General features: G+C 38.0%; 3 protein-coding genes and 3 pseudogenes across 6 annotated transcripts; 2 read left to right on the top strand and 4 right to left on the bottom strand.

Moving 5' to 3' along the window:
- Positions 1-8,444: 8,444 nt before the first annotated feature.
- On the bottom strand, positions 8,445-35,115 carry CTSS (cathepsin S). Its single transcript, XM_061120893.1, has 8 exons — positions 34,962-35,115; positions 33,884-34,010; positions 30,604-30,726; positions 29,566-29,715; positions 24,138-24,365; positions 22,752-22,917; positions 21,401-21,503; positions 8,445-9,184 (listed from the first exon to the last, which is right to left on the bottom strand). The coding sequence occupies exons 2-8, from the start codon at positions 34,007-34,009 to the stop codon at positions 9,085-9,087; spliced, it is 996 nt and encodes a 331-aa protein (XP_060976876.1). The 5' UTR covers position 34,010; positions 34,962-35,115; the 3' UTR covers positions 8,445-9,084.
- A 6,149-nt stretch (positions 35,116-41,264) lies between these two features.
- Positions 41,265-44,437, top strand: LOC133040755 (cAMP-regulated phosphoprotein 19-like; annotated as a pseudogene).
- Positions 44,438-47,796: 3,359 nt separating this feature from the next.
- CTSK (cathepsin K) lies at positions 47,797-60,392 on the bottom strand. 2 transcript variants are annotated; one of them, XM_061120892.1, is made up of 8 exons: positions 60,210-60,364; positions 58,329-58,452; positions 57,736-57,858; positions 57,498-57,653; positions 55,535-55,753; positions 50,971-51,136; positions 50,593-50,698; positions 47,797-48,448 (listed from the first exon to the last, which is right to left on the bottom strand). In XM_061120892.1, the coding sequence occupies exons 2-8, from the start codon at positions 58,449-58,451 to the stop codon at positions 48,349-48,351; spliced, it is 993 nt and encodes a 330-aa protein (XP_060976875.1). In that variant the 5' UTR covers position 58,452; positions 60,210-60,364; the 3' UTR covers positions 47,797-48,348. The 2 variants fall into 2 exon arrangements, with proteins under 2 accessions (XP_060976875.1, XP_060976874.1); XM_061120891.1 differs by lacking the exon at positions 47,797-48,448 and adding an exon at positions 48,996-49,256 and having other exon boundaries at positions 60,210-60,392.
- Positions 60,393-61,671: 1,279 nt separating this feature from the next.
- ARNT (aryl hydrocarbon receptor nuclear translocator) lies at positions 61,672-129,055 on the bottom strand. 3 transcript variants are annotated; one of them, XM_061120890.1, is made up of 23 exons: positions 128,892-128,954; positions 100,382-100,457; positions 99,628-99,739; positions 96,036-96,080; positions 91,532-91,576; positions 88,820-88,864; positions 86,729-86,942; positions 83,704-83,917; positions 82,429-82,531; positions 77,894-77,959; positions 77,382-77,467; positions 75,865-75,941; positions 75,110-75,244; positions 72,750-72,824; positions 70,166-70,317; positions 67,480-67,590; positions 67,241-67,313; positions 66,941-67,064; positions 66,660-66,762; positions 66,130-66,277; positions 65,059-65,221; positions 64,470-64,636; positions 61,672-63,720 (listed from the first exon to the last, which is right to left on the bottom strand). In XM_061120890.1, the coding sequence occupies exons 3-23, from the start codon at positions 99,735-99,737 to the stop codon at positions 63,631-63,633; spliced, it is 2,346 nt and encodes a 781-aa protein (XP_060976873.1). In that variant the 5' UTR covers positions 99,738-99,739; positions 100,382-100,457; positions 128,892-128,954; the 3' UTR covers positions 61,672-63,630. The 3 variants fall into 3 exon arrangements, 2 of the variants coding, with proteins under 2 accessions (XP_060976873.1, XP_060976872.1); XM_061120889.1 differs by lacking the exon at positions 100,382-100,457 and having other exon boundaries at positions 128,892-129,055; XR_009689032.1 differs by lacking the exons at positions 61,672-63,720; positions 64,470-64,636; positions 66,660-66,762; positions 100,382-100,457 and having other exon boundaries at positions 65,083-65,221; positions 128,892-129,055.
- On the bottom strand, positions 77,974-81,278 carry LOC133040756 (tumor suppressor candidate 2-like; annotated as a pseudogene).
- Positions 99,759-100,851, top strand: LOC133041109 (NADH dehydrogenase [ubiquinone] 1 alpha subcomplex subunit 5-like; annotated as a pseudogene).
- Positions 129,056-136,076: the final 7,021 nt, after the last annotated feature.

The raw sequence follows: 136,076 nt of genomic DNA, 5'->3' as shown, positions 1-136,076 counted from the left end.
ATGTATTACGTATCGTCCGAGAGTGGGGCCGACAGCAACCAGTAGACCGGAAATAAACGGCACGCGCTCCGTCGGTCGCGCATGCGCCTTCCTTCAACGGTTGCCTGCGCAGGCGAGACAGTCGATTTTGACCCCAGATACAGGTCACCTTTCCCGCCAAGAGCAGCGCAAGGCGCGCTGGGAAACCCGAGAGTATGAAGGTTTCCTTCTCAGTTGCAAAAGCCACATGCCCGCGGGGAAGGTCCATTGTGTGTGCCAAGCCCTCCCAATGTACATAATCGTCTTACAGTGAACAAAGTGTTCTCAACAGCCATTTAACTAATCGTATTAATTTCTGATTGTTTTCACACTTTTGATTTTGTTACGGCATCTACCACATATTGCGTGCCTTCCCATCTTACAGGCTCCTGTGTCTTCAGGAAACAGTCGCTCTAGCAGTCTCCTACCTAGATATTTCTACTTTGCTGTGTCTGTGGGGACAGTGATAGCTTGAGTGTAATTAATGTCTCATTTAGAAGCAAAATAATACTCAGAGCTGGTAGGTAGTTAAAGATTGTCTAGTAATACAAACTTAGTTTGCAGATTGTTATATATCCAAGTATAGTGTCAGTAGTGTAGACATATATTAGTAATTCATAGTCTTTGGTAGATCTACCTGCCTTACCAGTTAGAAAACAGCCACCCTAGATATGAAAAGATTTTCTCACAGTAAATTCAGAGAAGATTGAAGACTAGAACTCTGTTTTCACTGTCAGAAATAGTGAGAATCCCCTGGTCTAATTATTTTGCTTTTTGTTTCCCTTACACTTAATGTTTTGTAAAAAATGAAACAGAAGCCCCACTTAAATGAAGTTGGGAGATCAGAATGGAAAGTTCTCATGCCCTAAGAGACAGGAAGAAGGACTTCATTTCTTTCCTTAATTCAGCCAATGAAAAGTCATAGACTCTTTGTTTACTGTGGCCTTCCCAACTTCCTTTTTCTCTCTGTAAAAGCACTCTCCTCCCTATGCTACGTAAGGACTTGCACATGGCTGGCCCTGGTTGCAAACCATTGGAATTGCAATTTTCTGCTGATCCCAAATAAACCCATCTTTGCTGGAAAAGTATCTGGCAGTCTGTTTCAGGTCAACAGCTTATAAAGAACTTTCACATTCATTACCTCATCCTTCTGTTACTTTACGTTGCTTCTTCCAAGAATTTTGTGAAGATAACACAAGTATTACTCTATTTTAGGGTAAAATTGGTTTCCTGAGATGAGCTCACAAGTAATTTCAGTGCTGGCAGATGGGCAGTCACTAGACCATCTAATGATGACATATTAACTTTATGACACAGTGCATGCGTGCTAAGTTGCTTCAGTTGTGTCTGACTTTGTGCAACCCTATGGACTGTAGCCTGACAGGCTCCTCTGTCCATGGGATTCTCCAGGCAAGAATACTGGAGTGGGTTGCTGTGCCTTCCTCCAGGAGATCTCCACCCAGGGACTGAACCTGAGTCTCACATCTCCTGCATTGACAGCCAGGTTCTTTACCACTAGCACCATGTGGAAAGCCCTACGATACAGTGCTTCATATTAAATCTATTTTTGAGTCATTAACAACTATACAAAAAGCAAAAAACATGTGAAAAAGTAAATAGCTCATCTGTGAATGATAGAATCATAATAAGGTTGTATGGGAGGAATAATTTCCCTTCTACCTTGTTAGAGTCTCTGGCTGGGCCTATGAATTAAATTGACAGAAGGCAGATTAACAGCAGAAAACATACAAGTTTTAATTATATCTTTTTTACAGGTACATGGGGTCTTCATAAGAAAAGTGAGGACCCAAAGAAGCAGAGTTGAATGCTTATATATTGAATTGGCAAGTAGTAAAATTGTGAAAATGTGACTAGGCAAAGGGGGGGTGGTGCATTGGGATAGTTAAATGAGTGGAGAAGTGACTAGGAAGGTGAGGGTTAGTTAAACAAAGTTTGTACAGATTTATTTCAGCATGTCCTTGATAAAAAATGTTTCTTTCCTTCTGGTAGAGAAAGGACATCTTTCACATGGGAATTTGATCTCCTGCTTTTAAGAAAAAGAAGGAAGATCAGAATGTCCTTTGTGCAGCTACTGTTTTTCAAGTGCCTTTAACTCAAAATAGTCAATACACCAGAGTGGCACATTTAGGGTTGGCACATTGAACTCCTTCAATGCAATATCTAGCTACTGGTTAAACCAACTGTATCACTGACTCTATTTTGAGGATGAGAGTGGAGAAATGGGTGGTGTTGGTACAAGAGATCTAAAATATCAGCTACCATAATAATAAGCATATAGATACCATTTAAAATTGATAAGTAAAAAATAGCAATACAAACCTATCAGAAGGTAAATACTAGAAGAAACAACTAAAATAATTATCATTGATGTAAAACTATTCAGTCAGTTCAGTTCAGTCACTCAGTTGTGTCTGACTCTTTGTGACCCCAAGGACTGCACCACCCCAGGCTTCCCTGTCCATCACCAACTCCTGGAGTGTACTCAAACTAATGTCAATTGAGTTGGTGATGCCATCCAACCATCTCTACCTCTGTTGTCCCCTTCTCCTCCTGCCTTCAATCTTTCCCAGCATCAGGGTCTTTTCCAATGAGTCAGTTCTTCACATTAGGTGGCCAAAGTATTGGAGTTTCAGCTTCAGCGTCAGCCCTTCCAATGAATATTCAGGACTGATTTCCTTTAGGATTGACTGGTTTGATCTTACAGTCCAAGGGACTCTCAAGAGTCTTCTCCAACACCACAGTTCAAAAGCATCAATTCTTCAGCACTCAGCTTTCTTTATGGTCCGACTCTCACATCTATACATGACTACTGGAAGAACCATAGCTTTGACTAGACGGACCTTTGTTGGCAAAGTAATGTCTCTGCTTTTTAATATACTGTCTAGGTTGGTCATAGCTTTTCTTCCAAGGAGTAAGTGTCTTTTAATTTCATGACTGCAGTCACCATCTGCACTGATTTTGAAGCCCAAGAAAATAAAGTCTGTCACTGTTTCCCCATCTATTTGCCATGAAGTGATGGGACCAGATGCCATGATCTTAGCTTTTTGAATACTGAGTGCTAAGCCAGTTTTTTCACTCTCCTCTTTCACTTTGATCAAAAGGCTCTTGATGAAACTATTGATAAAACTGAGCCTAAAATGAGGCTCTTGATAAATCTGTTACTGCTTTTTAAAATGTTGATTGAGACTAAGAAGTTCAGCTTTTACAGATACACACCATAAAACAAACAATCTTCAACTATGCATAGTGTAAATCATAGTACCATTTTGCATATGCCTCTGAATTGTTTAATAAAAGCTGCTAGGTACTCCAGGGAACATAATATTTTTGCTGTCTAGAAATTGATAAATTCTTAGTTATATTACACAAGCACTGCCAACATACACATATCTATATTCTACTGATCAATTTTTATACAATTTATTTGCTATTCGAAATTGTTAGGGAAGGAAAACCTTTCCTCTACCCTCTTAGTCTAATACTTGGGACCTGAAAATTAAACTGACAACAATCTGATTGGCAATAGAAAAAAAAAACCCCACAGATTTAATTATATATATTTTTATGGGAATTCATAAAGAAATGTGACTCAAGGATGTGGTTAGAATGTGAAGTTCATATGCTATCTTAATAAGGGATAGAGAGGGACACAGGGGAACTTATGGGAGAACAAATGACTTACAGGAAAATATAAACGAACCCTTAGGAGAATGGATGTGATATATATTAGTTTTATGAAATTTCTGCTTAGGTGGTTTCTTATCCAGGTGTTGACTTATATTGACTTTTTCTCTTTGGACAAGTTTGTGTTCTGTCTTCTTGTTTAAGCTCTCCTATTGTACATAAGTATTTTTTTCGAAGTCTTTTTAGTACCTTTTACTCTTTTTTTTTTTTTTTTTTTTTGCATTTTTGTGTCTTTTCTAGAAGGGAGGTGATTTTGCTGTTTAAAATAGATAGCGCTAGTTGTGTTCAATGTTCCTAAACATGAGGAAGTTGTTATATGCCTTAAAGAGGAAATACAAGTGTTAGATAAGATTTGTCTAGGCATGAGTTATATAGCGCTGCTGGCTGTAAATTCAACATTAATGAATCAACAAAGTATATTAAATAAGGTGTCTTTAAGCAGAATCATACACAGAAGAAGGTCATGTATCAATCAGTTGATTAAAATGATGTGACCAGGGTCTTATAGGAAACTAACCTTGCATTTCCCTTAAAAACAATAGTTCAGTATTTGATCATTCATTGTTCATGATATTATTTGCTGGTCACTACTAAAAAATAATGAGAATTGACTGTTTTACACTTATAGGGTTCAGAACACACTACCCAAAATATGGCATTTTGATATATTGAGTATTTTAAGCTGAAGGAATTCAAAGAATGGCAAGTGCAGAATTCCTGTCCCTTTCCCCCTGAAGCAGTTCATAGAAACAGCAGGTGCTGGAAGGATTCTCTGTCACCCCCCCCACTTTCTGAAGCAGGCCATAAGACCCTCATGTGAGTGGTGCCCTCCCTATACCTGGAAGAAAGGAGCATCCTTATGTTCTAGACAAGGGATGCTCCTGAATGTTTCTGAACTTAGCAGAACTTGCTGAGTTTCTCCCAGTTTACCACCCCTTAGCTCATACTTTTTTGTCTTACCACATTTTTCCAGGACTTCCCACTCTTCATCAAACCTAGTATAAAACACCCAAGTTTAACTGTTTCTTCCAATCTTTAAATACTTTTGACGGCTCCCATGTCAAGTAAACTTAAATTTGTATGCTTTTTATTGTTTATCTGCTTTTTGTCAATCCAATTTACAGGACTCTGGCTGGAGAAACTAGGAAGATAGTAGGGAAAATATCCCCCCATCCCACAATACTTGCTGATTTTTGAGCCATGTGAATATATAGTATGTGTTAGTCACTCAGTCATGTCCGACTCTTTGTGACCCTGTGGATTATAACCAACCAGGCTACACCCTCTGTCCATGGGATTCTCCAGGCAAGAATACTAGAGTGAGTAGCTATGCCTTCTTCAAGGAATCTTCCCGACCCAGGGATAGAACCTGGGTCTCCTGCATTACTGGCAGATTCTTTACCATCTGAGCCACCAGGGAAGCCCCATGTGAATGTATTAGCTCTACTAAACATTAAATTAAGTTTTGAATAATGGAGTCTTTAAATTTTTAACAGGAGTTCTAAAATAGTTTCTCAAAGTGTTGGAGTTCATTATTGTGAAGAAACTAGGGCATATTTTTACTTCTAACACTTACAATGTGCCAGTCATTCTTTTTTTTTTCATTCATCACTCATTCATTCTTTCAACAGTGACTGACTACTTTGGCCACCTGATGCGAAGAGCTGACTTGTTTGAAAAGACCCTGATGCTGGGAAAGATTGAGGGGAGGAGGAGAAGGGGACGACAGAGGATGAGATGGTTGGATGGCATCACCAACTCAATGGACATGGGTTTGGGTGGACTCCGGGAGTTGGTGAAGGACAGGGAGGCCTGGCGTGCTGCAGTTCATGGGGTGGCAAAGAGTTGGACATGACTGAGCGACTGAACTGAACTGAACTGACTTTAAGGCAGGTAGTATGCTAGGGTCTGGGTACAAAGTGTCATGATTTCAGCCCTCCGTGACCATACAATCTAATGAAGGAGACAGATGTTATATGAATAAACATACATCAGTATATACATAATTACAATTTGATGTAAGTGTTACGGCAGAAAAACACTGAATTCAATGAGAAAGTCAAGAGCAGAGAAGTTTAATTTAGATAGGAAGGAGGGTCATGGAAGATCTCTCTGAGGAAATGTCTTTTGAGTTACAACCAGAAAAGGGGCATGGAGAAGTATTTTGGGCAGAGAAAATACTACTTGCAAAGGCCCTAAAGTAGAAAGTGCTTCAGAAACTGAAGGGAGGCCACTATGATAAAATCATAGCAAATACATAAAACTGTCTCCAGATGAGAAAAGAAAGCCAGGATATGCAGAACTGAATAGTCCACATTAAGAAATTTGTGCCTCTCACGTGTAATGGGAGATATTGAATGATTACAATTGGAAATGATATTATCTAATTTGTATGTTCACAGGCTCCCTCTGGCTGGTAGAAGGATGAATTGAAGATTGGTAGTGGGGTGGGAGGCATCAGCAAAGATACATTGATTCATCTTGAATAGTTGTATCGCTTAAGGGCTGCTTTTATTTTTGGTTTTAAAGACAGACATGTAAGTTAGAGTATAAACGTGTATATGAAGCATCAACAAGATTCTCATCTAGAGAAGTGTAAGAAAAGGATAATTCTTTTCAAAGAAATAATGTCTGTCTTCATATTTTTCTTATATTTTTAAAAATAATTTTTATTTATTTTTGGCTGTGCTGAATCTTCATTGCCATATGGGCTTTTCTCTAGTTGCCTGAGTGGGGGCTACTCTTCCTTGTGGTGTGCCAGCTTTTTATTGCGGTGGCTTCTCTTGCTGCAAAGTGTGGCTCTCTGCAGGGGATTCAGTGGTTGCAGCACATGGGCTCAGTAGTTCTGATTTCCAGGCTCTATAGCACAGCTCAGTAGTTGTGGCACACGGGGTTTCTTGCTCTGTGGCATGTGGGATCATCCTGGACCAGGGATCAAACCCATGTCTCCTGCATTGCCAGGTGGATTCTTTACCACTCAGCCACTGGGGAGCCCCTTTCTTAACAGCATTTAACAGCATGCTGATTTTAACAGCATTGTTCAGTGGATTCCTAGTTCTGGAATGTTTAAATCCTCTTGTTTATTTACCTTTATTATCCATTTAAATCCTAGATGTGCTCGTTGTTCTCGATTTGTTTCTAGTTTTTTCCTTTTTTCAGTTACTAAATTTGTCCAGGGTTTTATCACCACAGGCTTCTTTCATAGCTCAGTTGGTAAAGAATCCACCTGCAATGCGGGAGACCCCAGTTTGATGCCTGGGTTGGGAAGATCCCCTGGAGAAGGGAGAGGCTACCCAAAAGGCTGCAGTATTTTGGCCTGGAGAATTCCAAGAACAGTCCATGGAGTCACAGAGAGTCGGACACGATTGAGCGACTTTCACTTTCACTTTTATCACCACACATGTATACTTACTATAGTATTTTCTAGCTACTATCCTTTTTATTTTCTTCAAATCACCCTATATACAGCTCCCAGAATATTTTTCTTTATTTTTTGATTTAAACTTTCTTTTGTGTAAACTTTTTATTTCTTAAAAAAGACTATTTCTGTAGTTTAAAATTACTTATGGCTGAAAATTCCCCTTTGTGTTAGACATACAATGAAGATTTTTGTTATATATTTCATTATTCTGCTTACTAGTTCAGAGGTTCTTCACCTGGGATCCACAGATTCCTAAAGGATCTATGGATAGAATTTAGAAAATTTGTGGATTTTTATGGGGGAAAAAAATGATACCTTTATTTTCAGTAATCTCTAACTGAAAGCATTTCCTTCAATTCTGAACATAGTCCATAAACCACAGTAATAATAATACTTGTAATTCTGTCACCAAAAGAAAACTCAGGTATTTCTATACCACATCACAGTTTTTTTCAGATACCTTCAAATATCATTTATATTTGTCACTATTTCAAAATTAAGATAGTCATGGGCTTTTGTTATTTAATGCATTTTAAAAGAAGCATGTTTATTTCTATTGCAAAAATTTATATTCAAAAATTTTAATATTTTAATATAATCAGTATCCTTTGTAATTCTATGAATTTTATTTTAAGGAGTTAAAAACATTTTTCTGAGAAGGTACCCATTCGTTTAATCAACTGACAAAGATTAAGAACCTATGTTTTTGTTCCATTTACAGTGTTTGAAAAATTGTGGGCAAAATAAAAATTTAAAAATACTTACAGAAAATGTTTATTTATTTATTTGTCTGGGTAGGGTCTTACTTGTGGCATGTGGTACCTAGTTTCCTGACCAGAGATCGAACCCAGGCCCCCTACATTGGGAGCTCAGAGTCTTAGCCACTGGATCACCAGGGAAGTGCTGTCAACTAAATACTTTTTAACTACAATGTTTTTCTACAGTTTTGATGATAGTCATATGTTACGACCATGTTATTATAGTGAGCAATTCTTGTTCTTTAAAGTGTACTTTGTGACAAGGGAACCAAAGATAGTGAAATTAGTTTAAGTTCAGTTTAAGATATACTGATGACATCATCCCATCCATTTTTCATGCCATAGACATGAACTTAGACAATTTAAAGTTCCTGCTACCTCTTCAGGAACTGTCTCTTAATCTAGAGCAGGTGTGAGGAATATCAATCTGAATTAGATAAAATATGAGCAATGCATTATTTTAAAGAAATGCAGTTTATTTATTCAGGTTGACTTTTTGCCCCCAAAAGATACTAGCCAAATTGCTAATGACTCGGTAAAAATAATTTGAATTAGTATATTTATTGTTGATCAATAAAATAATTCTTACAAAGTGCTTGAAAATAGATTGTCTCCTTAGCATTTGTCTTCTTTGACATGACTGATATTAAAATATTTACTGATCCTTTTATGTGTAAAGATACAATCTCAGGACATTAATAATCAAATATTTTCTTCCATAAAGTTGCCATAGCACATCACCAGCATATTACAATTTATATTCTCATAACAGATTATAATAGTTACTTAAGAATAAAAGAGAGAAAAAAAAAAAGAATAAAAGAGAATGGTATGTGGTAATGATACAGAGTTGAAAAGATATATATTTATTAAGCATCTATATGCCATCAAGTTTCAACAGCATATTAGGGAACTTAAAAGGACAAATAAGAGTGATAAACATGACAGATTGTCTTAGTTGACTAACTTTCATACAATTATATCTATTGTACATTATTAATTTACTTAGCAAACTTTTCCCCAAGATCTGCAAAGCTAAAAAAAGTAGATGAATCAAACTATACTTTCTGTTAGTAAATATATGTTGATCTTATCATACTTATTTCTACTATTACAGCAGGTAAAATTAAATTATGAGAAAGTGTTTCTTTTTTCTTGAATTGTTATAAAACAAAGAGATTTCTAGATTTCTGGATAAGAAGCATAATTAGCAATCCCACAGTGATTTCCACTATTTCTTGCCATCCGTATATATCCTCGGTCACCAAAGTTGAGGCCCCAGCTTTAGAAAAAAAAGTAACACAAAATTACAAATGAATATAATCAAATCACATTATCAATTTTCAGTCTTAGAGTGCTTTTCTCCTAAAGTGATTATATAAGAGAACCTATAAAGCAAAATTAGAACAACACAACATATAATAATTTCCCCAGTGCTTTCAGGCAATTTTCACAGGATGGTTTGATAGGTTTTAATGCTATATTGATGAATAGATTAATACCTAATTTAATACCTAGGAAAATAATATGTTTCATCACAAACCTATAAATCCTCCTGCTTCTGCAGAGAATGAGTTTTATTATATTTTCCAAGGCTCCATCTTGAAGTATTTTTGTATAATAGGATCACAGGCGATGATTTCCTATCAAACTTCAATTTCTTCAGAGTGTCATGTAGAAATATTTTGAGAGACCACTAGGGAAAAGGCATAGGACAGGGGTTCTCTAAAAGAGTAGCTCTCAAACACCTTTTTGAAGTGGAGCTAAGACTTGTTCATAGTTAAAGCTATCAAAAAAAAAATGGAATATGCTACCTTGGGAGGAGATGAGCTCCCTGGCACTGTCAGTGTTCAATCAGAGGTTTACATAACTTGTTAGAGATGTTGCTAGAGGGGAATTTCTGGGTCAGATAAGGGTTAGAGGAGATCAATGGTTCATGACTTTAACATTTCATGGACTTTAAGAATTTCAAAAACTTTTGCAGATTGACATAAAGTTACCAGTTTTTAAATTAGCAAGTACTAAACATTAAAAAGAAAAACTCTTTATTATCACCATCATATTGTAAAAGAAAGGAAATTTTAACACCAAAAACAAAACTTAAGGGGACATAATCTCCAATCTAAGGATAGTCCTTTGAATCAAATAAATTTAGATTTATGAAAGATTCACCAAAATATTTTTTCTCCCTTTTTCACATACTAGTGAAAAAACTGACAAAATCCTTGCAAGAGAAATGACTTGTGAGGTTCTTTATTATTCTGAGATTTTATAATTATATAATTATACAGATAATTATAATATGCAGCAGTATTCATACTCTGTATGAATTGTGCTATAACTAGCATACAAATAAGAGCATAAAATACTGTGATTTTATTTGAAGAGCAGCAAGAAATTCAGTTGGAAGGAAAATTAAACGTCCTTAGGAAACCAGTGGGAAAAGAAGATAGAAGGTTGGTTTGGGGCCATGTTGTACAGAGCATAGAACTGCAGACTGAGGAACTTGTTTAACTCCCTAGGTAAAGGGAAGTTGTTGCAAATTTTTGCTCAGGACTCAAAGGAAGGTTGTGTTTTTGCCTGCAGTGGAGGGACTAAGACATGCTGGCTTATTGGAAAAAGAAAAGTGGCATAAAAAGTATGCCACTTTAAAATGGCTGTTCTTCAATAGGCCTTAAATGTTCTATGTATCAGCCATTCACTGGACAATCTTCAGGCATTATTTCTTCCTCTCTCTTACCATTTAACACAGTTGTCTACTCTCACCTCAGAGTTCCCTGTGGCTTAGCTGGTAAAGAATCCGCCTGCAATGCGGGAGACCTGGGTTCAATTCCTGGGTTGGGAAGAACCCCTGGAGAAAGGAAAGGCTACCCACTCCAGTATTCTGGCCTAGAGAATTCCATGGACTGTATAGTCCATGGGGTCACAAAGAGTAGGACACAACTGTGATTTTCACTTTCACTACTCTCACCTCACTTCCCTCTTGGCTTTAAAATACTACTGTATCCTGATTTTCTCTTCTCTCTCTGATCACTCTTTCTTAAACTCTCTTATGGGCTTTTTTTTTTTTTTTGCCTTACCACAGGCTTCTCTGGTGGCTCAGTGGTAAAGAGTCTGCCTGCCAAAGCAGGAGATGCAGGAGACACAGGTTTGATCCCTGGGTCAGGAAGATCCTCTGGAGTAGGAAATGGAAACCCACTCCAGTATTCTTGCCTGTGAAATCCCATGGACACAGGAGCCTGGAGGGCTACAGTCTAAAGGGTCCCAAAGAGTCGGACACGTCTAAGCGACTGAGCACCCACGTCATACACATGGCTTGGAGGATCTTAGTTCTCTGATCAAGGATTCAACCAGGGCCCTGCAGTGAAAACACCAAGTCCTAACCACTGGACTTGCAGAGAACTCACTGGGCTCCTTTTTTGATTCCTTTCATTTATTGCCATTCCCGTTTACAATTCTTGAATGCTTCCCTAACACATTGAGAATAAAATCCAAACTCCACCGTCACTTCTCATCAATGGAGGCAGGTTTTTCAGTATCCAGTTTGATAAGCAAAAGCAATAATAAACTCTGGCTAAGCTATTATTAGTATCAATAGCCACCACTTATTGAGCACTTACTCTGTGCTAAGTAGCTTAACATATATTATCTCATTTAATCATCATCCTATGAGGTAGGTATTATCTTCTTTTTACTAAAGAAAAAACAGGCAGAGGTAAAGTGGCTTGCCCAAAGTCATGCAGGTGGTTAATTGCAAAGCAAGGGTTCAAATCTAGGCTTTTATGTCAAAGAATACACTAACTTTTAAACTATCCTTTTTTCTACATTCTTTCTGTTAGTGAGGTAGTATAGGGAATGAAATTCAAACCAGAACATCCAGGATCTTTTTACTGCAAAAAATAGGTAAAAATTTTAGAAAAACTGAGTTTAGACCTAAGTTCTGGTAATGAAAATTGAGTGGAGGTTCTTATGACTAGTAATATGAACTTAGTCAGTGAGATCGAGCTGTCCCTGATCCCATTCAATATCCCAGACCCCATTCAATATTCAATTCAATTCAGTCCCAGTCCCAGAGAAGGTCAACTGGCCCAACTTTGTAGAACATCCCAGACCTCTTTTTGGCTGAGTACTGCTAAATCTGCTTTTAAAAATACAACTGATTAAAAACCTCAAGCTAGATAAATATTTGAGGACAAATTCTTGTCTTCAGAACTGTGCAAGATCAGTTCCAAATGTTCATTCCAGTCCTTACCAAGTTGTTTACTTTTATTAACTCTATAGACCTTTCACTCAAACTGTTCAACTTTGGGCAAGTTTCTTAATTCTCTCAGAATCAGGAGCTTCCTATTCTGTGTTATAGGGATAAAATGCCTATCTCATAGATTACCTTAAAAATTAAATGAGAAAATGTATTTAAAGTGCTTGCACAGTGTCTGTAGTAAATGCTCAACAAGTAGAGATGGCTATTTTTGTTTTTATCCAAGTATAAGCCCATCTGATTGGACTCAAAGGGGAGTCCATCCCCTTTAAAAATATGTAGTGCTTTTCCTAGGGTGACTAACAGTTCCATTTTGCCTAGGATTGTCCTGGTTTTAAAAATAAAGTCCTATGGACTTCCCTGGTGGTGCAGTGGATAAGAATCCACTGACCAATGCAGGGGACATGGGTTTGATCCCTGGTCTTGGAATATTCCACATGCTGCAGAGCAACTAAGCCTGTGTGCTGCAACTACTGAAGCTCAGGTGCCCTAGAGCCTGTGCTCCACAAGAGAAGGCACTGCAGCGAGAACCCTGCACACCGCAAGGAAGAGCAGCCCCAGCTCACTGCAAGCAGAGAGAGCCCATGTAAAGCAACGAAGACCCAGCACAGCCAAACATGAAATAAAGAAGTAATAATAAAGAAACAGCATTTAAAAAATAATAAAGTCTTGTGGCCTGGGAAACGTCTTAGTTGGTAACAAAACAGGGTGTTTGGTTCCTCTACTTTCTCCCTGCATATTACAGACACTAACTTATCAGAAATTCCTTCTAAAATATATGCCGATTTCCTTTCTAACAAATTACAGCCTTGAACTTTCTAGGCTGTGCCAGACACTACTCTAGGCATTAGGATTATGGAGGTAAACAAGGCAGACAGTCTTTTTAAAGCCTATATACATTCTACAGGGGAAACATACAATAACCAAAGAAATATGTAATATGGTATAAGTACTATAAAGAACCTGGAGAAGGGAATGGCTACCTACTCCAGTATTCTTGCCTAGAGAATTCCATCGACAGACCAGCCTGGTGGGCTATAGTCCACAGGGTTCCAAAGAGTTGGACATGACTGAGTGACTAAAACTGTCACCTTCTTTCAGTATAAAGAAAAATAAATGATAAGGGGATGCAGAGTGTTGGGAGTCAGGGCTATATTTTATTTTATTCTTTGGCTGTGCCACATAGCTTGCAGGACCTTAGTTCCCTGGCCAGGTATCAAACGTGGGCCAGAAGTGAAAGCAACGAGTCCCAACCCCTGGGCTGCCGTGGAATTCCCCAGGGTTACATTTTAGATAGTATAGCCAGAGAATGCTTATCTGAGGAAATATGTGAGCAAAGACCTAAGTAAAGTGAAGGTACAAGTGATGCAAAGACCTGGGAAAAGAGCTGGGAATACTCTTGGTATGTCTGAGAAACAGCAACAAGCCTAATGTACCCAAAGCTGAGTGAGAGAGGAGAAAGGAGTTGGAGAGGTGGTTGGAGAGGCAGGTTGAGACCAGATAATGCCATGCTTTACTTACCATGGGTTTTATTCCAAGCGTGAAGGAAGCCATGAGAGGGGTTAGAGTAGAAGAGTAATAAAATCTGTTTTTTTTAATTTAAAAAAGATCATTCGGGCTATTATGTAGAGGACTGACTATAGGCAAAAGAGAGGGAAAGTGACCATCAGTTGGGAGATTACTGCAGTAGACCAAGAGAGATGTGCAGTGGCTTGAACTAGAGTGGTAACAGTAGCGCTATTGAGAAGTAATAAGATTTGGGGTAATTTAGTGATGGTAGAAAGGACGGATTTGCTGATAGATTAGATGTAGGATATCATATGAAGAAAGAAAAGAGGGCTCTAATGTTTTGGCCTGGAGTAAATGCTGTTGCATTTACCAAGATGGAGGAAATTGGGGCAGTAGCAGGGGGCCAAGGGTTCTATTTTGAACATGTTAAACTAAAGAGGTCTAGAGACACACAGGTGGAGAGGTCAAATGGTAGACAGTTGGACATGGAGTCTAACACTCAAGTTATAAAGGTAAGAGTCCCCCAGCACATACATGATGTTTAAAACCATGAGACTAAATGAGATCACCTAAGGAGTGAGCTGAGAGAGATGGGGAACTGAGGTCTAATGTTTAGAAGTAAGAAGTGAAAAAAGGAACTAAGGAACTCAAGAGACTGTGAAGTAGAGTAGAAGGAAAGCCAGAAGAATGCAGTCCTCTGGAAGTTAAATAAAGTGTTTCAAAATGGAGAGAGAAATTATACATCAAATGTTAAGAGAGCAGGTAAGATGAGACTTGAAAACTGTTTAATGAGGCAAGATGGAGGTAAGTGGCAATCTGGGCAAGAGTGATTTCAGTGAAGTGGTGTAATAAATATCTGTCTTGAGTTATAAATCAATAAGCACATTCTTAATCTCTTTATATAGAAATTTCTAAGAAAAATCACTAGGTTAAAACTTTTTTCTTTTTAAATCTTATTTCAGCCTTTGATTCCATTGAGAAGAGGCAGTATGTATGAATTTAATATAGATTCTTATAGTGTTTCATGTAAAACATGTACCCTAACTCTACATTAAAAGTCAGGATCTCTTGAAAGATCAGATAAGTTTTCAGTGAGGGAAAATGGAGTATTCTTTTTTTTCTAGCTTATATTTTAATAACTTAAGGATAAAGAGGAGGTACAGAAATGTCTGTACCCACTCTCAACCCACTCCATCAACTTACTGTATTACCTAGAGGCCCATCTATTTCACAACTGTTTATCTTAGAGAGGCCACCAGGTATCCTGGGTACTTAGTTTTTGGTGTGTATGTTTACATGAGTGTGTGTATGTGAATACGTGTGTGTTTCACACATGTATGTGTGTGTGAATAAAGATCTATTGGGCACATAGTTAATACCTTTAATTTTTTCCTCAGGTCAAAGTTGTCTTATGCCCAATAACTGTGGAGCCTTCATTTCTCATTGATCTGCATATTAAATAAAACTCCTCCCTTTTTTTGCAAAGACAATCTTGGTCCATCTTGAGGGCAGTCTGACCAAATATGTCCTTGTCAGGCTCCTAAATTTTTCTAAGTCTTTGGCAGTTGTATCTCTAGTTCAGCTAGCTTTCTAAGTTTATAGATCTGCCCATCATTGGCAACGTAGACTATCCAAATAACTAAGGATCTTCTTAGGTAGTTTAACCTCAAAAGTCTCTAGTGCCTAATATTTAGGGAGAGGTCCCTGAAGAAATATGTAGTTCATCATTCTTCACTTATATGCTCTAGTTTTATTCCTGGATTCAGTCAAACCATCAGAGGGTTTATAATCAGGTATTTTGCATTATTTTGGCTCCCATAAAATAATTTTTACTCAAGTATATTTTGGTATTAAGTCATTTACCTATATTGCTAGACATTATGAAAGCATTCTGTAAAACTTATAACTGCATTTACATTGGGATATTGCTGAGGGCATAGTTTTCTGTATCAGGTCATATTCTCTTAATAAAGATTTAAAGGAGGAATAATAAAAATAATAATAACTATGATTTATTATACATATTCTGTGTCAGATACTATGTGATAAATGTTTTACATACACTATCTTGTTTAATCCTTAGAGTAATCTTGAGACTATTATTCCCATTTTACAAATGGGAAAACCAAAATTTATTCAAGATATTAAGTAAGATGTTAAATAACCTGCCTAAGGTCACACAGACAGTAAAGGAGCTAGGATTCTAAGTAAGGTCTCCCTGACTTCAAAGTTAATGCTTTTATTTATTATGCTATACTGTATTATAAAAAGGAGCTAAATACTCATGTCCAGAAAGGGAGAAAAATTCAGGGACGTAGAACAGTGTCATATACATACCAAAAAGAGTAAGTAGAAACAAAAGGAAGATTAAAAAAAAGAAGAGGCCAATTAGAGGAAGAATCTACATTCTTTTACTGAAGGTTAACTTGGAAATTTAACATTGGAAATCACATAGAATCTAACCTTTCAGGAGAGCATTAAGAACAAGTTTGATGATATTAAGACGGCTTTGTTTGAGTCAACCTCTGTGGAGCCTGGAATTCATGATTATGTCCAATCTGTCTTTGTTGGGCCAGCAATTGCTGTGGTTGTTCATAACTTCTTCCCTTCCTATCTCACATCTCTTTCCAACAGGCTGCAGTTCTCTCAACTCATTTACTTTCTCTCAGTTCTGGACTTTGGCACATTTACCTTCCTCTGTTCTGATTACCCTTCTTCATCTGGCTATTTCTTTCTCCTCCTTCAAGATTCAGTCAAATAATCTGGCTAAAAGGCCTTCCTAGACTCCCCAGGCTAGGCCAGGTACTCTTCTGTAATTCCACTGAAATGGATGCATACCCCCATCTTAGCATTTACTACATTCTATTGGGATGGTCACCTGTATCAGCCTGTTTCCTTGACTCTACATTTTAGAGCACAAGCATCTTGAAGGATTTTGTTTTTTTAAATTTTTTAGAGTCGCTCAGTCGTGTCTGACTCTTTGCAACCTCATTGACTCTAGAGTCCATGGAATTTTCCAGGCCAGAATACTGGAGTGGGTAGACTTTCTCTTCTCCAGGGGACTCTTCCCAACCTAGGAATTGAACTGGTGTCTCCTGCATTGCAGGGGTATTCTTTACCAACTGAACTATCAGGAAAGCCTCCCCCCCCCCCCACCCCCCTCAAAAAAAACAAAACTTGAAGGATGATAAAGGCTACATTTTTCATTGTCTAACACTATACTTGGTGCATGGTCAGTGCTCAATATATGTTTGTTGAATCAATGTATGAAATGAAGATGTAAACAGGAGCAAGAGACTATTCTACCACTGAGGAGTTTATATTTTAGTGAATGGAGCATGATTTTTAGAAATAGCTATAACAGAAGCTACAATTTGCTAAATGCTATAATAGAATTCATAAAGCATTGCTAGAGCTTAGAAGTTAGAGAAACAATTCTGAGTTAATGAATGGGGTATGGAGGAGATAGCATTCAGGGTAGGTTTTGAAGAATAAATAGAATTTTAATAAGTTTTTTTTTTTTTTACATAATAAGTGGTTTGTTAAAGATGATTTCAAAAATACATAAAGGGAGACAAAGACAACCTTTTTATTTTTTGCTGTGCCACAAGGCATTTAGGATCCCAGTTTTTTTCTTGGCCGTGCGTGGCATGTGGGATCTTAGTTCCCTGACCAGGGTTGGAACCCATATCCCCTGTAGGGGAAGCATGGAATCTTAACTCACTGGACTGCCAGGGAAGTCCCCAAGACAACCATCATTAACACTTGGTATAACTCTTTCTGGTCCTTTAACATAATGTATATCAGAGAAATGAGCTACAAACTTAATACTTATACTGAATATAAATATTGTATTTATATGTATTTTTCCATTTAAATATATATTCCAAGTATTTTATTCAGTTATTGATAATGATCTCAATAAATATAATTTCTAATACATGGGCTCATTATATCATAATTTACTTAATACTACCTATTTTTAGGCATTTCTGGTTGCTTACTAGTTTTCACTATTAAAGAAAAAAAATGCTACATTTACATAAATCAGGTATGAAGTTTTCCCAAAATTCAGGATTATTTTCTTCATATACATTCCAAGAAATGGAAATAATTGGATGAAGAATATGAACAGTTAGAAAGTTCTTGATTCATATTATCAAATTGCTTTCAAGAATTTTTACAATTTTACAAAATTTTACAAAAAATTTTACAAATTTTTGCTTTCAAAAATTTTTTGTAAAAATTTTTACAATCCTTCCACCAGAATGTATGAGGGTGCCCATTTGACCACAGACAGTGGGATTTCTATAGGCAGCAATGGGATTTAAGGGCATTTCAGAAAGATGAAATGGCATAAGTAACAAATGAGAAATAGCTAAGTGTCTCTACATTTAGGGAATGATGAGAAAGTGGTTCACTGTGGCCAGAGTGTGAGTATGGGTATATGAAAATATAGTGGAAGAAATGTCTAGAAGGCTATGTTTAAAGTCACTTAGTGGAGACCCTTGAATGACTGGCCAGAAGTTTAGACTTTATTTTGATGAAAATGGTAGACTATTTAGAATTTTGACCATAGGTTTGGATGATATATATTTTAAGAAGATATTTCCACAGCTGAGTGAGAACTGAATCTGAATTAGATGTCATTAGCAAAGGAAAAGAGAAAACCCATATAAAGTATTATCAGAAGCCTGAAGGACAGGGCTGTGGGTTTAGGGAGAGAAGGAAGAGCACAAGATGACACCAAGGCTTTGATAATCTGAAGATGGTAATGTATTACTAAAAATAGAGAATAATTTTCCCTTTAGCTTATTCTAAAATCTAGACATATTATATCATGATGTATTGTATTTTGTTGTTCTAATTCTCGAGTGGGCTGTGAGCCCTTACAGAATAGGATAACTTCTTACTAATTTTTGTATTTCCAAGGCCTAGATACTGTCTATCTCATTGTAAGATGCCTAGGAAATGCTTATTAAATTAGCAAGTGCTGAGAAGAGGTTTTGAATTAAGACTCTAAATGATGTATGATCTTCGAGAAGAAACTTCAGTAGAGAAGAAAATTTAGCATACCTACTGTAGGGAGTAAATAAGATATATAGAAGTGAAAGTATTGCTCCATTTTAAAAAGCCATCTCTGGTTTGGACCCAAACTGATTAGTGCTGTGAATAGCTTTTAAATGAACCAAGATATTAATCACTTCAACTATTTCCTAAAGGGCCATGCAATCAAGAATATATGTATAATGGAATACTGCTGCTAAATCACTTCAGTCGTGTCCGACTCTGTGCAACCTCATAGACGGCTGCCCACTAGGCTCCTCTGTCCCTGGGATTCTCCAGGCAAGAGTACTGGAGTGGGTTGCCATTTCCTTCTCCGATGCATGAAAGTGAAAAGTGAAAGTGAAATCACTCAGATGTGCCCGACTCTTAGCGACCCCATGGACTGCAGCCTACCAGGCTCCTCCGTCTATGGGATTTTCCAGGCAAGAGTACTGGAATGGGTTGCTATTGCCTTCTCCATAATGGAATACTACTTAACCATAAAAAAGAGTGAAATTTTATCATTTGCCGCAACATGGGTAGACTTGGAGGACATTATGCTGAATGTAATAAGTTAGACAGAGAAAAATAAATACCATATGATATCACTTATATGTGTAATCTAAAAAATACAGTAAACAAATGAGTATAACATAAAAGAAGCAGACTCACAGATATTGAGAACAAAGCAGTGGTTCCCAGTGGGTGTGTGGGGGAGTGGGTGGTACTAACTATTAGGTGTAAGATAGACTCAAGGATGTATTACCCAAACTGGGGAATATAGCTGATAGTTTGTAAAAACTATAAATGGAAAGTAACTTCTAAATATTGCACAAAATAATTTTTAATTAAAAAAATTTTTTTCCTTTGTTGTGCAAAAGCTTTTAAGTTTCATTAGGTCCCATTTGTTTATTTGTGCTTTTATTTCCAATATTCTGGGAGGTGGGTCATAGAGGATCCTGCTGTGATTTATGTCGGAGAGTGTTTTACCTATGTTCTCGTCTAGGAGTTTTATAGTTTCTGGTCTTACATTTAGATTTTTAATCCATTTTGAGTTTATTTTTGTGCATGGTGTTAGAAAGTGTTCTAGTTTCATTCTTTTACAAGTGGTTGACCAGTTTTCCCAGCACCACTTGTTAAAGAGGTTGTCTTTTTTCCCTTGTATATCCTTGCCTCCTTTGTTGAAGAAAAGGTGTCCATAGGTATATATAAGCAAGGTGAAAAGACAGCCTTCAGAATGGGAGAAAATAATAGCAAACAAAGCAACAGACAAAGGATTAATCTCAAAAATATACAAGCAACTCCTGTAGCTCAATTCCAGAAAAATAAATGACCCAATCAAAAAATGGGCCAAAGAACTAAACAGACATTTCTCCAAAGAAGACTTACAGATGGCTAACAAACACATGAAAAGATGCTCAACATCACTCATTATTAGAGAAATGCAAATCAAAACCACAATGAGGTACCATTATACGTCAGTCAGGATGGCTGCTATCCAAAAGTCTACAAGCAGTAAATGCTGGAGAGGGTGTGGAGAAAAGGGAACCCTCTTACACTGTTGGTGGGAATGCAAACTAGTATAGCTGCTATGGAGAACAGTGTGGAGATTTCTTAAAAAACTGGACATAGAATTGTCATATGACCCAGCAATCCCACTTCTGGGCATACACACCGAGGAAACCAGATCTGAAAGAGACACGTGCACCCCAATGTTCATCGCAGCACTGTTTATAATAGCCAGGACATGGAAGCAACCTAGATGCCCATCAGCAGACGAATGGATAAGGAAGCTGTGGTACATATACACCATGGAATATTACTCAGCCGTTAAAAAGAATTCATTTGAATCAGTTCTAATGAGATGGATGAAACTGGAGCCCATTATACAGAGTGAAGTAAGCCAGAAAGATAAAGACCAATACAGTATACTAACGCATATATATGGAATTTAGAAAGATGGTAATGATAACCCTATATGCAAAACAGAAAAAGAGACACAGATGTACAGAACAGACTTTTGGACTCTGTGGGAGAAGGTGAGGGTGGGATGTTTTGAGAGAACAGCATCGAAACATGTATATTATCAAGGGTGAAACAGATCACCAGCCTAGGTTGGATGCATTAGACAAGTGCTCAGGACTGGTGCACTGGGAAGACCCAGAGGGATGGGGTAAAGGGGGAACTGGGAGGGGGGATTGGGATGGGGAATACATGTAAATCCATGGCTGATTCATATCAATATATGGCAAAAACCACTACAATATTGTAAAGTAATTAGCCTCCAACTAATAAAAATAAATGGAAAAAAATTTTTTTTTTTTAATAAAGGGGACCAGCTAGAAAGCTACAGGGTTAGACCAGGCAAGAGATGTCTGAACTAGAGTAATAAATAGAAGAAGTGGAGAGGGAGCAGGATCAAGAACAGACATGACATAAAATTAATTTGACTTATTGCTTGATTAGACCTGGAGGATCTAAGACAAATTCGTGGTATCTAATGGGGTAACCATGTTGTGTTGTGTTGCCTTTGAGTGAGATGGGAAGTTCTGAGAAGAAACAAAATGGTGGGGAGGGTATTGGGTTCCCTGGACATATTAGGTTTGGAGAAATTAAGATACAGAGAAGTGTATGTGTCCAGATACCAATTTTAATTAAATATACATCAAAGTATGAGGACATTACCTGTTTTTCACAAGCCAGTAGTCTCTCCCATCAAGGTTACCATAGCCAACCACTAGTACACCATGATTCACAGTCTGAGTACAGGACGGGTCATAGTAGACACCTGAGAATAACATATGGGTAAAGAAAAAGAGTAAGTGGTGTGTGACACTATCTTATTAGCCTGTTTTGGATATATGTGAGGAACATACACTCTTATGTTTAAACTATTTAAAGTTCATGATTCTTTGCCATCAATGCTATAGTTGTCACAACTGGGTTTTTCTATTGTTTGCTTTTTGGTTTCACAAAGTTTGGCATCAAGTTAATCACAGTTCCCTCAGAAAGCTCCTTTGATGAACTGCCACCTTTTTCCAATTAAGAAAAAATGATTTATTTGGCTGTGTTGTGTCCCAGTTGTAGCCCATGGGATCTTTTGTTGGGTCACAGACCCTCTAGTTGTGGTTCAAGGGCTTAGTTGCTCCACGGCATGTGTGATCTTAATTCCGCCACCAGGGATCAAACCCATGTCTTCTGCATGGCAAAGAAGATTCTTCCCACTGGACCACCGGGGAAGATCCCTAACGTTTTTTAAACTTATATTGTTGTATTTCTTTGTATATATTCCTAAATTGTTATGCATTTTCATCCTTTACTGAATTAAATGATCATTAAGGTGAGGCTTTAAAACAAGATGACAACCTTCTAGTTTGTTTAATATGATGTTCTGTGTTTAGTGGGCGGCCTCCTTGTACTCTGCTGTGCTGCACCTACACGCCACAGTGGACCGGGAGGCTAGGCGCTCAGGCTCTGGACTCAGGCAGCACGGTTTCTCATCCCAGCTGACCACCTGCAGACTGTATGACTTTAGGTAGGTTAACCTGTCTAAGATTTGTTTTTTTCATCTGTAAATAGGGTTATTATAAAGATTAAGGGGCTTCCCAAGTGGTACTAATGGTAAAGAATCCACCTGCCAATGCAGGACACGCAAGAGATAAAAGTTCAATCCCTGGGTCAGGAAGATCCCCGGTTGGAGGAAATGGCACCTTACTCGAGCATTCTGGCCTGGAAAATTCCACGGACAGAGGAGCCTGGAAGGCTATAGTTGATGGGATTGCAAAGAGTCGGACACGACTGAGCAACCAAGCACACATGGGGATTAAATGAGATAATGTGCAGAAAGATTTTAGCACAGGACCTGGCATGCAGTCTTAGTAAATTTTTTCCAGTCTTACTTTACTAATTAGAACCGGGTGTAAAAATATTTAACCTAATCTAGGCATTCAGAAGCAGAGAGATGGGAAAGGAGAACATTCTTTCCTCCGGTGCGAGGGCAGTATAAATCATGAGGGTAATATATCTGGGTTTTTACCAGTTTTGTAGAAGAAGAAAGAAGACTGCTTCGCGTCTATAGCAACAGACACAGGTCCTTTATTGGCCACGGCTTCTTTTAAGGCTTCTTCGCTGCCGAAGGGAAGCTCAATATACCTTGAACACGTGGCAGCTCGATTTTTTACATCATACTGGCACCTTCCATCCTGTGGGGAAAGGATAAGTCAGATAAAGAAGTGGACTTCAACTTCCTTTATAAATTGACGGTATCCTAAGTCTGCATTGCAAATAGGTTTTCTTTTCTCATTCGTCCTTTCAAGTATCTAAGACACTTTCTTATTTAAAAAAAAAGAAATATAAAATCTTCCAAATCCTAGTAGCTCTACGTTTCACCAGTAACAGAGGAAATATAGAACTACTCTATTGCTTTAAATTGTGAACATCTTCATGTGTACAAAAGTTGCCAGGGTAAAGTCTCTCAGACTCTAGGTGGATTGTTAGGGAAATACTACATTAAGACTCTAGACTAGAGCTTTAAAAACTTTTTGATGGTATAATGCCTGGAAGATCTGCAGATTAAATATTGGTTTGACTGTTTAGTTGCTAAGTCGTGGCTGACTCTTTTGTGACCCCATGGACTATAGGTGGCAGCTCCTCTGTCCACGGGGTTTTCCAGGCAAGAATACTGGAGTGGGTTGCCTTTCCCTCCTCCAGGGGATCTTCCTGAACTCACGTCTCCTGCATTGACAGGTAGATTCTTTACCACTAAGCCACCAGGGAAGCCCAAATATTGGTTTAAAAATATCTTAAGTGAGAAAGGGGAAGTTGCAAATTCATGTTTGTTGTGTATACAACTAGGTTTTAAAAATGCCTTATAGGAAAAAGAACTTGAAAGAAATAAACCAAAATAATAGTGGTTAAGGTAGGAGGGTTTGAATGATATTTTTATCTTTTCTAAATTTTCTGTCCTATCATTTAACAAAATGTGTGTGAGACTTGGAGACAGAGGAGGGCATTATTTAGCTTTTTAGTAAGGTAGAAGAACTGTGTGGTTGATGATCTGAGAATAAGGTTGAGCACAGGAATCTGCAGGACAAAAAAGTTTAAATACCAGGCAGATATACAAAGAATTTTAAGGAAGGTTTGCTGAAAATCCATTTTTAAGCATGAACTCCACCTGCTTGTTTTAAATTATTGTGCCAGTGATAAATTAAGAAGGCTGCTGCATAAGAAAGAGAACTCTTGAGAATTTAAGAATTCTTGATTGAGGTTCGTTCTACACACATACACACACACACACACACACACACACACACCACGCAGCACTGCTTCTCAAGCACTTGGCTTGGTGATAAGTTTGGTATAGTGAGTTGGAGGGATAACATAAGGTCAAGGGGCAGCACAAAAAGTTAACTTGCGGGCACACCATGGCTTTGTAGGGATAGGAAGCGTCTGAATCGATGCCATTGTTGTCAATGATATATTGGAAAGCCTCTGTCATGAAGCCGCCATTGCAGCCTTTATTCCCATATTTTACAGTTGAGCAGTCCACCAGGTTCTGTGCACTCAGAGACACCAGCTTTCCTGTTTTCAGCTTCACTTGTGCTTCCAGGGCTCCCACAGCGCTGAAAGCCCAACAAGCACCACAGGCACCCTACAACAGAGACAAAGTCACGAGGGCAATCACAGTTAGTAAGGGTGGCTTCCATAACGCAAACTGGGCAACTCCCAACGTGTCAGCACTTCCATCAGTTCAGGAAGAGCTCCCCCTCTACTGTCTCCCCTCCCCTTAGACCCTGGCAATGAAGATCGAACACTTGATCATTCTCTGGAACAAGGTCTAACTTTAGTAAATATTTATGAATGGCTGATCTCACAGCATAATTGCCAAATTCAAATATGTTAAGAAACAGTATTTACTGAACATGTACCAAATACCAGCTATTTTCACCCCATAAAAGGGGAGATAGATGCCAACAGGAAAGGGATTTTTGAGAGGAACCAGGATGATTCCCTTGACCTAAAACACCCTTCCTTCTGCCAAATGTTGCCTGAAAGATAAGACTAGCATTTTTTGGACATTTTTAGCTTTAGAATTTTTTTGATCACAAGTTATTTTACTGGGAAGCATAAATAGGAAAACAGAAAGCTGCTTTAGTTTAAAAAGGTGCAGAGGGGCCAGAGCCACATCATAACTGCGTTCCCTCTCCTCCTCTTATTCCACTTGGCTGTCTATTGGAAGGAAGCAAGTTCAGCCTGCTTTTGGTTAAAGTAAAATCACCCACTGAAATGCAAGCACTCAGAGAAAGGAGCTCTTAAAATTATTAATATTTATAGTGAACACTTAGATGGGCAGTTATTGGGTCTTCTCAAACTTTTAGAGAATTCCACTAAGAAACTCAAAACTAGTTGAAAGAAAAATATCTAGATGGAAAAGAATTATGAGATTAGCAGTATCATTCGTTTCCTAATTTTTATATTTTTCTTTGGTAACAGGCTTGGGACAGCTTCACAGGACATTGATTCTTCTCCCTTATCCTGACCTCCAAGGTGATATATATGTTTTATCCTTGCGTGCTAAGTTGCTTCAGTCGTGTCTGACTCTTTGCAACCCTCTGGACTGTAGCCTGCAAGGCTCCTCTGTCCATGGGATTCTCCAGGCAAGGATACTGAAGTGGATTGCCGTGCTCATCTCCAGGGGATCTTTCCAACCTAGGGATTGAACCCGCATCTCGTGTGTCTCCTCCAATTGCAGGCAGGTTCGTTACCACTAGCACCGCCACCTAGGAAGCCTTTTATCCTTCGGGTCAGTTCAGTTGAGTTCAGTCACTTAGTCGTGTCCGACTCTTTGTGACTCCATCAATCGCAGCACACCAGGCCTCCCTGTCCATCACCAACTCCCAGAGTTTACCCAAGCTCATGTCCATTGAGTCAGTGATGCCATCCAGCCATCTCATCCTCTGTCGTCCCCTTCTCCTCCTGCCCCCAATCCCTCCCAGCATCAGGGTCTTTTCTAATGAGTCAACTCTTTGCATGAGGTGGCCAAAATATTGGAGTTTCAGCTTCAGCATCAGTCCTTCCAATGAACATCCAAGACTGATCTCCTTTAGGATGGACTGGTTGGATCTCCTTGCAGTCCAAGGGACTCTCAAGAGTCTTCTCCAACACCACAGTTCAAAAGCATCAATTCTTTGGTGCTCAGCTTTCTTCACAGTCCAACTCTCACATCCATACATGACCACCGGAAAAACCATAGCTTTGACTAGACGGACCTTTGTTGGCAAAGTAATGTCTCTGCTTTTTAATATGCTATCTAGATTGGTCATAACTTTCCTTCTAAGGAGTAAGCGTCTTTTAATTTCATGGCTGCAATCACCATCTGCAGTGATTTTGGAGCCCAGAAAAATAAAGTCTGACACTGTTTGCACTGTTTCCCCATCTATTTCCCATGAAGTGATGGGACCAGATGTCATGATCTTAGTTTTCTAAATGTTGAGCTTTAAGCCAACTTTTTCACTCTCCTCTTTTACTTTCATCAAGAGGCTTTTTAGTTCCTCTTTACTTTCTGCCATAAGGGTGGTGTCATCTGCATATCTGAGGTTATTGATATTTCTCCCCGCAATCTTTTTATTTTTTTATGTGTGTAATAAAGTTTTATTAAAGTATAAAGGAGATAGAGAAAGCTTCTGATATAGGCATCAGAAGGGGGCAAAAGAGTACCCCCTTTGCTAGTGTTAGCAATGGAGTTATATACTCTCCAATGAATCCAAAGAATATCTGGAGGTTGTAAAGACCTCACCAGAACCACTCCCATAATTTACATTTTAAGATAACAGAGTTGGCTAGAAGGTTTAATCCAAAGATTGTCCTCAGGCAGGATACATCCTTGTAAAGACCAGACCTACTCCCATAATTTATGTTTTAAAAGATAACAGAATTAGCCAGAGGGTTTAATCCAAAGACTGTCCTCAGGCAGGATACCTTATTGTTATATAATCCTAAGGAATGTAGAGGAAAAAAAGTAAAAAAGTTTGTCCTTTCTTCCTCCTTGAATATCCCAGACCTCTCTCTCCTTGGGGACCCCTAGACTTCTTATCAACTTGCCTAGGAAATGACTCTCTCATTCCCCCCTTTTCTTTTAGGGGAATTATGTTGCCTAGGGAAAAGGGGCGTCGTTCTCATTCCATAACTGCTTCCGAGCTGACAAGGGGCGTTGTCCCTAAATTGGTGAGGCAACATATTCTCCTAATCCTCATAGTGAGGATATCTGATCCAGGGGCTCCAAGTAATAGTTGGAGGAGGCTGTGGCACTCATAGGAGCTCGGACAACTACTTGTAAATTAAAAGCTTTTAGACGGTTAGAAAACCCCATTATACAGTTACAGATGTAAGGCAAAATAGTCATTAAACCAAGTTAAAATAAAAATGAAAAGTCACATTATGTCCATAGTTACATCAGTCCATCTTAAGGTTGTTAGATGTCATCAGTTTGAGAAGAGGCATCACATGTGATTGTTGTCGAAGGTATTAGCAGACTTGGAGAAAGTCTTTTCCTTGAAGTGGAGATGTCCACCATGGGACGCCTTCCACAGATGAAGAGGGGATTGCTCCGCAGACCCAGCAGTTAGACCGATTGTGGAATGCAGCATAGGAGTGAGCCCAGGACAGGAAGGCATTGTCTTGAGGATCAAACGGCAGACTCGGGATTTCTGGAGTCAGCAGAAGTAGGCTCACATAGATTATCAGGCCCATCTTGTCCTGAAGGATCCCGGACGAGCCCCCAAATGAAAGGTTGTTGCTGAACGATAAGATAAGACGCGGGATTCTTGGCCTCCGGAGGAGACGAATTCAATCCGGGGCCAGAGACGAGGCTGGATCGCTCAGAGCTTTTGTGTAATAAAGTTTTATTAAAGTATAAAGGAGATAGAGAAAGCTTCTGACATAGGCATCAGAAGGGGGCAAAAGAGTACCCCCTCCCCGCAATCTTGATTCCAGCTTGTGCTTCTTCCAGCCCAGCGTTTCTCATGATGTACTCTGCATATAAGATAAATAAGCAGGGTGACAATATACAGCCTTGACGTACTCCTTTTCCTATTTGGAACCAGTCTGTTGTTCCATGTCCAGTTCTAAATGTTGCTTCCTGACCTGCATATAAGTTTCTCAAGAGGCAGGTCAGGTGGTCTGCTATTCCCATCTCTTTCAGAATTTCCCACAGTTTATTGTGATCCACACAGTCAAATGCTTTGGCGTAGTCAATAAAGCAGAAATAGATGTTTTTCTGAACTCTCTTGCTTTTTCGATGATCCAGCAGATGTTAGCAATTTGATCTCTGGTTCCTCTGCCTTTCCTAAAATCACCTTGAATATCTGGAAGTTCATGGTTCACATATTACTGAAGCCTGGCTTAGAGAATTTTGAGCATTACTTTACTAGTGTGTGAGATGAGTGCAATTGTGCGGTAGTTTGAGCATTCTTTGGCCTTGCCTTTCTTTGGGATTGGAATGAAAATTGACCTTCTCCAGTCCTGTGGCCACTGCTGAGTTTTCCAAATTTGCTGGCATACTGAGTGCGCACTTTCACAGCGTCCTCTTTCAGGATTTGAAATAGTTAAACTGGAATTCTATCACCTCCACTAGCTTTGTTCATAGTGATGCTTTCTAAGGTTCACTTGACTTCACATTCCAGAGTGTCTGGCTCTAGGTGAGTGATCACACCTTCGTGATTATCTGGGTCGTGAAGATCTTTTTTGTACAGTTCTTCTGTGTATTCTTGCCACCTCTTCTTAATATTTTCTGCTTCTGTTAGGTACATACCATTTCTGTCCTTTATCAAGCCCATCTTTGCATGAAATGTTCCCTTGGTACCCCTAATTTTCTTGAAGAGATCTCTAGTCTTTCCCATTCTGTTGTTTTCTTCTTATTTCTTTGCATTGATCGCTGAGGAAGGCTTTCTTATCTATCCTTGCTATTCTTTGGAACTCTGCATTCAAATGGGAATATCTTTCCTTTTTTCCTTTGCTCTTCGCTTCCCTTCTTTCACACCTATTTGTAAGGACTCCTCAGACAGCTATTTTGCTTTTTTGCATTTCTTTTCCATGGGGATGGTCCTGATTCCTGTCTCCTGTACAATGTCATGAACCTCCGTCCATAGTTCATCAGGCACTCTGTTTATCAGATCTAGTCCCTTAAATCTATTTCTCACTTCCACTGTATAATCATAAGGGATTTGATTTAGGTCATACCTGAATGGTCTAGTTATCCCTAATTAATTTAGGATTTTTATAGCTTTGTTTTTAATAAGCAAATTAAAGGAAATAAAAAAAATATAGGAACACGTTTATAAAGCCCATATTTCTTATCTTAGCAATGTAAGCCTAGTCAAAACTAACTTGACTGGTACAATACTGGTCACATTTAGCTTTAGTTATTTCCTCTCCATCAATCCTGAAATTCCTAAGTGAGATGGAGGAATAAACTTTTTGATTGAAATTTTCTCACACATATGATACTATTTCTCAAGTAACTGACTGGTGAAGGGTCCAGTGCAGTTGATGGACAGTAAGAACACTAAAAGTCTTTCTTAAAGACCCATTTGCTAAGTTCACAGTTTTTTGCTTAGTCAAATATGACTCTAACTGTTGGTATTCTCAGCACTATGGGAAATTTAAAAAGTATGATGTGTGGTCCAGGCTCTTCAGAAGGTCATAGTGTAGTTGGGAAGATAAGAATAGCAAACATATTTAGAAAATAACCTAAGGGACTATGAGATTCACTGATAAATGATATAGATAGACTAAGTATTTAAGGAAGAGAGACCTCTACCTGCAGTACAGAGACCTCTACCTGAGGTACTTACCTGGTATTTCACTTCAGTAACACACCCCTTCTCTCTCCAGTCCATAGAATCAGGCAATTTCTGATTAGGGTTTGACTTGTAAGTGACATTTCTTGGCCATTGGCTGGGAACTCTCAAGGAACTCATCAAAGATATCACTTCTTCACTGGTCTACAAAGGTATACACATATGTCCTTTCACTTATATCCATCTGGTCAATATCTTGAAAATTATAACTGTGAATATATTTAACAACTGAGAAAAAGTAGTGGTAGTTGTGATTAACATAGGTAACTATCTGGTAGGTGAATTATCCAGGTCTCTTTAGTCCTACACTTTGCCGTTAGCATCCCAGTCAGACATTGGGAAGGAGAAGAAGAAAAGATAAAAAACTAAAAGTTATAGAGAGGCATATTTTTCTTTCAAAGCAGGGCAGAATTTTATAAGAAGGGTCTCTAAAAAGTGGACTAAACTGGTTTTGCTTATGAGAAAGAACTGTAAAAGATTCCTGCATTTAATCCAGTTAGGGTGTTCCCTTCCAAGGGGTACCATGATTCTTAATTTTGGCCACAGTGAAAATTTTTTCTAATATAGAGCAGAGTCTAATAACTAATGAAAGGTTACTTTATATTAATGCCCACATTCCCCCATTGAGAAAGCAGGTGGACCATATTAAATTATCAGCTTAGATTTACATAAGTATGGTGATATATTCTAAAATGTTGTGAGTAGTCTTTAGGCAATATTTTCTAGAATTCACAAAAGTAAAATTAATGGTGGTCTGTGAGTTTAAAATATTCCCCTAAAACAACACCAAAAACAAACAAAAATAAAAATAAAATATTCCCCTAAAGAAGGGATATATTAAGGAAAGTGGTCACAGTGTAGATCAATAAGCAATCTGCAAATTCTTATGTCCCTAAATTCTATTTTCTAATTTTATGTTCATATACATATAAAACATTCCTTTGTTGTTTACCTTCAAATTGACTTTGGGGAGACAGAAATCCAAATCATCTTACCCAAAGATGAATGTAGGATTATTGATAATTTACCTACCATGTCTCCCAGGTGGTTCATGCCTAGATCATATGAATGCATTCCCATTGAATGCTCCAGATTGTGAAGCATAACAGTTTTCAGATTCTTTTCCCAGATGAGACGCCGTGCTACTTCCTCATCCTGAAATGAAAAAGAAACGTCATTATACCGAATCCTGCACAAATGTGCTCAATAATGAAAACAGACATATTATGAAGCATTCCATTAAATGTGGATCTGTCTGGGAGCATGCAAATAAGTGAATATGAATAAATAAATGTAACTGGGAAAAGCTGCACACCAGTCTTAACTCTTCCTCATAAGTGCTCTCTTGGTGATTAATATCATTTTAGATATGTACAATGAACTTCCTCAATATGCTAGAAAGTTGTTTTTGTTTTAGAAATTGCACTACAATATTGTAAAGTAATTAGCCTCCAACTAATAAAAATAAATGGGAAAAAAAAAGAAACTGCAATTTGTTGAAGTACATTCTTTGTAAGTGGTAAACTCACTTAATCATTATAAGCCTTTTAAAACATCTTAAAAAAAAAAATATATATATATATAATTGATTATTTATTTATTTAGCTGCACTCTGTCTTAGGTCTTAGAAGATCCTGCAGGGTCTTTGTTAGAGCATGTGGGATCTTTAGTTGTGGCATGTGGGATCCAGTTCTCTGACCAGGGATTGAACCGGAGCCCACTGCATTGGGAGCAGGGAGTCTTAGCCACTGGACCACCAGGGAAGTCCCTACCCTCACTCTTGAAAAATAGTTTAGTCTGATTATAAATTTATAGCTGTTTTTCTTCAGTTATTTGAAGGTATTTCTGAATTGCCTTCTGGTATCTATTATTGTAGATTAGAGGTCTATTGTCAGTCTAATTGTTGTAATGTTTCTAACTTCAGTAACTTATACGATTTTCTTTTTCTCTTTGATATTTTGCAGCTTCACTACATGTTTGTGGATATGGGTTTCTTTATATTCCTCTGTGTAGTAGTTTTTACTGAAAAGCACTTTTGACTAGAGGATTCAGGAACATTCTTTTTTCCGTATCTGGAAAATTCTCAACCGGTATCTCTTCAAATATTGCTTCTGCATCATCATTCCATCAGATGTATTTGGAGCCTCAAACTTTCTTTAATCTCTTTTACTTGCATTTTCATAGTTTTCCCATTTTATTTTTGTGTGCGGCCTTCTTGGTGGATGCCTCAGTACTATCTTCCAGATCTGATTCTATCCAGCTCTTTCCAGTTTGGAGTTTACCCCTTTTATTGAGTTCTTATTTCAATGACTCTATTTTTTCATTTCTGAGGTTTCTAATTGGATTTCTAATACATCTCACAATTTCTTTTTCATTCATGTAGATATCATTCCATTATTCATACTTTTAAAAATAAGTTTGGTCCTATTATCTTAATTTTATCCAGCATAAATTCATATTCAGGCTATTGATTTTCTTGCCCTCCAGGAGCTTAATTTACATAGAATGCAATATACATGGTGCCTCTTAGAATTGCTGACCCTCACCTCCACCCACAAGGCCATAGTTTACAACAAGCCATAGCCCAGTGAGCAGTCAGCAACAACTCTTTTCTGTCTAATTTCATTGAGTGTTAGAACCCAGGCCTAAGCACTGGTTCTAGGCAGTAAGTCTAGGTAGTAAGTCTAAGCAGTCCCTCTGCCTTCAAGCAAGATTTTACTGTTATCCTAGTAAAAGACATATACAGATATACTTCCAAACCACTAGAGTGAACAATAAAATAAAGATAAATCTAATGAAGTACAGGAAATGGAAAAAAAAGAGAACTGTGAGATAGATCTTAATAGTGGAGTACTAATCAAAAGTCACTTTCACTCCTCCTGATGGACTAGAATCATTAAAAAGTAAGATAACATTCATTTAACCAGATAGTGGTGCTAATTGTACATCTAACTGTGGTTAACATGGAAATTAGAGGCCTGAAATTCCCCCATAAAGGGGAAAGGGTGAGGGTGAAATTCATCACTACTAAGAAAACAACTCAGGGCATTTTTATACAAAAATCATATATCAAATAAATAAATTTATATATAATCTTTGCTTACAAACTCATATATTATAGTTTTAGGAGGAGAAGGAAATAGCAACCCACTCCAGTAAACTTGCCTGGAGAATCCCATGGACAAAGGAGCCTGGCAGGCTACAGTCCATCGGGTCACAAGAGTCGGATACGACTTAGCGACTAAATCATCGTAGTTTTAGGACTTAGTTATTTGAAGCACCAGGGCTAAGTATTAAACGCAATTAAGAAGTATGTTTAGAAATAAAAACAAAAGTACAAAGTGGGAAGTGAGAGTCAAGAAATAACATCTGCCACTGCTTCTCTGTGCCAGGGACTGACAACAGGTCTTTTAGTTCCTCAAACGTGCACTCTTTCCCTCTTGGCCTGGGACCTTCCTATGTGAGGTCTTCCCTGACCGTACTGTCACAGGTGTAAGACAATCACTCCCAACCCCTCACAGCCATCACTCAAGACCCTCCTCCAACCCCCTAAGTCTTGTTTTATTTTTTTCCACTGTTCGCATCATATTGTTGTTCAGTGGCTAAGTCATGTCCAGCTCTGTGCGATCCCATGTACTGCAGCACGCCAGGCTTCCCTGTCCTTCACTATCTCCCTGAGTTTGCTGAAACTCATCGCCATTATATATCTGCTTATTTATTTACTTCTTTCCTATCTCTCCTTTTAGAACATAAGTGCCCTAAAAATAGGAAATTTTTGTTTCCTGATGAAATTCTAGTGCCAAGAACAGAATCTGGCAAGAAAATGAGTGTGTAACATTTATTGAAGACACTGCTTGTCAAAATATATAGGGGAGGGACTTCCCTGGTGGTCCAGTGGTGAAGATTCCATGCTCCCAGTGCAGGGGGTGGGGGTGGGGCAGAGTTCGATCCCCAGTCAGAGCCCTAGATCACATAGGCTGCAACTGAGAGTTCACATCCTGCAAGTAAGGCCTGGTGATAGTCATTCGGTTGTGTCCGACTCTTTGTGACCCCATTAACTGTAGCCTGCCAGGCTCCTATACTATCCATGGAATTTTCCAGGCAAGAATACTGGAATGAGTTGCCATTCCCTTCTCCCAGGGATCTTCCTAACCCAGGGATTGAAGCCGGGTCTCCTGCTTTGTAGGTGCATTCTTGTGAGCCACCTGGGAAGCCCCCAAATCTGGTGCAGTCAAATAAATAAATATTTCTTTTAAGAGAACATGTAGGGTATTTGAGTAAAAGCAAACTGCTCAAGTGGCAGCCCATCTACCTTTTCTTTGTATTGTTTCCCATAGGTTTTCTTCCAGAGATCCCAGTGATGATCCAGAGTGGGGTCTCTGTGCACTTGTGCCAATGCAGAGGAGCCCAGCAGGAGTGCCCACACCAGCCATTTCATTCTGTTAAAGGAAAGATGACATAGGAAGACTCAACATTAGCTGCATCTAATGTGACCGTACTTTTTTCTCAACAAGAAGCAGCAATGCAGAGGCTGTCAAAGAGACAGAATGTTACAAATCAGAATCATGCAGGAAACTTTCTGGATTATATAGTGACAGGGAGTAACTGCAGGTTTTTGTCTGAAATGCCACTTCCAATTCTAAATAGCATTTGATTTTCAAAAAATTTCCTGATATCTGGTAAACCAAATTTACATCCAAATTTGGGAGGATGTGGAGATGAGGGAAGCAGAGACTTTACAGGATTTGACAACAAATCTAATCAAGGGAAATCCTCTTTTCTCTGTTCCAAAATATTAATAATATTTAAGAAGAAGGCAAAACTTTGAAAAAATCAGTTTATCTTGGTAATTTTTGAATACACAAGCTCTTCTTAACTGGTCTATTCAAATATCCACAACCGTCAGAGGTAGTTAAAAGACAACTCCTATGTACTACTTTCACATCCTTGGATCATTTTACCTTTTTATCCCTAAAAATCAAAATATCTGCTTTAAAAGAAGCGTTAAGTACTTTTGAAAATGTAAATTCTCTATTTAATACAAAGAGACTGTAACAGAAATTCAGTGACTAACTCCCTCAAACTGGATTCTACTTTCTTTTCCACTTCTTTTAAATTCAAAACAGCTGTATTTTTAACCATATAAATCTTCAAATTATAGTCCAAAGAAAGCTATGTGTTAGCCTCAGGATTTAGATATTCAAGCCGACACTGAACTTTTCAAAAATGGATTCTTTTTAGTCAAAAAAATAAGAGGCAAATTGAGCGACAATGATTGTTTAGTTTACTTCCTGAAAGAAACGATGTAAAACCTGGCAGGCAGAGCAAGCTAAAAACACCAATGAAAGGTTTAAGGACCAAGTAGGAGAAAAAGAACAGACAGTACATACGTGATAGACTAAGCAGGTGCTCCCAAACTAAGAATGTTGATGGTGGGCTCTCTCCAAAGTTTTCAAAGGCAGCAGTGAGACTTCAGCTAAAGTGACTTTAAAAAGAAATTGGAACTTGTCACATGAGGCATCCACAATGAGGAAGTGAACTTTCATTTCAGTTTCATTTAAAATCTAAGTAAGTGTGCCACCTCCAGCTCTCTCACTATGGTTTTGGAGACAAAGTGGGTACAGTAAACCAACAAAAAAGAGCCCCCAGTAAAAGAGATCAATAGAACAAACTCAGCAAAATAACATGAGTACAAGTTTACCCTTCAAACTCTCATCATTTTGATTATTCAATTTACCTAAAAAAAGCAACTTTCAGATGGAAAATTTTAGTTATGAAGAGATTAGGATTAAGTTCCTGAACTGGTTTCCTCCATGATTTCCTAGGAAAAACTGCTTTATTCTTTTTAATGCAACTCATCCATGATCTACTGTTGTCTAATTCTCACCCAGACAAGAATTTCCATTTATACATGGGTCAGTTTCTGAGCTCACTAATACGTTCTCTTTCCTATTGCCCCTTCAATAACACAGGGTTTTAATTCAAATAGCTTTGAATATGTTTTGATGTCTAACAGGGTAGGTCACTTTTATGTTTATTCTTCTTTATCGAAGTTGTCTTAATGTTTTGTGCCTGTTAACTTTCCCACATGAGTTTTAAAAATCAGTTTATCAAGCTTTCTGAAAATTTCTGTCAGAATGTTTATTTAAATTGATATTTATATTGAATTACTATATATATCATGAGTGAGTGAGTGTGTTAGTTGCTCAGTCTTGTCTGACTCTTTGTGACCTCAAGAATGGGGGCCCACCAGGCTCCTCTGTCCATGGGATTTCCCAGGCAAGAAAACTGGAGTGGGTTGCCATTCCCTTCTCCAGGGGATCTTCCCCACCCAAGGATCAAACCTGGGTCTCCAGCATTGCAAGTAGACTCTTGACCATCTGAGCCACTAGAGAAGACCTATGTATCATAAATATGTTCAACACACATATTATAAATTTGTGGAGACTCAAGATCATTACAATGTTGAATATTCTTATCTGTAGTAGACATTTTCATGCTTATGGTCATTTTTTATCAAAAAATTTAATTGAAAAAACAAAATTTTACTGGAGTATAATTGCTTCACGATGTTGTGTTAGCTGCTGTACAGCAAAATCAGCTATAGGCATCTAGCTTTTAAAAAAAACAACACTTTTATTGTGGACAATTAGACATAAATAAACATAGAGATATGGTAAAGTGAGCCCCATGAGACCATTACCCTGCTTTAACAATTATCAATATGTGGCCAATCTTGCTTTATTTACCTTCCCACTTACCCAGATTATTTTGAACCAAATACTAGACATCAGATTATTTCACATGTAAATATACCAGTGTGTATCTCTAAAAGATAAAGACTCTGAAATAAATAAAATTCCAATACCTTTATCACATCTAATATTCTCAAACATGTCAGTATTTATATTTCCCTATCTTTAAAAAAAAAATAGTTTGTTCTGAGTTCCAAATACAGTCTGAACATTGCAAACCTTTGAGTTATTTTTGTATCATTATGAATTCATGGGTTTAACCATATTTTATGTGCTTCAATTCAATGCAGCTTTATAGTTAATAGTTAATGTTTCTCATATTTTCCCATCTGCGGTCAGTGAAAACATTCAAAATGGCTTCTGAAAAAAAAAAAAAGGCTTCTGAGTCCTGCGTCCCTATATTTGGCATGACATTAGTGCTCTTTAATGGACTCTTTTCTAATATGACAAACTATTGTAGGTTTATGTTGAACACTCCCAGCCCAGAGAGCTTCCTTACCCCTTTCATCTTGGAGGACACAGCTCACCATGTGTTCACAGACAGCCATGTATGAACCAGGAAAGGAGCCTCACCAGACAATGAATCTGCCAGCGTCTTGATCTTGGACTTCCCAGCCTCCAGAACTGTGAGGAGATAAACTTCTGTTGTTTATAAGCTTCCCAGGCGGCTCAGCGGTAAAGAATCTGCCTGCCAATGCCGGAGATGCAGGAGACATGGGTTCATTTCCTGGGTCAGGAAGATCCCCTGGAGGAGGGCATAGCAACCCACTCCAGTATTCTTGCCTGGAAAATACCATGGACAGAGAAGCCTGGTGGGCTACAATCCCATGGGGCTGCAAAGAGTTGGACATGATGAAGCACACACACACAAACACACATTTATAAGCCACCCAGTTTATGGTATTTTATTATAGCAGTCAGACTAAGACAGCTCTTCTCATACATAAATCTTACACTCAACGCAGCTAGCTTTCTTCATGTTTCAAGGACATTTATGCTTATTATCCTCTGCACTCTTTCCATACTTCATTATTATAACAGTCCTAGCTAACATTTGTTGGATGCATCAAGTATGCCAGTGAATGTGCTATGCGCGTGCGTGCATGCTAAGTCACTTCAGTCGTGTCCGACTCTTTGCGACCCCATGGATCGCACCCATAGCCCACCAGGCTCCTCTGTCCATGGGATTCTCCAGGCAAGAATACTGGAGTGGGTTGCCACTTGCTTCTCCAATGTGCTATACTCTTTTATACTATTATTTAATCTTTTCACTGCTGTGAGGTAGGACGATTATTATCCTCATTTATAGCTCAGTTGGTAAAGAATCTGCCTGCAATGCAAGAGACCTGGTTAGATTCCTGGGTCAGGAAGGTCCCCTAGAGAAGGGATAGGCTACCCACTCCAGTATTCTTGGGCTTCTCTTGTGGCTCAGCTGGTAAAGAATCCATCTGCAATGCGGGAGACATGGGTAGGGAAGATCCCCTGGAGAAGGTAAGGGCGACCCACTCCAGTATTCTGGCCTGGAGAATTCCATAAACTGTATAGTCCATGGGGGTCGCAAAGAGTTGGACATGACTGAGCGACTTTCACTTCACTCACTTTCACTCAACAGAGGGGAAATTCAAGTTCTGAGAGGCTTGTATATTTTGCCTTTCAGAACCTGGGATTGCTGACCTGGTTGCTGACCTGGGATTGAACCCAGTTTTAAAGTAGTACTTCTCCAACGAATCATTTTGCTTCCCACTGTCTGGAATTTCCTTCCCCCATCACTGCCTCTTGAAATCCCGTTTCTCCTTCATGGCCCATCTCAAAAGATATCTCGTTCCAAAAAACCTTTATTTACCCCCAGTTTAATGTCTCTTTTTGAGCCTCTACAGTACCTGGAGGCTCTGTTGTGGCAAACTCATAGATTCTGAGACCAGAAAAATCATTCTCATAATTCTCTGTCTAATCTCATAATTATTTGTGTATTGGCCATACAAATGTACCAGTTGGTCTCTTAAGTACAGAAATTAGGTGTACCTTACTCATTTTTGTATCCTCCACAATATGAATGCAATGATACAGTAGGAACTCAATAAATATGTACTGACATGATTTAAATTATTTCAACAGCCTTCAATCCAATCTACCTTGCAGTTTCATCCTGTGTATCACTACCAAGTTGTTCTCTTAAGACACATTTTTTTAAAGTTGGTTTATTGTTAATTTTTTGGCTGTGTTGGGTCTTTGCTGCTGCATGCAGTCTTTCTCTAGTTATGACAAGAGGGGGCTATTCTCTAGATGCGACGCTTGGGCTTCTCATGGCAGTGGCTTCTCTCGTTGCAGAGCATGGGCTCTAGGGCAAGCAGTCTTCAGAAGCCGTGGCGCACAGGTTTAATTGCCCTGCAGCATGTGGGGTCTTCATGGATCAGGGACTGGAATCTGTGTCTCCTGTATTGGCAGACAGATTCTTCACCACTGGACCACCAGGGAAGCCCTAAAATGCACTTTTATCACACCACTTTTACAAATGCTTTCTGTAGCCTGCTGCATTGTCTCACAATCTGATCCATCCTTAAGCATTTTACTCTGTTAAGAGTAGATTTTTAGAAATGTTCACCCTCTGCTGTAGTCAAGCTGGTCTTGTGAGCCCCCACATTACACAGCCATTTGTGTCTTTCTGAAATGGCTCTCTCCACCCCTTGGCCTCTCTACCTTGCAAGTTCTATTTCCCAAGTATTGCCTTTCCCAGTCTTCTCTGGCTACTTCACCATCTTCCATTTCTATGTACTTTTTAAATGTAATTTTTATTGTATATTAGAGACAAGTTGATTTACAATGTTGTTTTAGTTTCAGATGCACAGCAAAATGATTCAGTTATACATATACATATATTCTATATACTTTCAAGAAACAAATCGTACCATGCAATTCTGAACTTATTCTCTATTTGCATCACATAAGATCGTTTCATATTATGCTGACTTGGGAATACAGAATCCTGTCTTACTTATCTTTGTATTGTTTTAATACGTGTTTAAGCAAAAACTAATAAATATTTATTGGATTAATTTTCTAATTATCATCTCCTACATGTTTTATCTTCACTTCTGATGTATCGCCCATTTGGCCGTGTCTTCTGAGGCTTTTTAGCTAGCCTTAGGTTTGTCTGCTTCTTTTGCTCCCCTCCTGGTATATAGAAGTCTATAAACAAACATACTATTTAAAAACACTAGGGGAATACGTTATTACATAAGTCTACCCTTGTGTACCCTTATTGCATGTTATAAAATGAAATTCATCCTGCAACCTTCTAAACCTGTAAGTTGGATTTTTGCACAGTAGTTTCCTTTGAAATGGGGCATACTTATTGTTGCACATTTAGCTAGTTTTTTTTTTTTTTTTTTTTTTTAAGAGAGGAAATCTGCAATAGTACATTACTAAATCTCTAGCCTGCTGCCTCCCTTCCATCACGGATAACGAAACATCTCCTGAATGATGTCAAAAAGGGAAATGAAAGCAGAATAAGGAAGCCTAGTGCTTTCTCCAGGTTTTAAGTAACCACCCTGTAGGCTTATGCACTCTGAAAGTCAGCTGCTTCAAGTTTCTCTGAGGAACTATCTTACGTGGTTTTACAGAAAAAGACTGATTTTTAGGATGATACCAATGCTAGTTTTACTCTCTGTTAATTTACCCAAGGGATTAATTTTGTGCTGGGAATTTAATAACAGACATTATTCCCATAGTAAAAATAGTTCAGTTGTTACTTACCCTTCTGTCCCAGAAGTACACAAAGGTAAGAAGAATACACTTAATAGGGACTTCCCTGGAGATCCAGTGGTTAAAATTCCAGGCTTTCACTGCAGGGGGAATGGGTTTGATCCTCGGTTGGGGAACTAAGATCCCACATGCCATGGGAATATGGCCCAATATACTCTCATACTTAGTACAGTATGGGAGACTAGAAAATTAATTAATTCTATGTCAAAATTATCCAGTTTACATTTTCTGAAGAAAGAAAATAGGATTCTTGAATCACTGAGAAAAATAGACATATTTAATTGAAAATCTACAGTATTTCTAATACTTCCTGTGTAATTATCTGCTTGGTGCATTATTAAGAAAATATTTGATCCAGTAGACATCCCCCATTATCTTGGGTGCCCGCCTTGGTCACTTGGCAATGTGTGCTCAAAGAAAGAAGGTTAATTTTGCCAAGATATCAAAACAAGACATTACTCAGGAGTACTGGGGTACCAAAAATGAGACCCTTCCCCCAACAAATGTATAACAATTGTGACACACTTGGGTTATAATCAATTCCAACTTAAGCCTCAGAAATTTGTCGGTAATAATAAAGTACCAAAATTTACAAGTGATACATTTAAAATTAATAAGATTCAGGTTATCTCTGTAATAGTATCACTTTGATAGAATATATGTACATTCCAGTATGCTTTCCAGGGGAGGAAAGGGAAGTTTATGGATAGCTACCAGAGATAGACATTATTTTGTGAGTGTACCCATGGAAATGTGTCACAAGCAATAGATGTGAGCAACATCTGTCTTTTCTACAGGGGTAGAGAATACTAGAGCTAAAGCATGTCTTACAGTGTACATTATTTGTCTATTTCACCTAGCCATCATTTCCCCTTCTTGTGGTAATACCATCTTTTTTTTTTTTCCATTTATTTTTATTAGTTGGAGGCTAATTACTTTACAATATTGTAGTGGTTTTTGTCATACATTGACATGAATCAGCCATGGATTTACATGTATTCCCCATCCCGATCCCCTCTCCCACCTCCCTCTCCACCCAATTCCTCTGGGTCTTCCCAGTGCACCAGGCCCAAGCACTTGTCTCATGCATCCAGCCTGGGCTGGTGATCTGTTTCACCCTAGATAATATACATGTTTCGATGCTGTTCTCTCGAAACATCCCACCCTCGCCTTCTCCCACAGAGTCCAAAATTCTGTTCTGTACATCTGTGTCTCTTTTTCTGTTTTACATATAGGGTTATCATTACCATCTTTCTAAATTCCATATATATGCGTTAGTATACTGTATTGGCCTTTATCTTTCTGGCTTACTTCACTCTGTATGATGGGCTCCAGTTTCATCCATCTCATTAGAAGTAATATCATCTTTATTTAAAATGGGACAGAGCAGGACAAGGGGGAGGGAGCAATATGTTTGAGGAAGTCTCTGAGGCAGCCTCCACAGAGGAGCAGAAGGAATTGGAAGATAAAGTGACCAGTCCAGAGAAAGCTGAAAAAGTAGAATGAATAGCAAGGGATCCTCATCTGGGACAAAAGCCTAGAGGTTCAAATTTTTTAAGCAAATGATTGCAGAAAGGGCAAAAATACTTCGATTCTGGGGATTACAACATGGCTAAAGCGAAAATGAAGAACAAGCAATTTCCTACTGCAGCCCCAGATGAGACAAGAGGTCACTGGCAACCACAAGCCTACTCCACAGGATCTTTCTCAACGGAAGCCTTGCCTTGTTCCAGCAAGCTGGCTGGCTGATTAAAAGAGCTGAACCGCGTGAATCTTCTAATTCCCTTTATTTCAGTGCTGTTCAATCTATTCAGAAACATAGGTCTCCCATTATTTCTCCTTAATATGTTACTTCTCCACTTTTAGTTTAACAATGCACTGATGAAAAGAACATGTTGTTCAGTTGCTGAAGCGTGTCCAACTCTTTGGAACCCCATGGACTGCAGCATGCCTGGCTTCCCTGTCCTTTACTATCTCCCAGAGTTTGCTCAAATTCATGTCCACTGAGTCAGTGATGACATCCAACCATCTCATCTGCTGTCGCCCTCTTCTCCTTTTGCCTGCAATCTTTCCCAGCATTAGGGTCTTTTCCAATGACTCAGCTTTTTGCATCATGTGGCCAAAGTATTGGAGCTTCAGCTTCAGCAACAGTATTCCAATGAATATTCAGGGTTGATTTCCTTTAGGATTGACTGGTTTGATCTCCATGCAGTCCAAGGGACTCTCAAGAGTCTTGCTGTTGTCTAAGTCATATCTGGCTCTCTGCAACCCCATAGACTGGAATACAGCCCCACATATCAATAGATAGGCTGCCTAGTCATACTAGCTCACATGCTGAGTCGCTCAGTCGTGTTCCCAATCCAGGAATCGAACCAGGGTCTCCTGCACTGCAGGCGGACTCTACCAACTGAGTTATGAGGGAAGCCCTCTCTAAAGTCTGGTGATGAGCATATCATCAATAAACAACAAATGGTTGTTTATTGACCATTTGTACATCTTTGGAGAAAAGCTCATTCAAATCCTTGGCCCATATTTGCACTGGGTTGTTTTCTATTGTTGAGTTGAAGCTCTTTATATATTCTGGATATTATTTTTTAGTCAGATATATGATTTGCAGACATTTTCTCCTACTTTGTGGGTTGTCTTTTGGCTCTCTTGAGTGATACCTTGATGTACAAAAGTTCTAAATTTTGATGAAGTCAAATTTATTTCATTGTTGTTGCTTATATTTGTAGTGTCATGTCTAAGACAAGGTCAGGAAGATTGATTGACTGATTTATTTTTTCCATATACAGAAAAGCACTAAAATTATTGAGATACCTGTTCTTTGTAGTTAGCAGTAATCTTCTGCCAAGATGTATGCCTATGTGTATTTCCCAGCTAAGAAAATTCATATACATATTTGCTCCTCCCCCTAACTCTTTGGAGTAGTCCCCTTAGAGCAACTGAGAGGCTGTTTCCCAAGCTATAGTACTCAGTAAGTTCCCTGAATAAAATGTAACTCACAACTTTCACCTTGTATGTTTTTCCTTAAGTTGTCACAGGAAAGCAAACTTTAGGCTCTAAATGCCCAGAAGTGAAGAATCAGATTCCTGAAGTCCATGGACAAACTAAGCTGTATTTTGAAGGTTTTTTTTTAACAGTATTAGAGCCTGAAAATTCAGCAAGAAGAATGTGTACTATAAAACAATAAAACTGCCCAGTAGTATTATAATATCTGTGCCACTAAAAGTTAATGGGCTGTCATTTGTAAATTTTCATATCCTCCTCACAACATCTATGAAAGATAATGAGAAATAGAGTATATTGTAGTAGCTAAGAGCACTAGGACCTTGGATTCCAAAAGAGCAAGCAGTCAGCCAAATGCAGAGTATGAGATATTCTACTGGACAAATGACCTGGCTTCTCCATGGAATCAATTACAAGAAAAAAAAGTAGGTGTGTGTGGGGAGAGGGCAGGGTGAGGAGGTGACTGTCAAAGAATACAGTAGACTTAGAAAATAAATGCAATGCATAAAACTGTTTGGATACTAATTTGAGAAAACTAACAGTAAAAAAACATCTTTAAGTGATTGGAGAGGTTTTTAAATGGGCCAAATACAAAATGATACTAAGAAATAACTATTACTTTTGTTGGATGTACTAATGGCATGGTGGTTATATTAAAAAATTTCTCACTCAGAGATGTATAATGAAGTATTTATGAAGTGATATCTGGGATTTGCTTTAAAACAGGGAAAAAAATGAGAAGGGATAGATGAAACAAGATTGAAAAATGTTAGTAATTGTTGACACTGGTGATGTATACAGGGATTCACTGTACCACTCTCTCTTTCTCCTTTCATATATATGTTTAAAATGTTCTATAAAAAAGTTAAAAATAAAAATAAATAATAAAATATGTAAAAAGTGAAAGAAAAACAAAACAGATGTGGTCTGCATCCTGGTTCAACCACTTACTTGCTAGGTTACCTTGCAGAAGCTATTTGATATCTGTAAAACAGCAATAATAAGGGTAGGTAAAGCATTTAACACATTATGGTCTGCATAGTAAAGCTCAATAAATGTTAGCTAATATCATTATTATGAAAGAAATAAAAAATATAATTACAGACTTGGTTTACAGTAATTTAAAAACTTCTTTGTGTCAAAGCATCAATCATTAATTACTGTATGATTTGTAATAGAACTCTGGAAACAATATGGATGTTCATTTACTGAAGTTTATTTACATGAATTATATACATTTTTATAAGGGAATTTCATGCATCTATAAAAATAACCATGTGCTAAGTTGAGACCTATCAATTCTATTGCTCAGCATCATTTTGGAGATATTATCTAATGTAAACAGAAAAGAAAGAAATTAGAGGTAAAAATCGGAAAGAAAATGGTAATAATGACTTCTGTGGATGATATGCTTACATACTCAAAAACCTCTCCCCAAAATCAAAAGAATCAACTGCAAAAAGTACAAACCAAAAGAGAATTCAAGGTAAGGTGGTGGTTGTGTTAGTCGCTCAGTCGTGTCTTACTCTTTGAAACCCCATGGGATTGTAGCCCACCAGGCTCCTCTGTTCATTGGATTCTCCAGGCAAGAATACTGGAGTAGGCTGCCATTCCCTTCTCCAAAGTATAATGTTACCTGTAAGTATTTTGTGGATGTTCTTTATCAAATTGAAGCTGTTTCTCCCTATTCCTAGTTTGCTGAAGGTTACATGACACCAAAAGCATAGTCTATACACAGGAAAACTGCTAAACTGCATTTTATCAGCAATAAAAACCTTTGCATTTCAAGACTCTCTTAAGAAATTGAAAAGAAGGGACTTCCCTGGTGGTCCAGTGGTTAAGACTCCCAATGCAGGGGGCACGGGTTTGACCCCTGGTTGGAGAACTAAGATCCCAAATCCCATATGCCACACAGCATGGCCTAAAAAATTTTAAAAATGGAAAGAAAATTTGCAGACTGGGAAAAAATATCTGAAAATCATACACCTGATAAAGGAGTTGTATCCAAAATATTTAAAGAATTCTTAGGACTAAATAAAGACAACCCAATTAAAAATGGGCAAAAGTTTGTAAGTTCACCAAGAAAGACATTTGAATGGCTCTTTAGCCCATGCAAAGATGCTCAACAGCATCAGTCACCAAGGCAACACAGACCAAACCCACACTGAGACCCACCTCACGCCCACCAGGACAGCTGGTATCAGACAATACAGAGAGGGTGAGGAAGTGAAGAAGTGAACACTCAGCACTCGGGTGGGAACATGAAACAGTGGCTCCACAAGTCTATTCAAGGTAAGGTAGCTGAGTACAAAAACTAATATAAGAGAAATCAACAGCTTTCAAATACACATCCAATCAGAAATTATACTGGAAAAGACCACATTTAAAGTGCAAAATAATAATAAAAGGTAAACTCACTAGAAAAGAGGTTAGCAAGAAATGGGTACTATCTATAAGAAGGGCACAAAAGAACATTTGACAAAATATAAAGGCACCTCTTACTCTTAGATAGGAAGATTCAATACTATAAAGAAGTCAGTTTGCCCTAATTAAAGATATAAATTTAATGTCATCCAAATAAAAATACCAGCAGAATTTTAGACAACTTGGCAAGCTAATTCTAATGAACATGGAAAAAATAGAAAACAAGACTTTTCAGGGAAAAAAATCTAGAAAAGGAGAGTAATAAGGGGAAGACTAATGTGGCTAGATACTAAAACATTATAAAATGTATGAAACCAGTTAAGTACAGATATACAGATTAATCTATCAGAATAGAAAATCTAGAAATAAACCCAAATACATACAGGAATAAAATAAATTTTTGCTCACATAGCCATACAAAAGGAAATTTTAAGGGATGTTCTTCAGGCAGAAAGAAAAAAAAAAAATCAAAACAATAGAAGTGTGTAGATTTGCCTAGTGAAGAGTCAGACCTCTCTCAAGCTTGTCTCTACAAAGCATCGCAGAAACTACCTGCAGGTTACTGAATGTGCTCACTCATGCCTACACATTTCAATATACTAGTCTTTGGGTCTGAATGTCATTTTGCATTCCCAATCTGCCAAATTAATACCTGAGCTTCAGAAAAGTTCAGGAGTTATTCTTCCATTAAATATTCTTTTCTTGAGAAGAAATAGAGTGTGTGTGTGCTCAGTCATCTCCGACTCTTTGCTACCCCCAGGACTGTAGCCACCAGGTCCCTCTGACCATGGAATTGTCCAGGCAAGAATACTGGAAAGTGAATGAAAGTGAAGTCGCTCAGTTGTGCCCGACTCTTTGCGGCCCCATGGACTGTAGCTTACCAGGCTCCTCTGTCCATGGGATTTTCCAGGCAAGAATACTGGAGTGGTTGCCATTTCCTACTCCAGGGAATCTTCCCAACCCAGGGATTAAGCCAACGTCTCTTATGTCTCCTGCATTGGCAGGTGGACTCTTTACCACTGTGCCACCTGGAAAGCCCTAGAGTATGTGCAATGTCTCCTAAATGTTGACTTTCCATTTTCTTGCATCTCCATTTTGTTCCTCATCTGTTATTTGTTCTTTACAGCACTGCCAGAGGAGCACTGCTAACATAAAAAAATTCTGATTGTGTCTTTCTCCTACTCAAAAATATTTGATGCCAATTAAATGCCTGAATGTTTCTAAAATAAAGTATGAACTTCTTGGGACACCAAATGCTTTCAAGGTCTTCTTGGACTCACCTCCAAACTACTTTCTCCTCCTCAGTTCTACATATGTGTTTGCACCCTATACTTGCAGCCACTGCAGCCCTTATCATTCACAAACGCATATCTCTCTTGGTGCTTTGTTCACCCAGAACCTTCAGCCTCACCTAATCCAGCTCTTCACATCACCCCCAATCTCTCCATTTCCTCATCCGCCTTAATCCCCAGTCTTCTCTGCACATTCAGATATTTCAAAGCTTTGTTTTCAATGAAACCGCATCTAAAATATTTTAAGAATGAATGACTCAATCCTGAGCTTCCAGAGTTCATATTTATTTAATTATGGTTGATATTATTAGTTGTTTTTGTGTCTGACACTAGTCTATAACTTTCATAGAAATCAGGGCCCCATCTTACTAATTTGTTTCATCCTGGTAGCTTTGAATACACTGCAAATGACATGGTAATAAATACTGACAAACAAAAATAGATGGTTTTTGCCCAGCATGATGTGAAGTAGAGCCTGACACACGGTCAGTGTTTAATAAATGTGAACTCTTTCTAGGAGTAATAACAGATGCTCAAAAAACATTTTGTGAAAAGTGGCAAAAGCTCGTTGTGCTGATTTACTATCAGCCAGCTACTTTCTTTTAAAATTGATACTGCTTAGGAATTATTATAAAGAGTTTCAATTTCCTCTTTTGGTGACAGCAAAAGTTTAGGTTCTCGAACCACGGAAAAGGCCTTATGATATTTTTCAAGACCTAGGTTCATGTATCACTTAATCTGGTCTCCATACAGATAGAATTAAATATTGAAATCTTTTTATATCCATTTAATCCCTGAAACTTAGTACAACTCTTAATACCAAGTAAACACTAAAAAATGTTAGTGGAAGGAATAAACAAATAAATGAATTAGGATGAATTGTTTATGCAACAGAATCTCCAAACTGTGAGCACATCATATATAAGGAATATGTTTTGTTCATTTTTTTGTCTCCGGCACCTAGCCCAGTATCTGACACAAAATGAAGGTTTACTAAACAGCTATTTATTAAATTATAGATTAGCGATAAATACAGTTTACTTTAACAATGCAAAGAAGGAAAAAGAAAACACATTTGTTGTATCATGTAAACTTGTACCAAAGATTTGTGAATAGATTTATTAATGGGGTGGAATTTCTACCTGGAAGATAGAGAAGTAAACGTGGAGACTGAGAAGTCAGGTCACCTTAGTCCTTTCAAGTGGTTAAAGCTAACTAGTCCCTGTGAATGAGAATCTAGCCTATCTGAGGGTCTCTAGCCTCCATACAGCATCAGCCTCAGAACACAGTCAGGGCAGAGTGCATGCCTACTAGGGAAATTCTACTGTGGCAACAATGAGAAAATAAAGACCTTGGGTGAAGAGAAGAAAGTAGTAGGAGTGTCACTTGAAGCACAAACAGGAAGACTGAACGGACAATCTCTGTGTCACCACATCTGTGTCAAGAAAGGCACGCCAGTTTCCTTCAAGGTACGTTAAGTATGTTGCACCACTGTGGAAGGAATGGAAGAGCAGGACGGGGTTGGCTGGTGGAAGTCACATCTTGGGGAAGCTGGCCAGGTTGGCAATGCCACAAGCGTTGTTCTTATTCCGGGCCATGAGAATATAGCCTTTGTTTCCCCAGTTTTCTCCCCAGCTGTAGGACCAAGCAAGGAAAATACTTAGTACCCTTAGTTTATTCAATAAAACGTTTACTGAGTATTGTGTTAGGTTTTGATGGTTTACCAAAATAAATAAATCAAAATAAAGAAATAAACCTTTAAAGACTTTAAAGTCAAGAAATGGAGAGAAGGCATAGAGTTACAAGAGAGATTGCTTCTGCTCAAGGGGATCAAAAAGGGCTTAACAAAAGAGGTGGCACTTGAGCTGAGCCCAGAGGCTGATAGAATTTGGACCTGTGGAAATGGGAAGCCAGCGGGTGAGAGTGAAGTGAGTAATACAGGCAGGAAAGCATGGGATACGAGTTAAGATCATGCAGCTAACTGCCATACACCCAGAGCTATCACAGAATCGTGGATCAAGTACACTTCAATTAAAAAAAAAAAATCATATAGCTGAAAAACAGGGTGCCTGATAAGGTGGGAGATTAGGTTAAGGGGATCTTTCTGGCCAGGCTAAAGATTTTGACCCTCTGGCCCATGATAGTGGAGGAGACATTGAAGTTTTCTGATTAGGACACTGAAGTCATTCAACTTGAGTTTAATGATAAATTATCTTGAAAACATGAGTCTAGAGTATAAGAAGGAGGCAAGAGAGGCTGAAGCTGGTGATCTTGGTTTGGGAATGAACCCATAGGAGAAGTGATGACAGAGGACGAGATGGTTGGATGGCATCATCGATTCAATGGAACATGAGTTTGTGCAACCTCCGGGAGATAGTGAAGGACAGGGAAGTCTGGTGTGCTGCAGTCCATGGGGTCACAAAGAGTCAGACAAATTGAGCACCTGAACAACAATCATAGGAGAGATGAATGAAGCCATAAGAATAGACGAGACTGCTAAGGAGACAAGTGAAAAGGTTGGAAGATTAGATACAGATAAAGACAGAGACAGACAGAAAAACAGGGGAATGGGGAGAGATTGGTCTATATATCTTCCTAAATTATTTTCGTTTAAGTTTACTGTCCTTTTTTCCCAACCTGAAAATTTACCAGTACCTGGTACATTTACTTAAGCAATTTACCCTACCCCTGTTCCCTTATCTAGCGGTTCCCAATGACCCTGATCCTGCCTGCACATGTCCTTTATTCTTCCCAGCTTTCTTGGATGCAGAACTTATCACTTGATCGAAAAGAAAGGACAGGGTAAGTGCCTGGGCTGAGAAAGGAGAAAGGAAGAACACAAGACAGAAGCTGTGGGAGAAGGAATACCCTCTTAGGAAGGTGCACAGGCCCACCCTTAGTTAGGACTGTGATTTAAAAAGTTATTCCCAGCCTCACATTGCATCCTGCCAGCCCTCCAGGCAGCATGCCAAACTTGGTTACACTGCTACATTGCCCCGTGAACTCCCCAGATTCTAGGGGGCCTGCTCCTTTGGAGGGCATCAAAGACAGAAAGTTTAACCAGTGCTACTGCCAGGCTGGTGTTGATCAATGAGGAAAGGAAAATAATAATTGCTATAAACCTGCACCCTATCCATAAAGTCATAAGGAGCTAAAGAGAAATAGAGAGCCAAGGGGCCCTGTAGTTTTTATTTGTTCCCAATAATAGAGAAGGAAATACTAATTTTGTTTTTGGTGCTCATATCTGCTTTCTGAAACGCATTTATCTTCACAGACTTCAAAATCTCTGGCCAATTCTGATATATGTCTATCCTAAGAGCAAAAAGCTACACAAGGGGATATTAAACTTTTACATTGTTTATATTGTTCCCTAATGCTTACCATCAGACTAATGATGGAAACCTCCCTAAAAAACCAATCACATTAGAGAAAAAAGAAAAAATACATAAAATTCCAAAGCTCCTGTTGGCTCCTGGTGCTCCTTTATATTCTCACATTAGCTAGGTCTGTCTTTTTCAGGGGCTATGAGATCACTGAAGACAGACATCTGCTCACATGTTTGTGTACGTGACTAAGCACCTTGAACATGGGTCAGCTGTCCAACACACACCTTTAGTACTCTTGTCTGGCCATTATGTTAGAATGAATAACCTCAGACTGGGAAGGTAGAATTGAAACAAGAGAAAATTTTCTTTTGAGAGAAAAAAGGGAATATTGGGGAGTTGAAGTTGAGTGTTAAGAGAGTGAGGGGGTGACAAATACGGGGTTCCCATAATTACCTGTTTTTAATTATCCAGTGCTTGTTCCCCTTCTGGATCCCATATCCCACTGCCAAAACCGCGTGGTTCAGATTATCACTATTGCAGTTTTCATCATAATACACACCTAGGAAACAAATTATCAAGGTGAAGCTTTCTGCAATCCAAGGGTTGCCCTGTGGGGTCTCCCACTCTAGGAGACCCTCTGTAGAATCCTGTCCCAGTCTTTTGTAAGAGGACTTACAAAAGAGATGGTCTGTGCTGTGGCAGCTGTTTCTCTCTGGTGGACTCAGTCTGATTATGGAAACGAGTACTGAAAATGCCTGGTACCCTTGGGGAAGCTGCCCAGTCCACATCATGAGAGAAGGCTGATTGTGCTCTATAGGAACAGCACCTTACCTTTTCTGTAAAACTGGAAGGAGGTCAGGCTTGCATCAATGGCCACAGAGATGGGTCCCACTCGGGCTACAGCCCTCTTCAGGGCTTTTTCATTTCCTTCAGGGATCTCTCTGTACCCTCTGCACTTAGCTGCCTTGCCTGTTGGATTGTACATACAATTTTCATCCTGGAAAAACAAGGTTAAAATAAGACTAGGACTAAACAAAGGCAATTAACTGGTGAGAAAGTCTGTTAAAGTTTTGGGTGACATCAGTGCCCGGAAGCAGACTTGAGTCTCCACAAAGGGTCTGTTCTCTCCTCACCATTTTAGAAACTGTAAGAAAAGAATATGGGGTGGGAGGTGGGAGGGAGGTTCAAGAGGGAGGGGACATACACATACCTGCGGCTGATTCATGCTGATATATGGCAGAAAACAACACAATATTGTAAAGCCATTATTCTCCAATTAAAATTAAATTAAAAATTCTAAAAAGAACATGAAAATTGTATACCTTGTACCATGCAGAAAAATCAGCTCCGGGTGGTTTTAAAACATAAATGTGAAAGGAAACACTATAAAACTTTAAAAAAGGAATATTTTTATTACCTCAGAGTAGATAAAGATTACTGAAATTAGATTAAAAAAAAAAAAAAACAACCCACAAATCAACTCTGGCAATGTAGTATGTGTGATTCTCAGTAGGCAAGGAGGCAGCAGCTCCTGTGTTGGGAGGAGGCCCAGCCCCAGCTAGACAGAAGACCTTGGCCCCATGCACCTGTATCAGGTCAGCGTTCTGGCTGACCTTGTGCTCTCATGAGAGAGAGAGGTAAAATCACACAATATGACACTAAAACAAATTAATAAAGAACTTAGTAATTTATCCTGTGAATTTCCAACATTATGTTTTTCAGGTCTAGTTAACACTGATGTGTTTCACTGTCAAACCAGAATCATGGAATCTAACGGCAACCCATGTCAAAGTGGTGTATTCTTTTTGGCTGTTCATTTTCCTAGAGGCTTCCCCTCAAAAACCCTAGCATTCCATCTACAAGAATACATTATCTAGGGCTTCCCTGGTGGTCCAGTGGTTAAGAATTCACCTGCCAATACAGGGGACATGGCTCGATCCCTGGTCTGGGAAGATCCCTTATGCCATGGAACAATTAAGCCTGTGTGTCAAAACTACTGAAGCCTGCATGCCTAGAGACTGTGCTCTGCAACAAGAGAAGTCACTGGAATGAGAAGCCTGCACACCGCAACAAAGATTAGCTCCTGCTTGCCACAACTAGAGAAAGCCTCTGCATAGCAACCAAGACCTGATGCAGCCAAAAATAAATAAATAAATACTTTTAAAAAATTATCTAAACACTAACAACAATGGTAGCATTTGACGTGACAGTCTAAGATTATAGTAATGTCCTGTATTAATAATTTCTCTAGATTCCTTTGCCATATAATCCAAACCCTTGGTACCTCCTAGTATCAAAAATTGCATAGATATACAAATACAATAAAATATCTAGGGATGGATTTGGAAGGATACCACGTAACAATATTTTAAAGTAAAAATAACTTGTATTGTGGCTGGAATGAACTTAAATTACTGTATTATCTGCTTGCTGCACTATCAGATCTCTTCTTTTTTAAACTTTGTTTTTTTGTGACCTTCTTCCATTCATTTACATGTTCATATAAGAAGTTTTTTTAGTTTTGAACAATAAAAATAATGAGAACAGTTGTCCAAGATTCAGAATATTAAAAATGGAACACATGTCTTATGATGGCTAACTCTTCATTTTGATTGATTATAAAACCAAAATCATTGCATATTCCTCTAAAATGCTGAAGAGATCATTTGAGGGGGTAGGGGAACAAAAATTGTAAGTCAATTGCTCCTTCTATTTCAAAACAGGGGTTCAAATGTTATATAATTTTTATTCAGAGTTTCTGAGTTATTAAACTATCCCTCAACAGACTGGTTAATATAGTACTGAATAAATGATGTAAGCTGTCAATGGATAAGTGATCAACAACTAGTTCTAATAATATTTATTTTTTTAATATAGTTAGACAAAACTTTAAATTGGCTGCCTGGATAAAGCAACATGAAAAAAAGTTATAACCAGGAATCTGGTTTTTTGTATATACTATTAGGGTTTGTTTAATTTTTTTGATATCAAGTGACAAAAAAAGTTGTCAAAAAATATTTTACAATTTAAAAAAATATTTTGTCATATTTGGGTTATGTCACTAATCACCTGATATATTCAGAATTAAAAAGTTAATCTGTTAGGGCAGCTTTAGTATGCTGCAGCTTACACTAGCAGCCCTATGAAAACTGTATACAGATTAAAGAAAAATCTTTCCACATACAACCTCCAACTTTCCTGATTTGTATACCTGACAATTAAAAAAAAAACAACATGGAATAATAATGGCATGAAACTTCATGAGGATGTGTTGAAGTGACTTTACGATGTAGCTTGGTGAGTATCCAGTGAAATGGATCTGTTCAGTCATTTACATTAATGAGCATATTATTGCATCAGATATCATTTCAGATGACTAAATATAAATAAATAAAACTCACTGTTACTGGGTTTTTAAAGGCTCAAATTGCAAAGGAAAAAAATCATTTTTCTAAAATTAAGAACTTCTCTGGATTGAAAGACATCATAAACAGAAAGAAAAGAAAACACATAGTTATAGTTGTTGTTTAGTCACACAAAGTCATGCAATCCCATAGACTATAGTCTGCCAGGTTCCTCTGTCCATGGGATTTCCCAGGCAAGAATACTGAAGTGGGCTGCCATTTTCTTCTCCAGAGGATCTTCCTGACTCAGGGATTGAACGCACATCTCCAGCACTGGCAGGCAGCTTCTTTACCACTGGGCCACCAGGGAAGCCCAATACACATAGTATTAGTATCCAAATATCTTTTTACATTTTTTAAATATTAGTAAGAAAGAGAATAAAATCTAATTAAAAAATGGGCAAACAATATAGATGCTTCCATGGTAGCGCAGTGGTAAAGAATCAGGAGACCCAAGAGACACAGGTTCCATCTCTGGGTTGGGAAGATCCCCTGGAGTAGGAAATGGCAACCTGCTCCAGTATTCTTGCCTGTAAAATTCCACGGATAGAGGAGCCTGGTGAGCTATAGTCTACAGGATGGCTAAGAGTCACACATGACTGAGCACACACACAATCACACACAAAACATATAAGCAGTCAATTTATGAAGAAATGCAGATGGCCAGATAAGCGTACTGACAAAGCTGTGAATCAACAGGATTTCTTATACTATGCAGATGGGAATATAAATTTTCCAAATACTTTGGTAAGCAATTTGACATCATCTAGTATAGTTGAAGATGCACAGACTCTAAGACTCAGACAATTCTGTTCCTAGATATTATATTCTAGTAAAGAAATTCTTGAACGTGTGAATAGACGACAAGACTGGGGATATTTGCAGCAGATAAACAGATTTGATGGGTAGATCTTGGCTCTGCTACATAACTAGAGGTGTGAATTTGAATATGCCATTTTATCTCCTTAAGTGTCTATGTCCTTCTATGTTCTCACCTATAAAGTGAGGATAAGGGTACCTTATAAAAAGGCTTTTATAAGGATTAAATGAGAACATGCACTAATTACACGGCTTAGCACACAGTAGCCATCATTTGTATTACTCAGACTTGCAATCCCTACTTTAAAGGCTCCTGCTGCAAAGGCCCCCATATTACCTATCAACTTCATGTATATAAAAATGTCCGCAGATCTTCTTCCTTTTAGATAAGAAAGATCTTCCTATTACTAAAGGACCTTATGGGAGGAAGTGAGTTCATCTCTAAAATTGCAATAAATATGAAGCAACTTGCTTTTTTCTCTCATTTTAAACATGTTAACATGTTAACTTACCTAATTTGCTTAAATGTTCCCCAAATCCACATTGAGATCATACAAAATAAAGCCACATGATTCATGAAATTAGCATGGTGGGCTTAGAGATTTCTGATGGGAGTGGAAGAGTTGAATAGAGAGTTATAGAGACCTACTCAGAGATCTATGGGATAGCCTGTCCTCTGTTATTTCTCCAGAGCAGAGAGACAGTTAGGAGCCATGGTAATTTAAGCTCCCCAAATTTTCCCAGACTGGCCTTCCCAGGTGGTCCACTGGGTAAGAATCCACTTACCAATGCAGGAGACACATGTTCAATTCCTGATTTGGGAAGATCCCACATGCTGTGGGGCAACTAAAACCTGTGCTCCACAACTACTGAGCCCACATGTCTTAGAGCCTAAGTTTTGCAATGAGAAGCCAACAACTAGAGAGTAGGCCTCGCTCACCACAACTAGAGAAAGACTGTGTCAAGCAACAAATTAATTAATTTTAAAACACACACACAAATTCTCCCAGACTATGTGAATCTTCTTGGCTTTTTTGTGGGAAATCATTCCATCAAGAAAGCTGGATAGGGTAACAGAAAACAAGATTTCTGGAACTGCTTCCAGAACAAAATGTCATGCCAGAGAAGGAGAAGCCATTACAGAACTATATGACTGTGTGGGACAGTCTCACCTGTCCAACATATGGGTAGGCATCTTCAGAGTCAATGCCCCGGTTCTTCTGCACATACTGGAAGGCATTGGTCATATAGCCCCCTCCGCAGCCATCATTCTCAGACACACAATCCACCAGGTTCTGTGGACTCAGATTTAAGAGTTTGCCGGTTTTCTTCTTGAGTTGGCCCTCCAGGGCACCCACAGAGCTAAAAGCCCAACAGGAACCACACTGACCCTGAGAGGCATAACAGAGAAGCCATCAATAATTGCTATTCACACTTTCTGTTTCTCTCTTCTAGCTGCCCGATGAAATTTCATACATTTTATAAATTCCAGCACCCATCCCCTTTTCTATGAAGTATTCCTGTTTCCCTTCACTTAATCTTTGTTGCAGTGATCTATTGCTATTGTTGCTATTAATAACTGTTGTTACTACTGTTACCATTAGCTGCAGTAAAGCAGAGTACAGCACTTCAATGAATCAATGAATCCATCATGAACTGAAAAATAGTAAGGTGAAAATGCAATACCCCAACCTACTGAACGTCACAACTTAGCCCAGCCTGACTTGCATGTACTCAGAACACTTACATTAGCCTACAGTCAGGCAAAATAATCTCACACAAAGCCTATTAGTGTTGGATATCTCCTGTAATTTACTGAATTATAATTATATTGACTATCTTATGCAATTTATTGTATTATAATTGTACTGAAAGTGAAAAACAGAATGGCTGTAGTTGTTTTTACCCTCATGACCACGTGCCTGCTGGGAGCCATGGCCTGCTACCACAACCTAACATCAAGAGAAGGTATCATACTACATATTGCTCGCCTGGGAAAAGATCAAAATTTAAAATTTGAAGTACAGTTTCTAAGGAATGCCTATCACTTTTATACCATTATGAAGTCAAAAATATTATAAGGTGAACCATTAGAAAGTCAGAGAACTACTCTAGGACAGGAAAAGTTTTCCATGTTCTTTAATACTTTTACAAATGAAGAAATACTGCAGATAAAAGAAATACTCTTTAAAGGTAGTTCTCGGGCGCATAGGGAATAGAAATGTGGAAGACTGATAAAAATATAACTATTGTGTTAGAAACAATGATACTAATTGTGTATATTTGCACAAGATATTTGCTGTAAAAACAATGTAGACAAATAATTAAGGATTTATTATCTTGCTAAAAAACAAGTCAGGGACCATCTGTACTGGCTTTGTAACACACTAGTTCAGTGACCTTGGGTAAATTACTAAACCTCTCCGTACCACACTGCTTTTATGTGTAAATTGTGAAGAATAATAATAAAATGGGATTATGAGAATTTAAAAAGTTAATTCATATAAAGGATGAATTATTATGTGCAATAATAATAATCTCCCAAAAAGTGCTAACTATTATTATCAGTGTGTGTTCAGCTAGATGATACATTTTTTTCTTTCCTGCTAGTTCTATTTTTTAAGACTGGGGATTTCTTGAGAACACAAGTTATGTCTTAGTCCTCTCTACTGTCTAGCACTATACCTGGTAGGTTCTGCAAAAACTGTGTTTGTTGAATGAATGTTAGATCAAGTGTTCATCTGGCAGATACAATCAGCATTGTTAAGGTTGTGGGAAAACTTACATTCTCAGGCTGGTAAGAATATAAGATTGTAAAAACTTTTGTGGAAAGGATTCTGTGACCTACTGATTCCAATTTTAAGATTTATTTTGCATAAATATTTGTATATATGCACACAGATGCTTATAGCAATACTATTTGTAGAAAAAGAAAAAAAGAAAAAAACAACCTAAATTCACAAAAACAGGTGATGATTTAAACAACAGAATAGGCTTTATTCTCTTGGCAGTGGGAGGTGTAACTTAATTCTTTCCCCTCTCTTTCTGGTGCCCTCATACCTTAGAAACAAACAAGCAGAAAAAGGGAGAGATCATGCTAGTTTACATACCCACACCCAACAGAAAGGAGGATACCTGGTTTTTGACAGGAGTAACGTATCCCTTCTTCCGATAATCAATAGAGTCTGGGGTTCTGCCTTCCCAGTCTGGGGTATAGAGGGTGTCATTACTGCGGGAACGAGAAGCGGGTACTTTGAGTCCAGTCATCTTCTGAACCACTTCTTCACTGGTCTGGGACAAAGAAAGAGGCCAGGCATAAGCAGGGAACCAAGACAAAACAGGCAGATAGACCAGGAACTGAGGTTCAACTCACCATGTCCCCCAAGTGATTCATGGCCAGTTCATATGTATGGACACCAAGCGAGGCCTCAAGATTATGGATGGAAATACGCTTCAGGTTTTTTTCCCAAATTAAACGCCGAGAGATTTCATCCACCTAAACAGAGCATAACTAGTATTGGCATAGACTGTGTCCTGTGTATAAAGTTACTTACATAGTACTGTGGAGGTTTTCAGAAGAGATTAAATTTATAATCATAGAGGATTTACCATCGAGTTGGGGAACTGACCATGGGATTGTTAAGAGCATGCAAAAATCAATATATAAACAACTGCAAATAATAAAACTCAAATCACTGATTTATAGAGGAAAATTGCTTATGGATTGATAGCATTATTTGAGAAGGCTTCCCAAGAGACCTATAAGACAGTTATAAAGAAAAGAATAGATAGGACTTGATTGAGGATGACTTGAGGAGTAGGAATAAAGAGTATATGTTAACATGGAACAGGGACAGGTTTGCTTGGTTGTATTATAATACTGAAATTGAAGGAGGGAGTTTGGAAGCTAGGATTGGACATCTCGGGTTCCAGCCTTCCCACGTTCTCCTCCAGGTTCCCAGGCACCTTGCTGTTATACTGCTTTCTGTATGTCTTCTTCCACAGCTCCCATTGGGTGTCCAGTATCTCCTCGGGGTATAGAGCAAAGCTCACCACAGGCAGCAGTAGAAGAACCGTGAGCCCCCACATCCTGGAGAATAGGATAATTAGGGGCGTGCGTGGTAGTTCCAGTCATGTCCAACTCTTGCCGACCGTATGGACTAGAGCCCACCAGACTCTGTTCATTGATTCTCTAGGCAAGAACACTGGAGTGGGTTGCCATTTCCTCCTCCAGGGGATCTTCCTAACTCAGGGATGGGACCCAAGTCTCTTATGCCTCTTGCATTGGCAATTGGGTTCTTTACCACTAACACCACCTGGGAAGCCATAACTGGGGGAGACTCTTCTGGCTGTCCAGAGGTTCCTAACCTGACTTGGGATGAGGAAAACAGCTGGAACCATATGCTCAGACAGGTGGTTCTTAATCTTTGGGAATCACAGACTCACATGACAAGCTAATAAAAAATTGCAACCCACTCTTAATTCCTCTTGCCAGAAAAATGAATACACATACAATAATCCTGTGGAGTTCCTAAACCCAAAGTTAGGAGCCCCTTCCTCTGGACCATGAGGCAGAGGAAAACTAGGCTTTATGAGGAAGGCAGACAAAGATTGAGAGTGATTTCCATATGATAAAACAATGATAGGTGGGGGAGGGGGGTCTGGGTTTGGTTGTGATACTGATACATCTGGTCCGAAGTATTCTGGGAGACTATACACACACACACACACACAACTTGAACAGATAACCACAAATGGGGAAGAAAATGGACAATCAGAATGGGAGCAACACCTGTCTGCTCCAGTGTCTCCAGCAGACTCGGAGGAGATGGACAGGTGTAGGGTAAGATGAATGGGATTGGAGAATACACAAAGGAGAGCTAAGTCTTTGCTTCCTGATCATTTCTTCAAGGTATTCTGTTCCTTGCCTAAATTTTGCTTCTGCTCCTAATCTTGCCAGCAGGGGACAAGCGTAAAGTTGACAGCATTGCCTATTCTCGATGAGATATCCCCTCAGCGTTCTTATGCACTTCCTCCTTTCTCTTCCTGCTCCTTCCTTAGGCAGGAAACTGTCCTAATTTCAACCAGCTGCTGTGGGAGGAAAGCTTTTTTTTTTTTTCTGACCAAAAAACCTACGTAACCTCTGGGACTGCCTCACAGGACAAAAAAGCCTCAGAAACCCGTTTGTTAGAAGAACATAAGACAGAAAAGCAATGTTGTTTGATCATTAGTCGCACAGCTTTTCATAAGTTTACTCTAGCTTCGTTCACTTCTTGGAGTGTCTTGCTAATCACGTCCTCCATTTTAAGACCAAGTTTAGCCTGCGGCAAGTCGTACAGCTTGCATGATTTTTAAACTTGTCTATTTTTTGTGTAATCTTTGCACATTGGCAAAATGTCCAGCAGGACATTTAATATGTGGAGTGTCCAGGGCTTTTGAGATTCTCAAGAATAGGAAGACCTTACTGAGCTACCACCCTTCTGCACTCTCCTCCTCCCTGCTAGTAACTTAACCCTTTTAGTACCTTTGCCTCCCTACCAACCAAAAAAAAAAAAAAAACAAACAAACCCTGAGGCCACTCTTTGAGGGATGGGTAAAGAAGGCCTTATATTTTTTGCTTTCACTAACAACCACGTATACATACATATAAACCATAAAAGGAGTCCTAAAGGTTTCCAGGCAGATTTTACTTAGCCAGGAAATAGCCAAAGGAGGACATCACTGTTTTCATCCAGACAGCCTATAAAGTTCATTTTGATCTACAAGTCACTATGTTCCTAATATTCCTAAAAATGGAGAACTGACAGGAATGAGAGGTTAAAAGATCCAGGAAGCTGAAAATGTTACCTGTTGATGGGGATCTGTTCTCTGGGCTCGTCTCAGCAGAGAAGTGTGGATAATGTGGCCGGATGACTAGGGGTGCTGGATTTATTCCACCAGGATTGCGGAAGTCAGCTCTGGCTGCTGGCTGGAAAATTTGGATGGGAGGGCAGTGGAGATAGAAATGCTGAGAGAGGGGGGTTAGGGAGGAGGGAAGGAGGCAGCAGATTTGCCTCGTTCCTCTGTGCGCATGTGGAGCATGTGTGGCAGGGCGGAGAGTTAGGTATTTAGTTTCACATGGCTGCCTGCCTTTGAGACAGACAAAAAAGACCTCAATACATTATTACCCAAGTTGGGGCTTACCTTCTCTTTGGTGGATGGACAAGCATATATTATTTGTTACACTAGGGGATTATCTCTTTTCTGGCCCCTTTCCTGTTATTATTCATTTCTCCAACTTTGAAACCTGTTTTAAAATTTGTGTCTGACCCTCACATCACAGATGAGGAAATGAAGACAAAAAGCTGGAAAAAAGTATCTTAGGGAAGTCACAGGTTCCAAAATCATTTGTATTTTGTAGACCTGTTGGCTGAAAGTTGTCATTGCTTTCAGGCAGGGTAATAGCTTTTCCAGACTAACATGATTTTGTTGAGGAAGGATATGCCCAGAAAGTCCGTATGAAACCAGTTCTAAAGCAACCAGAAACAGTACTCCTGGTTATGACAGTGCTTGAATCAATGCCAAAAGCACTGACAAATTCACTTGTGACTTCTTCACTGCCAAAGCCTGATGAACATTATCTGTCTCAATAATTAAAATCCCCAATCTAGGGCCAGTCATATGAGCTTCTCCAAATGCTTCCCTCAATATCCAGGCATGTGACAGATCATGAGAATCTAGTTCAGTCCCTAAACCACATCCCCAAACATTTTCTTCCATAAACAGATGGGGGGGGGGGGGCGGGGGGCGGAGAGGAAAAGAGGGTCTTGAAACAAAAAGAATAATACATGAGATCCGGATCCAGCTTCAGTTTCTAGCTGGGTTACATACATAGACCCTCAAGAAAATAGGTTTATGCTTATGGGTTTACTTTCTTAATGAAACACATTATCCTAGAGGGAAACGACGTCTAGACCTAAATAGTTTAAATTTCCCTATCCCTGATTCCTTTAAATCCAGAAGTGCCCTATGGGTCTCAAGTCCCAATTTATCCCCTTCTCCAAGGACTTGGGCAATCCCCTATTCCCGATCCCATGGTCAGACATCCCTTATGATTTTACTCCAAGTGAGTCAGGATCAGGAGGACAACTAAGAAATGCTGACTGATCAGAGCCCTATGATTTCTGACTCCTGAAATTATAGACACACTGTGCTTCATGTTTGTGTCTTTGAAGCACAAGTTATGGATTCAACTGGTTGTGGGTGTTTGTTGTTTTTGAGCTGGGATGGAATAATAAGGCCGCAATTAAGATCACACAACACAAGGAAGTTTACAAAAGGAAAAAATATTTTGTTTTAAAATCTTTGCTACATGTCATTATTTTTGCCACTGTAAGGCTCAGCACAGATGCCAGCAGTACAGAAATGGCCAACAAGAAAAAAAAAAAAAAATCAAAAATAAAACCCTGAAGGAAAAGCAGAAACAAAACCCCCCAGAGCATCTTCTCCACCCCTCCCCTTCTCCCAAAGCCCAATAATAACTGTACAATATTATAGTCCTGATCACATTTAAAAACAGTTGATTATTAAAAAAACAAGGATTTCATTGGAAACTCAACTTTTTGGTTTCTTAAAGTGTGCTATAAATATATATATGTATATTGCATGTGTGCACATAGAATAAAAAAATAAACTGTCTCCTTTTCCACTTCACTACCTGGCACCAGACTGGAGACAAAGGGAGGGAAATCTCACGACATTCTCTCAGCCCGCTCCAAGGCCACCCAAGCGCCTCAGTCCCCTATGGCTACAGTTAGGATGTCTTCTCCTTGTCAATTCAGTCTTGCACTTAAGATACTGGCCTGAGCCAAACAAGAGAACAACAGCAACAACAGAGGCTGATACACATGAAGGTTACCTGAGGAAGGTAAAGAGTGAGAGCACTAACCTGTATCTGCATTTGTATGGCTATAGTTAATTATTAAGTGACCCTGTCGGGATGGGAGTCCAGGTCCCATCTATCACATGGATTTATTACACTTGTACTATAAAGCAAAATCCAGTCTCAAGATTGGAGAGGGAGCAAAGAGGAAAGAACTATAGGTCCAGAAGAGACCTAAATTTTAGTTCTTGCAGACTGGATACTTTTGAGTATGGGATGAAAGAGAGGTTACTTTGCAAGAAGGCTTGATATTTGGTTTAAATTCCAGCAGTGAGGATTTTCACTGGGACTGCTAATCCAAGAAGTTGAGTTTCCATGCAGACATAACCTCTAGAGAACACACATCATATGTGATTCTGACAGAAAAATGCAGCATCATCCTTAAGGACAAGTAGGGGGTTCTGAACATGTTTACCTTGCCAGCCTACTTCTGTAATGCAGATGTTCCATTCAAGGTGAGAGCACCAAAAGCAGGAATGACCCAGCTTTATCACTATATATGTTCAATGAGAGACCAACTGTATCAATAGAAGACTTCATATACTTGCTTACAGTTGCATAGTGGCTGGGCACAGATATAATAAGCGCAGCAAAGACATTTACTTAAATACTCTTTGGCTGCAATACTAAGTGGAAACTAATTGAAAGATTCAACTCTTTAGGATTCTTTGAAAAACATAGAGAAAGACAAAGATAAAATCTGGGACAAATTTTGCATAACTCCCTAATAGGGAGAAAGAAACAAACACAGAAACAAATGTGCACACTCACATACACACACACGTGCACATGCATGTGCACGCACACACATTCTCTCTCTTTCTCATTTCCTTACTCATATTTCATTCCAGAGGAATTGCTCACAGGCAGCAGAAAGCGCCTATACTCACTTCTGAAAACCCCATGTACACCTACCATGTTTCATGGTCGTCAAACATTGAGGACGTTTCTCCTCTCTCACCTTATTCAGAATTTCTTTCCAAAAATAAGCCATAGTATCCAAAGGAAATAGTGAGTGTTTTCTAACCTGCCCCTTGACCCAGCACAAATCATTTCTGCATAAATTTCTGGTAAGGAGACATAAGGAAAGACATTCTTAACCTAACCCAGCCTCAATTTTTCAAAGGGTCCCCAAAGCGTTGAGGAGTCACTCCATTTCTTCTATAAATGTTATCTCAGAGATGCAGGAAGACAAGGGAAAGGTCAGAAGGGAAAGGGGTTATACATCAGGGGTGAGGGAAGGGAAGGGAGAGGAACTTTTATTCTGTTTACAGAAAGATTTGCTTTTTTAAAAACAAATGGTGATTTTTTTTTTCTCCCCCACCCTTTATCCTCACCCCAATAGTTCTATTCTGAAAAGGAGGGAAACATAGTTAGGTCAGGAAATTCTTCATTGTTGTAACTGTTGCTCTGGTCTCCCAGCATGGACAGCATCTCCTAATAAGAGAAAAAGAATAAGCTTGGGTCACACACCTTGATCCTTCACATTTATTGAGCTCCTTCCCAACATCCCCCTGAACTATCTTCCCTGGCCCCAGAGTTTTTGCTGGGCTGAGTTCTCTTAGCCTTCTTTACTCCCAGCAACTCTAACTTTTTTAGATGACAATCTATTTTCCTACTTCTTTCTCTGCCTTCCCCATACAGTTCCACATTCTCCCTCTTTTCTAGCCCTCAATATTCTCAATGGGAGAAAAATCTCCTTGTCATGTTTCATAAAATCCCCTCTGGATATTTCTGGAGTATCTCTTATCCTATTTGTTTTCCACCGAAACCTTGTTTTGCCTTCTTCCAATCTGTGTTTGTTTTAAACTAAGCTCCTACTTTATCCCGCCTGAGATTACTAACTACTGCAGTCCCCTCAGGATTTATGTAAATAGACCCTTATAGCTGTATTCAGTATTTTTATACCTAAACTACTATCATCAAATGGGCATATCGTTCTCTGTGAATGGATCAAAATTACTTTCTTTCATGTCTTTGCATGGTGCTTCACATCACTAATGACTGTCTGGTGCAGCACACTAAGTTCACAATCTTTTCAATTAATGACATCTATTTTTACGTGTCCCGACTCTTCTCTTCTCCCACTTACTAACCTCAATCCATGCATGCTTTCTTCTCTGTCTCTCCTCCCTGACTCTTTCTCTCCCAGTTTCTGGTTTTCTGAAGTCTTTAGACCCTCTCACCTGGAAGACCTCGGGCTGGCCAGGTTGCTGTGCTGATGGTTGCTGAACATGTTGCTCATTAGAACTTGAACGATGATGCGACTGCTGGCCCTGCCACTGTGGCCAGACACCCACACCCTCTGCTGTTCGTGTCTGGAATTGCCCTGCAGTTTGTCCAGTCTCAGGAGCTAGAAATATAGCAAGGAAAAATAAAAACTTCAATCTGCTAACTCTACTACAGAGGAAAAACTAGCACATAACCACATGCAAGACATTAATTTTACTGAGGTACCTTCTGTCCTTTCTATTTCAAACCCTAGTCCAAAATTTATTTTTCTTCTCTAGGTAGAGTCCTTTCTAAAGAATCCTTTGCTCATTCATAGTAAATGTGCATATTATTAAATTTATAATACTTTACATGCTTTTTGTTACACATGCTAATAAAGTCCTTTTCACATGGGTAGGTTTTCAGTTCCAAAAGGACTGTCACCATGCATTTCCCTATAATTCGGTCAGTACAGCCAGGACAAAAGCAAACTATTTTAACCACTAAATCCTTTCTCCTTAGTGATGTGATTTTCCTGTTACCCTGACTCTGGTGTGAACTCACCAAAGTTGGATCCACGATTGGTGAGACTAGGATAGGCAGCTGCACCAGGTGACGCAGTGGAAGCACCAGGAAGGGACATGGGGCTGAAAGAAGATGGAGTCTGAAAGCTGCCTACACCAAATTGGGAAGAACGAGTCTTAGCTGTAGCCTGGGTAGCCACTTGCTAAAAGAAAGGGGTAGAGAGCAAACAGAACATTAACATTATTGCACAGACCATTGCTATGAGAGTTAACCCTGTCAATCATCGGATTCTTCGGAGCCAACCTCATTACTTATTTCCCATTGCACATTTCTTCCAATTAACTCCCAGTTTCCTTTGACACTATTTTTAGGCACTTGTGATAAAGTTAAAAAGCAAAGAACTATGCAATTAGTAAAAGTATACACATTTAGAGTTGAGAAGTAAATGAAAATGGCATGAATGAAAGCATTTTATAAACTGTAATACTATACAAAAACTAGAGGCATTAATAATAGCATAGCACTTACATAAAAAGAAAAAACACACTTTGCATCATTTTATTATTCAATCTGTACCACATTTGTTTGTTCCTAATGATATCTTTTTTTTTGTTTTTTTTGTAACTAAACATTTTCCTTAAGAGTATGCATATGTACCATGGGATATCTTCAAAATGAAGGAAAATAAAAAGGAAATAATCATCCATAATCCTACCACCAAAGACACATGGTTAACATTTTTGGATAATTTCTTCCAGTTTTCATTTTCCTATGTATTTTTTTATACAGTAAGGTTATACCACATATAATAATTCTAGAGTTTATTTCTGATTTTGGCTTTATTTAAAATATTACTTATGCAAATATAAGTACATAGCAACATATAAAAGGATATTAGCTTTAGCCTTAATATATATATACATATATATATTATATGAGGATTTTTCAACACAATTCCTGCTCCCAATAAGATAAAAGTTGGAAGACAGAGGATGGCAGGGCAGTCAAGAGAAGAAGTTTAAGATAGACAATAATAATTTTACATATGGAAAAATCCTAACCAACCAACCAAACAACAAATATAAGGGACAGACAGATGAGAAGGTTTACCTGGGCAGAGAAGCCTGGGCGGGTGCTAGGGGTCCAAGCTGGGGCTGCTCCCTGGGTAGGATTGGAGTGGCGGGAAATCTGGGCCAACATCTGCCCTGCGGAAGTTGATGGCTGGACAATGGTTACAGGAGGGGCCAGACCACTATTTCTAGGAGTGAACAAATAGTGAGGTAAGGATGAAAAAGGTGCATTTATCACAGAATCTAGGAATCACAGGACAATCTAGTGCTATCTCTAGATTCCCTCAACTCCCTGGGGGTTAAGGAAAACCTGATAACAGAATCTGGAAAAGACAAAAAAGACTGACAGTCACACACTGATCAGGACACACAGAGATGGAACCTAGAACATGGCAGCAGGACAGGTGCAAAGAAAAAGGAGGAAGAAAAGCAAGCTTGTCTCATCTTAGGCCAACAAGTTCCACTGCTTTGTCTGAAATAACCAGAAAAAGCTAGGGAAGAATAAAACCTGGATTCAGTAACTGAATCCCTCAGTTGCCCTGTAAAGCAGCACACACATATGGGGCTCACCTGAAATTCTCTGCCGGCCGGGGGGTAGGAGGGAATGTGTTGCCCTGGGAGAATAGCTGTTGGGTGGCAGGGACAGTGCTGGAGGAGATGCCTTTACTCTGATCTGTGGACCAAAAGGAGTTGGGGGAGGGCCAGTCAAGGGGCTGTAGTATATTAGTTCAGCAAGTTCCTATTTATTCACGAGGTATTAGGGTTAAGTGGAAATATACTGGGAGACTACTGACTGGGCAGCTGCAGGCCCATCAATAAGTGATCAAAATGAGAATAAGGAAAAAACATACCCGTACTGATGTTGGAGTAGATTTCTGAAAATCTTGGATCTCTATCTTGGGCAAACAGACTCTCTGACTTCTCAAGGGGCTTGCTGTGTTCTGGCCCTGTGGTTGTCACAGGCTGAACAGAAACCTGTGGAATGTAATGATAAAAATAACCATGAAGAAAAAAAAAAAATAACCATGAAGGTTTAACGTGACAATTCAATAATCCGAAAATTCATATAAAGATACACATACACTTTAACTGGCTCTAGGGGACACTTAGTAAAGAAATGTTTCACCATCCTTTAAAGACGACATACTAACCTGGGAATGATTGTAGCTGGTTAGTCCATCTCTTCCTGGTACCACATCCAATTCTGTTCGCTGCTGCTGCTGCCTACATGTTAAAGGCAAGTAAAAAGAAAAATAGGGAAAAAAAAAAAAAAAGTTATTTTAAAAAGGATCTGGGGAAAGGGCTTAAAACAAACAAAAAAGTGTGGCTGTAGACTGCCACTCGCCAGGCTAGTCACTGCTCAATAAATAATTGTTCCACCATTTCTCACCTTGGTGCCAGCTGCCCTGAACCCATCTCCAGGGATAAATTAGCTGTGGGACCTAGCTGTGGCCTCTGGATCGTGTTGGACAGTGAAGGCCGTGGTTCCTGGCTAGAGTTCCTGGGAAAATGAAGAGTAGAGACAACAAAGACAAAAAAAGTATCTGACTCTGTTTGTACAAAAGATACTACAGATTCACCGGTACATGGGGTAATCACTGATAAATTCCACTTTAAAGCTCAATCCCTGTGATACCTGTAACCTCAGATTCAGCAAATAATTTGTACTATAAACAACATGATACAAATAGAAACTTATGTCCTACAGCCAAGAGTTCATCCTGTTTGGGCTCTAACTCCTTCCAGGTCTTCAACACACAGCAGTTGTGGATGTGTGTATGTATATGTTGCATATCCATATATTGCGTTTAAAAAAAAGCATAACTGAAAAAACTGGTGAAAGTACACACTGAAACATTAACAAAGACTATTTCTTGATGGTGAGAATTTTTTTCCTTCTCTTTACTATTTTCAATACTTTCCAAATTTTCTACAAAGAATATTAATTACAAAATAAAATATTAAGAATTAATTAAAACTAACTACAGTAGGAAAAACTGTAGTAAGCAAAAATGGGAAAAGCCATTATTTCCAGAAACAACTTCTTAAAAAGACTTAAACATTTCAAAATTTAAGCAAAAGAGAAACACAAAACAGCTCTTGTTCAGAAATATAAAGATGCAAAAAACCAAAACAACTATAAAGACTTGGGTCCTAAGTTAATAAAAATTTCAAACTGAATCCACTGTTATACTAATTAATTAACAAAAAATTAAACTTCATGAGCCCTAAAAGTTGAATTAGAGGATACAGAGACTCAATGTTGTCACCAGGTATTATTCACACTTGATAATTATTTCTAATCAGATCTTCAGAAGTGGGTTCAAGGCCAATTCTACATAGAAAGATTAAATGGAAAAGTACCACCTTGATAACTGACACCCACTAGGATAGGTACAATAAAAAAAGACAGCAAGAATGTGGGGAGGCTGAACTCCTCATACACTGCTGCTAAGAAAAGGACAGCACTGCTGCTGAGAATGCAAACTGGCACAGCAGCTTTGGAAAACGGTTTGGGAGTTTCTCAAAAGATTAAGCAAAGAGTTACCATGGGACCCAGCAATTCTGGGCTGTGTTTAGTCACTCAATCATGTTCAACTCTTTGCGATCCCGTGGGTTATAGTCCACCAGGCTCCTTTGTGCATGGGGATTCTCCAGGCAAGAATACTGGAGTGAGTTGCCATGCCCTCCCTCCAGGGGATCTTCCCAGCCCAAGGATTAAACCCAGGTCTCCCGCATTGCAGGTGGATTCTTTACCATCTGAACCACCAGGGAAGCCCAAGAATACTGGAGTGGGTAGAATATTCCTTCTCCAGAGGATCTTCTCAACCCAGGAACCAAACCAGGGTTTCCTGCATTGCAGGCAGATTCTTTACCAGCTGAGCTACCTAGGTATATACCCAAGAGAATAACATATCCATACAAAAAGTTGTACACAAATGTTAACAGCAGGATTCTTAGTATCCAAAAAAATGTAAACAACTCAATATCCAGTGAACAGATAAACAAAAATGTGTTTCCATTTAAAAGAAATGTCTAGACCAGGCAAATTTAGAGACACACAGAACAGATTAAGTTACACAGGGCTTGGGGAAGATACTGTTAAGTAGTACAGGATTTCTTTGAGGGTAATAGTTATTTTCTGTGTGGAAATACCTGCACAGCCCTGTGACATACTAAAAAAATTATACCCTTTAAATGAGTAAACTGTATGGTATATGAAATCTATTTTAATAAAACTCTTACAAAGCTGAGAAAAAGTTTAAACAGAAAACAAAGAATAGAGAAACAGAAACTAATAAATGAGTCAATATAGCTATGCTCTAAAGCAAACTATGGTCCACAGGCCAAATCCAGTCCACTGCCCGTTTCTGTAAATAACAGTTTACTGGAACACAGCCATCTTTATTCATTTCATTTGTCTAGGACTGTTTTTGTACTACAAAGGCAGAATTGAGAAGCTGCAATAGAGACTGTATGTTCCACAATGCTGAAATATTTACTATCTGGTCTCTTATCAAAGTTTGCAGACACCCATTCTAGGGAAAAAAAAAAAAAAATTCTGCCAGACTAGAGCAATAAACTGATGTATAAAACAAGATTATTTCTAGACAAGACTGAAACAAAATTGAAATACAGTTGACGTTTGAAAAATTTGGGGGTTAGGGACACTGACTCTCCAAGTAGTCAAAAATCTGAGTGCAACTTATAGTCAGCCCTCCATATGGGGTTCATGTAGTACTGTATTATTTACTATTGAAAAAATTCTGTGTATAAGTGGACCACTGCAGTTCAAACTCATGTTCAAAGGTCAACTGACCAAACTCTTCACATGTCAGAATCTAGTCTCTAAGTTATTGTTTGCTAAAATTTTACTCTACTAGTGTAAATCAACTATAGTCCAACAAAAAATTTAAAATTTTTTTATTCTATCTAGATGAACTACCCCAAATTCTAAGAAGTTGGCAGATGCAGAACTAATGATATTTACTACTAGAAAAGTAGAAGAGGTGGTAGCCAAGCAGACTTGGCCCATGAGAAATTCCAACACTGGAAAAGTTCTTTAAGATACATACTTCACATTGGTGTTGGTACAGATGATGTACTCAATTTCATCTGAGTAAGGGTTCTGGAAAGTAAAAGAGCTGGTTCTCATCCAGAGCCATTCTCGGTTCTTAGACCGAAACCGGAACATGACAGACAGCACCTGGCCTTTTAACTTCACCACCTGAAAAAGTTTTCATGCTATCAGTTCAAACTCGAAAAAAATTTTCTTTAGACATGTACAATCCTAGGATTCTTGTGTCACTGTTCTTGAAGTAACAATATCTTGCAATGTTACTAACAAAACAACATGGGGAGTGAAACATTATTAAACGACTAAATAATAAGGAGGTATATTTATCATGTTTCTTCTTAGAGTCCCAAGCTATCTGACCACTTTCACCAATGTCAAACAGGAATAACAATTATTTCCAGGAGAGAAAAGACTATGTTTCCCCACTTCCTTTGGAAAGTCCCTTAAAGACACACTGATCTAGCAAATTTACTAAAAATTTAAAAGTTTAATGACCTTGAACATAGACTACATGCTGCCCCTCAATCCTAGTTTTTACCACTATGCCTGAGAATTTCTGTTTTCACAGCACCCATGAAGGTTTCTATAAATAAAACTAAAATGGCTTTAGTTTTATTTTGCTTTTTAAAAGAAAGTAATTTTTTATTATTTTCATTTCTGATCTCATAGAATAGAAAATAATCTTTTGAATCCCCTTCCTTTATAATAAAAATATTAGAAGCTAACATTTGTTTTGTATTTACTGTATGCCAAGCACTAGGCTATGTGTTTTTTCGTTTTTTTAAGAACAAGTTTACTTAACATCTAAAAAATGTAATATGAACAATTGTTAAGTAATCTTTAACACTTACACGTGCTCACTGAATAATACATACACAATGAATACTACATTTGTATACAAACCAAGTACTGGATTTGAAACCTGATTATTGCTGTACGTATCTACACCAACAGAGTATAAGTTCAGTACTCCAAAATACCTACACTATAAATTGCTTTTTAACCAAAAGTGATAACATTTGTGTTTAAGTTGACAGAAGAGTGGCAGTAACTGCTGATATTACAGTTTGACTCAGAAATAATTATAACAGAAAATGGGATATATTTCACTTAACAATAATAAAATGGTACATTTTAAATATATAAATAAAACTTTAAAAAATCAAATGTGAAACAAAGTACAGCAAGAACCAAAATGGGAAGAAAACAAGGAAAACAAGCTTCATTAGAAACAGTAACTAAATTTATGTACTGAGAAGCAAAAAGAAATATAAATCCATCTAGACTTAAGAAACATCAAAATCTAGAAATCAGCAGCAACTAGTCTGCACAGTAAAAAGTACCTTTGCTTAGTACTCTAGTATCACAGCAGCAACTGATGTCAGAATAAAAACCTTGAGATCACAGTGTGTCTGAATCACCTAATTGCTTTGGAATAAACATTTTTGTACAAGTGATAAAATGGTAGGTACTCTGTGGCCAAAAGTGTCAGAATTATGAATTTCATGGATTTAAAATATACTGTACAATATCTTCTCACACTGCCAGAAGTCCATGTCCTTAGCTTTGAACAGTTTCAACAGAAGTCAGAATAGCTTTTCTAAGACTGAACATATAATGCAATGTGATCCTTCTGCATGGATAAAACAAGTGATGCTGAAAAATCAGGAGACAGACTTTTTACTGCCATTGTCTGATTTCCTCTAGAAGTTGGGCTATGTGTTTTAAATGCTTTATCTTATATGCCTACTGTATCAGTAAAAATACTATGCTGTGCTGTGCTTAGTCATGTTCGACTCTTTGAGACCTCATGGATTGCAGCCCGCCAGGCACCTCTATGGGAATTCTCCAGGCAAGAATACCAGAGCGGATTGCCATGCCCTCTTCCAGCGATCAAACCCAGGTCTCCCGCACTGCAGGTGCATTCTTTAATGACTGAACCACAAAGGAAGACCAAGAATACTGGAGTGGGTAGTTTATCCCTTCTCCAGGGGATCTTCCTGACCCAGGAATCAAACTGGGGTCTCCTGCACTGCAGGTGGATTCTTCACCTGCTGAGCTACCAGGGAAAACCAGTAAAAGCACTACTGAGGCTTAAAGAGGGAAATTAACCCATCTAATATAAAGGAAGAGTACCATCTAAAGCCAAGTCTGTCCTGAAATTAGAATTCACCAGATGTTTTCAGAATCTAGGGCCTAAAAAGTACAATTAAGAGTTAGCTTACAATTAAGAATTAACTCTTACTTATCTATAGAAGAACTGTGAAATGAATTTTTCAACTACTACCCACTGTTCAGTTAAGTGCAGAATACTTTAAATACTTTAAAGATGGCTGCTTTGATATAGGACACTGAGTAGCCAAAGCCAAACAAAAACACCTTGAACATTACATTATCCATAATTTCCAAGTACTGGTCCTTTCTGTTTCCTAAAAATACAAGTTAAGTAATAAAGAGTGTAAAACTGCAAGGCCTGCCATAGTGCTCAATTAATCAGTACTCAATAAGTATTTGTTGGATGAATGTAATAATAGATATTAGACAAAAATATTACTCTAATTCAAACCAGGAAAAAAAGCTACCTGTTGGAAGCTGTCTCTTAGAAGCTGCTGGTCTTCAGGATGACAGAATTCTACAATATTCTTTCCTAAGAGTTCCTAAAAGAGGAAAAGAAAAGTAAGATCAACACTTTTATGATCACCTAACTTCCCTGGCCCATTAGGAGAGGAACTGGATTTAATTTCTCTTGCTTTTATCCTAGGATTATAGATGAGAGGGGGAAAAAACACAAAAATAAATGGAATCTGCTAAATAACTGACCTCTAGAGCAATTTTCTTTTTCAGGACATTGTACATTTATTTTAACTGCATTTTTTACAGATTTGAGGTTTAATTTAGATAGGCTCACGCATTCCAAGTGAATTTTATAATTTTAATTCAATGATCTATAATAAATTTATATAGCTATGCAACCATTATCCCCAATTCAGTTTTAGAACATGTCCACTGCCCCTCAAATTTCCTTTGTGCCAGTGGGAGGTCAATCCCTGTGCCATCCACTGATCGGCTTTCTGCTTCTTTAGTTTTGCTTCTCTGCACAAATGGAATCTCAGAACAGGCAGTCTTTTGGGTCTGGCTTCTTTCATTTAACCTAATATTTTAATGAAGTTCATCTGTGTGGTTCCAAATATCAGTAGTACATCCTTTTCATTGCTTATAAATATTCTAACATGGATAAATCACAGTGTGTATCCATTCATTAGTTAAAGGACATTTAGGCTGCTTTCACTTTTTGGCTATCATGAATAATAGTCATGAACATCTGTTATAAGTCTTTCTGTGAACATATGCTTTCTTTCTCTTGGGTAAATACTTAGGAGTGGACCTGCTAATTTGGAGGGTGTGTGTTTAACTTTTTAAGAAACTGCCAAAAAGTGTTTCCAAAGTAGTTTACCATTTTACTTACCTACCAACAATGTATGAAGGTTCTGTTTCTCCATGGTCTTGCCAATATTTTTTTATTAAACCCATTCTAATGGGACACAATGGTATCTCATTGTGGTTTTAATGTGTATTTTCCTAATGACGAGCAACTTTTTATGTGCTATTCATATTTCCTCTTTGATGAAATGCCTATTCAAACCTTGTGCTCTTTTTTTTACCGGCTGGTTATCTTAATGAGTTGTAAGAGTTCTTCATATATTTTGGATACAAATCTTTTTTCAGATATATGATTTATAAATATTTTCTCCCAATTTGTGGCTAGTCTTTTCATTTTCTTAATGATGTCCTTTTAGGAGGGCAAATTTTAACTTTTATGAAACCCAACTTATCAAATTTATTTTGTGAACCACGTTTTCAGTGTCATAAAAAAAATCTTTGTCTAGGGAATTCCCTGGCAGTCTGGTGGGTAGGACTTGGTGTTTTCACTGCCATGGCCCAGGTTCAATCCTTGGTGGGGAGCACTAAGATCCAGCAGGCTGCACAGTGCAGCAAAAAAAAAAAACTTTGCCTAATCCAACATCACAAAGATTTTCTCCTATTTTCTTCCAGAAGTTTTATAACTTTGGTTCTTACACCTTTACATCTTGGAGTTGCTTTCTGTGTATGCTATTAGGTAAGAGTCTAAGTTCTTTTTGTTTCATTCTGTTTTGCACATGAATATCTAATTGTCCCATCCCCATCTATTGGAAAAGCTTATTTTCCCCTTGAATTATCTTGATATCTTTGTTGAAAATTAGCTGATCAGTTGACCATAAATGTGAGAATAGATTCCATTCTGATCTACTGATCTAATAACTATCCCTACACCAACACCACACTGTCTTGGTAACAACAGTTTTACAACAGGTGCTGCATTAGGAAGTGTAAATGACTTTGTTCTTCTTTTTCAAGATCTCTTTTTTTTTTTTCCAAGATCTCTTTTTCACCAGCTTCTTTATACAACCACAGCCAGAAGTCCCTCCTGGTGGCTAGAATTTTGAAGTTTATGTAACGACCTATTTCTCAATTCAGATATAGTTATATCTGGTCTGCAGAATGAGATATCTAAATAAATCAAAATAACTAGTGCTAAAGTTGCATATTTAATGGGTTACTATGCACTTAGATTGATTATATGAATTATCTAAAGGTGGCCATATCATTATGGCTAGTTAAAGCACATCATTATCTGTACTAATATCACCACTAACAAAGAAATACATATTCATACCTGCAGCTCCCACCTAGCTTCACAGGTCGTATTTTTCTAGCTCAGATGCTAACCTTGGTAGGAAACTGAGATTATACTTAGCCATCAAGAGAATAGGATCATCTCTTTTTCTGAGCTGGGGCTGCTACATTTTGACTACCTCTGGAATTACATGAATGAATCATCTCAGCACATCCAAGGGAAAACAGAGGCCTAAATATCAGTGGTGTAACAACTCCAGCTCCTCACCTGTGGTTGGTAGCCAACAGTAGCCACACAGCGATGATCCACAAAAGTGAAGATTCCCTCAATATTGTGTCGAGAGATGAACTCTGTTGGTTGACAAACATTACTCATGTCTGTACAATTGGGAGAACTAGTTACCTGAAAGTAAAAAGATAAAAATGAGGTAAAATGACACCATTCTTTACAGATGTACTTCCCATCAGATTCCCAATTTTAGGAATTTCATGAGGCCTAGCTCCACTCCCACACATGTACTCTTCACTAACTTTGTGAAGAAAGATAAAAATTCATTCAACCCCAAACCCACCTACTTTCATTTAGCTAAGTTGTATTCATTATTCAAACTGGAAGATTATTCTCCCAAGTAATCAAGAAACATCTGTTTTTGTACGGAGAATCAAAATAATTCCACTTTCCTACTGTCAGTTATGAAATGAAAAATGAGAAGAACTCTCTCATATTGTATAGGAGCAAAAGAAATTAGCTGGAAACAGAAAATTTAGCACTGCAAAGCTAAAAGTATGAAAGAGAAAAAGACTTCTCTCTCCAAAAGATCTTTCACTGTCTTCAGTTTCTGCTAATTCGGACAGAAGCAATGTTAAGTGTGAATGCCATATTCCTCCAAATATTTGGAGATTTTCAGAATGCTTCATTTGTATTCAAAGAGTAAAAAAAAAAAATAACATGAACACATCCTGAAGATTCTCTCCCATTGAAAGGGGGTGATATATTAACTGATGCAGAAAATTCATACTTGCCTGCAGTCTGCCAATGGCCACGAGGCAAAACTTGCTCCCCTGGCCAGCTTCTGGGTCATCATCTGGAAGTGAGACACCTTCAAGAAGGTGAAGTTAGAAGGCTTAACATGTGTCTCAAATACAACTGCCTTCAAAAATTAGATGCGTAAAAGATTTAAAACACATAGAGATATGATGAGACTAGGTATAAAACAACAAAGAGTGCTAAAAGAATAAAGGTAAATAACTGAAAGATCATTTACATGAGGTACTGTTTTAAGTATTTTTATATATGTTAATTCATATATTATACTCACATTAACTATAAAAAATTACAGAGCACAGGTCCTACACAAAGTATTCTACAAGATTAACATGGCCAAACCAAATACATATGAAGACATTTTATTTGGCACTCTGTGACCATATCATAGTTAAGAGAATAGATGTCTTGCCTAACCTGTAACTTTCAAATTAAGCAAACAATCAAAAATGAAATTAAACCAAACACCAACAGTTATCTTCTTCGGAAAAGAGAGAAGCCAGGGCTTCAGTGTTTTATGTGGAAAGGGAAGATGGGTGCATTTTCCCGCTACTCTTTGCATATTTATCTTCTTTTTACCAAGAAAAATAGTATTTCTTTGAAAGCTACAAAGACATGTAAAAGACCATATATATTGCAAATGTATCGTTTATACAGTATATAATCTAAAAAGTTCAAACATCATTACAACTTAAAATTAATTTATCTTAATTACATTTAACTACCATTTTGGGGGTGCCTACCATATGCCAGAATGGCAACCCACTCCAGTACTCTTGCCTGGAAAATCCCATGGACAGAGGAGCATGGTAGGCTACAGTCCATGGGGTTGCAAAGAGTTGGACACAACCGAGCGACTTCACTTACTTACTTACTTACCATATGCCAGGCACTAGGCTAAGTTCTTTTCTCACATTAAACCTAATCCTCATAATAACTCTCTATGGGTTATATTATCTCCAGATTATAGATGAGAAAATTGAGGGTTTTTTAAGTCAAGTAATTTACTAAGATACATCACTAGTAAATAACATCAGAAACAAACCTAGGTTTTTCCAAATTCAAAGTTTAACCTCTTACCAAAATACACTACCTTGCCTCTCTTAGGTGTTATCCCTCTAGAACCCCCAATTCCCAGTCATACCTATCCAGCAGGGAGGTAATAAAGTTGTTAAGATTTGGAAATTCTGACAAGCCAGGTTACAAAGCCAGCTGATCCTTGTACCCAAACCACTTTTCTCACATTCCCTTTTGACCTTTAGTTCCAGTAAAAGACACAGCCAATACTGAGTCATTTTCAAGTCTGAGAAATCCATCTCCCTAACTGGAATAGAAAATCCATAGTGGAAGGGAAGGAGTCCATTTTTTCTTTCCTATTTTCTTATAGTTTATACCAAAGCACATTTCATATGCAACAGGTATATGATAAATGTTAGCTAACTTTCTTGGACTCTGAGGAACTAGCTGCACCCAGAAAGAAATTCAACTTTCCTACCTGCTGGGGGCCAGGCCTTGATATAGCCTGTGCAGTGGACCACCACGAAGTGAGGTTCCCCATCCTTTGCAGAGCCAAGTCCATTCCTAGAAAAATTACAGGTGTGAGGAAAAAACTTTACTCAGTATCATTTAAAAAGCAATGCTGGCTTAGTACCTTTAATTTTAGGCTATTGGGTATTTAAATAATAGGATGACTATACTTGGACCTTTCCCACCCAAAAGTGACCACCATATTTTTTACCTTTGCCAAAGTAAAGCAACTGAAAGGTACTGCAGCAGGAAGAAAGCAGGTAAAGTGGGAGTGTAACTTCCTTAAACAGGATGAGCAAAAGATGCTTTAGAAGTTCAGGAAAAATAAAAATGTAACTGAGAAGTGAGGGATGAGGGTAAGGGCTGCTGAAGGAAGTACTATGGTAAGATAGTTGAAAATGTGATGATCTCTACAGGTACCCGACCATCCCTTTGGGTTTTTTTTTTTTTTTTTTTTTTTTTTATTGCTTAAGATCTCACCTGCATCTGTTTCTCACAAAGCTCAGCCTATTCATGGAGACTGAATCCACAGAGCTATTGCCACACCTGTTTCAATCAACAGAGAGATTAAAAGCAATTAAGATGCACTATCATTCATACAACTTGAAAAAAAAAAAAAACCAATCGAAAAACGAGCAGAAGATCTAAAGAGACATCTCTCCAAAGAAGAAATACAGATGTCCAACAGGTATGTGAGAAGTTGCTCAATACTGCTAATTAATAGAGAAATGCAAATCAAAACTATAATGAGGTACCACCTCAAACTGGTCAGAATGGCCATAATTAAAAAGTCTCCAAATAAATGCTAGAGAGAATGTGGAGAAAGGGGAACCCTCCTGCACTGATGGGAGGAATTCAAGTTGATGCAGCCACTATGGAGGTTCCTCAGAATACTAAAAACAGAATTACCATATGATCCAGCAAAACTGTAATTAAAAAAGATAAGTGTATTCCTACGTTCGTAGCAGCACTATTCACAATAGCCAAGACATGGAAGCAACCTAAATGTCCATCTACAGATGAATGGGTAAACAAGATGTGGTATATACGTAAAATGGAATACTATTCAGCCAAAAAAAAAAGAATGCCATTTGCAGCAACGTGGATGAATCTAGATATTATTATACCAAGTGAAGTAAGAAAGAGAAAGGCAAATAACATATGATATCACTTCTATGTGGAATCTAAAATAGGACACAAATGAACCTATCTATGAAACAGAATCAGGGACACAGAGAACAGACAGGGGGTTGCAAAGGGGGACAAAGGTGGAACAGGTTTGGATTGGGAGTCTGGGGTTAGCTGATGCAAACTGGAATATACAGAACGGATAAACAAAAGGTCCTACTGAATGACACAGAGAACTATATTCAATATTCTGTGAAAAACCATAATGGAAAAGAACATGAAAAAGAATGTATACATAGATATATGTATAGCTGAGTCCCTTTGCTGTTCAGCAGTAATTACTACAACACTGTAATTCAACAACATTTCAATAAAAAAATAAATTAAAGAAAAAAAGCTGCACTATCAAAGAAGTTTTCATCATTCAACAGCCAGATATCAGGCTCTGGATACAACTTGACACAGAAAATTGGCAACAATGCTCCTAACAATGAAAGATAAAGAAGTCAGGTTTGGTATTTCTAAAACTTGTTAACTGTCTCAGAGTTTTTAAGTTAAAATGTTCTGAATGCTCTACAAATGGAGATATTCTCTACATCAGGAGTTAGTACACTTTTTCTGTAAATAACCAGACAGTAACTATTTTCAGCTCTGTAGGCCAAACAATTTGTTACAACTAGTTGACTCGGCTATTAAGAGTATAAAAGCAGCCAGACAGTATGTCAATAAATGGGCATGGCCATGTTCCAATAAAGCTTTATTTACAAAGAGAGTTGCGGTTTGTAGACCCCAGCACTATGCTGCAACAAAATCTATTTGCTGTATTTTGTTATTATCTAGGACTTCCCAGGTGGCACCAGTGGTAAAGAACCTGCCTACCAAGGCAGGAGACTTAAAGAGATGCTGGTCCGATCCCTGGGTTGGGAAGACCCCTGGAGGAGAGGAGCCTGGAGGGCTACGGTCCATAGAATCGCAGAGTCAGACACGACTAAAGCAACTTAGCACACACACAATCACGTTATTATTTAGCTTGCTCCTCCGTATGCCATTGCATTAGCCATTTCCACATATTGGTACACTCTCTCCCATTCTCACTACCTTCTTTCTCTCATTTCTTTAATTATAAATAAAACATACATAGAATTTTATGTGTCATGCGCTATTCTAAGCATCTTTAAAAAATTTATTTATTTTGGTGTGCTGAGTCTTCATTGCTACACGTGGGCTTTTTCTCTAGTTGCAGCAAGTGGGCTTTTCATTACAGTGGGTTTTTTTTTTTTTTCAGGGTCTACAAATAATTTTATTGAACAAATAACACAACAGCCTTCCTAGATTGAGGACTACCCTCCCCAAGCCATTTCTCACACGCTTAAAGCAGAGAGTTTGCACAGTAAGGAATTAAAAAAAAAAAATCATTTCTCTGTAGAAATCAGACTCTGCCCCAACAACATCATGGACTACACTACTTACAAGCTTTCACATTGTAAGTATTCTTATTATGGTTGTTCTCTCCTTTCTGCCCCTATCCAGGGGCCCCAGTACTTTTCTTTTGACTGATCCTGAAGGGAGGGGTATACTGTAGGAAAAGGGGAGGTGGGCTCCTCAGAGCTACTGGCACCAGCCCGAGGGTGCTGGGCCTCACCACAGGGTGGCGGATGTGTAAGGGCAAGGCGGGTTAGATGCAGTAGGTGGGATGGGGCACAGGCACCCAGAGCCCTTCCTGATCCCCATCCTGTGCCCTCTCAACTTGGGGTGGGGGGGCAACTAGTTGCAGTGGGGAGGGATCGGGCCAGCCCTGGGTAGAGGGAGAAACCTCCCACACCAGTCCCTACTCCTATTAAAAGCCAGCAAATTGTCCATCCATCTGGGGCTGGGAACAAATGGGCAGGTGGGCAGGAAAAATCAGGCTTGTTCCGCCCCCAGCCTCTGTCCAACACAGGAGGAAACGAGGTAGCAAACGGCTGAAATGCTCCAAAGAGAGGGTAAAGGAAGTGAGGGAAAGGAAGTTCCCACTTTTGTAGAGCTCCCATTGCCCTGGGGCTGGAAAAAGGCAGACCTTGCTTGTAAAGTGCTGCAGCCTCTAGCAGGGCTGGGCCCCAGGCAAGCCTGGAAGAATGCAGGCCAGGCAGGGGCACAGGAACCAAGCATTCCTGACCAGCATGTGCCCTGCCATGCTCCTTGTAGGGATTGCTGGGAAAGGTGGACTGGTAACTCCGCCATCAGCCCTCACCAGCTTCCAGCCACCTCTGGTCCACATACAAACCAACACCCAACCAGCACTGTAGGACTGCTCTGCTCACAGCTGAAGGTTCCAGGCCAGTGGAGTTTATTCACTGTTGTGGCCCCAGCCTAGGTTCCTCAATGGAAGCCACACCTTGAGCCTAGGGGTGTCTTGCTGGGGCATGGGGTGTTTATGCCTGCCACCTCCCAGGCTCACACCTCATAGAGGATCACAGGGAAATCCACGTGGATGCAGGGGGGATCCAGCTTCACGGTACCCTGAGGAATCATGTTCTTATGCACCAGCCTCAGCTTGGCCCGCTTCTGCCCATTCTTGGTGACGACTGTCTCCTCATAGAATTCGTGAGCCAGATCCCCATCCTCGTCATAGAACATGGAGCCACAGCACGTGAATACGAAGGGGGACCCAACTCAGCCTCGCGGTCGCACCAAAGCTTGCTCAGGGACCGCCGCCTCTGGGCCACCGGCCCCGAGCTTTGGAGCCGCTGGCGCCCATGTCAGGGCCACCGGCGCATGGCGGGCTCCGCGGTAACTTCGCTCTTAGAAGGCCGTTGGCGCCACCATGCCCTGCCTGGGCCTTGGCTCGCAGATGCCGCCGCGGCCGCTGCCACCGCCTTCCACAGACCTACAGCGGCTTCTTTTGTTGAAGAGTACGGGTTCTAAGCAGTAGTTGTGGCACGACGGCTTAGTTACTCTGAGGCCGGTGGGATCTTCCCAGACCGGGGATCGAACCTGTGTCTCCTGCACTGGCAGGTGGATTCTTAACCACTGCACCACCAGAGAAGTCCTAAGCATCTTTATATATATTCATTCATCTAATCTTCATAACAAGTTTATGAGGCTGATATAACTCCCAATATTAGGTGAAGAAATAAAAACACAAAGCAGTCATTTAATCCATTCAAGGTCAGAAGATAAGTGATAAATCCAGTAGTCTGGGTCTAGAAGCTACTCCAAACCACTAAGCCACATAATATTAAATTTTGTAACACCCCCAGGAAACCTTTCTTAATATCCTATTCATCATTTCTAATAAGCATCCTCTCAACAGTCAATTTCCATTACACAATCTGAGTTTATTTTGTGACATGAAGAGATGTTCTCTCTACCTGTGATGAAAACTACCACCATCCTTTCTTCAGAATCCTAAAATGTATAGTACGTAACTTATAAATGTTAAATATTAAGTGAAAGGAATCAGAAAGTCTTAAATTTCTACTAAAGGGAAGAGAGGGGGGCAGAAGTAGCCTGAGTACATGGACGTTGTCTAGGAATACGCCAGGAGGAAAAACAGAGATACTGGCAGCCAACTAGTATGGATTAAAATAAAATCTGAATCAAATATGGGAAGCCAATTTCTTCGTGCCATTTTTTTTTTTAAATCAGCAAAATAGTAACCTTGAATTCTACTCTACGGGGCAGTTGTGGAAAATGAGATGACACATAAAGGAACTATCATAAGAAGAGTTCAGTAAATACTAGTTTGCTTATCACTTTATTTTGTGCTATGACTAAACCACGTCTTGAGAGTTGAATTTAATCTACCTGGAGCTTAGATTTAAAAGTTTAACTCCTCTGACCAGAAATCAAACCCTCAGCTCTGAATTCTTCCTGTGACAAGTCACAATCCTCATCCTGACACTCACCTCATACGGCAAATAAATGATCTCCTTGAGCCCATACACATCCTCATGGAAGACTGCTGACCTTCCTTTTTCACTGTTCCAGTCTTCAGATCCAGGATACGCCCTGAAGAAGGATGTGAAGAAGAATCTGGAGTACACTCTTGTGTGCAGGCAAGAGGGGGAGAGATACTGGAGGCAAAGCTAAGTAAACAGCCCATTTACGCTCCTCAATCTCCTTGCTTATAACAGAATAAGCCAAGTATGAGGTGGATTTTTTTCAAGTCTAAAACACCTCGATTCCCATCAATGAATCTTATGCTTCAGTTCAAAGGCAGCACTGGAAATAACTTTTTGCAAGGGAAGACAGGAGCAGAAGTAGGTAGAGCTGGCAAGCAAGAGCAAGGTTATATTCCTGGGACTGATTATTTTTATACATATGCATGCAGGTACGCACAAACACACAGAGTGAATGTCATTGGTTTAAAAACAATTTTATATGCTATAGAAAAATGCATCTGTCTCATGCTAAAATTGTCCCTCCTATAGTATATAGAAACCAAATGGGAACTTTTGAGAAAAACTAGAAAAATGAAATCCATAAAAACATAAAAGAAGGGAAAGCTAAATACCAACGTTAATATGACCATAATGGATTTGATTTCAATTACCAGCTTTAATCTGCTTCCACATTAAAATTTTTTCCAGATTGCTTAGCAGCAGATGTGACTTATTTCCTTCAGCCAAACTCTGGCAAAAGGACTGAATAACATTAAACAGAAGCAGCTGGGGGCGGGGGGGACAAAAACAAGACAGAAAAATAGTGCAGATATAAACAAACAAAAAACACCTGATATACTGAACGATAACCATTCCTCTCTAAAATAAAAATCTATCATCACAGAACCAAGTACAAAGTCAAAAAGCACAACTTGGTAGAAAAAATACCAAGTAATTACCCATACAAATGAGACATAAACATGGATAATTTAATTCTTTTAAAATGACAAGGGAGGTGGTGATATTATAGGTTTGGCCTTTATGGTGTATTTACACTAATATTAAGATTAAAGTAAACTTTTATATAAACACTGTCATTAATGAAACATTTTCTAAGGATGAGCTACAAAATATATTACTTGCATGTGGATAAAAAGAATAGATTATATTCATGAAAGAAGAAAATTCTAAAAGTTTTGCCAGATACGATAGAAAAACTTAAGCATTAAAATACCTCTTCTATCTCAGAAAAAAAGAAGAAAGGACTTGCCACTCATCTCCCACCTACGTAGCTCATACCTGTCAGCGCATTTTCCGAAGTGGAAAGCTGCTCACGGAGTTTGTCCACGTCATCTGGGTGCACCTGATCATACAGCGTGCTACCAAACCACTCAGACTGCGGCTGGTTCAAAACTGGGGTCACTGAGTCAGAGACGTATACCACCCGGCCTGTCTCACATGAGACAATGAACAGAAAGCCATCTGCTGCCTCCAAGATCAAATGTTTCAGTTCCTGCCCAAGGAAGAAAAAAACAAGTTAATACTGAACTCTTGAAAAAAACAAATGTTACTATCGAAAGAAGGAAGACCCTTCAGACCATACGTATCTTTCCATAAACAACTGTGGCCTTCTGTTCCACCCACAGGCACGGCTTTGTACCTTAAATATAATCACCTTCACTGACAAGGTAGCTTTCTCCAATAGATAGTTCATCAGTGTATCTATGTCGCTATCCACCTCCCTCCTCTTTACCTCAGAACTCAAGACAGATAATAAAAATGCTTACCATTAACAAAAATTTGAGTTCTTGATCTCACCCTCTCTGGTCTCTTAGGATGATGCTCTACAAATATTCATATTGTTCTCTTTCTCCTCAAATCTTAAACATAATCAAGTTTTCCTAATTCTATACAAAACTTCCCTCAACTCTGCCCAACTCATCTTCCAGGGCCAAGCTTAAATTAAGAGTGATGTCATACTCACTGGCTTGACTCCCTTTTCATGTATTTCTCAGTCCATCTGCAATCTCACTCTCAATCACTGCATCTTTCTTCAGCAGGTTACTACTAATGTATTCCCCACTGCCAACGCAAGTGCTCTTTCCAGAGTCTGTACACAGTGTCACTACAGATCTGACAGTGTTGTTCATTCTATCCTTTAAAATTTATTTCTGCCTAGCTTCTATGACACCATTCCCAAACTTTTACTTCCTTTCCAAATGTCTCTTCTCTGCTTCAAGCTCCTTTTCCTCTGTTCATGTTTCAAGTGCAGGCAATTCCAACATTCTATCTTAACTTCTCTCCTCTATTTATTCCATACTCTCTCTCTGAGAAATCACATCCACTTCTCCACTATGAAATGATTCCCAAGTCTACATTTCTAGACTTGCCTAAAATCTACTAAGCATCTCCAAATAGACATTCTATCAGCAATTCAATTTCAACATCTCAAAACCCAGCATTATTTCCCTCTTCAAAAACAATCCTCTGTGCTCTTCCAGCACTCTCTTTCTTGACTAACAGTATCCCCTTCCTCTCAGGGTATAGGTCTAAAAAATCTAACTTCTCACACTCCAGTGATAACTCAGCTTATCAATTCTATTTTTAAATATAATGTCATCTCATGCCAAGACTAATGGTCTCCCTGCTTTTACTCTTTCCAATCCATCCTCAAAATGCTACCACATTTTTTATAGCTACCTATTGCCTAAAAATTAAAATCTAAGTTATTTAACATAACACTTAAATATTCCTTCATCAGGTCCCAGCCTATCTTCCCATTATCATCTCCCAGGGCATGCTAAACTGATTTTCCTTGAATAACCTCATTATTCTCACAGCGCTTTTAATCAAGCTATTTCCAATATTTACAACACTACTCCCCTATTCTTCGCTTTCCATATTTACACTTCTACAGGACTTATTATTGCACCTCTGATATAGATTGGATTCTGTGTTTACATCATGATTTATTTATTTACACATTTTTAACCTGTGACTACCTCTTTACATTTCTACATTTCTTTACATTTCTAACAGCACAAAGTACTTGGTTAGCTCACAAAAAGTGCCTAACTGGAAACTGTTGAATCAATATCTATATGTGTTCTGTCAGTACAAATTGATTAGCTTTTTCAATGTACATATATATATAATCTGTGCTATATGTGCTTTCATATAGACCATCTTTTTTGGGAAAAGTTTTGGTGCTTTCCTCCAAACCACATTCCTTCCTTCCTTCTGATCCTCTGAATAAAAGGATGGCATTACAGGTCAGTTTTTTCTTCCTCATACTTCCTGTATTTTCTGAAATTTTCTGCAATAAATAAGTGATACTTCCAACAATCAAAACAGAACATGGCTACCTCATGCTCTCTGAAGTCTTTGCTGACTATTCTGACTCGGGCCTAGCTGCTCTGTTTGCTTCACCATCCCGCTAGTATATATGTATCTGTGTGTGTCTGTGTGCTCAGTCTGTCAGTTGTCAGACTCTTTGCAACCCTATGAGCTGTAACCCGCCAGCTCCTCTGTCCATGGGACTTCCCAGGCAAAAATACTAGAGTAGGTTACCATTTCTCCTCCAGGGGATGTTCCCGACCCAGGGAGGGAACCCACGTCTACTGCATTGCAGGCGGATTCTTTACCGCTAAGCCGTGGGGGAAGCCAACACATATATTTAATCCTATATAAACTGTTAATAAGTTCTTTAAAGGCATTTCTTCCCATACGCATTCTTCTCATTTTTCACTTACGTGTGTATCTTACTACTCACATATTCATATTCAAACTGAGTTTCTGAAAAGCTGGAAATGTTTTTACCTTCTATTTCTCTCATAGTGCATTGAATGTAACAGAGCATATCTCTAAGCAACAACAACTGCCTGTTAGATTCCTTTCATCACTAAAACTGGAAGCTGTTTCAAGAAAAAGAAATATATTACTTTCATCTTCTATAACCCTAAAGCCAGGGAAAAGGACTGGTTCCATGAACACAGTCATCCCTGAGATCCCACTGTTCTTCTACCCTGCAGACTGGATTCATAAGTAAAGTTCTAAAATACCTATCAGTGTGCTAAATAGTTTTCACAATTCCTCTCTACTTCTGTTTCAAGGCTAATAAATGGCATAGTCAGGGATCAAAACTGACTTTCCTATAACCTGAATATTTCCTTCAGAACTGAATTCCTGTCCTTTAAAGAATCTACAGATTCAGCTCTACTCTGATTCCCAATATAACACACACTTCAGGATTATGGGCATCCACCCCCAAAAGATCAAAACTTTCAAAGAATTCTAGACCCCCTCACGTGTGCTTCCCAGAGACCTGATCAGTGAGGAAAGACGGCTTGTAGGTGCCGTCGGTGGCTGTGTTGCCAGTTCCTCTCAAGGACTTCATGTGAGAAACGGCCATGCGTAAGATGGTGAGCTTGTCTGGTTTCCGAGCCAGGGCGCTACAGGTGGGTACCATGTCTGACAGTTCTGTGATGTAGGCTGTCATCTTGTTCCGTCGTCGCCGTTCAATCTCACTGTGGTTTTCCCTGCATGGAGAGAGAGAGAGGAGAAGCCCCATCCAGGTGGTCATATCTGGCCACTTGGAAGCAGAGAGAGTGACATGGATACCAAGTGAGCTGCTGAAGAAATGCGGTACTTAGATTTAGTGGTGCTTAAGTCTCAGATGTTAGAGTAAGGTCTGCCAAGCTTCTCATGCAGAGCAAGCATGGAATAGAAACTAACAAGGTAGACAAGAGTACAAGCGGATACCAGCAAATCTCTCTAATTCCTGGAAACTTCACTTCCTATGTAAATTACCACTCCCTCAGAACAAAAAGTGTTTTAAGAAATGACAGTCTTAAAAAACATTGATTTCACTTAAGTTCCTCAGCTTGGCTGATTTCTTATTTACCAATTCAACTTTTTAAAGGCTGAAAACATAAAATGACCAATTTTTTCCAACAGAAGTATGTTGCTCAACAGTTGATATGAGAATTGATTAGTATAGACTCCCTTGGTCTATAAAATATTGTTTCTTCTAAGTATCTCTCTTATTCTCAACACTAGAAGGCAGAATTGGACGTTCTACTTGCCCCCCTAATGCACAAGGCCCTAGCTTCTCTATCTGGGTGTGGTGCCAGTACACTGAGCTCAAGAGATTTATAAGACGCCATTTACTAGAAGTCCCTTAGGATGCCCAATTTGGGACAAAGTGAACTGGAGAATAGGAAGGAAGATGCTTAAAGGCCTGAAAACAGACAATCTGGATCTCACCACGGTAAGCAGAAAACATCTTCAATACTGATTTCCTCAAAATCAGGGTAAAATTACTGCTAAAAGTATAATTCAATATTTTTCGAATTGGATTTCTGAAAAGCCTAACAGTTCCTCAGTATCTTCCATAGGAATGCTTCAAGGAGAGACTCAAACAACATACTGCATTTCTGTTTCTGTTTTGAGCAGCTTTCTTTTCTCTTTTTTATGGACTTCTATTACCACTAAAGATTCTATCTGAACAAAAGTTCTCTGCCAAAACAAACAAAAAGAAAACAATGAATCCAACTTAAACCTCTTTTTCATGATTAGAGCAAACTAATGTCCAGCAGTTAACCGACTTTTCCAAGGGCCCCCCATTCCCAATGAATGCAATGTTCTTCCCACCATACCACACCAGTTTTCTGAAACGTGAAAGCGTTAGCAGATGTAAGTTAAAATGGCAGCAAAATGAGACTGTGACCCCGCTGAAAGAGGTAACAACAGGTCTCAGAGCGTCGGTCCATATTTAGTTACTCTGCCTGAGAAACATAAAATTCTACTCTTAAACATAAAGCACCCATTTCCTTGTATCTGATAGGTTTCTGACACTGAAATCCAGAAGACTGATCTTTTAAATAGCCACATCAAGGCTGCTAAGCTTTTCTAAGAAACCACAAGACTCGCTCACCAAAGCCACACCAGTACTGCTGTGACAAGGTAATCTGGGCTGTGAGTGCATCCAGGAAAAGGGTGAGCTCTCTAGAAGGGTGCGGAGTAAACACTGAGGTCGAAAGACTAGGAGCTAGTTGCAAACACAGATGTATTTATTGGCTTTCTGATAAAAGAGTATTTTCCTGCTAAAGTATTGACTGGCACAGCTGCACTGTTTCTAAAAGCTTTTTATTCTGCAAAACTTAGTGTGCTAAGATAAAGAGAAATCTATAAAACTAATAGCAATTTCTTAAATTGCTAAGTTCCCTCAACTCACCCACTTTCTGCTGGGGAAGCCAAAGTTCCTGTTATATACAAACTTTTAAAAATCTTGTCCTCTCTTGCCACAGACAAAGAAAAACATGAAGAGAAAGGGGAAGAAAAGAGCAGAAATAAAAAAAGGATAGAAAAAGCAGCAGCATCCACTTCATCGTGCTAAAAGACACCATTTTCCTACCTGGCAAGTCTCTCCTTATCCGCAGAGCTCTGCTCATCATCCGACCTAAAAACAGAATTAATGAACTAAGCTAAACGTAAAATAAAAAGAAAGGAAGGAAGGGAAGGGGAAGAAGGGAGGAAGGAAGAAAAGGGGGGAAGGAAAGAAGGAAGGGGAGAAAGGGAAAGAGGAAAGAGGGAGGAGAAAAGGGGGAAGGGAAGGGAAGGGAAGAAAATAACAGAAAAAAAAACAGATATAGAGAAGAGAGGGGGAAATGGAAATATAGACAAGAACCTTGCCTGTAACTCGACAAAACCATTTGTCAGAATAAAGGAAAAGTAACTTACAGGACAAAGGTCAACATAAAAGCAAGTCCAATATTCATTATAAATGAACATAATCTGAGCACAGAAACCCAATTATCTCTTTAGAAACCAAGCAGACATACTATTTGAATAAGAACTAAACAAGGGGATACCATTTTCACATACTGCTTCCAATCTGGAAAGAAACTTATATTCACATATGCTATTTCTACACTGAAAAAAAAAAATCAAGCAGTAAATCATGTTAAGAACATCAAACAAGTGATCACAAACACAATCTCTCTATAACACACATACAGCACACATGTGCTCACAGAGAAAATAACCAACCAGGTTTCCCTGGAGAATTATATAAATAAAACCAAGAGCTAGGTATCTAGTATATCCCCTATCAATGACTTGATCTTGAAGTGGTACATTTCTCTTCTGTCACTTTCCCATTTCTCTGCAATAAAGCTGTAACATTGCTGGATCCTAGATCAACTCCCTCTTCCCTGGAGGGGGCTACAAAGGTTTACCACTAAATTTCTCTGAATAACTGAAATACTGTAAGGGTTTGTGGCAAATGAAGAAAAACGTTGGTAGTTGGTGCTGGTAGTTCAGTTTATCAGTAATCAATTCCATCTTAAATATATACATAAGTACATGTATATAAAGAAATTAAGAATAGATTAAGAAAAAATATCTAAGCATGATATATTAACAGACTGAAAAAACAGCTATTAAAAAATGACAACTACAATGACTTTATCAATACATAGGGAAATTTCTAGAAAATGGTCAGCAGGGGGGAAAAAAGAGACAAAAAAAAAAAAACCACAGTAATGACAAGAACCACATGAAAACTTATGCATATTGACAAGAGAAAGAAAAAGGTGGTATTAAGTAAAGTTTCATATTCACTGGGTTATTATAATTCCTTAACAAGCTACAAATATTTTTTCAAAAAGTTGGGAAAATTCATTTCATCTTTTGAAGACCCTCTACTGAATCCCAAACAAGAATATTTGAGGTGAACTAGTTAACAAATCTTAAAGAAATGAGTTCTGGGAATTCCCTGGCAGTCCAGCGGTTAGCACTCCACACATTCACTGCTGAGGGTACCAGTTCAATCCCTGGTCATGGAACTAAGATCCCACAAAGATATGAGCTCTGTTGTTTGCAAGTTAAATATCTAAAATTATGATTACTACTCCTACCAATACAGATCCATAATCCCTTATCTACTTCAATATTTCCAAATAAAATGCAGAATGTATAAATATTCACATTAAGCAAGACAAATGAAGACTAAAACAGTTCAGGTCATGTTTTCATAGCTTTTTGGAATTTCAATCAAGAGACTGAAACCCATACCACCACTATTATTTGATGGCTTCACTTTCTAATGCAGTTTTTTAAAAACTACTGCCCAAGTATCTACTGTTAACTTCTCATTTGAGAGATGATTCACATCCTAAAGCGTTTATAAATATCTTCTTCAGGTTTATAGTAACTGCAAATTCTTCAGAAACCTTTAAATCTGCTCCTTTTCCACTGCCACTGCCACCATTCTAGCCCAGGCCCTCATAATTTTATCACTGTCTTATTATTTCAGTGGTATCCCATTTACCTTCTTGACTACAGTGCTTCTCTTTAATGAGTCCTACATAAAGCTACTAGAGAAAAATTCCATATGCATTTTATATTAATACATTATCATTTCATTCAAAGCTTATGATGGCATCTCACTGCTTCAGAGTAGTTTAAAACTACTCTGATTGATATTGCTTAGTCCTTGACATCAACAGTTCTCAACGTATGGGCTCCAGACCGGCAGCATCAGCAATGAATAAGTAGTAACTGCTTAGTTAAGCATTGGATTTTAGATTATTCTCTTTTCTGATGTGGCTGCAAATTCAATTTTTAAAAAACAAATTATTTACTGCTTAACAATATACAGAATAAACCAATATGAGTTGAGAGGATTTGTTTAATATAAACCAAAGTATTTTTCATCCTCTAGACAGGTAACTTAAACAAATGTATTTCAATAAAAACTTCACTCTTTGTATAAACTGTTTCTTTGCTGTCATCTTTAAAAGAATAAAGTCATTATCTGTACAGATTTTGTAGATCCACTTAATAATAAATGCAACTAAGAAATTCACATTGTGTTTCTGTGGACACCCAGTAAGCACAATGTATAGCTATTTATCACATACATAAAAACACTGTTTAGGTATACCCTTAGTTTGACACCATATGTCTGAAGCCGTGTTACCTGACCATAAACAACAATCATAATACTAATTTTCACCAGTTGAGACTGGGCAGAGAAATTAACTCTCATTGAGAAAAAATTAAAACTGAGAATGTTTAAATTGCCTGGTCCCACAACAAGGACCAAGATGCTCTACTACATTACCTGGCAAACCGCTCCTTATCATTAGACATCTGATCATCATCACACCTGAAGGAGAAAAAAAAGGATTAATCCAAGGCATTACACTTGTTACATCTATTTCGTTCTGAAAGGAGAACCAGAAAGGGGTAAAAATATTCAGCAAAAAAATCCAATTGAAAAGGCAGCACAAAGCAATAGAGATAATAATATCATCTCACAGAACTTAAAAATTCATGATTATTATCTGTCTGTTTTCTAATGTCTCCTTTACTCTTACTTACCAAACATTCCAAAAAAAGATGTTGAGCTCACCAGGGTACAACTGACTTCCCTGTCAATACCTAGGGATAGTTTTGTTTTTCTTTAATTACGTCAAAAACCATGTAACATCAAATTTGCCATCTTAACCATGTTTAAGTGTATATGGCTCAGTAGCACTAATTATATTCACACTGGTGTACAAAGTATCTCTAGAACTTTTTCACACTGAAAAACAAACTCTATAGCTACTGAACACCATCTTCTCATTCTCTCTGTCTCCATGCCACCCCTGGCTCTTGACAACCACCACTTCACTTTGTCTGATTTTAACTATTTTACATCCTCACATAAGTGAAATCATACAGTATTTATCTTTTTTTTGACAGGCTTATTTCATTTAGTATAATGTCCTCAAGGTTCATCCATGTGGTAGTATGTGACAGAATTTCCTTCTTTTTTAAGGCTGAGTAGTATTACATTTGTGAGTGGATATCTGGGGTGCTTCCACCTCTCAGTTACTGTGAAAAATGGAGCAGTGAACATGAGTGTACAAATTTCTCTAAGATCTTGCTTTCAATTCCTTTGGATATACAACCAGAAGTGGCACTGCTGGATCATATAATATTTGTTTTTAATGTTTCAAGGAACCTCCGTACTGTTTTCCAAAGTGGCCGTACCATTTTACATTCCTACCAATAGTACACAAGAGTTCCAATTCCTCCATATCCTTACCAGTGCTTGCTATTTTCTGGATTTTTTGATGGTAGCATTCTAATGGCCTACTCATTGTAGTTTTGATTTGCATTTCTCTAAATGATTAGTAATGTTGAGTGTCTCTCCATATGATTTTTAGCCATTTGTGTATGTTCTTTGGAGAAATGCCCATTCAAATCCTTTGCTCATTTTTTAAGCAGGTTGTTTTCTGTTACAGGAGTTCTGCAAGTATCACATCAGATATACGATTGGCAAATATTTTCTTTCATTCCATAGGTTACCTTTCCACTGTGCTTCCTTTGATGTGCAAAAGTTTCTAGAAGTCTTAAATTATGATTTAAACGATGAACAACATCTCTTTGATTAAGAAAACACAATCCACTCATCTCAACAACTTCTATTTAACAAGCTGATGAATCCTGTTTGCTACTACAGAAACCGCAAAGGAGGATGTGTTGAACGAGGTAAACCTAACTATGAAAACACCACTCTCTTCTCCAGATGATCTAAATTTTCCTCTTCTCACTGCCACAGGACATAACAAAAATCCATCCCCTTTGGGCAGAAAGAGCCTTTGTGAGACAGGTAAGACTCACAAAATTTTCAGTTAAGCCAGTTATTCCAATTACAGCCAAAATTTATACTTCAGGATAAATATAAATCCTGATTTATAAATAAATTTTATATATATATTTTATATATAAATCAGGATTTATATAAATCCTCAACTAATTTGACCCCAAAAATTTTCTTTGAAAATAACTAGAGAGCAGACATAGAGGTGTAGTGGAATTTCAGCTCAAGGACAAATTGTTTGTTTCTAAGACACAAAATATACTATAAATCACACGCTACAAACTCTTGATGAAAAAAGAGACCTATAATTTACATATTAACTTTGAATCTCAAGAATGTATCTTCCAGGTCCTTGCTACTCAAAGTGTGATCAGTGGACCAGAAACAGCAGCATCAGTTAGGAATCTGTAAGAATGCAGAATCTTGGGCACTATCCGAGACCTAACAAATTGTAATCTTCATCTTGTCAAGAACCCCCCTGGTGGATTTGTACCTGCATTTCTTTGAGCTTGAGAGCATTATTTTAGTACTAGCAACTCTGATATTGTATGTAGAATTTCAAATCCTTCATATTCTTAAAAATTATTTCATAGTGTTGCCTGGAGTAAAATGACACTTGAACAAAGTGATGAAAAGAGGTAATAAATTACAACTTGCATCACCAAGGAGACTGATTTAATCCACCAAGTATCCACCAAGTATTAAGCTGATTTACAAATTTACAGATACAATGCAAGTAAGACTTTCACTCTCAGACCAAAGCGGAAAATTCCAACTAAAAAAATGTACCAGGAATTCCTGTTTAGGACTCCATATTTCCACTGCCTGGGGCATGGGTTCAATCCCTGATTGAGGAACTAACATCCTGTAAGCCATGAAGCTGGAAAAACAAAAGTTCTAATGATCAAGTAAAAAAAATTTGGTGATGACTCTCCTGGGCATGCATAATGACCTATTTGGTAAGATCAATTATGAAAACTTCTTTTTAAGGTTGGGGAAAGGACAAATAAACGTTTTAAAATTTGTGTGTAGTTTGTGACTACCAGATTTTGTGGAATGGAAGCAATGGCTCAGGGCTAGAGCTAAATGACAGGAATAAATAAGACTAGTGATTACCTCTATCCCATTCATATGCACATCTACTACTACTATTATATTTATTATTATAATTAGGGATTCCTAATTGGAGGAATGTGCACTGGAACTGTGTGGAAAAAAGTCTATTCTTGCATAGAAAGTGAAATCTTTTCCCCTCTTTACATTTGCTGACAGTCATTAATGCTCAAGACCTCTTTTGGAAAATGGCTTTCTCCAATATTTTGCAACTATTTCTTTATGGTAGCCAAGTCACAGTTGTTGTTTTCGAGAATATCTGGCAGTGTTCCACAGCTGGGCAGAAGCTAAACACATGAGCTTTAACTTTAAATACTGCAAAAACAATAATAATAGATAGACAGATGTCACTGACTCAACTAAGCACTATAAAACTAAACAATGGCAAGCAATTTACAATATGGGCATCTTCTGTATAAAAACAAAAAATGAGGAGACAATGACTATTTATGCACACATATATGTGCATTTAAATACACTTCCATACACACTGAATATTTGTGGAAGGATACTTAATAAACTGGAAACTATAGTCTCAGGAGAAGGATTCTGAAGGTATGAAGTAAAGATGTACTTTCATTACATATAACCTTGTACTGTTTAACAATTTTGTGATAAAGTATGTTTATATTTCTTTTAAGAACTTAGTTCAAATAATAAAATCCAGAAACCCACATAGTAAAATAAATTTTTTTAAGAACAGGGCTCCTTTATTTATTTTTCAAATATGTGTTACTCTGCAATGTAGACATTACCTAGGTAGCATTTTCAACTTTGAAAAGAAAAAAAAGGCAGGGTGTAATCAAGGTTACCTTCCATTCTTTGACTCTTACTGCTTTCCTGACCTCAAAGCAAAGCAAAGTAAGGACTTCCCTGGTGGTCCAACGGGTAAGACTTCATGCGCCCAACGCAAGGGGCCTGAGTTCGATCCCTGGTTAGGCAACTAGGTCCCACATGATGAACTAAAGATCCAACATGTAGCAACAAAGATCCTGCATGCTGCAGCTAAAACCCAACATAGCACCAACCGCACCCCCCCAGAAAAAAACCCACAAAGCCAAGTAACTGGTCTTATGCAAGAATAGAAATTTCCTTTCTCTGAAAGTACTCCTTCACCAATATATTGAAAAGTTCATTTTCAGTTCTCTAGAAGGTTCAGTACTACAAGGATACAAATTCCAATTCCTGCTCTGTAGGAGAAATAAACGAGTATCACAGGGCAACTTTAGTACCTTAATGACCTCCCAACTAATTACTCCTTGCAGAATTCATTACCTGGTGCAGCCCACTCCCATATTGAGTCAGAACTTGGACTTATGACTTGTTCTGGCCAATAGGACAACAGCAAATGTCAATACAAAGCAGATGCTTGATAATAAGCACTTGGACTGAGACTTGCCCTTTGTATTACAGCCATCACCATGTAAAGAAACTCAAGTCTGCCCTCTTTAAAGATAAACGACCACAAAAAAAAAAAAAAAAGAGAGAGAGAGAGAGATACCCAGCATTATCATCTGAGTCCAGTTCCCAGATGACAAGGCAGCTGAATGCAGTCTTAAGAATCAGCAAGATCAGCAGAATAACCAATCGACAGAATTGTAAGAAATAATAAATCATTGTTATTTTTAAGCCACACAACTACAGGTAACTGATACAGAGGGTCTTGTAAATTCTATACCCTCTTCTCATTGAGCACTTTCCTCTGGAGTTATTACCAGAATGCTTGGAAACTGTATGGGGTATAACAGGAAATTTTAGTTTTAGGATGAAGGACTCTCCTCAGGTCTAAAGACAAAAATATGAGTCATAAAGATAATTAATTTTTAATATCAGAAACCTAGATAAAGTTTTACGATCTTACCTCAAAAATTTACTGTTCCCTTCTCCATCATCATCAAAATCCAATCTGAGGAAAGTCAACAAAAAATATTATAAGACTACTGATAACACAGAATATTAAAAAATTTAAAATTCTAAACCCACAATCTATCAGAACACCCACTCAAAAGGAAGAAGGAAAGGAGGAAGTGGACATAAGCAAAGATATACTTACTACCTCTTCCGTGTTGAACCAAACTGGGCAAAGAAATTGGTCAATCAAAAATGAGTACCAGACTTCCCTAGTGGTCCAGTGGTTAAGAATCTGCTGGCCAATGCAGGGGACACAGGTTCGATCCTTGGTCTGGGAAAATCCCACATGCCACAGGGCAACTAAGCTCATGTGCCACAACTACTGAGCCTGTGCACATAAAGCCCGAGCTCCGCAACAAGAGAAGCCCAGAAATCGCAACTAGAGAGTAGCCTCTGCTCTCCACAGCTAAAGAAAGCCCGTGCACAGCAACAAAAACCCAGCACAGCCAAAAATAAATGATAAATAAGTAAATAAAGAGACATGGGTTCAGTCCTCGGGTTGGGAAGATTCCCTGGAGGGCATGGCAACCTACTCCAAAACTCCTGCCTAGAGAATCCCATGGACAGAGACACCTGACGGGCTATCATTCATGGGGTCGCAAAGAGTCAGACATGACTGAAGCAGTTTAGCAAGTAAATAAATAATTTTTTTCTTTAAAAAGAGTGACTACTGCTACCTTTATTTTCCTAGGGTAGCAATCCACCTTTGCCAAAGTTTTACATCAGAGTACAACCTCACAAAAGGAGCAGGAATCTACTCAAAAAGGACAAGGAAAACATCAGTATGAGTAATTCAGGTCTTTATTTTTCATTTCTATAGTCTATTCGAGGCTATGTTACCAGCTCTCTGAAATATCTCTCAAAACAGTGATGTTCCATAAGGAAGTGATTTAAGGCCTCCGAAGGTTGGGTTTTTGTTTGGGCCACACTGCACAGCTTGTGGAATCTTAGTTCCCAGGTAGAACCAAATATGAGCCCTCAGCTGTGAAACAGAGAAGGCAATGGCAACCCACTCCAGTACTCTTGCCTGGAAAATCCCGTGGACAGAGGAGCCTAGTGGGCTGTAGTCCACGGGGTTGCTAAGAGTCGGACACGACTGAGTGACTTCACTTTCACTTTCATGCATTGGAGAAGGAAATGGCAACCCACTCCAGTGTTCTTGCCTGGAGAATCCCAGGGATGGGGGAGCCTGGTGGGCTGCCGTCTATGGGGTCGCACAGAGTCGGACAGGACTGAAGCGACTTAGCAGGAGCAGCAGCAGCAGTAGCAGCTGTGAAAGCGCAAACTTTTAACCAATGAACCACAAGAGAATTCCCCGAAGATTGTTAAATAATGTTTCTTTCCTTCATTCATCCAATGAACATGTAATACATGCTACATTCCAGATAGTGAACTAGATGAGTTGAAAACAAAAGATTTGCCCTCAAAGGCTTCTTCTCCTAGACAAATATAAATATATAAGTGAAAATGAGAAAGCATCATATGAGGAGCACAATCAATAAGCTATAGATGCTTAGTGAAAAAAGAGGCGACCTTCATTTCAAGGGATTAGGCAAGATTATAGGTAATGAGATAGGCAATCTCCTATTAATTTCTATACTAAACTAAAACGTAACTCATGTTACCATCTTAACCCAGTGATCTTGGCATCTCCATTAGAGCGATAACCTGATATTATAGGCCTCTAAATGGATTATATATGAAGTAGATAGCATTAATCCTGAAAGTGCCCATTTTTCTTCCTCCCTGTAGCCCCAGATCACATGTCAAAATCAACCTACTGACCCAATAACTTCATTTCTAAGACTCTATCCTAAAGAAACAACTCAGAAAAAATTTATGTACAAAGATACTCATTAAGCATTACAATAGTATATCTTCAAAACTGTTTAAACGTCCCAAAATAGAAATTAAGTACATCCTTCTATGTAACTATTTTAAATTATGTTTCTATATAATATGTAACAGTATGGGAAAAAGAGTTATTTTACACAATTAGATCAAAAGACTAGGCTACCAAAACAAATATATGATTATAACTACATATAGAGAATGAAGTAATTATGCAAAAAAACTGATGGGAGATGAATTTGGGTAGTAAGATGATTGCTTTACTACTAGTCTTCTAACTTTATACATTTTCTAATATTTCTTTTAAAAAATGTATTATTTCTTTTAATATATTTTCTTCCTAACCAGTAATACAAATACTTCAGAAAATGTAGAAATAATTAAAAACAAAAGAAAAAATAAATCACCCATAATCCCATCACCCAGACTAACTGATAAGTATCCTTTCAGGTTTTTGGCTATGCATATGTGTTATACACATATTTTTCTCTGATAGGAGTTGATATATTACATATACTGTAACCTCTTTTCTCAATATATTATGAACATTTTTCTGTACTAATACATATTTGCCACTTCTAATAGCTGTACACTTTCAATATAACTTTCTCAGCCAATCTCTTAATTTTGATATTAATACTGATTCTGATTCTAATTGTTAAGATTATATATAATCTTAACACTGTGTTTAAGAGAGTAGACTCTAAAGCTAATCTCTCAAGGTTTACATTATAGATCCTCCACTTACTAGCTTTAAAACCTTGGGTAAATTACTTATTCACCCTATGCCTCAGTAAACTAATTACTTCTTGGAGACACAGCAAGCCTTAATATGTTATTCTGTTACCATCTTAAGGCAAAGAACACTCCTGCATTACTATAGGTAGGAGGAAACTTAAAGACTAGGTGTATCATTAGCTACAGAATTTTTTAAAACAAAGAAAAGAAAAAAATAGAAAATTTAAAATAGGTAAAATACTACCCATTCTCCCAGGCCTTTCTAAAGCAACCTCTTTTCTGAAGCCTTTCCCAACCTCTACCAACCAATGGTAATATTTCCATACAGTGAAATACACAGCACTGTATTTGCTCCTTTCTTACCAAACCTGGCGTATTCTATCTTGAATTACATTTATGTGTGTGATGATTATCCCTTTAAAAACATAAGCAACGTAGAGACAAGGACTGTGCCTTATTTACCTTTGTATTCTAGAAGCAATCACACAATGCCTTACACTAATTAGGCATTTAATAAATAATTCTGGAACCAAATGGACTCTGGATTCCCAATGAGGCAACATATCAATAACTTAAAGGGAAAATATTCTAGATTTCAGCATTGTCTAAATTCAGGAAAGTAAAAAGCCTACCAAAAAGATTCTGAGAATGGAGATACAAAGCTTAATGAAAGCAACGAAATTTTCTCAGCAACAGTGAAATCTTTGGGCTTAGCTACAGTCCTTTACCTTGCATAGATTTTTGGTTTAAAAAAAAAATAAAACTGCCTCTAAGCAACTTAGATAAAAACATCAATTCCACACAAAGAAAAATCCAGGGACTAAATAAAGTTATCTGAAAGGAGCGTAATAAGCAGCCAAAGAAGCAAGAGGGTTAGGAAAAGGGGTTTAGTATCTAACAAAATTAGGTGGTTTAAAGGAGAAGAGTTCATGACACACTACACTCAAACTTACCCTGGTCGCCGCTTAATAGCCCTCTGGACGATGGCTCCTCCACCTTGAATCCCAGGCCCAGCGTTTCCAGAGGCAATGGCCGGACCCAGAGGTGGAACATCTGATGTCATTTCTGTCAGAGAAAAACAGAAATGCAGACTTTAGAAAGACTGTCCTTGTTTATCATCATCATCACTATCAAACTAGCTAGAAGAAAGGCTGAAGCGATGGATGATATCTCAGTAGTTTGCTAGAAAACGCAAATGCTCATTCTAGATTGCTTTTCTTGAATTCTTACTCTGGAAAAAGATTTCCCTACTTCAGTTTCCCCAACTTCATACAGTTTGGAAGAGGGGGCACTATATTCTGCAGCCTCCACTTCTAAAAGCTTGTAATAGTGACATTAATCTAAAAGATACAAATTGGTTTACATACTTCATTCATGCAACAAATATATAGAACTTAGCTCCTCTGAATTTATTTTATTTAGAAAATGCAGAACAACCTGAAAATTAAAAATCAGCTAAAGTTCAATATTCAAAAATACTTACATAGAGTAAAACTCTAAGTCCTTTGTTATGGCTCCTCTTTTTAATCCTTCCTCTCTCCTATCAATTCAATCTCATACCCCAGAAGCAACCATTTTTAACAGCTGAGCTCAGTTTATTTCTTATTTTCCCCCTCAGATTATATACATCTATCTCTCTGATCAAAAATGGGCACATTTGATTACAGAGGGTTTGCTGAAGACGACCACTAGCCTTTTGGAACTAACCTTATGTGCGAGTCCACAAGACAGGCCAAAAATACTGTATACAAAGATTCTTGATGTTTTCAGACAAATCAAATCCCTGAAAATGTAGCACACAGGAAGTATACAGAACAGATTACAAATGAGAAGCTGGGTATGGGTAGAGTGAAACCAGATATTAAAAGAAAAAAATTAAGAGCAACTTCAGGGTGGCCAAGGAGAAGAGATATTTCTCCAGGCTGAAAATGAACTAAATCTGGAGAGAAAAATGATGCAATGGAAAGGAAACATGTGAGCCTTTAGTGCAAGAGTCTCCTGCCAACCAACGGAGATGGCCATCATTAGATGACATGTGTGTTGATGGGGGAGGAGGCACTTTTCCTAATAAAAATAGAATCCTGATCTGCAAGTTGCTTTTATCATTTAAATACATATCAAAGATATCCATACACACACACACACACTCAAGACAGATGCCTCATCCCTTTTCATAACCTCACATTGTATGAATATATCATAACTTATTCAACCATTCCCCAAGCTGACTGACATTTGTGTTGTTCCTATTTACTACTACTAATTATCTACTATTACAAATAAGCAAATGAATTTATACTTACTAATATAAGCATATAAAACATTTACACATACAACTTTGAATTCTCTTCTGCTTTTTAGGACAGATTCCTACAGATGAAATCACTGTATCCAGGTATATAATAAGCACTTAAAATTAAGATGGATACTGTTAAATTACATTCCAAAAAGGCTGCTAAAATTTCTGCTCCCACTAACAGGATATGAGAGTACCTATCTCCCTCACCAGGACTTGATATTATACTTTGTAATTTCACCAAAACTGACAAGCAAAAATGGTACAGTATTTAATTCTTATTATGTGTTTTTACATTAGTCCTCTGAAATCAATGAGTTGACATATCTTTGATATTTTTATACTTAATAATATATCTTTTTCTAAAGAATTTACAGGATCTATCAGTATATAAAAGATATTACCTATTGGTATATAAAAGATATTAAAGGACATTAATTTATAGAGGTTAATGCATGTCTATTATGTATTACAAATATTTTCCATCACCTACTTCAGCCTTTAAATATATAACATTTCATAATTTTATGTTGTTAAATTTATCAATGTTTTCCTAAATAATTCCTGGATATCTGTCTTGCTTAGAAAAGCTCCCCACCTTTGAATTTACATCCTTATAATAGTTTTGTGTTTCTCATTTAGATTTTCAATCCATTTGAAATTTATTACTTTTGCCTACCTGGCATAAGGCAGGACACTGATTATCTTCTTGTATACGGTTAGCTAATTATTCTAATATCATTTGCTGGTTAATCCCTCCTTTCCTCACTTATCTGAAATGACTCACTTGACTAAATTTCTGGGTGTCTACAAGCAATTGATCTTTCTATACTTTTATTGTGTATTAATATATTTTCCAGCTCCTGTGTCAATACTGAACACTTTTGATAAAAAGTGTTTTTTATAGCACATTTTAATTATCAAATAGGAAAGTCCTCCATTCTCCATTAATTTATTTTACAAAATGTTCTTATTAAATGGCATATACTACTTCTGCTTCCAGGACAATGGAATAGATGTACTTTCCCATATTCCTCCTGCTAAGCACAACTAAAAGTTCTAGACATCATACATAAAACAAACATAAGAATACTCTGAAAGGTAGAGAGAAAAAGGCAGACCAGCTAAAGACTTCAGGATCTGAAGAGTTTATGGGGATGAGTTCTCCTGGGTTTCCTTTTCCAAAAGGCTTAGTCTCTCTAGACAAAGGACCAGGAAAGAGAACAGGTTACCAGGACAGGAGAATTCTTAAACAACTACTACTCTACCTCAGCCAAACACCAGAGGAAAACTGTGACCCAACCTTTACTCTATCAGCAAAGGCTGAATGGGGAACCTAAATATCTGGCTTTGCAAGGCTGTAACAAAGTAGCTCAAAACCCCTCCTGAGATGGTGTCAGAGAAGGCCAAGTAGGGTCTTGGAATTTTCATTTCCAGCAGTCAGAAATGCGGACCTGTCCCTCCCAAGTGTCAATGGAGACCATGTGTGGAAAAGTAATTCCCATCCAATATCCAGCGGTAAGAAGTTCTACCTCAAATGTCAAAATAGGCTTAGTGGGGAACCTGGAATTCTATCTCTACTGAGTAATAACAAGGTAGTGCCCTTATTGATACCACTCTTCTAAAGTGGTATCATGAAAGCTAAATAAAACAGGTTTAAATAAGGGCCAATATCACAGAATACAAAAATGTCCAGGCTTCAAATTTTTTAAAAAAATCACTCATCATACTAAGAATCAGGGAGATTTTAAATTCGAGAAAAATAACAATCAATAGAGGCTAACAATGAAATGACACAGATGTTAGAATTATCTGATAAAGATTTTAAAAGTGAGTATGGTAAAAATAATAATAAACAGTCATGTCTGAGTCTTTGTTACCCCAAGGACTATAGCCCACCAGGTTCCTCTGTCCACGGGATTCTCCAGGCAAGAATACTGGAGTGGATTGCCATTCCCTTCTCCAGAGGATCTTCCTGACCCAGGGATGGTAAAAATGCTTCAACAAGCAATTACTATCACAGTTGAAACAAATGAAAAAATAGCCTCAGCAAAAATAGTGTCAGCAAATATGTAGGAAATATAAAGAAGAACTGAATAGCAATCTTAGAACTGAAAATATAAATTCAAATTAAAAGTTAAGTGGATAGGCTCAACAGCAGAAAGGAGGGAACAAAGGAAAGAATCCATGAAATGAAAGAACACTACAAATTACCTAATCCTAAGAGAAAACATCTGTGATCCAGTCCCATCAGTTCATGGCAAATAGATGGGGAAACAATGGAAACAGTGACAGGCTTTATTTTCTCGGGCTCCAAAATCACTGTAGATGGTGACTGCAGCCATGAAATCAAAAGATGCTTGCTCCTTGGAAGAAAAGCTATGACAAACCTAGACAGTATATTGAAAGGCAGAGAGACACCACTTTGCTGACAAAGCTTCACCTAGTCAAAGCTATGGTTTTAACAATAGTCATGTATGGATGTGAGAGTTGGACCATAAAGAAGGCTGAGTGCCGAAGAATTGATTCTTTTGAACTGTGGTGTTGGAGAAGACTCTTGAGAGTCCCTTGGACTGCAAGATCAAACCAGTCTATCCTAAAGGAAATCAGTCCTGAATATTCATTGGAAGGACTGATGCTAAAGCTGAAGCTCCAGTACCTTGGCCACCTGATGTGAAGAACTGACTCACTGGAAAAGACCCTGGGAAAGACTGAAGGCAGGAGGAAAAGGGGACAACAGAGGATGAGATGGCTGGATGGCATTACCGACTCGATGGACATGAGTTTGAGCAAACTCCGGGAGTTGGTAATAGACAGGGAAGCCTGGAGTGCTGCAGTCCATGGGGGTCGCAAAGAGTCAGACACGACTGAGCAACTGAACTGACTGACTGAAGAGAAAACAGACAAGGGAAGAAAGTGAATAGAAAAAAAAAATCAAGAGATGCTCAGGGACTTGTGTAACTAACAAAAGAGCTAGTATTTGTGTCATTAGAGTCCTGGGGCGGGGGAGAAAGAAGGCAAAGCTGAAAAATAACACCTAACTTTCCAAATTTGGTGATAGATGTAACCTATGGATTCAAGAAGCTGAGCAACCCTTAAAGGACAAACCTAAAGAAACTCATTTCAACACACATCACAATTAAACGTAAAAAAATTAAAGGCAAAGTTTTGAAAGTAGCTGGAGAAAAATGACACTTAAGAGAGGAAAAATAATTCAGATAGCAGATTTTTCATCAGAAACCATGGAGGCCAAAAGAAAGTGGCATAATAATTTTTAAGTTCTGAAAGAAAGAAACTACCAATCCAGAATCCTTTACCCAGTGAAAACATCATTCAAAAATGAGCAGAAAATAAACATATTCTCGATGATGGAGAACTAAGGAGGATCTGTCATCAGCAGCCCTATGCTAAAGAATAGCTAAACAAAGTTATCTGAAAAGAAAGGATGTTAAAGAGAAGAAATTTTAGAACACCAGGAAAGAAGAAAAAAAACACTGTATTAATAAAAATCAATAGGCTGTCCTCCTTTTGAAGTTTCTAAATTATATATAATGATTGAAGCAAAAATGACAACACTGATGTTTCTAAATGTAAATACAGAAATTTAAGGCAAATTATAAATGGGGAGGATAAAAGAATGTAAAGGGAGGTAAGATTTCAACACTTTACTCAAACTGGTAAAATGACATCAGCAGACTGTGCTGAATTATGTATATGTATATATAACATAAGGCCCACTATAGCAATGACTAGAAAAGCTATTCAAGAAGATACACTAATAAACATTATTTGTTGTTATTGTTCAGTTGCTCAGTCATGTCCAACTCTTTAGAAGTTTTAAAAAAGTTCAAATAACCTATAGGAAGGCAGGAAAAAGAAAACAGAGAAACAAAAATCAAAACAAACAGAAAACAAAAAACAAAATGGCAGACTTAAGCACTAACATATCAATAATTTTATTAAATGCAAATGGTATAAATATACTAATTAACAGACAGAGATTGGCAGAGCAACTTTAAAAACATGACAACTATATTCTGTCTACAAGAAACTCACTTCAAATGTAACAGTGGAGGCGGGGCAAAAGTAAAATAATGGAAAAGATACATCTTATAAAATATTAATCAAAGGAAAGCAAAAGTGGCTATATTAATAATAATCAGATAACGTAAAGTCTGGAAGATGGTGAGGGACAGAGAGGCCTGGCATGCTGCAGTCCATGGGTTCGCAGAGTCAGACACAATGTGGTGACTGAACAACACAAAAAGGTAAACTCCAAAGCAAATAAAATTACCGGAGACAAAGCAGAACATTATATAATAAAGATTCAATCCAGCAAGGAAACATTTGGTGTACATGCACGACAAAGCTGCAAAATGTGTTAAACAAAAACTGACAGAACAGAAAGGAGAAAACCGTTATAGCTGAGAGACTTCAACATCCCTCTCTCAACAATGCACAGAACAATTAGAAAGAAAATCAGCAAAGGTACAGAAAACCTCAGTGACACCTCAATCAACAGGGTCTAATGAACATTTCCCCTTCATGGATCACAGCTTGTCATGGTGAAGGGGCTTGTGTATGAAGCTGCATAAGCTTCAATGAAGCCAAACAAGCCATGCCATCAGGGCCACGCAAGATGAACGGGTCACAGTGGAGAGTTCTGACAAAATGTGGTCCACGGGAGGAGGGAATGGCAAACCACTCCAGTATTATTGCCTTGAGAACCCCATGAACAGCATGAGAAGGCAAAAAGATACACCAGAAGATGAAGCCTTGAAATCCTTCAAGCTATGAAATCCTTTAGCAGTACAAAAACCAAGAATTTCCAGATGGAGAAGCTAGGTTTAGAAAAGGCAGAGGAGCCAGAGATCAAACTGCCAACATCCACCGTATCTTAGAGAAAGCAAGGGAATTACAGAGAAACATCTACTTCTGCTTCACTGACTATGTTAAAGCCTTTGACAGTGTGGATCACAACAATCTGTGGAAAATTCTTAAAGAGACGGGAATACCAGACCACCTTACCTGTCTCCTGAGAAACCCAAATGCAGGTCAAGAAGCAACAGTAAGAACAAGACATGGAACAACGAACTGGTTCAAAATTGGGACAGGAATACATCAAGGCTGTATATTGTCATCCTGTTTATTTAACTTATACGCAGAGTACATCATGCAAAACGCCAAGCTGGATTAATCAAAAGCTGGAATAAAGATAGCAGGGAGAAATATCAACAACCTCAGACATGCAGATGATATCAGTCTAACAGCAGAAAGCAAAGAGGAACTAAAGAGCCTCTTGATGAGGGTGAAAGAGGAGAGTGAAGACGCAGGTTAAAACTCAACATTCAGAAAACAAAGATCATGGCATCCGGTCCCATCGCTTCATGGCAGATAGAAGGAGAAAAAATGGAAACACTGACATAGAAGGAGAAAAAATGGAAACACTGACATTTTATTTTCTTGGGCTCCAAAACTGCTGAAGACAGTGACTCCAACCATGAAATTAAAAGATGCTTGTTCCTTGGAAGTAAAGTCATGATAAACCTACACAGCACACTAAAAAGCAGAGACAATACTTTTGCCTACAAAGGTCCAAACAGCCAAAGCTATGTTTTTTTCCAGTAGTCATATACAGATGTGAGACATGGACCATAATGAAGGCTGAGCACCAAAGAATTGATGCTTTCAAATTGCAGTATGGAGAAGATTCTTGAGGGCCCCTCGGACTGTGAGGAGATCAAACCAGTCAGTCCTCAAGTATGTCAACTCTGATATTCACTGGAGGCACTGACGCTGGAGCTGAAGCTCCAATACTTTGGCCACCTGATGTGAAAAGCCGACTCACTGGAAAAGGCCCTGATGGTGGGAAAAACTGAGGGCAGGAGGAGAAGGGGATAACAGAGGATGAGATAGTTGGATAGCATCATTGACTCAAAGGACATCAGTTTGAGCCAACTCCAGGAGATGGTGAAGGACAGGGAAGCCTGGCGTGCTGCAGTACATGGGGTCACAAAAGAATCAGACACAACTTAGCAACTGAACAACAGCAAGTTAACATTTATAAAAATACCACACCCAACAGCAGCAGATATACATTCTTTTCAAGTGTCCTCAGAACAGATACCAAGATAGACCATATGCTGTGCCATTAAGCAAACCTCAACAAATTTAAAAGAACTGAAATCATAGATTAGATTCTCCATCCACAATGGAATCAAACTAGAAATTAGTTAACAGAAAGATAATAGGAAAATCTCGATTTGCCTGGACACTAAATAACACATTTCTCAATAACTTAATAAGAGGTCTCAAAGTGGGTAAAAAATACAGCGAACTAAAAATGAAATTACAAGATGGTAAAATTTGTGGAACACAACAAAAGCTATATAGTCAGAGGAAATCTTACAGTCCTAAAATGCTATATAAGAAAAGAGGAAAAGTCAAATAAATCACCTAAACTAAAAGGGAAAAAACAGGTCACTTCCATCCAGGCCAGACCCCAAGATGGTTGAATTCTTGTTGAGACATGTTGGCCATCATTGCCTCCACGCCAACCTTAGTCCTCAGTTCAGTATCAGAAATGTTGTTCCTTTGGGAACCACAGCCAAGGAAGAGATGGAGAGGTTCCGGAAAAGAACACTGTTTCAAACTGTCCTTTGTCTCCCCATATCAGTATCTACAACTGGCCTCTTTCCATGGTGATGTCCATTTGCCACGGTGGCACTGGTGTTGCCGCGAGTACAGGGATTTTTTGGGCTGTCGGCCCTCGCGGTCCCTGTGAGGTTTGATTCTCATTTGGAACTTCTGAAGTCCCTGTGTTTGGGACCAGCACTGATCACACAGCCAAATTTGCACTCGTCTTCCCTCTCCTGTATCACACCTAGAATGGGATCCGATACTTGATGTGGGACCTAAGAAAAGGTTTGTGCTTGCAGATCCTCTTGGAGCTCAGCAGTAGCATACCTTATAGAACCACAATAATGGAAAGGGTCCAGTTTTCCCCTTATTTCTAAAGATGGAATGACTGCAAAAGTTCCCTCTTCTTGCCCCCAGTTTGCAGCCTACTCTGGACCTGGGCGCCTTCATTCTCTCTTCATGTTAGGCCTTGATTTATGCTGAGGGTCAGCTTTTGGCTTCTTCCTGAGACAGTGGCGGGCTTCCCTTGTGACTCAGTTGGTAAAGAATCCACCTGCAATGCGGAAGACCTGGGTTCAATCCCTGGGTTGGGATGATCCCCTGGAGAAGGGAAAGACTACCTACTCTAGTATTTCTGGCTTGGAGAATTCCATGGACTGTACAGTCCGTGGGGTGGCAAAGAGTCAGACACAACTGAGAGACTTTGACTGAGACAGCAGAAACAATGTCAGCTTTGAGGCCTCTGCCATGGGGACTGGGAGTGGGGCTTTGGCCTGTGGCTTGCTGGCTTAAAGGACAGTTCTTTCACTGGTCAGCGCTCAAGGTCTTTAGCATTCACACACTCTGACTGAAAGAAGAGGCGTGGAGGCGGACGGGAAGTAGCCTGTCCCATCCCAGTCTTCTGTCCAATGGGACAGAGATAAAAAGAGTAAACTAACTCTTGGAGCAGGTGCTTTGGGGAGATGTACAGCTTTTGATACAAAAGGAAGACCCAGAAAATTATCATTGAACCTATTAAGGGTTATTTCTCTTCCTTGTGTTTACAGAAAAACCAAACCTCTTAATTGTCATGTTTTCTAATCCAAATTCATTTGACAGCTTTTTCTGAAGCTGAATTAAAACTACTGTCTTTGGGGAAAAAGAATGAACAAAATAAACCCAAAACAATAAAAAAGAAAGGAATAATGAAAGACATAAAATAATAAATTGTAAAACAGAAGAACAATTTAAAAATAAAACAAAGAGTTCTTTAAATCGATCAATAACATTGACAAACCAGACCAAAAATACACAAACTACCAAAATCAGGGGAAAAAACAGGAATTATCACGACAGATCCTGAAGAAATCAAAGAGATAACTGAGAATACTAACTTACATAAATCTGACAACTACGATCAAAAGGAACAATTCCTTAAAAAACACAAACTGAACTTTCCTGGTGGTCCAATAGTAAAGAATCCACCTGCTAATGCAGGGGATATGCGTTCCACTGGGAAGACTCCACACCACGGGGCAACCAAGCCCACGTGCCACAACTACTGAGCCTGTGCTCTGGAGCCCCTGTGTCCGAGAGAAACTAGAAAAAGCCCACATGCAGCAACAAAGGCTCAACAAAGCCAAACAAAACAATAAAAATTTAAAAGAAACAAACAGAAACACAAACTTAAACAACTAAACAAACACAAAACAGGTGATATGAATGGTCCCGTAATTACTAGGAAACTGAATTCATATTTTAAGAACTCTTTTAAAAAAAAATTCTAGGTCTAGATGAGTTCACTGGAGAATTTTATTGAACATTTAAAGAATAAACAGCAATTTTACACAATCTCCTCCAGAAACTAGTTGAGGAACACTTACCAGTTGATCTTATGAAGCTAGTATAAATCTGATACAACAACCAAACACAGTAGAAAAACAAAACAAAAACCAAAGATCAATATTCCTTAGGAAAATAGATGCAGAAATTCTTAACAAAATATTAGCAAACAGAATTTATCAAACAAGAATTTGGCAATATGCAAAAGAATTGTACAGTGTAACCAAATGTGATTTACTCAAGAAAAGCAAACTGGTTAAACACTTAAAATCAATCAACACATTACTAGGTTAAGAAGAAAAATAATGATCACATCAGCCTATGTATAAAAAGTATTTGTTGCAGGGTGAGAGGGAAGTGCAACAGGCAGGGGTAAAAAAGAATTTAAAAAGTGAAAAAAATAAAATCCATGGGGTATTAAAAAAAAAAAAAAAAGTATTTCCTAAAATTAAACACCCATTCTGACAAAAACAGAAAAATTAAAGTGAAATGTCTTTACCTTGGAGCAGGTTGCCATATACTTAACAGTGAAAGACGATGCTTTCTCCCTAAGATCTGGGAATGAGGAAAAAAAAAAGCTCATTCTTAAAAAAAAAAAAGCTCACTCTTATCACTTATTTAAACACAGTATGGGAAGTTCTAGCCAGTGCAAAAAATGCAAGAATAGGAAATAAAAGGCATATAGATGAAAAGGAAAAAATAAAACCACTCCCATTTGCAGATTACATGATTGTCTTTGTAGAAAATTCTAAGGAACCTACCAAAACAAACAAAAAAAAAACCTCTTAGAACAAACAAGTGAATTCAGCAAAGCTGCAGTATACAAGATAAGAACACAAAACTCAACTGTTTCTATATACCAGCAATTAATACATGGACATAAAAATTTTAAAGCACAAAACCATTCATAACCCTTCCAAAAAATAATTAAATGCAAATTTAACAAAATTGCTGAAAGAATGCTGATGAAAGAAATGAAAGATCTAAACAAATGGAGAGACTTATCACATTCACGGACTGGAAGACTCAACAAAAGATGTAAATTCTCTTCAAACTGATACACAAATTTAATGCAATTCCTATCAAAATACTACCAAGATATTTTTGAAGATATAAACATGACCATTCTAAAATTTATATGGGAAGGTAAAGAAACTATAATAGCTAAAACAAAGTGGGAGAAAAAAGTCTACCTGAGTTCAAGACTTCTAATATAGCTACAGTAATTAAGACTGTGCAATCCTAGCAGAGTCACAGACACTTGGATCAATGGAACCCAGAAACACTCACACAAACATGCCCAAATGATTTTGACAAAAGTGCAAAAGCAATTCAATGGAGGAAAGATAATCTCTTCAACAAATAGTGCTAGACCAACTAGACATCTGTAGGGAAAAAAACCACTCTTGACTCCTTATTACAAAATTTAATCAAAATGAATCATGGACTTACATGTAAAATGTAAAACTATGTAACTTTCAGAGAAAATCTTCAGGATCCAGGGACTAGGCAAAGAGTTCTTAGACTAAGTACCAAAAACATGATCCAGGAAATGAAAAACTGATTAACTGGACATCATTAAAATTAAGAACTTCTGCTCTGTGAAAGACTGTCAGAGGATCAAAAGACAAGTTACACAGTGGGAGAAAACATTGCACCAAAGGACTTGTAACTAGAATATAAAAAGAACTCTCAAAACTCAACAGTAATAAAGCAAAAGTCTGAAACACATTTTACCAAAGATTGTTGTTCAGTCGCCCAGTCGTGTCCAAATTTGCGACCCCATGGGCTGTAGCACACCAGGCCTCCCTGTCCCTCACCATCTCCCAAAGTTTGCCCAAGTTCATGTCCATTGCATCATTGATGCACAAATGGTAAATAAGTGTATGGAAAGATGTTCAACGTCATTAGACAAGAGGGAAATGCAAACTAAAGCCACAATGAGATCTAAAACATACCTATTAAAATGACTAAAAATAATACTAATTAAAAAAATAGGAAAGATACCAAAAAAGATCACTATATACTGCTGGTAAGAATATAACATAGTACAGCCACTCTGGGAAATAGTTTGGTAGTTTCTTTAAAAACTAAACATGCAATCAACATACAGTCCACCACTGCCCTTGCAGGTATTTATCCCAGAAAAGTGAAGATTTGTATTTATAGAAAAACCTGTATCCAAATGTTTATACACGTCTATTTGTAATACTCAAAGACCGGAGAAACTGTACATACTGTACAATTCCATTTATAGAACAGTCTTGAAATAGCAAAATTACAGAAATAGAAAACAGGTTAGTAGCTGCTGGGGATTGAGGAGAGGGTAGAAGTACAAGGAAAGCGGATACTGCTTTAAAAGGGTACCACAAGGGACCCTTATGATGACAGAAATATTCTGTATCTTGACTGTACCAATGTAAATATCCTGTTCATGATATTATACTATAGTTTTGCAAGATACAACCACTGGGGGAAACTGGCTTAAGGGTAGGGGATCTCTGTATTACTTCTCATAACTGAATATGAATCTAAAATCATCTCAAAAAAAGTTTAGAAGTTTTTAAAACATTTTAATGTCATATACTTCATCTTCCTTTTGAAATTTAAAATTTAAGTAACGTTCTAATAACAAAAAACTCTTAAGGTTAACTAAATTACATTAATTTATATAAGAACTTTGAAGGAATAGTAGTATGGTACTTCATTTCATCATCCAGGAATATGGTAAATCTTACATTTATTTAGACATTTCCTAATGCCCTTTGATAAAATTTTACAGTTTGCCTCACATACGTCTTATTTTTAAGTATTTTATAGCTCTTAATACTATTATATCTTGGAATAAAATCTTTTCCATTATAACCTCTAACTGGTTATTGCTAGAATAAAAGAAAGCTACTGACTTCAGTGTGTTTATGTACTCAAATAACTTTAATTCTCTAAAAGCATTTAGTTTACTGGATTTTCTTAATACATAACCACATCTGCAAGGAATGATTATTTTACCTTTCCTTATTAAATATTTAGTTTTATACACTTATACACTATTTAGTTTTCTTCATTTACTGCATTATTGCAAGGGCTCTTGATCTGTGGGTCAGTGGATAAAACCTACTCTTAAAACTTGGATGGAGAAAAGTTTTATTCTCATTAATCATTAACTGAAATTAAGCATTTCCTTCAATCATGAAAGTAAGGTAAAACATAGTCGTTTCAGCAGTTACCTGTGACTTTGTCATCAACAGAAATCAGATATTTTCATATCACATGATAGTTAATACAAACATCCAGAATTGTTACATTCAATACTATTTTGAGAGTATAGTATTAGGCTTGTCACTACATATTATTGTGTTAATAAACAAACATTAATTACTGCATTACAAACTTGTAATTTCTCCTATTTTGATAACTATTTTTAATAAAATTGATTTTTTCATAATACTATATAGTGTTATTTTATGCACTAACATTCTAAGGCTCAACAGGGAGAGCAAGCCACACCTCGGGGTGAGCCTGGGGCCTGGGGCCCTGCACCACCAGCTCACCAACATTTCCTCCCACGTGCCTGTGTCTTTCCACTCCTCTCTAGGGGCTCCAACTTGGCCCAGACCAGGGGAGGTTTTTACTAATATTCTGGATTGGGTGCAACACAAAAGTGTGACAAGAACTTTTGAAGCCTCAAAGTAAAAGTATTACTCCTGGTTTTACAGTGAGTGCATGGGTAATTACTGATTTTTTTCTAAGACCTCACTGTGTGTTAGGCACTGTGCTGAGCAACTTGTGTGCCTCTCATTTATTTCTACAATGATCCAATGAGGTTGAAGGGCTTCAACAGATTTCACCAGTCGTAGAAGTCCATGTTAAAAAAAAAAAGTTAAGAATCTTTTTAATTCATTTTTTTTAAAAAGTTGGGTTGTTTCATTGGAATTGCACTGACTAAACATTAACTTAGAACTGACATCTTAACATTATAACATTAACATCTTAACATTATTGGAAGCTCCTATAATGGATCTTCTTTCCAAAATAGTTTTCTTTCTTCATTTATTTATTCTGGCCGTGCTGGGTCTTCATTGCTGTGTGGGCTTTGCTCTAGTTGCAGACAGTGGAAGCTACTCTCTAATTGCAATGCGTTGGTTGCTTATTGCAGTGGAATGGATTCTTTAAAAATCAGAAACAAATTTTTTTGTAAAGTATTATTAATACAATCATTTTTCTTTTCCTTTAGTTTGATAATGACACGGACAGGTTTTCTCAGGTTGACCGATGCTTGAATTCCTGGAATAAATCTTGCTCAATAAATTGTGGGCGGAAGAATGTAAAAAATGCATGTCCACAGAGACTCAGAATGTGATCTTATTTGGAAATGGGGTCTGTGAAGACATAATTAGTGAAAATTGAGGTCATGCTGGATTAGGATGGTTTCTAAATCCAGTGACTGATACCTTTCCAAAAGCAAGGGGAGGGACACTCAGATACAGAGACAGAGACTGGGTGATGCGTCCAGAAGCCAGAAGAGAGAAAACCACATCTACCAACACCTTCATTACATACTCAGAGCCTCCAGAGATGCAAGAGAATACATTTCTGTTGTTTTAAGCCCTCCAGCTTGTGATAATTCGTCACTACAGGCCTGAGGAACTAATACAATAATGATACGTGATTCTTTCAAAATACTCTGGATTTAATTTTCTAAGATTAGCTCCTTTTAAATGGAAGAGGAACTTAGTGTGATGTCAAGTGTAGCACAGTTAAGCAGTATTCTTAGTGTACTGAATTCAAGCACCTTTTATTAAAATCACCATTTGATACAACTTACAAAAAAAACAACAACTAGTAAATATTTCAATCAGTCAACACAATCTCACAGATTTATAGAAAAGTCACTTCTGACTGTGACTTCCTTTCCTGAAATAGAAGAAATAATATAAAACTAAGTCATTGAAAACATGAGTGAGGAAAACAGAAATAATAAAAGCAGCATTATAAGTTGAATAGATAATAAAATGCTCAAAAAAAATACTGGTAACAATAATTCATCATATTCCTTCATTGTATAAATATGAACCACTTTGGATACGTTTTTTTTTTAAATTTTACTTATTATTCCTAAAATCCACCTCCAAATTGTATTGATAATAAACTGCACCTAAACTCAAAATACAAAACCTCTTTTATTCATGTCTTTTATTACAAGCCCAAGGATTGTAACTGCCTTCAATACTGGATAAAGAGAGTACTCAAATATCATTAAAATGATGATACGGCACAAAGCTATCATAATCAAAACAGTGTAGCACTGATATAAAGACATGCAGACCAATGGAATAGAATACAGAGCTCCAAAATAAATCCTCATATATATGATCAAATGATTTTCAACAAGGGTCCCATGACCATTCATTGGGGAAAGGCTATCTTTTCAACAAATGGTTCTTGGAAATCTGAACATCCACATGTTAAAAAAAAGAAGTTGAAAAAAAACTGAAGTTGTATCCTTCCTTACTCATATACAAAAATTAACTCAAAGTGGATCAAAGATCTAAATGTAAGAGCTAAAACTATGAAATTCACACAAGAAAACATAGGATAAAGCTTCATGACACTGGGTTTGGTAATTTCTTGGATATATAAAGAGCACAAGCAACAAAAGTAAAAAGTGATAAACTGGACTTCATCAAAATTAGCAACTTCTGTGCATCAAAGAACACTGTCAACAAAGTAAAAAGGCAACCCACAAAATGAGAGGAAACATTTGTGAATCATTTATGTGACATGGGATTAATATCCAGAATACATAAAGAACTCCTTCTACTCAACAACAAAAAAGTACCACCTAATTTAAAAATGGACAAAGAATTTGAATAAAAAGTAAATAAACAAAAGAACTTGAATAGACATTTCTCCAAAGGAAATACACAAATGGCCAAAAAAATAGTAAGTGTTAACAAGGATGTGCAGGATTGAAACTCTTGTACACTGTAGGAATGTAAAACCTACAATCACTATTGAGAATAGAATAGAGATACCTCAAAAAATTAAAAACAGAATTACTATATAATCCAGCAATTTCACTTCTGAGTGTATACAAAAAGAAGTGAAAGCAGAAGCTTGAAGAGACAGTTGTACAACACCAATGCTCAAAGCGGCATTAGTCACAATAGCCAAAAAGAAGCAGCAACCCAGTGTTGATCAAGATGAATGGATTTTTTAAAATGCAGCATATACATCCAATGGAATACTATTCAGCCTTTGAAAAGAAGAAAATTCTACAATATGCTACAATATGGTTGAATCTTGAAAATATTATGCTAAGTGAAATAAATCACTCACAAAATGATACGCACTACAGGATTCTGCTTTATATAAGGTACCTGTGTAGAATAATCAGATTCATAGAGTGTAGAATTGTGGCATGGACTGGAGGAATTGTGGAACAGGGAGTTATTGTTTAATAGCTAGAGTTTTTATTTTTATAAGATGAAAAAGTTCTTCAGGTGGAGAATGATAATGACTATACAACAACATGACTATACTAATACCACTAAACTATACACTTAAAAATAGTTTTAAAAAAATATAAAAAAGAGGGACTTCCCTGGTGGTCCAGTGGCTAAGACTCCATGGTTTCAATGCAAGGGGTCAGGGTTTGATCCCTGGCCAGGGAACTAGATCCCACATGCTGCAACTGAGAGTTCACATGCTGCAACTAAAGATCAAAGATCCCATGTTCTGCAACTAAGACCAAGCATGGCCAAAACAAATAAATAAAAAATTTTAAAACAAAGAATATATATGTATGTATAACTGGGTCACTTTCCTGTATAGCAGTAATTAACACAACATTGTAATTTAACTATACTTCAACTATATAAATTTCTTTTAAAATTAAAAAGGCAAATTTTATATGTATTTTCCCATAATAAAAAAATTTTAATATATAAAAAATGTTTGAGGTGGATCTATATCACTGAAAGGGAAAGCTATTCACCACATATGACTATGGAAAAATGGAAATATAAGCTACAGAAAATTATATACAATAAGCTTATATGCATATCAAAAGCCTGGAAGAATTCATTTAAAATTTATGGCATGCTTACTATGTCAGGCACTGTTGCCAGCGCTAGAGATAAAACAAGAAATAGAAGAGACAAATATCCTAACTCTTATGAATTCTGCATGCTAGTAGAAGAGCAAGATAAATCAAGAAACAAAATATAAACTGGGCTGACATTTTATAGATAAGAAATGGATAAATAGCAATTTCACTTGGTTTGATCTAACAATATGTTATATAGTGATAAATATAGAAAAAAATAAACTAGAGGAGTCAACTCAGATGTATATAAAGTTCAAGCAATTTTAGATAGGGAAGACCTCACTGAAAAAGCAGCATTTACGGAAAGGTCAGAAGAAGGTAAGGGAATAAACCATGCAGGTATCTGGGGGAAATGCATTCTAGGCAGAGTGCAGACGCCTGAAGGTGAGAGTACGCCTGTTAAATTCTAGAAATAGTGTGGATGACCTCACGGCTAGAATGGAGCGAGCAAATGTTACACAATAACCTATTAACAGTGGTTATCTCTGGAATGGCATTTAGAGACTTCTATATTTGATTTTCTACATAACCATTTTGTTTTATCTTTTACATTAGACATATATTACTCTTATAATCAGAAAATGCATCTCAATTTTTTTAAAAAGAAAATTTATGTGCATGTACCTATGTGTGTGGCATGCACTGAAAATCTCAAAAAACAGAGCTCAAACTCTAAAGTGATAGAAATCTAGATTCCAATCCTAGGCTTACCACTTACTACATGTATGACCTTGGGCAAATTATTTAATCTCTCAGGGTTTATCTGTAAAATGCAGCTATAACAGTACCTACCTTCGGGGAAGATTAGATACTAAATGTGACCAGTGCCTAACACACTGTAAGTACTCCTTAAATACTAGCTTTGTAAAAATACATCAAACACTAAAAAGGCTAACTGATTTGGCCATTACTAATTTTTACATTACAAAAGTAATGTATTAAAATAGGGGTATACAGAAAATAAGATGTAGAAGTCTCTAAAAATATTCAAACAATACAAAAACAAACTGTCAAAAGTAAAGTCTTTTGTACATACACCCCAATTTCTGCCACGGGAAATTGCTGTTAACATTTTGTTATGAATCCTTCCAGATCTTTTCTTTACACTATATATTACAGAGTTTTAGCAATTTTTACATAACAAAGGGAAAAGAACCATATCATATTTATTCTGAAACTTTTATTTTCCAATTAACAATGTATTCCAGAAGGTATGTCACATCAATAAATACTGTTAGTTCATTCTGTTTTAACAGTTACACAGTATTTCACAGAACATATATTTATGACTGGAGAAGGAAACAGCAACCCACTCCAGTACTCTTGCCTGGAGAAGAACCTGGTGGGCTACAGTCCTTGGGGTTGCAAAGAGTTGGACACGACTGAGCGACTAACACACATACACACCCACATATTTATGACATTCAAACTATCACTATCATAAATAATGTTTCATCAAATATCCTTGTATATTTTTAAGCACATATGCCAAGATTACCTACAACAAAAAATTTCTGAAAATGATTTTCTGAATCTAAAGAAGCACATTTAAAACTTTGCCCATTACTCTCCAAGACCACTGAACCAGTGAAATTGCTCAGTCGTGTCCAACTCTTTGTGACCCCATGGGCTGTAGCCTACCAGGCTCCTCCATCCATGGAATTTTCCAGGCAAGAGTACTGGAGTGGGTTGTCATTTCGGTCATTCCAATTAAGAACTTCACCAACGGTATAAATTATCCATAGCTCCAAAAGCACTGGATCTTGGCAATCCTTCAAAGTTTTACTAATTTTCTAGGCATAAAATAATTATCATTGTTGGTTTGATGTGGATTTCTCTATTATTAATAAGGCTGAGTTTATTTTATATATTATCGCTATTAACTTTTTCTATTTCACCCTATAAATTTTAAAGTTAGTATATGTAACTTTCTTAAGAAAAAACAAAATTTTCCCTTAAAAAATAAATTCCATACTTTCAATAATAGGTTTAAATGGGATCTAAGAGTTGGAGAAATTTAGAGAAAGAAAAGATAATTGAGGTGGTTTAAAGTCTGACACAGTCCCTAGCACAGAGAAGATACTCAACAGGAAGGAAAAACTAAAAGAAACAAAGCTGCCAACCAGCCAGCCAGGAAGTTTCAGAAAGGCAGGTCACGCTGGACCTCAGAAAAAGTGAAGAAGAGGAAAAAGGCATCCCATATACACAAAAGAAGATGAGCAAATCATAATGGGGGTGGGGGGTATGAAAACAGCTGTGAGGAGCTGTAGGGAAACAGGCCTATGAAGAAGCACAAAATCTGTATTCGGCAGAAAATATAACATGTCAACTGCTACCCAACTGTGAGAAGGCCTTGAAGGTCAAGATGAAATCTTAAATCTGATTCAATAAGCAACTGACAAAACCCACTACAATATTGTAAAGTAATTAGCCTCCAACTAATAAAAATAAATGAAAAAAAATAATAATAAGCAACTGAAAGACAAAACATACCTTTAAGTTAAGAGTGACAATATAAATTAAAAGATCAATCTGACAGATTTAAAATTTGAATAGAAGCAGAGAAACAAATTAGACTAACCAAAAATGAGGTGATAAAAGGCCTAAATTAGGATAGCAGGATGAAAAGGTAAAGGAACCTCCAAAATTTTAAACTATGTAACTTCTGAATAAGAATAGTATTTTAAATGTATATACACCTACTTTTACTCTCTTCTGCCCCCACCACCTCAAATTACATAAAGGATACATTACATAAAGGAGAAAAACAATTTTACACAAGATACAGAACCATATAAATGGGGAAAAAATGGATGAAAGAAAAGAATAATAAATTTATAGAAGCTGGGACCACTACCTTTGGGAGACCCATAAGAATTGAATTCTAAACCAGTAAGGGAAAAAGCAAAGGGAAAAACCAACTCTATCTACATACCAGAATGCCCCAGACTCAGGAACTGGCGACTCTGGGTGCTCCTGGGGGAGGGTAGAGGGGAGGGCAAATGAAAGCTAAAATAAGGATTAGTTCAATAACTGTTTAAGCAGTAGGTCAATTTCCAGATCCTCTGTTTCTTTCAAAAGGGAAAATGCCCCTCCTCAACCCAGTCAAAAATTGATTTATTCTCTGGAAGAGTGTGAACTAAACCAGAGATCCTCTGGCCTGGGGAACACCAGGCAAAGTTGAAAGTGAGGTTACCAAACTAAAAACAGGGAAACTAAGAATAATGTATGTAAAAGGGATGTATCCTATTGTACTGTTTCTTCCCTGTATTCCGTGTGTCCTCTTTCTTGGTATAGGTCTTCCCTGTAGCTCAAAAGGTTAAAACAATCTGCCTACAACACATGAGACCCAGGTTTGATCCCTGAGTTGGTAAGATCCCCTGGAGAAGGGAATGGCAATCCACTCCAGTATTCTTGCCTGGAGAGTCCCATGGACAGAGGAGCCTGGCAGACTACAGTCCATGGGATCACAGAATCAGACACAACTGAAGCAACTCACACTACCACTACTTTCCTGGTATACTCTCATCTACCAGAGAGGCTCATCCTCCAGGAAGTTCCTGGCAAAGAATATAAAGGAGACCTTGGGTATGCGAAAATATCTTTCTTCCACTTCACTGATAGTTTGCCTAGCTATGGAACTCTAACTTGGAAATTATTTTCCCTCAGAATTTGGAAGGCACCACTCCACTGTCATCTATCTTCCAGTGTGATTACTATACAGAGAAGCAAAACCATCTGATTGCTTATTATTTTTCACTGATCAATTTTCTCCTCTCTGGAGCTTATAAAATACTCTGTATCTGATTCTGAAATGTCGTAATAATGTGTCTTTAGTAGTTGAGTTTTCATTCATTGTTCTGGCTTCTTCAGTTTAAAAACTTGTATCTTCTATTTCCAAGACAGTTAATAAAAAATTAAAAGTTTGGTTAAAAGAAAGAAAAAAAAAAACAGATGTCACCAGAGAAGGGGGTAGAGTACTGCTGTTTTTATAACAAATCATGTAAAACCAAGTCTTTAAATATATGTATGGAAAATTTTTACTAAAATAACTTAATATATATGTTTAAATAAATTTAAGAGTCACAGATGTAAAAAACAAACATATGCTTACCAAAGGGGGAAGGAGGGGAGGGATAAATTGGGAGACTGGGGTTGACACATACACAGAACTATATATAAATAAATGGGGCTTCCCTGGCAGCTCAGTGGTAAAGAATCCACCTGCCAATACAAGAGATGCAGCTTCAATCCCTGGTCAGGAAGATTCCCCCGGAGAAGGAAATTGCAATCCACTCCAGCATTCTTGCCTGGAGAACCCCATGGACAGAGAAGCCTGATGGGCTACAGTCCATTAGGTAGCAAAAGAGTTGAAAAGGACTAGCAACTAAAATAAACAACAACATATATAAAATAGATAACTATTAAGTACCTACTGTATAGCACAGGAAACTATATTCAATACTCTGTAATGATCTATATGAGAAGAATCTAAACTAGAGTGAACATATGTATAACAAATACACTTTTACTGTGAACAGCAGAAACTAACATAACATTGTAAATCAACTATACCCCAATAAAAATTAATTAAAAAATAAATATTTTAAGTATATATTCTATATAGTTAAAATGCTTTTACATGCTTTAATATTCTTACATGCTTAAAATGCTTTTTGTAAATGGAAAAAAAAACAAGATGTGATAACAAATCTGATAAAAACATAAAAGAATCCAAACACTTCTAGTTACTTAGCCTGGGGAACTGGAAAAACTGTGATAGTCATGAAAGATTCAGAAAAGTTAGGAAGGGCAGCAAATCTGAAAGAAATACTGGTGACTACATATCTATATATACATACACATATATACACACACACACACACACATACATAAAACTTGGAAAAGTGTTAGTCACTCATTCAACTCCAACTCTTTGCAACCCCACGGACTGTAGCCTTGCAGGCTCCTCTGTCCATGGAATTCTCCAGGCAACAATACTGGAATTCTCCAGGCAAGAATGCTGGAGTAGGTATACACTTGTATAGTGCTCAGTCACTTCAGTCATGTCCAACTCTTTGTGACCCCATGGACTGTAGACGTCCAGGCTCTTCTGTCCATTGGATTCTCTAGGCAAGAACACCGGAGTAGGTTGCCAAGCCCTCCTCCAGTGGATCTTCCTGACCCAGAGATTGAACTCATGTCTCCAGCATCTCCTGCATTGCAGGCAGATTCTTTACTGCTGAGCCACTAGGGAAGCCCATATACCTGTATATATATAATAAATAACATGTTAAGGATTATTCAAAAAGAGATTTTTTTTAGACAGATGAAAATACAAGAAATAAGCTTATGTGAAAAGACAGGAATAAACATTTTGGACAGTCTTCAATACATAAAAGATAAATGAAGGGAAGGAGATACAGTAGTTACCAAATAAATGTTTAATTGAGGCAGGTGATGGGCAAACAGAAATGAAGGAAGTTGACTGACTTACTAACTAATCAATTAAGAGTTCCAGTCCTAAGAGTGAGACTTGGAGAAGCATAATGAACAAGAGAAAGAAAATGAGCAGGCCTAAGGAACAAAGAAGGAAGTCAGTGAGAAAAAGCGAGCAATGCACTATTTCTGAGGCCAAATTCAAAAAATTCATCAAAAAGGCACAATTATGGATTATTAAGAACCAGGAGAAAGATTCCAGTAAGAACCTTAAAGTCATTTAAAGAGCTGAAAACAATTACGAATAAAGGATGTTACAGAAAAGATTTCAAGAACTGCAAAACTTCTCCAGCAAATTTTTCAGCACTGTGCACTCATCTCTCCATCCAAGCAACTGTGCTATGCTGGCTGCCAAATGTGGTATTTCACCTTCATCTACAAAAAAAGACAATACCCCACCCTCCTCCTTAAGAAGAATCAATTGTGCTACACTTCTGTAGGAAGTGACTTTAAGTCCAATGGAGAAAGTCTTATAACTTAGCAGTTAAGAATACTGACCATGTAAAGACCACGAACAATAAATGTTGGTGAGGCTGTAAAGAAATGAGAAACTTCATACTATTTTCCACAGTGGCTAAAATGGTGTAGCCACAGTGGAAAATAGTATGGAGGTTTCTCAAAAAAACCCTAAAAATAAAGCTACCATATGACCTAGCAATTCCACTCCTGGGTACTTATCCAAAAGAAAAAGAAAACATTAACTCAAAAAGATACATACACCCCAATGTTCACAGCAGCATTATTAGAAATACAGAAGTAACCTAAGAAGCACAGAAGCATCCAGCAATAGATAAATGGATAAAGAAGATGTGGTATGCACATGCAAAGGAATACTACTCAGCCATAAAAAAGAAAGAAGTTTTGCCATTTGCAACAACATGGATGGACTTGGACGGTATTATGCTAAGTAACGTAAGTCAAACAGAGAAAGACAAACACTGTACATATCACTTAATTGTAGAATCTAAAAAATAAAACTAGTGAATATAACAAAAAACAAACAGACTCCCAGATACAGAAAACAAACTGGTAGAAGTAGAGAGAAGGAAGAAGGGAGGGATAAGATAATGGTAGGGTATTGAGAGGTACAAACTACTACATATAAAACAAACTACAAGGATCTACAGTACAACAAAGGGCATACAACCAATACTTAATAACTATAAATTGAATATAACCCATGAATCACTATGTTCTACACCTGAAACTTATATATTGTACAACTAAGCCTTAATTAAAAAAATGATTTTAAAATGCCTATAAAAAAAATTTCTGTAGATGGACTGCCAGCAATCACAATGTCGCTACTCACCCCCCCAAGAAAACTGTCTCTACCCCTACAAGCTATGTGACTTCAGACAAACTAATCATTTGCTCTGTGCCTTAGTTTCCAGATCTAAAAACAAGAATATTAATACATACCTCACAGGATTCTTACAAAGATTAAATGAGATAATATATATGAGGATTAAGAGAGATGATATATTTGGAATAAGTGACCTATAATTATTAATGTTAGCTATTATAAATGAATTCATGATCTTATGGTTTAATTAGTGTTATCCTTTCAAAGGTATTTTCATGTTAACAGTGCATAAAGATATAAATCTCCAATGCCAGGTTTTACAACATTCACTTATTCAATATTCACTCAGCATACTAGGCACCCCTGAGAGCAGTCGGGTACTGTGGTGAACAAGGAAGATAAAGGTCCTGCTCTCATGAAACTTAAATTGTAATTAAGTTGTTGAAATCAGGGACTTCCCTGGCCATCCAGTGGTTAAGACTTTACTTTCCAAAGCGAGAGGTGTAGGTTCAATCCCTGGTTAGGGAGGTAAGATCCCACATGCCTCATGGCCAAAATATCAGAACATAATCAGAAGCAATATTGTCACAAATTCAATGAAGACTTTAAAAATGGTCCACAACAAAAATCTTCTTTTAAAAAAGTTGTTAAAGTAATAAATTTAGTTTGTCTACTCAACTACAGAAAAACGTGAAGGGGCAAATACAAAACAAAGAAATGATGAAAAGAGATGCAAACTGAGATAATTTATTTGGAAACAGAGAGATGGTTTCTAACATACATAATAGCCAACAAAACAGGAAAAGTACAGCCTGGTATACAGTAAGAACTTAATACATGTTTAATAAATGTGCCCATTCCTTTCTCTAGGTTTGTTTCCTTATGCGTAAAATGATAGGGGTTATCTTTTTTTTTTTTTGGCCTCACCACACAGCCAGTGAGATCATAGTTCCCTGACCAGGGATCCAACCTGTGCCCCCTACATTGGAAGCTTGGAGTCTTAACCACTGGACCACCAGGGAAGTTCCATGATAGAGGTTATCTTGAATCCAAATTCAACATTCGTTAATGTCTACTTATTCAAATCATCATGGCATGTTAGGCAGCGTTCTTAAGAACAAATAGCTCTACAAGCAGGACCTATCATTGTCTGTGAATGATGGGCCCAAAGAAACTCCACTGAGTTCAGGTCTTGCATTTCACAAGAGCTTTAGATATATCCCTTCAGTTATATTTAAAGGGAATCAGCTATACAACCATAGAAATATTGGATAACACTGACAGAAATGTCACCCTTTCACCTCTATAACAAGGCTATACCACCAGGGGAATTAACATTTAAAATAATCATTGTAAACAACCTGAAGGGAAAAAAGTGAGTGTGTGAAAGTCACTCAGTCTTGTCTGGCTCTTTACGACCCCATGGACTATACAGTCCATGGAATTCTCCAGTCCAGAATACTGGTGTGAGTAGTCATTCCCTTCTCCAGGGGATCTTCCCAACCCAGGGATTGAACCCAGATCTCCCACACTGAAGGCGGATTCTTTATGAGCTGCGCCACAATGGTTTTAAAGACAGTTTCCTCAATCAAGAATTCAAATTTTGGGGCTTCCCTGCTGGCCCAGTGGTTAAGACTCTGAGCTCCCAATGTAGGGGGCCCAGGTTCGATCCCTGGTCAGGGAACTAGATCCCACATGCTGCAACTAAGACCTGGTGCAGCCGAATAAATGAATAATTAAAAAAAAAGTTTTAAAAAAAGAATTCAAATTTTACCAGTTTTGAAATTAAACATGCCCCAAAGTCACAGCCTAAGTAAAATCAAGGAAAAGGGGGTTTAGTTTCCTTAAGTGTTGCAATTTAGTTTTTTGAAAATCAACCATCACTTGGCACTGTGGAAATCCCCATTGTTAATACCTTAGAAGAAAGTCATCACAAAAGACTTTCACAAAGCATCCATAAAACAACATATTATTCTCATCTGTTAGTGATGAGTAGAGAAATAGGACTGGAATGCAAATAACTAAAGTGAGAGACCACTATTTCAAAAACAAGAAAACTAGAGTTCCAAGAACACAGCAGTATCTACTTCTTAATTTCTAAGAAAACAGAAAAGATTCAGTTTGGTGCCACAATTCGAATAGCATAAAAAGTATGTGGGGAGGCTTCCCTAGTGGTCCAGTGGTTAAGAGTCTGCCTAGCAATGCAGGGGAGACTGGTTCAATCCCTGGTCTGGGAAGATCTCACAGTGCAACTAAGCCCATGGGCCACAACTACTGAGCCCAAGTGCCTAAAGCCCATGCTCTACAACAAGAGAAGCCACTGCAGGGGGAAGCGAGGCCACCACAACAAAGATGAGCTTCTGCTTGCTGCAACTAGAGAAAGCACACATGCAGTAACAGACACCTGGCACAACCAGAAATAACTAGCTGAGTAAAACCTATTAAACAAAAAGGAAAAATATTTTAAAAAATTAAAAACAGAAAGTACATGGGTTAAGGTTCTTTTACAAAAATGTTAACTGTTTTTCAATTGCTGAATCAGTAAAATATATTTAAACACTTTTGAAAAAGTTTTTTGCAATAGAATATAATTTTTTTTAAGTATCTTGGCATCTTAATTTTATACTGCATAAACTCCTATTTTGCCAGTATCTGAAAAAAGTAAGTAAAGGTAATAGATAAAAATTAAGCTAATTTACTTTAAAACGATAAGGAGGTTAAAAACTATGTGAAAAGGAAACGTTTTCCTAAATTCAGCCTTAAAAACCCAAACATGTGTTCCTTCCTTTGCCTTCTACCCAATCTGCACCCACAATAAATGGTACCTAATAGCACAAAAAGAGGTCTCTGTTAAAGAGAATATCAGAATCAAGGGAGGAAAAACCTGCACTACTAAAAACTCATTCACATCTCTGGTTTGAATACTGAAGTATAAATCAAATAACTAATCTGTTCCCAACCAGTGCCTTAGCCAATGCATTACGAGTCACATGATCTAAAAAATGTTTCTCAAAATTGTTAGTATTCCAGAGACAAGAAAGATATAGCCTAAGACTTCATGAACCACCTACCCACTTACTTCTGCTTCCCAATGGTAAACAGAAATATTAAAAAATAATGAGTATGAAAAATTATCAATTACAGAGAAAAAAAAGGCACCACCACATTAGAACTATTACTTCAACATAACTCAGAGAGTAGAGTATAAACCATATCTCACTCTTCTTTTGATCCAGCACCATTTTAAGATATACATAGTAAAAAATGCAAAGGAACCAGGTCCCCTGAAAGTCTCTGCAGGGCCACCAACAGTCTCTAAGTCAAACTCTATGAACACAACTAAAATGATCAAGTATTGTTATTAATGCTACGGATTACCTTAAAGGAAGCTTAGAAGAGTTAAATAATTATTACCAAAAATCTTTGCAGACATATGTGAAGAAAGACCAAACAAGAACCATAGGGAAACTCAACTAGCAAAAAGACAAAGTAAAAAAAACTCAAAGAAACATCTATGATGTCTCTAGTCCCTAAAATAACCCTAAGAAAAAAAAAGTTTGACCATGCAACAAGGAATTCAGACCTGAAAGCCATTTACTATCTTTTCACTGAGCACAGAACATTTCCACCCTGTGTCCCTACATTTATGGCCCTCATATCCAACAGGCTACCAAAAGTCCACAACTCTTGATCTCTTCCTTTTGATACAAAAGGGCAAAAGGAGAAGTGAAGGAAGAAAATGCACTTTCTAATTTAAACATCATGGTTGAACTTGGGATCAATAACTTGGAAGCTATAGGAGAATTCTCCAACATCAAAAAGAAATCTAAAAATTTGCAGAAGCAGGCTGCCAAAGGGCAATAAACAAAATAACTGTTCCATCATAAGCAACCATTCTGTGTAAATAAATACTATTTTCCGCTTACAGATTTAAGCTGATATTGATCAGCTAATGAAAATGTGGTTAAGAGATTGTCCTTCTGGTTACTGTTGTTTAAAAAACAAAACAAAATAAAGCAACCCCACCCACACTGCTGGAAAAAAAGCTTCTGACATATGCACTAAACTTGTTTACTTTGCCACCTCTTAATAAGAGAAATGCTTTGCAACTTGACTATGGTTATAAAAGTGTTTTGCAATGTGTTAGTTTAAAATCTTGTTTATTTACTCCCTAGTTAACAAATAAGTCATTTTACTTCAAGGTCAGGTTTGCCATAATAGCATCTTTCCAATTTTATTCCATCACTCAGCACTTCCTGCAATGGAATTTTAGCCATTAACTTTATCGCCTTTTCCTTTAAAAGGAAAAAACTAAAAAGATTTTAACATATGATATTGACATGTGGCAAATTAACTTCTTTAAATAGTTCTGTTCCCAGAAACATGGTAGGAAAGACAGTAAATTTCACAGTGATTCAATTGTAATAGCAAAACCGGGGTATTGCAAAATACTGCTGCCTTTCAGAGGCACGAAAAAAATCCATTTAAATTTTAACAAGGGAAGAGCAGTGAAGCCCTCCAACTACTGTATTTTCAAGTTATTCTTCCCCACCTCTTATTTCTTTTCTTAAGCTATCAAAGATAAAGATTTCTAAGAAATGGCCAAGGTCAGCAAAGTAAACTAGGATCCCTAAAATGAAATAACTTCCCAGGGAGAAATAACTGTAATGTACTGGAAAGAGGACTGGGACTAGGAATTTCAAAACCCGATCTGTCCAGACCTGTTGCACTACACCCTATTCTATGTCTGAGACATGACTGGTTAATTTTTTTTTTTTTTTTTTAATGTTCAAGCTCTCACTAAAGAAGAGATGTTCACTGAGACACAGCATGAACTGAACTTAAAGGTTGGGGACTATCTCGACCCACCTAACAAGATTTCAACCTGGGGTCCCGGATGCTTGCTGTTGGCAAGATCTATCCTGAAACTCAAACATTACACAAACCTCAGCCTTCAGCAGCTTATGACACTAGAGGCACCTCTTAATAACAAACGCAAGTTTCAAAGGATAGCCCCCTCGGAGGGGAATACAGGTTTGTTTGTTTTTAAGAAACTGAATATAAATTCAAAGATTTTGAAACTTTAAAATCTAAACGTTTGGAAGTAACATCTCAGCTAAACGGCAACGCGGTCCAGCGTTTATAAGCCCAAACTACTTTTAAAGTAAAATGAGCCACTCTGCCCACAGTTAACTCGGCATCAAGCAGGTCCACAGCGGGCAGTGTGGACAGAGCACAACGCACAGCAGAACGCCGCCACAGGAGTGGAGGCGGGCCAGCCCCGCGCGGACTGGCGCTCCGACAGACCTCCGGGCAAGGAATCCCCAACTACCACCCACCTGCTCCCTCCCTGACCTCGGGTCTCCCCCGTTTCCCCCGGGCCCGGCCCCTCCCCCAGGCTCCTCCCCTCCCCCACCGCCCCAGAGCCGCCCCCGCGCGTCCCGGCGCCCTCCGCCCCAACTACGGCCCCTCAGCCCCGGGTCTCCCCAGCTGCCAACCCCTTCAGCCCCTCCTCCTTTACAGGCAACCCAGTCCTCCGTCTCCTTACCGGGGTTAGCAGCAGTCGCCGCCATGGCCGTAGATGCCACTGCCGCCGCACCACCCCCCCCCAGTGGGAGGAGCCGCCGCCACGGAACCGGGGGGGAGGGGGAGGGAAGAGCCACTCCCCAGACGCGGCGCCGTACCGCCGCCACCGCTACCGCGGAATCCAAGATGGCGGCTGCGGCAACCCCCACCGTCCCCAGCCCCCACCGCGGAGAGACCCCACCTCTAGGGCGGGGTCAGCCTCAAAACCAGCCTCCTCGGGAAAACTGGCCAATGAAATCCAAAATCTATCAGAGGGCGGGCTGGCCGCTGAGCCGCCAGCCCGTCCTGTGGAGGAGGGTGGGCGAGAAAGAAGTCCAGCTGTCTCCCTAATCCCGCCTCTTTTGAGTTAGAGGTCAATGATCGTGTGACGTCAATGAAAAACAATTTTACTAAAAAGCTTCCCTGGGTGGCGGATTCGCCTGGTTGGCCGTTCTGCGTAAGATTTGTTTTGTAAATATTTTTTAGGTGCTCTAATGCGTAAAGTTCACTTAGTGATTTGTAGTCTTTTCTAGATTTTTCCTCTTTTAAGGACCTTTGTCCCTGGCAATAAAAGTTCAGTAAGTTTTGAATCTCTGCAGGAGACCTAGGTTCAATCCTTGGCTGGGGAAGATCCCCTGGAGAGGGAACTGGCAACCCACTCCAGTATTCTTGTCTGGGAAATCCCACGGAGAGAGACATGTGGACTACTGTCAATGGGGTCGCAAGGAGTCGGACACGACTTAGCGACTAAACCACCACCATAGAACTGGTAGTGTGAGACGATCTGGGCGATTATGGTCTGGTACCGACAGCCAAAACAGGAGGCAGTGTGAAGCAGATTAGATATAACTTTCTTTGATCAACAACAGGGACAGTGAAATGTTTTTAGTAGAGAATTAATGATTGCGCAGATTTATTTTCTAATCATAGGAAACATTGAGCACTTTAAGCTAGACACAGTCCAAACTGCTTTATAAGTATCTACTCATTTAATTTCACATAGCTTTCACAAATTGTCTAATGTAAATTTAATTCTAGTTTTAACAGAAATCCCATTATGCTACTGAGCGTCTTTGAATTCTTATAGGTTGTGTATATACTGCAAAGATTACATAGATCCATTTATCTCATTTAGTTATCAGTATAGTTTATCTCGACCAAGATAGTTTAACGTAATTTGTATATTATTGTTTATATTTGTTAAAATTAAAATTTTCTTTGTTACCACTTTGTTGTGTTTTATTTCCAACTCACCAAAAACAGAAAAATCATTCATTCAAAAGAAATACACTGACACATAAGAAGTAGTGGTGAAAAAAGGTAACAAGTACGTCAAAATTACATAGTAATGGTAACTAGCTATTAAAGAAGACTGCAGTGCAATTATAGACTATAAATTATTGTGTGGCTTTAAATGTGGTAAGGTTCATCCAAGCAGCAATAAAAAAAAAGTGACTAGGAAGTACAATTACAAATATCTAAATATTGGATTTTATTGGGTTAGCACACATTTGTCCCTTCCCCACTACTCCCTGACTATTAGGAAATTTCATCAGTGACTTGGAAAGCCAACAAAGCTTTTAAGTCAGTTTTGACCCAAATACATAAGGCCATTGCCAAGAAATGTATTTTTCTGGAATAAATACAAAGTAATGTTTTCCAGAATGACACAGATGTTTTCACCCATAAAAAAAAGATCAAGTTACATCCCTCATTTTTAAAAAATGGTAAATGCCACTTTGTTTCAGACAAACTTGTGCAACTAGCTACAAAGTTAATAAATGTTCTGCAGGGAGAAAGTATAAGGGACTTTTTGCAAACTCGCTAAGCGAATACACAAAATCATAGTATATACAACATGAAAGGGGACTATCTGCCCTGGGCTTGCTAAACAGATGTTTATCTTACAAGTGGACATAAATGATATACACAATATGAATCATTTCACAGCATATATGCAGTACACAAGGGAAAATGCCCAGAAACTTCTTATTTAGTATGTCATTAAAAATTCAAGTTACAGAAAAAGTGAAATACAAAAAATTTTGTGAGGCATGAGAAAATCTGTAAAACGTAGGTTGTGATCAAAACTGATGGAGTTGTAGCTTTGGGTACACAAAAATATTATCTCTACAATAAGCAAAATGTCAGTCCAATTTGTGTTTTATTCAGAGAACAGTTGGTAGTCAAATGGCATTTCTCCTGATTCTGATTCAACATAAAACAAACCAGTGAAAACTATATATTTATTACTATACATATAGTAATAGCAAGCCAGTAAGGATAATTTTTGAGAAGAAACTAGCCAATGTTAGAAGACTGCTTTTAAAGTGTGGAGGCCAGGAATGGGGAAGGTGCTCTCATAGTTTCTAAATAAGAACTGGAGGACTTCTGGTAGTGGTCCATTAGTTAAGAATCCACCTGCCAATGCCAGGGACACAGGTTCAATCCCTGGTCCAGGAAGACTCTAAATCGACTAAGCCCGTGTGCAACTAAGCCCATGTGCCACAACTACTGTGCCTGCACTCTAGAGCCCAGGAGAAGCCACTGCAATGAGAAACTCAAGTACCACAACTAGAGAGTACTCCCCACTTGCTGAAACTAGAAAAAGCCTGCACTGCAAAAAAGACCCAGCACAGCCATAAATGTATAAATAAGTAAATAAAACAAAATAAATAAGGGCTGGAGTAAAAGCCACTTCTTTACAGATAATACTAATAAAAAAAACTATTTTAATTTTTCTAAGTAGGCCTATCTGAACAACATTTTCATTATTTTTATTAATCTTCAATTATTACTTCAAATTCTAAATGCCATGATTTTTAATGTTAAGAACAAGTATCAGGATTTTGGGAAGAAAATAAAACTTTTAAGCAAATGCCTTTACTATCAAGAGTTTATTATTTCCCAACAATACACGATAATTTTCTTTCTTTTTTTTTTTTAATTTTCTTTCTTTATCAGAGAAAAAATGGATGACACATTATTCAACATATTTTAAACCACATCCAACTGTTGCAACTGAACAGAAAAAATGCTTTTCAGAGCTGAATGCAACCCATGTGAATTGAATACAACTCCTATTCTCTCCCAAGTTTAAATCTTCAAATTTTGAGGTTGCCATTTACTCTTCCACTTAGGATCTAACACTACTAAAAGCTATCTTTAATTAGAAGCTCCCCATGATGCTAGATGGCTTCCCTGGTGGCTCAGTGATAGAGAATCTGCCTGCAACACAGGAGATGTGGTTTCAGTCTCCAGGTTGGAAACATCCCCTGAAGGAAATGCCAAACACCCCTCCCCTGCCCCAGTATTCTTGCGTGGGAAATCCCATAGACAGAGGAACCTGGTGGGCTATAACCCCTGGAATCACAAAAGAGTCAAAAACAGCTTAGTGACTAAACCAAACAAATATGGTGCTAGATCTCTCTTAGATTCAAGTGTTCAGAATTATCTGGTAGTCACCAAACACTCATTGCCATATCTGATAAGCCCATTGTGCCTTCAGATTTTCTAATTTTAGTAGAAATAAAAATTAAGAAGTTGATTGTGAAACCTGACCTATTACATGTGTTTTCAGCTTTCCAATATGAAAGAATTACCACTACCACTATTAATTTTTTAACTATCACAAGTTCTGGGCTAAGTTCGTGGTAAGCCAGTTTTTTAAACTACTTAAAATGGTGGTCTGCAGATGCATCAGTTTTATTGTCTCTCCAGATAGGGTTGCCAGATTTAGCTAATGAAAATACAAGATGGCAAGTCAATTTGAATTTCAGGTCAACAACAAATAATTTTTTAGTATCAGTATGTTCCAAATATTTCATATGACATATTTATACTTTAAAATATTCCTCTTTATCTGGAAACCCTACTTCTGGATATTAAAATTTGTAGGATCTTTCATCCAGATTAGTTGGGGGAGAGGAGAGACTATTAATAAGAAACAAGAAAGCCACTTAGGTGGATTATATTTTTGCAAAAATCCATGAGAGAAATTATAAGGACTTGAAATTTTTCTCCAGAGGAGTTGTTACTGTGTCACATATGCAATACTTTGTTGGGTCTATTTGACTCCTAGCACTTATAACTGTGTCTAGAACATGTCAGGAACCCAGTAAACATTTGTCAAAGAATGAAAAGTCTCAACTAACTCATTACATTTTTCATCTTTTCAAGCATTCAACATATATTAGTTCAAAACATGTGGGGTTCTCTGGCCTAGATAACCCTAACCCACTCACATATATACATCTTATCCTCTTAGCACATCTGTAGTACAGGTATCAATTTAGGTATCATTTCTGAAAGCCAGAACCCCAGTTTTCTTCTATTGATGTTGCTCTTCCATTATCTACCATTCTCTGCTCATCTGTTATCACACAAGTATTACAAAATCACTCACCTAGCACCAGACATCCTGGAGTCCGAAGTCAAACGGGCCTTAGGAAACATTACTATGAAAAAAGCTAGTGGAGGTGATGGAATTCCAGCTGAGCTATTTCAAGCCATAAAAGATGTTGCTGTTAAAGTGGTGCACTCAGGATGCCTGCATATTTGGAAAACACAGCAGTGGCCACAGGTCTGGAAAAGGGCAGTTTTCATTCCAATCCCAAAGAAAGGCAATGACAAAGAATGTTCAAACTACTGCACAATTGAACTTATCTCACACGCTAGCAAAGCAATGCTCAAAATTCTCCAAGTGAGGCTTCAAAAGTACACAAATTGAGAACTTCCAGATGTTCAAGCTGGATTTAGAAAAGGCAGAGGAACCAGAGATCAAATTGCCAACATCCACTGGATGATCAAAAAAGCAAGAGAATTCCAGAAAAACATCCACTTCTGCTTAATTGACTATGCCACAAACTGTGGAAAATTCTTCAAGTGATGGGAATACCAGACCATCTTATCTGTCTCCTCAGAAATCTGTATCCAGGTCACAAAGCAACAGTTACAACTGGACATGAAAAAATGGACTGCTTCCAAATTGGAAAAGGAGTACATTAAGGCTGTCACCCTGCCTATTTAACCTAACGGCCGAGTACATCATGCAAAATGCCAGGCTGGATGAAGCACAAACTGGAGTCAAGATTGCTGTGAGAAATATTAATAACCTCAGATACACAGATGACACCACCCATGTGGCAGAAAGCAAAGAGGAACTAAGGAGTCTCTTGATGAAAGTGAAAGAGGGGAGTGAAAAAGCTTGTTTAAAACTCAACATTCAAAAAAAAAAACAAAAACAAAAAACTCAACATTCAAAAAACTAGGATCATGGCATCTAGTCCCATCACTTCATGGTAAACAGATGGGGAATCAATGGAAACAGTGAGAGACTTTATTTTCTTGGGCTCCAAAATCACTGCAGATGGTGACTGCAGTCATGAAATTAAAAGACATTTGCTCCTTGGAAGAAAAGCTATGAACAACCTAGACAGCATATTAAAAAGCAGAGACATTCCTTTGGTGACAAAGGTCTGTCTAGTCAAAGCTATGGTATTTCCAGTAGTCATGTATGGATGTGAAAGTTGAACTATAAAGAAAGCTGAGTGCCAAAGAATTGATTCTTTTAAACTGTGGTGTTGGAGAAGACTCTTGAGACTCCCTTGGACTGCCAGGAGATCAAATCAGTCCATCCTAAAGGAAATCAGTCCAAATATTCATTGGCAGGACTGATGCTAAAGCTGAAACTCCAATACTTTGGCCACCTGATGTGAAGCACTGACTCATTGGAAAAGACCCTGATGCTGGGGAAGATTGAAGGCGAGGAGAAGGGAATGACAGAGGATGATATGGTTGGATGGCATCACTGACTGGGTGGACATGAGTTTGAGCAAGCTCTGGCAGTTGGTGATGGACAGGAAAGCCTAGCATGTTGCAATCCATGGGATCACAAATAGTCGGATACAAATGAGCGACTGAACTGACATAAGTCAATGAAACAAAAGAAAATGATTGCCATGATCACTGTTATGAGAGAATAATCAACAATGCCTACCATGTAATTGTTATGGAATGAAAGAAGGCTGTGATGTCAAAGACGGCTTTTGAGTGATATTGATGACAGAGACAGATGCCAACTGCAATTTCAGATTTGTCCAGTTGAAGTTCGGTTGGATTGGTTGGTGTGAAAACCAGATTATAATGCTTATTAAACAAGTGGAAGCATAGGTGGTGGTGATTTAGTTGCCAAGTTGTGTCCAACTCCTGTGATCCCATAGACTATAGCTCATCAGACTCCTCTGTCCACGGGATTTCCCAGGCAAGAATACTGGAGTGGATTGCAATTTCCTTCTCCAGGAGATCTTCTCAACCCAGGGGTCAAACTTGGGTCTCCTGCATCTCCTGCATTTGCAGGTGGATTCTTTAACCCTGAGCCACCAGGGAAGCCCTGGAATCATAGAACATCAGCCCAAAAGAGAAGATGGGACCTAGACCTAAATTTGTGCAAGAGACTTGTGGTTGTAGGAATGATAGCACAAAAACTAAAAAAGATAAGAAAAAGAAAACCTCAAGATATGCTTGTTTCAGACCCATCACAAGCATGGAAATCGAAACTATAATCAGAAATCTTCCAGCAAACAAAAGCCCAGGACCAGACGGCTTCACAGTGGAATTCTACCAAAAATTTAGAGAGGAGCTAACACCTATCTTACTCAAACTCTTCCATAAAATTGCAGAGGAATTCCAAACTCATTCTATGAGGTCACCATCACCCTTATACCAAAACCAGACAAAGATGCCTCAAAAAAAGAAAACTACAGGCCATTATCACTGATGAACATAGATGGAAAAGTCCTTAACAAAATTCTAGCAAACAGAATCCAACAACATATTAAAAAGATCATACATCATGACCAAGTGGGCTTTATCCCAGGGATGCAAGGATTCCTCAACATTTGCAAATCAATCAATGTGATATACCATATTAACATGTTGAAAGATAAAAACCATATGATTATCTCAATAGATGCAGAGAAAGCCTTTGACAAAATTCAACATTATTTATGATTTAAAAACAAAAAACAAAACCTCTCCAGAAAGCAGGAATGGAAGGAACATATCTCAACATAATAAAAGCCATATATGATAAACCCACAGCAAACATTATCCTCAATGGTGAAAAATTGAAAGCATTTCCCCTAAAGTCAGGAACAAGACAAGGATG

This window comes from Dama dama, chromosome 20 (genome assembly GCF_033118175.1).
Source record: "Dama dama isolate Ldn47 chromosome 20, ASM3311817v1, whole genome shotgun sequence".
In the NCBI taxonomy this organism is placed as follows: Eukaryota; Metazoa; Chordata; class Mammalia; order Artiodactyla; family Cervidae; genus Dama; species Dama dama.
The sequence above is the reverse complement of the archived record's forward strand: the minus strand, read 5'-3'. Positions and strand labels throughout refer to the sequence as shown.

Excerpts from the sequence above, each read along its gene's own strand:
- CTSS (XM_061120893.1), bottom strand. The coding sequence starts at position 34,009 with ATGAAATGGCTGGTGTGGGCACTCCTGCTGGGCTCCTCTGCATTGGCA. Across the intron at positions 30,727-33,883 it reads GGAAACAATACAAAGAAAAG|GATGAGGAAGTAGCACGGCG; the intron begins GTAGATGGGCTG and ends TTTTCATTTCAG. Across the intron at positions 21,504-22,751 it reads TTTCTTCTTCTACAAAACTG|GTGTCTACTATGACCCGTCC; the intron begins GTAAAAACCCAG and ends TGTTATTCTCAG.
- CTSK (XM_061120891.1), bottom strand. The coding sequence starts at position 58,451 with ATGTGGGGGCTCACGGTTCTTCTACTGCTGCCTGTGGTGAGCTTTGCT. Across the intron at positions 57,654-57,735 it reads TGAATCACTTGGGGGACATG|ACCAGTGAAGAAGTGGTTCA; the intron begins GTGAGTTGAACC and ends TCTTTGTCCCAG. Across the intron at positions 49,257-50,592 it reads CACTGGATAATTAAAAACAG|GTGCTCAATTTGTCTGACTC; the intron begins GTAATTATGGGA and ends ATTGTTGTTCAG.
- ARNT (XM_061120889.1), bottom strand. The coding sequence starts at position 128,916 with ATGGCGGCGACTGCTGCTAACCCCG. Across the intron at positions 64,637-65,058 it reads CAATCGTGGATCCAACTTTG|CTCCTGAGACTGGACAAACT; the intron begins GTGAGTTCACAC and ends CTATATTTCTAG. Across the intron at positions 63,721-64,469 it reads GCCAGCCCGAGGTCTTCCAG|GAGATGCTGTCCATGCTGGG; the intron begins GTGAGAGGGTCT and ends TTCTCTTATTAG.